This window comes from Amblyomma mixtum, chromosome 2 (assembly GCF_055824585.1).
Source record: "Amblyomma mixtum isolate Tamu chromosome 2, ASM5582458v1, whole genome shotgun sequence".
NCBI classification, from domain to species: Eukaryota; Metazoa; Arthropoda; class Arachnida; order Ixodida; family Ixodidae; genus Amblyomma; species Amblyomma mixtum.
This window is the reverse complement of record NC_143013.1, coordinates 100,129,684-100,273,862: the sequence shown is the minus strand read 5'-3', so window position 1 is coordinate 100,273,862 and position 144,179 is coordinate 100,129,684. Positions and strand designations below refer to the sequence as shown.

General features: G+C 47.2%; 2 protein-coding genes and 1 pseudogene across 2 annotated transcripts; 1 reads left to right on the top strand and 2 right to left on the bottom strand.

Moving 5' to 3' along the window:
* Positions 1-44,634: 44,634 nt before the first annotated feature.
* LOC149360289 (uncharacterized) lies at positions 44,635-143,559 on the top strand. Its single transcript, XM_089572257.1, has 10 exons — positions 44,635-44,705; positions 114,485-114,679; positions 116,526-116,727; positions 122,751-122,854; positions 124,841-125,043; positions 130,818-130,986; positions 131,660-131,938; positions 135,881-136,025; positions 142,192-142,461; positions 143,432-143,559. Exons 2-10 carry the CDS (start codon positions 114,557-114,559, stop codon positions 143,557-143,559), a joined length of 1,623 nt encoding a protein of 540 aa, XP_089428383.1. The 5' UTR covers positions 44,635-44,705; positions 114,485-114,556.
* LOC149360291 (uncharacterized) lies at positions 69,879-70,897 on the bottom strand (annotated as a pseudogene).
* On the bottom strand, positions 89,658-92,181 carry LOC149360290 (uncharacterized). The gene is made up of 5 exons (XM_089567825.1): positions 91,919-92,181; positions 91,747-91,851; positions 91,359-91,561; positions 91,019-91,087; positions 89,658-89,863 (listed from the first exon to the last, which is right to left on the bottom strand). Exons 1-5 carry the CDS (start codon positions 92,179-92,181, stop codon positions 89,658-89,660), a joined length of 846 nt encoding a protein of 281 aa, XP_089423951.1.
* Positions 143,560-144,179: the final 620 nt, after the last annotated feature.

The window sequence follows — 144,179 nt, the reverse complement described above, 5'->3', positions numbered from 1 at the left end:
CCCACACCAGCGGGCCGTATCTACACCCTCCAGACGCATTGTCCCTCGAGGTCCTCGCCATTGCGCATGCCCTCCAGTCATTTTCCCTCCTTCGCTCTCTCCAAGAGTACACAGTCTATTCGGACTCACAAGCCGCTATACACCACATACAGAAACGCACCCTGACCCCTTCTCTCCAACAGGAGGTCGAACGAGCGGTCTCCGCACTGCAGCCTTCCATCGTTTTCCTCCGCTGGGTCCCTGGAAATTCAGGGATTGACGGCAATGAGCTGACCCATCAGCTCGCCCGCGACACACTTTTCCGGGCACCGTTGATCCCCTCGCCCAAGTCCTCGGAGGACGGTGGGAGACTCACCCTTCGCCGCACCATAAAAGAGGTCTACCTTGAGCTCTGCCTCGACAAACGCCTTTACCCTCCCCCTCATCCATCACTCACGGTGCCGGAGTCTCGCCTTCTTCGGCACATTCAGATGAATGCAGTTATCACCCCGTCCCGCCTTTTCCTCTATCGCTATCGATCGGACCCTTCCTGTCCCAACTGCCCCTGTATCTATGCGGACCTGGCCCATTGCCTCTTCTATTGCCCGGCTGCTCAGCAGTCGGGTTCCTTCCCCCCACCCTCTCTATCCATCACCACCTGGCTCGACTGGCTTGGCGCTGAAGGGGAAGAACAGCGGCTTGTGGTCGCCCAGGCGGTCGAAATGCTCGGCCTGTAAATTATGGTCGATTAAAAGTCTTTTACTGCTACTACTACTACTACCTTTCTAGTCAGACCACATAAATAAGTAAACCGAGTAGAAAATTTGTCATGTTGAGGAATCGAACGAGTGTCTCTGGAGTGCGAGACGAGCACGCTAACCACTCCGCCACGTCAACTCGATGGTTTGGAAGGATCAAAGGCATGTCTAGCTTATACGGCGTCTTCATTCACTCCCATCTTCCTCCCTTCTCTTACGGCGAGGTTCAGGTATCCACCGAGATAAGGGAGAGATACTTTTCCTTTCCTCAAAAACCAATTTACCGTCGAGCAAGGCGTAGAGCCGATTAGGCGATGGCGTTTTGTGGACTCCCTCGCAGCGTTGCAAGACGCTGTCGCGTTCCGCTCTTAGAGGCGAAGCTTAACATGTTTACCACACATCAGTGACACAAGCAGCAACACTGCGCTTAAGGCTTCCGCCTCACCGCACTTTAGGTCAACAAAGTGCTCCCCTGAATTTTTTTCACATCAACACACCATCTGTCAACACTAGCCAGAAAAAAAAAATAAGCTCACGGCCAGCGGCACAGCAGAGACAGTCGATTACCTTGTCAAGCGACCCAAAAAGAGGACAACCATGGCGCATGTCCTGGCGTATGCACGCTTGTTGAGAGTTAGGAGCCCCACCCAGGGATCTATGAACCCAAAGCATAGAATGACCTTCTCCATATATAGGAATTATTAGCGCTATCGCGCCATACTCCCTCGACATTCTATTTTTTTTTTACGGGGGGGGGGGGGTGCGTTTGCGCCAGTTCGAATGCCAGAGTGCATGACATGGGCGAAAGCACTGCATTTACAGCTGCACTGCACCTACTCTCAACGCTGTGATAGGCTGATACATTCTTTTAAAGCTGTATAGCACGAATGCAACCAGGGAGAATTGTTAAATCATCTGCAGGCTCTATATTTCTATTTTCTAGCTGATCAGAAATTTGCAAGGGTGGTGGTTGTTGCGAAACTTTATTCCAGTGGATAGAGAGGAGAGACCCGAAGCTGCCCCCGTTTAAACGGCGGCCGCTATTCCTTGGGCATTGGCGGCGTCTTCAGCCAGCTGGAGGAGCTTGATCTGGGCCCCAGATCGGGGCTCAGCATTGGAGCCTCCCAGTGATCAGAGTCGGTGATGAAGTGACTCGCAGGTAGGGACTGCGGGCAGTTGCAGATTCCTTGATTTAGATCAGCTTTGCTATCCCAATTTTTGCGTTTATCTGAATAAGCTACACAGTTAGGGATTAAGATAGGTGTTACTTTGCAGCTTACGCCAGACTTTGGCCTTCCCTTTGGGGAGCGTTTGATCTGCTGGGGAGAATCTGAGCCTTGCAAGCCTGTAGTGCTGCAGGATTTCTCTTTAAGAAAACAACCTGTCCTTGCCTGAGTATAAGGCGGGCGGGCTCCACGGCCCAGCTCGGGGGGACAGTTATCGAGATAGCTTATGGGCCGCCTCATTATCAGTAAGGGAGGCATGAGCAGGCGTCCAGATTAGGCGAGTGCGCCGCGCGGGCTGATAATTTTGCAGAATGCGTGCTGTTTGTGGGGATAGTTTTCCCAACGTGTAGTTACGTATTGCCAATTTCGAGTCGCTACCAATGGTTTCTGCCGAGCATCCAGCAATGGCTAGAGCAATGGCTGTTTCTTCTCCAGCATGTGAGTGCGCATGCTGCCCCCAATTATGAGTGTACCATGTTATGTGGGGACCACAGCTACCATATGGAAAGCCGAGAAGTCTGCTGCATCTGCGTTTACCACAAAAATATCATTAAGAAAACGTTTGCCCAAAGATTTGGCTCTGTCTGCATGACGTTCAGCATGGAAATATTGGTGCATGTTGCGAGGTATTCGTAGAATGACCAGAAGCTACCGTATATGTTTGGAGGGGCCAGTTGTTGGTCCGCCTTGTCATTCATATGTTATACCTAGTGTGGACAGTATGCGTCTGCCAGTTGGTGTGGCCGATAGCCGTTCATATTGCGACATGGTGACCGCTTCAATATTCTAACCTAGGGTCTTATGAAGATCGAGACCTGACACTTTCTCGGTCACTGTGTCGAGAGGTAGTTCAACTACTTGTTTGACATATTTTCTAAATGTGGCCTCCACTTTACCTTCTTCAGCTGATCTGAGATGTAGGTAAGGGCATGTGAAAGGTATGCGGCTGACCAAAAACGCTTGTACTAAACGGGGAGTATTGCTTTCCCTCATGCCCGAGTGGCGGGTACTAATGCGGCGAATGAGTCGGTTAATTTTCAGCGAGGATCCGTGAAGCTTTTGGATTGCGTCACCATTGAAGCCGTCTTCTTGTAGCATTAGGCCCAAGATATTATAATGGGCACTTGAGGTATGGGGACTGCGCGAATACTGAGTTCGGTCGCCCGTGGGGGTTGCGTAAGGGATAGCGGAATACGAGAAATTCACATTTGTCTCGAGAGCACCACAGTCACCTGGGGTCTGCATAATTCTCCACAATATCGAAGGCACGCTGGAGCCTCTCCTCACTTTGGGCATAACTGCCCTCGGCGGTCCACAAGGTACATCGTCCGTATAGAGGCTGTGGTGGAGTTCCGGGATGTGTGCTAATTGGTGTGGATGTTTCAGCAACGCAACATTGAAGAGAAAGGGTGACAGGACCGATCCCTGCGGGGTGCCCTTGTTGCCGAGTCTGGAGAACACCACACCCCCTTGGGGTCTGCATAATTATCCACAATATCAAGGCACGCTGGAGCCTCTCCTCACTTTGGGCATAACTGCCCTCGGCGGTCCACAAGGTGACATCGTCTGTATAGAGGCTGTGATGGAGTTCGGGGATGTGGGCTAATTAATGTGACTGTTTCAGCATTGCAACGTTGAAAAGAAAAAGTGAGAGGACTTATTCATGCGGGATGCCCTTTTTGCCGAGGCGGAAGTCATCCGAGTGGAGACCTTGATTTGAAAATAGACGTTTCTGCCCGAGAGAAAGTTCTTGATATATTTGAAAATGCGGGCTCCCACCCTGAGTTCGTGAGAGTCATGGAGGAAGGAAAAAGAGAGGAGAGGCCCTTTCCACACAACACCATGGGAGAAAAATGTGGAGGAAATCACGTGGTTTTTTTCGCGATCGGGAGGCCACCTAGTCCGGGCAGCTTAGCAACGGCGTCGTAGTTGCTGCTTGCAAGCCGGGCGGTAGCAGACGACCGCGGCGTAGCAGTTGCGGTGCGGCGTACTTTTCTCAACTGCTCGAGTTTGTTTTTGATCGTGCTCACAAGCTTACGTTGGCGCCGTTCACTCATATCTCAGGCGGAATTCGCTGCAAAACTCTCGTTGTTGCGTGCATTGATTTCAACGTGCTCGACCACGATCGCACGGGCATTTCGTCAACTACGTCACTGCTCGGAGCCGTCGGGAGACCGCCGCTGCTTACTGAGGAGCACTCGCGCTGTTCGTTTACCAGTGATTCAATACGCCGTGCGCTTGAGAGGTCGTCGGCGTATTGCGCGGACGTTTCGCGTCCTGTGCGTGCAGTGTGCGTGTGCCATTCGCGCTCCCGTTTCCATCGGCAGTGAAACCTCGTTGCTATTAGGCGTGCTCTTGCAACGCTCTAGTGATCGTCACTGGTGTTAGTGTAACTATTTTCGTTTTTCGCGATTGCGCTTGTGTGAGCAGCGGGGGCCATGACATCGGTGGAGGGCGATATTTTAAAGGAAGCCGCTGCGCTCGCTTTGCATGCTTGCACGCCTCTGTTATACGCCGCCGGTAAAAATGAAAAGAAAGAGACCCTGCGCTTAAACAATACCTTAGAGATTTTTTTTTCTTTAATAAAGGCGAAGGGTTAGTTTTGTTCACTGCAATATCTACATAAAGATACGAATGCACACAGGATGCCGAGAACTTCATTTGTAAAAAACATTTATTTTCTCACAAAAAACAACTCGCACGAAAAAACGTGGCTATTTACAATATCTTCACATCATATACAACAACACAAAAGCTTCTGCTCTATAACAAAGTCATCAACTGCAAACAAATGACATTTGTCAAAACTTCAACCCCATACGCAAACCTGCGCTCGGCTGCAGGTCCTTTAAAAAAAAAGCACTTTTTATTTTCGCGATACCTTCATTTGAGGAGAATGCAAAGGATTAAAAAGTAAACTGACGTAAAAAGGTCTGTTAATAATGGGGTGAACTGTGCCTAGAATTAAAAGGAGTACCATACGCCGTGTGACGGTGAAGAATAAATGGGCACTCTTATTTTCGTTTCCACATTTCGTTTCCACATTTATTTTCGTTTCCATTATTTTCGTTTCCAATAAATAAATAAAACATGTGCCCCCCTCGAACAAAATTTCTGGCTACACCACTGCTCGTGTGGAATTCGCGCGGCTAGGGGCCCGCGTTTCTCGCGTGTGCTTAGTTGTCCTTCGCCCACCGCAGTAATTGAAAGCGACGGTCACTTCCCGTGCTTAGAAGAGTTGAGGAACAGGGAGGAGATTTTCGATACCGGGCGAATGCCCTTCCCGGGCATCGGTGGCCGTCGTGTGGTTTCGCGCGACGAGGGGCCCACGTTTCTCGCGTGTCCTTCACCTCACCCGGTGAAGGCTAATTTCGAGCGCTGAGCTAAACAAGCAAGTATACTAGTTTCATCGAATGCAGCCTTCAACTTCAGAGTCCCAGGGACGGGCGTTGCCAAAGGGGGGCCACCGCAGATAACCACCGCAAGATGGGCCACCGCAGTAATTGAAATCGAAGGTCACTTCCCGCGCCTGCAAGAGCTGAGATAAGTATTTTTCTCGGCTGCTACTAATTGTGACCAGGGCCGAGCAGTTGGAGACGGCGCGGAGACGACGCAGTACGAAGCAGTAACTGAAAGTAGCCGCCTGTCTCACACGGGTATTTCCGCTTTATTAACTTTTCCGCTGACGAACACCGGCATAGGGCGCCCTAAACCGGCCGGTAAGCAGCCAAGCGCCACCAGCGCGGGGATCTGTGCCCCTGCGGTAGCACGCTCCTTCGTTGGCTTTGAAACGCGCGCGCAGTAGTCGAGGGCGGGACTTATGCGATGACGTCAGCCCGGACAAGATGGCGCCGAGCTGGTTTCCGGCTTCACAAAATGTCACGTGACGGCCTCTTCTCTCTTTTTCCTTCCTCCATGGTGAAAGTTCTCCAAGATCGCATCATGTCTGACATTATCAAAGGCTCCAGGTCGAGTCCGAAAATTATTCAGGTGCCCCGTGTTTTCGCATCAACGATCTCATATTTGAGCTAAAGCATTATATCCTGCGTAGAGGTTTGGTCGGAATCCAGTCATGGTGTGGGGGTACAGCTCATCCTCCATAAACCGGGTAAGGCGGGTCTGAACTACATGCTCTATTGGCTTACCTACAAAAGTCATGAGCGGTTATCTTAATTCCTCTACTAACTTTTCTAAACCGGCATGCTGCTAGTAATAGATGTGTAATACTACCTGTTCCGTGTTTGTGCCGGACGCCCGCGATGGTATAAATTAGCTCAGGTAAAGTTCCGTTTTACGTACGTCAAAACATGGTACCGGTTGCACGTTCTGGGGCTTTGGATATGGTTGGAGCTGAACAAACGGGGACATGGCCGCACAAACTGCACCGCGATGTTGCTGGCATGCAGGTTATTAATGTTGCCTCCTTTTTGACACGCTTAATTCTGTATCCGAAATGAAATTTTAACTCAAGTGCGCTCTCCTGGACGAGATAAATTACTCTTTTGTCTGAAATAATTGTGGCACGAATGCAAACAGACAGAAAAAAAATGTCACCTATAGCGTATTTTTTTGCGTCCTCAAATGCGCATGGTCTTGTGTGTGTAATCCTTTACTCAGCCAAACGACTGCTTTTGATAAAAGTGCCACACTGCGAATACTTGCTTCTCCGCGGCACATGTGCAGATATAAATGGGTACAGAAAGCTTTCCCAACCGTCTACTTCAAACAAGGGCGCAGGATGCACACCCTGCGAACAGTTGCTGTGGTTGGGTCCATCCTGTGCGTGACCCTTGTAGCTGCAGAAAGGAGGAGAGGCCCACAGAGTCTCCAGCGTGATGTTCCTGATATGGTAGAGGTGGGTCATTATTGCTCTATTGTATTTAGAACGTATAATTACATATACGAAAATAATTTTTGACCCGATATTGCTACCGCCAAACCAAATGGTCATTTTAGCGTCTTCCACCACGGCCATGTCTGCCTACTTTAACCTTTAGGGAAGAACCCAGCGTGTGATATACCAGCCATCTGCAGGGCCTGCGAGGATGCACTTAAGATGTAAGCCCAGGTAATGAATACTTTGCTTTCTCGGAAAATAAACCTACCGCCGGAATGCAATTCAAAACTCCAAATCTAAATTTAATGACATTGTTTCATGTTGGCGACGTAAACCGGGAACCGAATAACAAATTTTGCGACGAAAGAAAACAAAAATCAAAACTTTGTTCTGGCAAAAACAACCAGCTTCTACGGTGGTCCTCGGGACATAACAGCCATTGCTTTTCGCCGCGTCTTTTTAAACATCACTGTTGACTAGCCGGGGGGCGCGCTTTGAATACCACGGCAAGTCTTTAACATCACTGAAGGTTTTGCGCGTGATCAAGGACACAGCGGTCTCATTGCGTACAGTGTATTTGATAATGGGAACGCGTGAATGCCAGTAAATAAAACCAGGGAAACCAACATGATGACTCCAGTAAATGAAACAGTGCAAGAGGAACAAATATGAAAGCGCTTCTTGGCTATATAACACAAGTTCCATTACGTGAGGATGAACATGTTCAGCGTGGGCCTAATTTGGCACGAATAGAATAGAATGAGCATTTGCTTAGCTTTTCTTTACACCACACAAACTCCTGCCTACGCGCCATTATTGCTAATTGTAGTATTTGATCACCGACATACATAGAATTGGCGGACAACTGTATATTTTCATTGGCATGTTGTTTATTTGCGCATTATTCTTCGAACCTCGCAAGACTGCTCCATATAAATGAATGTTCAGAGATCCCTCATCGGGACATTTATAGTGTTTTCTTGTTTTTATTTGGTTTGGTTTATGGGGTTTAACGTCCCAAAGCGACTAAGGCTATGAGAGACGCCGTAGGGGAGGGCTCCGGAAATTTCGACCACCTGGGGTTCTTTAACGTGCACTGACATCGCACAGTACACGGGCCTCTAGAATTTCTCCTCAAAAGAAATTCTAGCCGCCGCGGCCGGGATCGAACCCGGGTCTTTTGGGTCAGCAGCCGAGCACCATAACCGCTGAGCCACCGCGGCGGCACTCTTGTTTTTATTTACAAACACACCTAAATGTTTTCCGAATGTCGTCTTAGTACTTGGTGCTGGCGTAGAACAAAAATTAAAAGCAAACTTTTGCTACTCATCTGAAGATTAGGCCATGCCCATGAGCGTGATATATAAAATTCTGTTTAAAAAATTCTTCACTTCTCTCACAATTATTGTATAAAGCACTCCCGATTTATTTTTTATGGCAGCCTTAACTACTACTTGACAGCGCAGGTAAAACATTCAGTGCAGGATTTTGCGCACCCATCTGATGGTGAAATCATTGCTACAATATGTTGATAACATTATATCAGAACGTTCCACAATTGGTTGAAAATTACAAGTTATCTCTAAGAAAACTGGGTTTCTGTAGTCTTGGCAAGTGGAGTGCGTTTCAAGCTCAATATCTTCTTAGCCTTGACGTTTTGCATTCGACAGACAGCAATGAAAATCAGTGTGCATATTCCGACTTCCTTAAAATAGCAGCATGACACATTATTTCTGTGCATACCGCGTCTGGAATGACTGCACCTTGAAGGTCGCTCGGTAGTTACATGTTGTGAGTGAATTTTCCGAGATAAATCAATGCTGGAAGGCATTCAAGCATGCATGAGTTATATACAGAAGTTGTTGCATTGCTGCTGTCGACCGTCCAGTTGTTGTGTTTGGTTTTAGAAGGTGGTTTTCGAAAGGCAACCTCTGCCGCAGTCGGCGTGTTCTCACCACTTAAGAAATGCTTTGGAAAGGGCAAGATAGGACGACTATTCCAAACATGATGCTCATTCATTTTGCCATAGCAGGGAGCATTAGTAACGGCTCTCTAGAAGCCGCTTTGCACGTAAATTTTGGCACGTCGAATGCCAGCCTGATAAACAAAACAAAAGGAGTCGGACTTATTCCTGCAAAGACATGCCTTGAAGAATGCTGATGAAAGCTGCTTTTGCTAATTCTTATTGAGGTGCCAAGCAATGGGCAATGGCAGATAAATTATAGATCTACGACTCGTACACTAAAAGAAAGGCAGCGATTATGGTATATACGCCTGAAAACTCTTGTCCGCCCTCCGAAGAAAGAGGAACTCCCGTCAGTATTATCATATGGCCCTCTATATTATTTTTCTAGAAGCCAAAACAAAGCTCTGGCTGCATGAAGCCGCTAGACAAGAACGCTAGACAAGAAATTGAAGACAACTCTTTGGCGCTCAATGAAAACGATCTGGGTCAAAAGAGTAACTTAAGGCAGAACGCTGTCGGCGTGCTGAATTGCGTGTTGGAAACCACTGAGCATAACCTTAGAACATTGACCTCAGTGTCTTCTCTTAGTCGCCAACCTTGGAAACGAATTCATGGTCACCAGTTCGCCGTTCATGGGTTCAGTGAGGACGGGAGCCCTATGTTTAATCGATGCAACAGAAACTTTATTTCAGAAAACAGCGATATCAGGAACAATATATTCCGCGCAATGGCGCTCAGAAAACCGTGCATAAAAACTAATTCAATCATGCGCCAGCATTCCTATGCTCTTCCTTAATTTCATAAGTTATTGAACGCCGTTGGTCAAATGTTTAGGGGAATCCCCCAAGGTGGAGTAGATTTGTAATAAGGGAGTAATTACTCATTGGCATCCACCCGAGCGCAGCCATACGGCTACAAAGGAAAGCTATACAGCTTTCTCAGAAACTTCGTAGTTAAAGAAAAATTCATCCTGGTCCGGTGTTCGAACCCAGGACCACCGCTACTCCGGAGCAGTCGCTCTACCAATTGAGCTAACCAGGACGGCAAGCTTATGGTAGGACGAGAGCAAAATAATCAATAACCAATAACCAATAACCAATCAATAATCAATAATAATAATCAATTATTGAACGCCACTCCTTAAAAAAAGGAATTTCGATGATTTTAGCAAGACAGTAGCCCTGGTAAAATGTTTAGAATGTTGCTCGGTTCCGCATCCCGTTTTGCGTTTGAAATAACACATTGCTATAGATGCGTAAAAAATATTTATTACCAGTGGGCTTCAGAACAGTTCAGTTGATAAAATGGAACAAACCAATGAAGCACCTCTTACGTCATGCATAGAATGACTAAATCTTATTTCGAGCCTACAAGACGTCACCAATTCACGGCAGGTACTTCCTGGCCTGCCGTTAAAAATGCAGTTAGCGCATCATCATTATCGTCAGCAGCCTGACTACGCCCACTGGAGAAAAAAAAAGGCTTACTTCACATCTCCACAATTAATTAATTCTCTCCTTTTCCACACGCGACCACCTCATCCGTATAAATTTCTTAGTCTCATCCGCCCAACTAACTTTAGGCCTCTCCTGCCACGCTTGCCTTATATCGTAAACAAGTGTGCAACCCTTAACGACCGCCACTTATCTTGCATTCGCATTACATGCCCTGCCCAAGCCTATTTCTTCTGCCCGACTAGGATATTTTTTCCAGCGTTTGTTCCATGCTCCTTTCTGTTCTCATCCTGTCTCTTAACATTACACTTACCATTTTTCTTTCCTTAGCTCGCTGCGGTGCCCTCAATTTTAGCTGAACCCTTTTCTTTAGTCTCTATGTGTCTGCTTTGTAGTTTCAGTAAGATAGAGCTGGTATATTTTTTTCTCTACAGGGACATTGGTAAACGGCCATTGATTAGCGTAGAACACTTACTAAATGCGCTCCACGCCATTCTTATTCTTCTAAGTATTTCACTCTTTTGCTCCTGATTTGGCTTCACAATCCACCGGAAAAAGACGTATTTCCTTAACACTTTTCGCGGTTCCCTACCAATCGTAAACTGTTGTTCCCTTTCGTGACTGTTCTACATTCGTTTTGTGCCTAATAATATATAGACCCACCGTTTTTCTTGACCTGTGTACGTCATTGTTCATGTTTTGCATTATCTCCCCAGACTGATTTAGCAAGGCTACATTATCAGCGAATCGCCGAATAGTACGGAATTCTTCATTAACTCTTATCCTAAACTGTTTCCAATTGCAGCCTCTGAGTGAATGTAAAGAGGCTGTGAATGGGATAGTACACATAGTGTGTCCCTTTATGATACCCTTTATTAGTAAAGCTTTTTTGCAGTCTTTATACAGGAACAGGATGGCGATGTAGACGTCATAGAAAAACTCCAGTGCATTTGCATAAGAATTATGTATACTCTGATTCCGTAATGCCAGCATGACTGCTGAGGTTTCGTTTAAGCCAAACGTTTTCTCCTAATGTATACAGTCTTTGTAATGCGTCGGTTTTATTTTGGGCATATAGCAGTTATATATAGCATATTGTAACGTGCTTCCATAGAACCTCGACGGAAGAAGCAGAAGATGAAGGACGAGCAGAGAGAAAGGAAGAGAAAGAGCTGAAGGACGCTGGTAGGCTTCCTGCTTCCATCCTGCTCCGACCGATCCCCTCTGTGAATAACCCCCCGTGCGTGCTAAGCACGTAACAGCTTGGTGAGAGGTGCCGGGTATCGACCACGGAGCATTCCATCTACCGAAGGAGCCGTAGACTCGCAGGCTTCCCACCACTGCCATCGGACATGCCTGGAGACGACAATGCCGAGCAACCCGGGACATCCACAGCGAACAACTGGCCACATTACCGAGAGCCCCGCACATTTTTTGGAAAACCTGAAGAGGACGTTGACGAGTGGCTGAAACACTACGAGCGGGTGAGCAAATACAATCGCTGGAACGCTGCTACCAAACTGGCTAACGTGGTGTTTTTCCTTGCCGCCACTGCCCTTGACTGGTTCGACAATCATGAGGATACACTGAGTTCATGGGCAACCTTTACGACCGAAATCAAGAAAAATTTTGGGGATGAATCGGCAACAAAGAAGCGTGCTGAACAGACATTGCTTCACCGCGCGCAAGTACCCGGAGAAACTTGCACGGCATACATCGAAGCCATCTTAAAGTTATGCAAGCTAGTTAACTCCAGTATGCTTGAAGAAGACAAAGTCGGCCACCTTCTAAAAGGAATTGCGGAAGATGTTTACAATTTCCTGATTAGTAAAGAGAGCCTGAGCACCACCGCTGACGTTATAAAACATTGCAGAACATTTGAAGCTCTTAAGCTGCGTCGAATTACCCCTAAATTCGGAAGATTGGCCAATGTCACCTCTATAGCCAGTGTTGAAGCCTGTCCTCCAAATTCTATGGCTGAAATGATTCGAGAGATTGTGCGCGAGGAATTGTCCAGATCCCGGGACACCTTCTGCCGCACAGAATATCTGCGGCACAGTTCTGCACCGGAGGAAGATGTTGCCGCCCTGTCGACTCCGTGGGCTCAACCTAACGGCACTTTGCCCAAGGACGATCGGAACATTGCCCAACGTTATGGCCACCAGCCGCCGGAAAGGAGGCCCACCTACCCAGAAGACGTTGTTCGTCAGCAGCGAGATCCTGGCTCCAGCCAACGTCGCGACTTTGTTCGCCAGGACTTTTATGGCGGTCGCTGGCGCTCTCAACCTTTGTGCTACCGGTGTGGCATTGCAGGGCATATCGCTAGATATTGCCGCCGTCGTTTCCCGACTTCTCAAGACTGCCAACCCCCAGCGCCTACTTACGGACAAGTGCACACCGCGCAGCAGCGACCCTCAACGTCCGCTTGGGACCCATACCGTCCGAGCACTTTGCGGAGTTCATCACCTGCATCTGACCGCAGTGTGACGCCGCCACCTCAGCGCCAACGGCGGTCACCTTCTCCTCGACGTCGTGCATCCCCTCCGCCTCCGGGAAACTAGGAGGCGCGGCCAATGGAGGTGAGGCCGCCGGCGAGTCGATGACGTCCAATATACCTCTGCCCGTGTTTATGTTGAAGAACAAGCTGGAAGTGTTTATTGATGGTGTGAAAACAATGGCTCTTGTGGACACTGGTGCTACCGTATCCGTTATGAGTTTGAGTTTTAAGAACCGTTTAGGTAGGAAAGTTATGTTTAGTGGTGACCGTGCAGCGTTATTTCGTGGTGTCGGTGGTGAACCTTTGGTTCCACTTGGTGTGTGTGCTTCGGATGTTGTTATTGGTGGTCTAACGTTTAGAACAGAATTCGCAGTGTTACCACGGTCAACGCATGATGTGATTCTTGGAATTGATTTTCTGCAAGAGTGTGGTGCAACTTTAGACTGCCGTACGGGAGAAATTGCTTTGAATTCTTCACTACTTTCAGCTCTTGTGGATAACTCGACACCGGATTTTGGAGCATTTGCGGTGGAAGAAGACACTATTGTACCAGCTTTCTCCGCAGCATTCGTGCGGATTTCCTCTATTCACAATCAGTGCGAATCTTTTGAAGCTGTGGTAGAGCCTACGACACTCGCCTGCTCTAAGAAGAGTATCGTCGTGCCTCGTTGCGTCGTTCCCGTGGTGAGAGGCCGTACTGAGCTGTGGACAGTGAACCACTCTGAAGAGCCAGCTGTGTTGCCCCGGGGCCTCAAACTCGCCCGTTTCGAGGAAGGTGTGTCAGGTTCCGTCGCGACGTTAACCAACTCTGTCAGTGAGCAGCACGTGAAAAGAGATATGGAGACCCAAGTTAAGGCGATGATTAATCCGGCTCTTCTCACAACCGAGCGTCGCACTCTAGTGGAACTCCTTCTGAAGCACGTGTTCGTGTTCGACTTTGCCAAAGACGATTCTACACCACCGCCTACCAGTCGTATTCATCACACGATCAACACCGGCTCCGCACCTCCTATACGCCAGAAGCCCTATCGAGTCTCAGCCACTGAACGTAAGTTAATAGATGACCAAGTTCAAGAGATGCTAAAGCGAGGCATAATTCGAGAGTCTTCAAGTCCTTGGGCAGCTCCAGTTATCCTTGTTAAGAAAAAAGATGGCACATGGAGGTTCTGTGTTGACTACCGTCGCTTAAATGCGGCCACGAAGAAGGACGTCTACCCGCTTCCACGTATAGATGACGCAATTGATTGTCTGCACTCCGCTTCATACTTTTCTTCTATTGATTTGAGATCCGGCTACTGGCAAATCCCCATGCACGCTGCAGATAGGGAAAAAACGGCATTCATAACACCAGACGGACTTTACGAGTTTAACGTTATGCCTTTCGGATTATGTAACGCACCTGCAACATTCGAGCGGTTCATGGATACAATCCTGCGTGGCCTTAAGTGGCAAATTTGTTTATGTTATTTGGACGACGTTGTAATTTTTGGCAAAACGTTTAGTGAGCACAACAGCCGCCTGGATATTGTGCTTGATTGCATGGAACGAGCTGGCCTTATCCTCAATTCCAAGAAATGTCATTTTGGGAACCGTGAAACAATTGTTCTTCGTCATTTAGTTGATAAAGAAGGTGTTCGACCAGATCCAAAGAAAATTGAAGCTGTCAAAAGTTTTACGGTGCCTCAATCAGTGAAAGAGCTGCAGAGTTTTTTAGGACTCTGCTCGTACTTTCGACGCTTTATAGCTAGGTTTGCGGACATCGCTTACCCACTGACGTGTTTGCTGCATAAAGATGCACCGTTCAATTGGACCAGCGAATGTGACGCAGCTTTCCGACATCTGAAATTTCTTTTGACCTCGGGCCCCATCCTACGCCACTTCTGCCCATCTGCACCAATTGAAGTGCACACTGATGCAAGTGGTATCGGTATCGGCGCTGTACTTATACAACGCCATGGTCACGATCAGCACGTGGTAGCATATGCCAGCCGGTCATTGAGTAAGAGCGAAAGAAATTACACGGTTACTGAGCAAGAATGTCTCGCCGTTGTTTTCGCTGTACAGCGCTTCCGCTCCTATCTGTACGGGAATGCTTTCACCGTCGTGACCGACCACCACTCGCTTTGCTGGCTAGTGAGTCTTCGTGACCCCTGTGGCCGGCTTGCTCGATGGGCTTTGCGCCTACAAGAATTTAATTTCACTGTGGTGCATAAAAGCGGCCGTAAACACTCAGATACCGATTGTCTTTCCCGTTTGCCGCTTCAAACGACTGATGACGACGCAGACAACTTTGATGAATACTTGGCGTCACTTTCACAAGCCTTCCCCGATCTTCAAGTTTTCCGAACTGAGCAACGCAAAGACCAAACATTAACCTCTTTGTTTGATGCCGCTCAAGATTCTGTAAAGAATACTTTTTGCATTCGCGACGGTTTGCTTTATAAGAAGAATTTCGCTTCTGGAGGAGCACGCATGCTTCTTGTCGTACCCGAAAACCTACGCATCACAGTTCTTGAAATGATGCACGACGACGCCACGTCTGGGCACTTGGGAGTGACACGCACACTCCACCGCACACAGCAACGATTTTACTGGCCTAACATGCGTTCAACCATCCAGCACTATGTAGCCAGCTGTGTGCAATGCCAGCGCTTTAAGCTGCCGACTTCAAGTCCACCTGGCAAACTGCGGCCAATCACACCTCCAACAGCCCCGTTTGAGCAAGTTGGCATTGACCTCCTTGGACCTTTCCCACGGTCCTCGAAAGGAAATCGATGGATTCTTGTGTGCGTAGACCACTTAACCCGTTATTGTGAGACAGCCGCGATACCAGCTGCTACTGCGTCTGAAGTATCTAACTTCTTACTTCGTTTCGTCATTCTTCGGCACGGCCCTCCTGCAGTTCTCATTAGCGACCGTGGACGCCAATTTACAGCGGACGTTGTTGAAGAACTTCTCCGCCTCAGCAGCTGCAGTTTTCGCCACTCCACGCCATATCATCCCCAAACGAACGGTGTGGTAGAACGCACTAATCGGACGCTCACCACCATGCTTGCTATGTACGTCGCTGCAGATCATAAAGACTGGGATGGCGTCCTCCCGTTCGTTACTCATGCATACAACACAGCGCAACATGAGACAACTGGCTACAGCCCCTTTTACCTGCTCTATGCTCGCTCGCCTCGCTGTGGCCTTGACACCATTCTACCATTTTTCATCCACGACGAACCTTCTCTTGCGACCACACTCTGTAGAGCTGAAGAAGCTCGCCAGCTTGCCCGCGTTCGAATTTTATCTTCGCAAGAGCGTTCCAAGAACCGCTACGATGTCCAACACCAAGAAGTTTCTTATGTTCCTGGTGACATTGTGTGGTTGTGGACCCCTCTACGCAAGCGTGGTCTGTGTCAGAAACTGCTATCCCACTACACTGGACCGTTTGTTGTGTTGGAGTGCATTAGTGACGTTAATTACGTTATATCGCGACTAACTGCTAGTGGTCGACGGTCACGCCAGTCTCAGGTGGTGCATGTAGCCCGCCTCAAGCGATTCCATCCCAGGCGGTCTGTTTAACTCGCCCGACGGGCTTCGTCTGCGAGGAGGGAAATGTAACGTGCTTCCATAGAACCTCGACGGAAGAAGCAGAAGATGAAGGACGAGCAGAGAGAAAGGAAGAGAAAGAGCTGAAGGACGCTGGTAGGCTTCCTGCTTCCATCCTGCTCCGACCGATCCCCTCTGTGAATAACCCCCCGTGCGTGCTAAGCACGTAACAATATATTGATAGTGTGAATATGTTCTATGGCCGAGTAGCCTTTACGAGAGCCTGCCTGGTCATTCGGTTGATTGAAATCTATGGTTGTCCTGACTTTATTAGCGATTACGTGATCTGCCGAATTTTGGAAGTCTGACATGTGTTTTCTTACAAATTAAGGTGATGCTAGCGTTCTTCTAAGATTCGGATACGTTCGAGGTCAAGATGGAATGCGTTCTTCAAGCCATTTTTGTTACCTGATCCTTACCAGCTGCTTTAGGCTTTTGCATTGCTTTTAAGGCTTTCTTTACTACTCTTTATTTACTGGCGGGATGTCTGAGTTCCTGTACACTACACTCTTGCGCATTGACGTGCCGGTTACATTACCTGCTGTATAGACTTCTTAGAAATCTTTAGATGCTTGAGCTATCTTAAGCATATTGCTAATGACATTGCCTTTTCTCTCTTAGGGCTTACGTCAGAATTTTGCCTACTCCTAGCCTGTTAATGAAAGCTTTCAGACTACCTGCGTTGTTTATAGAATGCTCGATTCTCTCTATATCATGCATATTTATGCAGTTTAACCTGTCGTTGTTGACTAGCTTCGATAGCTCGTGTATCCATTCTCTCTGTGGGGTTATACGACTAGTTCCTTTGGCGTTTCTTAATCAGATCTTTCCTCCCCTGAGAGAGCTTGCCAGTGTCCTGTCTAACTATCCTATCGCCTACTTCAAAACCGCGCTCCGTAGTGATAGCTCTGAGGATACTGTTCATTGATTGAACATTCAGGACGTCGTCGTCGTTTAAGCCGAATATGTGTGCTACAGCGAGATCCCTATTTCGTCTACTTTCCCTCTTGCCACTGATTCTTGATGGTCTTCCTGTTCACTAGCTTCTTCCGTTTCCTCTTTAAGTCTAGCCTTATTCTAGACCTGACCATCGTATGGCTGCTACAGCGCACCTCTTTAAGTACCTCCACATCGGGCACTATGCCAGGGTAAGCGCAAAGCATGAGTATTTCCTGTTTTGACTCTCCTTTGGTGCTCTTCTATCTTCATTTCCTGTTTTCCCCTTTTCGTGAGAAGGTATTAATGATCCGTAAATTATTTCATTGCGCAAACTCTACTAATAGATTTCCGCTGTTATTACTGGACCATATGCCTTCATAGCCCAATGCCTGGATTGCAGCCTGATTCATGCCCACCTTGGCATTGAAATCGCCCATCAGTAAACTGTCTGTGTTTTATTTCGCTCATTGCGGATTCAACATCTTCAAAGACGTTGTCGACGATCTGTTACACGGCTGTGTGGGCGCGTAGGCCAGTACCACCCTGACTGTGTACCCCTTAGTGAGGTTGGTTACGGTTACTGCCACCCTGTCCTTACTAACGTAGAGTATGTCAGTGGTGCCAGATCTATCCTGATTGATGAATAATCCCACGCCAGGTTCTCGTCGGTCCGGTAATCAAAACTAGCAAAGCACGTGCCCATCTTCTAACACTTAAACGCCTCATCTGTCCTGCTAACCTCACTAAGCCCTATGGCATCCCATTTGAAACGCGCTTGTTCTTCGAATACCACCAGTAGACTAACCTCACTATATCAGCTTCTAGCGGAAAACATTTCCCAGGTTCAGTTTTCAGCGACGGCCTACGCGGAGCCAGTCATTCTTAGCACCCTCCGCTGGCGTCGCACGCCTGACCACCGCCGGGCATTTTAGGCCGGGGATGAATTGTGAACTTCTGTATTTATAAAGAAGGTTGTAGCCATGTACTACACCAGGGTGGCCAAGTGCTGTTCAGGTGAGTAAGTGCGTTTTCCGCTCTGGTCACCGAGATGAGGCCGCATCGCAGGCCTGATAATGCAATTCCATCACACGCGGCATTTTTATTTATCCGGCAGAGAACTGCATCAAGTAAAGCTGCGTACAGTAATTGCGCGTAAAAGTTTACGGTGACATTTCTTGCAATCTTCTTTTCGTCATTGTACAGTCGCTGAGAACTGACGAACCTCAGAACTGCGCTGGACCATAGTGTAAATTATAATTCTCATAGTGCAAGCTGCTATTTGGCAGGTGCATGACAGCGTTCAGATAGGAACAATGCGTGTACGGGGTGTTCCACTGCACAAATGTTCAGTTTCCGAAACATAACAAGAAAGGGCCACTCGTGAAATCAGGAGTGCTACACAGATTGCATGATGTGTCATTTTATTATTACTAAGATATTGCTCATCTATGAACATTTTTTCTTTGAAATGAAAGGCTGGTTCAGTGGTGACATCATAATGATGCTCTCGGTACGCAGGTAGCAGCCTTTTTCGGGGAATCCGTCGCCGTTATGGACATTGACAATGATAACATTCTGGACTGCTTGACAGCAAGAAAGACGCAGTACGACCCTGAAGGCGGCAGTGCCACGTACGTCTGGTCTGGGCAGGGTTCCACCGGAGAAAGGTAAAATTTTTCTGACATCGCCTGCGCTTCTAAAATAGAAAAGTTCGACGCTTGGGGCTTCCCTAGTATAACTTTTTTCGAATGGAGTATGAGACAAGTATGACGCATGCTTGGAAAAACGATCAGCCCAAGCAGAAGAGGCGGGTTTACAATGCCCGCTGTTTGGCTGAAGAAGTTGTACCGGAAGTAATCTATTTTTGCAGAGATGGTAACAGCCAGAATCGTTTGTTCTTGCCAGTGTGTTGTTTCTTCTTTTCTGTAACTATATCTGGACGGCTGCGCTCCCGGCAACATCCGAATTTCAGCCATTATTCTCCAACGTAAGAGGTAGATGTTCTAGTAATGGCCGAAGATTACAGCCCGGTTCGTAAATCTCGAACACTTTCTTGACTCTGACAATTTCGAATGTCAGCTTTTAAAAAGAAATCACCTTGTATGGGAAGATAATTTATGTACCGGAGTCTCTGAAAGGCATGCAAAATCACTTGACTAAAGGAAAATTTACTTGCTCAGTCTAAGTGGAACATACAAACACACGTGCCTGCTAAATAAAACAATGTTGTGACGAAACGCTGCCAGCGATTCATGCAGCGGATTCACGCAGCGTTTCATGGGCGGATTTCGCAACATAGTGTTTTTTACTCCACTGGGGACTTTAGGCGCATTGAAACCAAGAAACTCAATTTAAAAACTAGAGTTATAAGGCGGAGAATCCTCCTTTTTGCCTCATTATTAAGCGCGTGGAGTAAAGTAGGTCTTTTAGTATTTTTCTACTCCATATTGATGAAGAAATGTTTCAGCATATGCAGTTTAAAGGCTGGCCCAGTGGAACTGAATCTTAGACACAAGTCGTAGTCGGGTCTCCGCAAATATATTTGGCAGGACCCGCTCAGCCAGGCAGGAACGGGGCAGCGCGCCGCCGGCATTCATTTGAGCTGCCAGGAAATCCAGTATGCGTGTGCTTGGCAGGCGTGCTGAGGCCATCGTCGCCTTCTGCAGCCGGACCACTATGGCACGTGAGAGCCCCCCCCTCTAACGATGAAGCCATGATGAATTGTGAATTCTCAAAAGCGGATACTGTTTGCACGAATCGTACGCGGCGAGGACTGGCATGGTCGGGAGGGGATGCACCGGCACAGTTGGCGCTCACGTCGGTGTCGAGGTGGGCAGGTTTAAGGCTGTCAACAAAGATCATGTCTTCCCGGTAGTTGTTCTGCAGGAGAAAGTGCTTAGGAGCACGTCGGAGCAACTGGTATGGACCATGATATGGTGGCCGCAAGGGTGGGCGTACGGCGTCGTGGCGTACAAAGGCGTGAGTGCACCGCTGAAGGACTAAGTGGAGGGGAGATGTGGACACGACGAGATCACTGGCGCTGACGCGGTGGAACGGCCGTGCTCATAGCGCTAGGCATACGGTAAGCGTAATTTGAGACGTAAGCAGGCGAGGGTGGCGAGGGTTCGAACAATTCACCAGGGACACTGAGAGTGATGCCAAACGTTAGCTCTGCTGCACAGGTAGAAGAGTCACTGCGAAGTGTAGTGCGGAGACCAATCAGGATGAAGGGTAGGCGCTGAATCCATGGCGAAGGAAAACCGGATGCCGTAAGTGAAGCCTTCAGCTACCGATGAAAACGCTCAATGACACCGTTGGAAATCGGGTGGTAAGAGGTCACCTTGATGTGATTGACGCCGAGGAGCCTGGATAGGGTGGCAAGCAATGTGGAATCAAATTGACGATTTTAAACATAAATTCGGATTGATTCTTGTTTATAGTGCCCATTGCCGTAATTTACGGAGTCCTTCACCACGGCGTCCCTCATAGCCTGAGTATCCCTGGGACGTTGAACCCCCGTAAACCATAAACCATATCACACACTTGTCAACGACTACCATACCGGGCCGACATTTAGCCTCTACTTGCCGACTTAAGACACCAAGGCAGACCTGGGTTGGGCAGCAAACGACATCTCGGTCTCCTATGTGACCAAAACTTGGAACCTAACCGAAAAACTTGTTGCGTAATGTCCGCGCAGCAATCGCAGGAAGAAACGTGATGAATGCGAAATTAAAGCGAAGGATATGAGCCCCGCCTTTTAATAAATTGTGTGGTTGTAATTTTACTAATACCGCCTTCAGCGTACCTTGCAGTGCTTTTATCAAAGGCCTCTAGCAAATCCTCCGATAATCCCTCATTGGCGGCATTTAGTGCCGATGCATCCCAATGAGCAATTGAACTTCATGTTGTCATATTATTGTAGCGAAAGCTACACTAGGCTGGCAGAAGTGCATTTCGCTGAGACGGTCAAAAGGACCCTACTGCTCATGCACCGTTACCATGGAAACCAGTTGCGCTGGAGCCACAGGTGTGCGCCGCGCGTCGACACTCCGCCGCAGCCGCTCCGCCGTAGCCGCTGCGCCGCATTGCGCGTGCGCAGAGTCACGGCGCGCAGCTCTTATATCCGGAAGCAATGCACCCACCAACGCCTCGGTGTCGGCAGGCCCTCCAACAACTTCTTCTCGAGGAGGCAGTACTCCTCGAGCAGCAGGAGCCGGCGATTTTCAGCATCGAAGAAAGCGGAAAGCGCCGGCGTGTCGACGTCTTCCGCTTCACAGACGCTGTCTGGCTCCATGGCAATCAGCAACTTTTTTTTCTCGAGGAGGTAGCACTCGTCGAGTATCAAAAGGCGCACGCCTTCAGGATCGTATATTCCGACCGTCGCCATTGCCAAATTGAGGAGAGAGTCCGAGCAGCGCGAGCCCAAGCGTTATATCGATGCCTTGGTGGCCCGCGTTATTTTCACGTCTCAATGGTTTCATTCAGCGCACCACCGTACTTTTCGAATAATTCAAACTGTTTACTTTACTAAACACATATGACATGTTACCTGGTATCTAAAAGTACGCATGAATAATATAACATGAACACATTCCATGTTAGGAGAAGGTAAGTGACGCCAACCAAGTAAAATACAGGAAAAACACGACGTTTCGGGACCGGCTCGGTCACTTCTTCACGGTGTGACTGCGGGCGTGCGCAGCTTGGCTTTTTAAGCCCCTGCGTGGAGGACCTCCGGGTCAATGGCCGCAGCCCATGGACGTAGGATGAGGGGAGAGTCCCCAGGGAACGATTAACATTCTCACGTGTTTGCTGAATGTTCCACGACTCGAGTAGAAGCCTCCTGCGTGGGTTAGCTTCCGTTTCCAATACAATGGTGCTGTCGAAGTCAATTGGGTGGTCACACCCTTCACAGTGTTCGGCCACGGCGCTGCGTTGACGATTCATGTGACGGACGTCCGCTCTGTGTTGGCTCATCATTTCCGCGAAGTTCTTCGTTTCCCCTATGTACGACGCCGGGCAGACGGAACACGGAATTTTGTACACGACGCCCTGGGCCTTTTCTCTGGGCTGCCGGTTTTTTGGGCGGGGGAGAAGGTGACCGATAGTGCTGGTCGGTTTGTGCGTTGCCAGCACCCCTTCTTTTCCGAGAATGCGAGCCAGCGTCTCGCTCACGCCTCTCACGTAGGAGATGCAAACACGTTTTCGCTTCTGACATGCGTCTGAGGAAATAATAGATCGGATTTTGTTTTGCCTTTCTTGTTTCCTGATAATGCGCCGGATGAATGAGCTTGGGTAGCGGTTCTTTTGGAGGTCAGAAATGACTCGGCTCTTCTCCTTCCTTTTTTCTTCACGTGAGGAACATATGTAGTCGGCTCTCTTCAGTAATGATGTAACGACAGATGCTTTGTGCGAGATGGGATGGTTCGAATCGAAATGTAGGTACCGTCCTGTGTGGGTTGGCTTCCTGTGCACCGAGAACCGCAGGCCTTTGTCGTGCCTTGTAAGTAGGACATCCAGAAAAGGCAGGCTGCCCTGCTGTTCATGTTCAACAGTAAATTGTATGGCCGGTTCAACTGAATTTAGATGACTCTGGAGGTTCTCTATCTCTGAGGTTTTCACCACACAAAAGCAGTCGTCTACATAACGGAGGAGTAACTTTGGCTTGGGATTAAAGGAGGAGAGGGCCCGGCTTTCGACGTCTTCTATGGTTAGGTTAGCCACTGCGACTGAAATCTATGCCCCCATAGCAGTTCCGGTTGTTTGCTTGAAAAATTCTCCGTTTTAAGTGAAAAAGGTACTGCGCAGACAGAGGTCGAGAAGCCGACATACCTCATCGACGTTGAGTGGAGTTCTCTGGTGCAGCGTTTGGTCGTTTTCGAGTGCGCGGCGAGCAACGGACACAGCGAGGGGAACCGGTACGCAGGTAAATAACGACACCACGTAAAACGAGACTAGGCTTTCGTCTTCCTCCACGGTAAGGTTCGAGACAAGTTGGACGAAATGCCGCGAATTCTGTACATGCGTGGGTGTTCTGCCGGCGAGCGGCGCCAGTACCTTGTGAAGGTAGTCCGTCGTGTTTTTCCTGTAATTTACTTGGTTGGCGTCACTTATACCTTCTCCTAACATTAAATTTCCCAACCAGAGAGACTTCTGTCGAATGTTTTCTTTTGAGTCTACATTCCATGTTGCATTATGTCGTGTTTATTCAAGGGTTGCATAAGCAGACTTCTAGCAACCCTGCTTGTCACTCCGACCAAATTCGTTGAGTACGCGTTGCATGTGAAGGCAGTGACCGACAGTCGCACTGCAGCGTCACAGACTAGGACGACTATTTTCGTTCTAGTCGCCGCATGTGAAACGGGCCTCACACGTGCGCCCTGCAAGGAGAGCGGCCGTGCTTTATAACGGCAGCAGTACAGGCTGCGTGAAACGGAGTCTTCTGATCCAGAATTCGTCTCATGGTAGAAGCCCAGCCGATAGCATGATAACGAGGCGAGAAACGCTAAGCGGGAGGCCGAGACACCCGAAGAACGAGAAGAGCGTCTCGCGAAGAGACGCCTCCAAGCTGTCACGGTGTGTAAGTGTCGAAATATCGGTAGATGTAACTGCTTTCGCTACGTATATCCTGGTGCAGCTGAGCTAAGCCACTGCCAATTTTTTGAAGCGAAAGCTTAACTACAGGATGTCGGGCTTGAATCGCTGACCGTGTAAATTCGTTGACCATGTACACGATGAAAAAGAGAAAAAGATTTTCAATCAGCATCCATGACTGGGAATCGAGCACGCGGCTCTGCGAACAGATCTCCTTTAAGGGCCGCTCAGCGAGACCACTGGGCTATGGCCGCTGTTTTTATTCAACATGGCAATTATTATAATGATGCGATGATGTACATGACTATCTACAAACAGCGGCACATCCACACACAAGCACGAGAAAAGAGTCAATTCAGAACACAGAGCGAATAGAGTAGTAGTAGTATTAAAAGACCTTTATTCGACCATAATTTATAGGCCGAGCATGTGGACCGCCTGGGCGACCAGAAGCTGCTGTTCTTCCCCTTCAGCGCCAAGCCAGTAGAGCCAGGTGGTGATGGATAGAGAGGGTGGGGGGTAGGAACCCGACTGCTGAGCAGCCGGGCAATAGAAGAGGCAATGGGCCAGGTCCGCATAGATACAGGAGCAGTTAGGACAGGAAGGGTCCGACCGATAGCGATAGAGAAAGAGGCGGGACGGGGTGATAACTGCATTCATTTGGATGTGCCGAAGAAGGCGAGGCTCCGGCACCGTGAGTGATGAATGAGGGGGAGGGTAAATGCGTTTGTCGAGGGTGAGGCTCCCACCGTCGTCCGAGGGCTTGGGCCAGGGGATCAACGGTGCCCGGAAAAGTGTGTCGCGGGCGAGGTGATGGGCCAGCTCATTGCCGTCAATCCCTGAATTCCCAGGGACCCAGCGGAGGAAAACGATGGAAGGCTGCAGTGCGGTGACCGCTCGTTGGACCTCCTGTTGGAGAGAAGTGGTCAGGGTGCGTTTCTGTATGTGGTGTACAGCGACTTGTGAGTCTGAATAGACTGTGTACTCTTAAAGAGAGGGAAGGAGGGCAAATGACTGGAGGGCATGCACAATGGCGAGGACCTCGAGGGACAATGCGTCTGGAGGGTGTAGATATGGCCCGCTGGTGTGGGTTTCAGGAGCAGGGAAGTGTGGATGGTACGGGGCGTAGCCGCAGGAACCTCGAGGAGCCACGAAGGGGGCATCCGTGTAGGCTACACCCTGGATATCAAAGAGAGGGGAATGGTGCTGCGCGGCCGCATGACGACGGCCTAAGTGCAGGACGGGGGACGTGTTGGTCGGGAGGGGAAGGATACAAAGGTTGGGAGCTGGGGGGGGGGGGATAGGAGAGGTAAATGGGGAGACTGGAATGGGCGAGATACCCGCTTGAGTCAGTAACCACGGACCCTGACGAGTAAGGGAAAGCCGGGCAAGCTGCGAGTCACAATGGAGACTGAGAAGAGAACGAAAAGGATGGAAGAGGCCTGTGGCAAAGGGCTTAGTGGTAGAGGTAGTGATAGGGAGGCTGAGAGTTGCCTTGTATAGGCCCACAAGGGCAGTCTCGAGAGCGTTAAGTTTAGTCTGAGTGAAGGAAGCGTAGGGTGCAAATTACAAGACCTTGTTGAGGGCCAGCGCGTGGACAACTCGGCACGCTTTAGTCTCGTGGAGATCTGAGCGTCGAGTGACCACGCAGGGGGTGAATTACCGAGTGGCAGGTGTTGACAGCGCGGGCGGTGGAGGGCTTGCAAATTCTTCGCCGTATGCAATGGGAAGCCAAGAACTTTGCACTGCGTGACCACAGGAATCGGAGAGCCAGAAAGGTGGAGAGAGACGAAGTGGTTGTGTGAACGCTGGTAGGAGGAATGGTTGAGAAGGAGAAGCTCGGATTTCTCAGGAGCAGGAGAGAGGCCAGCGGTGGTGAGAAAGGAGTCGATGAGATCTAGGCCACGTTGCACGGTGTCCTGTACGTGACCGGGAGAGCCAGATGAACACCAGAGAGTGATGTCATCGGCGTAAAATATATGATGCAGGTCGGGAATTTCAGCTTGTTGGGAAGCGAGAGGGGCCGTACCATAGCGAGATTGAAAAGAGTAGGAGAGAGAACAGCACCTTGAGGAGTGCCATGGGTGAGGTGGTGTGGGTCAGACAAGTGGGTGTCTACTCGAAAGCGAGTCAGACGTTCAGAGAGGAATGAGCGGATATAAGAGTACATGCAGGAGCCACTGTCCAAAGAGGCGAGGTGAGAAAGAACAAAGAACTAGATAAAAGGCAATGAACAACACAGCGCTAAGAGTGAGTACTACTCCGGTTCATACTCGGTCGGGGCATACAATTCTTTTAGGTGTACAATCATTCTACACAATTGTCTTTGGCGAAAATAACAGATTTACAATATCGGTGCATCATGCGTATTTTCCACAATCTGGGTAACCCAATTAAAAATCCAACAAGCCTCGTGTTAAACTGCAATACACTCGCGCTGTGCATTGCAGAGCGTCGTCTTCATCAACTTCCATCTGCTAGGTCCCGCGACACTGCCTGCTCTCCGTCGTCTTCTACGCAGCACAAATCCGTGCTTTCGCTCTGATTTGAATGTAGTAAACACTCCTCTAGTTTTTTTTTTTTTTGTGCGTGGCCAATGGCTGTGCTCTCCCTCAGCCGCAACTGTTAGCCTCTTCAGTCCAAGAAAACAGCATTCAATCTCGGATACGTCGACTGCAACTGAAGCAAGAGGGATACAAAAACGCACTAGCGCCACGCGATACTAGTGAGAGATAAGGAGCTCCAAGTGAGCGAAGTTGGTACAGAGCTCCTCCCTACGGCGTGCCTCGCGATCAACGTGAAGCTTCGGAATTTCAAATCTGACATACCCTACCACATACCTTCATTACTGTTACGGGCACCGTGTACCTAATACAGCATGAAATAGCTGGTTCCCAGAATACATGTCCGATTCAAGACCATTGAGCACATTGTTAACACATGTTGGCGCAATAATACGCACTCATCGCTCTGCAACAGATATTAGGATTATTATCGTTGCGTACCTAGCTGCGCTGTTGCTAATAATAAAGGAAACAAGGGCTGATTTTTAACACGCAACTTTTTCTGGCGCAACGGTCAGTTTGCCGTATTAATTGGTGGACTCGCAACATTTTTGCAAGAAACTCTGAACGAGTTTTTAGTATAAAATTTTTGAATGACTGCATACTCTTGTTTTTCTTTCTGCTACAGCTTTTTCTTTATGCTAGAAACGATTATTATCGGCGAGGACAATGGCGACAGCACTTCGGATAATGTAGTGTACCAAAAACTTATATATGTCTCACCCGTCTGACAGTAATTAGCAATTTTTAGTATAGAGCAGCGCACATTTCAGATTGAAACGCAAAACCTTTACGGCCTACTGACGTACGCCTCTTCCACGGAACCGTTTGGGCACCGCGGATGCCGCTTCATGCAAGAAAGGCCAAATGCCCTGGAGCCGTGTAATTAGAAAAGCTCCAAAAATGCACTATTGGCGATGCTAAACAAGGAAATTTTGGTCAATGTAGGCACTGCACAGCCTGCAAGCTATAATAATAAATGACGAGCACACGTAAAAAAAATAGACTGCACTCAAAACCAACTTCTCTGTAGTTTACGGAGATGCGGTGACGCTGTAGGATATATCAAATATGGTAGAATTTCACTGCAAGGTGATTCTTGAACTTGTTTTATGCGATTTGCAATGCCAAATTAATATTGTAAATCTTCGTTTTGTTGATATTGGCTCGTTCGATTTCAAAAGTATGAGCCAAGATATTTTCATTACAACATAGTCCCAAGACATGTTTTGCTCAGTGGCCTCCTAGTTTAAGCTTTTTCTTTAGGCCCCACATTTCTGGATAAAATGAGTACTGGCTGTCTCAAGCATTTGATATCATTCTTCTTTTATGATGTCAGGAAACTGATACTTATCAGCTGAGAACGTTTGCTAAGTTTCGTCCTACGCATAATTTCTTCCGCTAACTTGTTTCAGAGCACCAGGATCTCGTCTCCAAATACCATACTCACATGGAGCCCAGAGCTACATATATTATCTCCCGTGATATTGATAGTGCTGGAGCTTTAATTCATAACAATCGGGATTTGAAGATGCGTCCGGAAACGAACAAGTTTAGCTTTGGTATCAGCTGGTGGTTGCAGACCACACTTGCTGTGGTGGAAGTTGCTCTTGGGCTCTTAAACGCATGGCAGTGAAATCAGTGCACCATTGGCACATGTTACATCTATGCGCCAAGGTCGACTGTGGCGTGTCCTGGAGAGTACGTTGTTCACCAGCTGTTTTCAAAGGGAATCGCATTCGAGGAGCCCTAGAATTCAGTCGACAAAAGGAACAGGTATGCTTTCATAAAATCTAACCGACAATTGAACTTATTAACACAATCAATCAATCATCAGACGTTTGGAGAATACAGCCTAATTTTACATAAAGCATTCATATATAAACAATCATGCAGGCATTGAGTAATACGATGCAAGAGAGCCATAACATAAGAGTAGCGCAAAACCAGGACGACGGACACAAGGGGAGAGAACACACACCAACAACACAGGCGCTAACTTCCGACTGACGAAGAAAACGAAACACAACCAAGTGAACGGAACCTGAGCAAAAGTAGCGCATGCGCTGACCTAAGATAAAAAAAGAGTGCGAAAAATGCGATAAAAATGTGAGATCACGGATGTTTTGAACCCAAGAAGGCCAGTTCTCGTTTAGACAAGGAAATGGACGGAGTACTAACGCAGTTATCTTGTAAGGCAGCAATCTGTGCAGCTTCCACAATTTCGCGAGTTAGCTTATCTCTACTCTTAGCAACGACTGAGCATTTGTCCAAAAAAGGCACGCACTTGCAATCTTTGCAGTGCAAAGTATAGATTGCTGCCGGTATAAGTCTTCATGTTATTATTGTGCTCTCGGAGCCTATCGTTCAGGCACCTACCGGATTGCCCAATATACTGTTTGCCACAGGAGAGCGGAATGTTGTACACAATGCCCTCAGTACATTTAACAAATCTTTTCCTGTGGCGGATGGTACACTGCTGCTTTTGGGAGCTATGTGTGGAGGACACGGACCTTTTGCATAACACACTGAGCTTTTGTGGAGCTGAAAACACCACGCGAACATTTGCCTTTTTCTCTATTTTCTTGAGATTGTGCGCGAGACAATGGACGTAAGGAATGACAGCCACCTTGCCTCTCGTTTTTTCTGTAGTGTAAGGTTCTTTTCGGAGCTTCTTTTTCAGGAGGTTTTCGGCGACTGAACCCACGAAATCTTTAGGGTACCCTGCTTCGTGGAACCTCGCGAGTTGTTCATGAAAGCTAGATGCGGATTGATGGGGGCATGACTTTTCAAAGGCGTTTTCCATGCAGAGGTTAATAATGCCTCGTTTCACGAGTTTAGAATGAGCTGATGTGTAAGGTAGAAGCGGTTTGTTGGCGCGAGGTGAATAGCACCAGCAAACATGGTTGTCCATGAATTTAAGCCGAATATCGAGAAACCTTATCTCTGAGTCAGTAGGCATTTCGCTAGTCATCCGTAGCGGGTGAAAACAACCTTGTACAATGGTCAAAATGTCTGAAGTAACGGCCTCGAGGTTCGAAGGTGTGCAGTTAACAAGGAAGAGAAAATCATCAACAAATCTGAAGATTCTAACCACACAAGAATTAGCAAGTTGGTCTTGGAGGATCCTGTCAAGGTGTGCAAGGTATAGGTTACTAAGTGCGGGGGCCAGGCAGGACCCAATGCATATTCCCTGCTTTTGGATGAACGGAACGTCTTGGAAATTTATGAAGTTGGAGCGCAGATAAAACAACAGCAATTCTAAAAAACTATCAACAGACAGCCCTGATTCATTTTGAAATGACATCGCACCGTAATGAAGGATCGATTCTTCAACTATGTTAAGTAGGTTATCATGAGGCAAGGAGTAATAAAAATCTTTAACGTCAATGGAAAAGCCGAGCAGCCTCTTGTCGGACAACAATTTCACAGCATTAACAACTTGTTCTGAATTTCTTACAAGAAACGGGGGGAAAGGATCTTCGCTTCCGGTGCCCCCCTAAGTGCCCTAGCAACGTGAACAAAGTGTTCGTCCCTGACGGCGTCACGATTCCCCTGGACGTCATGCGGACGTTGGCCCTTGGTCCCAAGTTTGCAAGGGAGTCTCCGAAAGCTCCGCATGAACTGCTCTCCATGGTGCGACGTGTTTCCCGCCTGGCCGACCAAGAGGACTCTGGTCGGTGCATCACCGATGGTGTGTACGTCCTTTCTCACTGTAAGCCTCGCCCCTCGAAAGTCAATGTGAATCGCGTCCTGTCCTTTCTAGCCGAACAGTCACGTTGTGTCCTCCCCTCTGACAGAGAGGGAGGTTTTGCTGTATTTTCGCATGATGCATTCAATGAGAAAGCCCACAGTGCTGTGACAGAGGTTCTTGAGGCTCGTAAGAAGGTCTCGCTACCCAAGCTTAAGGCACAAGCCATGAAGCTATGTGACAAGCTCAATCTTGCAAAAGTGGCAAAGAGCATTGAAAATAGCAAGCGTCTCTTCTTGGAAGTGTTCTTCAGCGCAAAGACTCACAAGGTTGATGCTCCCCTTAGGTTAATAATTTCGGAACAAGACACTTGGCAGAAGTCAATAGCTCTGTTTCTCCAAAAAAAACTTAATATTTTGCCTGTCAATGATCCGTTTCTTGTAAGAAATTCAGAAGAAGTTGTTAATGCTGTGAAATTGTTGTCTGACAAGAGGCTTCTCGGCTTTTCCATTGACGTTAAAGATTTGTATTACTCCTTGCCGCATGATAACCTACTTAACATAGTTGAAGAATCGATCCTTCATTACGGTGCGGTGTCATTTCAAAATGAATCAGGGCTGTCTGTTGATAGTTTTTTAGAATTGCTGTTGTTTTATCTGCGCTCCAACTTCATAAATTTCCAAGACGTTCCGTTCATACAAAAGCAGGGAATATGCATTGGGTCCTGCCTAGCCCCCGCACTTAGTAACCTATACCTTGCACACCTTGACAGGATCCTCCAAGACCGACTTGCTAATTCTTGTGTGGTTAGAATCTTCAGATTTGTTGATGATTTTCTCTTCCTTGTAAACTGCACACCTTCGAACCTCGAGGCCGTGCCGTTACTTCAGACATTTTGACCATTGTACAAGGGTGTTTTCACCCGCTACTATTGACTAGCGAAATGCCTACTGACTCAGAGATAAGGTTTCTCGATATTCGGCTTAAATTCATGGACAACCACGTTTGCTGGTGCTATTCACCTCGCGCCAACAAACCGCTTCTACCTTACACATCAGCTCATTCTAAACTCGTGAAACCAGGCATTATTAACCTCTGCATGGAAAACGCCTTTGAAAAGTCATGCCCCCATCAATCCGCATCTAGCTTTCATGAACAACTCGCGAGGTTCCTCGAAGCAGGGTACCCTAAAGATTTCGTGGGTTCAGTCGCCGAATACCTCCTGAAAAAGAAGCTCCGAAAAGAACCTTACACTACAGAAAAAACGAGAGGCAAGGTGGCTGTCATTCCTTACGTCCATTGTCTCGCGCACAATCTCAAGAAAATAGGGAAAAAGGCAAACGTTCGCGTGGTGTTTTCAGCTCCACAAAAGCTCAGTTTGTTATGCAAAAGGTCCGTGCCCTCCGCACATAGCTCCCAAAAGCAGCAGTGTACCATCCGCCACAGGAAAAGATTTGTTAAATGTACTGAGGGCATTGTGTACAACATTCCGCTCTCCTGTGGCAAACAGTATATTGGGCAATCCGGTAGGTGCCTGAACGATAGGCTCCGAGAGCACAATAATAACATGAAGACTTATACCGGCAGCAATCTAGCTTTGCACTGCAAAGATTGCAAGTGCGTGCCTTTTTTGGACAAATGCTCAGTCGTTGCTAAGAGTAGAGATAAGCTAACTCGCGAAATTGTGGAAGCTGCACAGATTGCTGCCTTACAAGATAACTGCGTTAGTACTCCGTCCATTTCCTTGTCTAAACGAGAGCTGGCCTTCTTGGGTTCAAAACATCCGTGATCTCACATTTTTTATCGCATTTTTCGCACTTTTTTTTTATCTTAGGTCAGCGCATGCGCTACTTTTGCTCAGGTTCCGTTCACTTGGTTGTGCTTGGTTTTCATCGTCAGTCGGAAGTTAGCGCCTGTGTTGTTGGTGTTTGTTCTCTCCCCTTGTGTCCGTCGTCCTCGTTTTGCGCTACTCTTATGTTATGGATCAATACCGACTTGCCCAAATTTCCACCCTGGTGAAGCAAGAGAGCCATATGTAAAGGTACCGGAAGGTATCGATATCATCTGCACGGCCACCATATAGCCCCCATAAAGTAAGTAATAGCTTCTAAAAAGCAGGGCTTCAACAAGAAAGACACAGTGTCTTCGGAACTATTAACCGCGTACTTCGACGAGATATTCAGAGTACTGATTTGGGAACAGGTGGGGAGAGAAGTTAATTGAGAATACTCTACCAATATCTGATTTGCTGACCACATTGCCTTGCTAACTCAAGGCTCAAAATGTAAAGCATGGTCGAGGACCTGAAAAGGCAGAACCGTGAGAGGGACCTAAAAATTAGTATGAAGAAATGCAAAGTGATGTTCCACAGTGTCACAAAGACCGAAGGGTTTATGATAGGCATCGAATGATTATCACTGTTAATGCAATACATTAATTGATCGTAGATATTAAGAGCAGATCCGGGCCAAGACAGCGAAAGAAGTGTGAAGAGCATTTGGCAGGAATTCTCAGGTGATAAATTGCGGTTCACCAATATCCCTCTGGAAGAAAAAAATTCGCTGTGGCTTAGCTTGGTTAAGCCCGGTAATTGCGAAAGCTATATCCGGACCTACACCATGGTACAGCTGGTAGTGTAGCTGGTGGTGGTGCTTGTGGTTAGACTTGTGGTGATGCATCGGTTATACAATTCAATCCAATCCAAACCAATCCAATCATATCCAATCCCATCCAATCCAATCCAATCCAATCCAATCAAATCAAATCCAATCCAATCCAATCCATTCCAATCCAATTCAATCCAATACCCTCCTATCCAATCTAATCTAATCTAATCTAATCCAATCCAGTCCAGTCCAGTCCAATCTAATCGAATCCAATCTAATGCAATCAAGGTCAAATGAAGGTGAATGGTGGTCACCGCCGCGGCACGGCAAAGGCGTGAAAGCATTGACTAATAAAAGGGAAGCGTTGAGGCTGACATAAAAGAGCGGAGCCTAAACAGAGGAAAACACAGTGAGCTATTTAAAGGAAAGTGATGAGTTTTACTTTTATGATATAAAGACAGGCAGCCACTCGCATTCGGCACCATTCGGCAGCCACCCGCGATATTTCGACTGCTGCATCGACGCTTACACGCCGGCGACTTACGAGGGCCGTAATAACGCCGTCTTCTGGTCGTATATGTGGCGCCATCTGGCCTGAAACAGAGGAACTGCGCGCTGTAAATATTCTATATCCAAGCTGCTCGGCGCGGCTCCGCGCATGCATAGTGCGGCGGAGCGACGGCGCGCGGTGCACAACTGTGGCTCAAGTGCAGTTTCTTGCCATGGTAACGGCGCAAGTGCAGTAGGGGCCTATAGTCGGTTCGCTCCGCGAAATGCGCTTCTGCTAGCCTAGTGCAACTTTCGCTACAATGCGACCTGCTCATACGAAAACTACAATTATTCGGTGTGACAAAATAAGATTGTCCTTGCATTTGACTTTGTTCAGGCACTGTAGCAAAGCCAAAGAGGTCAGAATAGACCCAACAGTTCTAAAGAAATCAGCACCACACAGTCATCAGCAGTCTAGTAAAGCGGGTTTGAAGAAAAGGCTTTCATAGCTTACCTCTATGTTTACTTCTTAGAGGGCACCAGGGATTTAGCCTCTGATTGCGTTTAAAATGCACGGTTGCATGGCTTCTTGGAGTTTCGCCTAGTGCATTTTAACGCGACCTCATCACGGTTCCCTTCTGAAGAAAATTCGGCGCAACTGTTGGTGCGGCAGGTGGCAGATGGCCCACCTGTCTCCTAAGTCGCGTGGACTTGCGACATCCTCACAACCTGCCGAGCATGGCACGTGACAACTTGACCTCGAAATTGTGAAGAAACTACCCACAAAGGCAGGTGTCAGGTTAACTGATCACTGGTCGCGACAAATTCTCCACGAAGAGCAAGCTGAGCTTCACGAGCCCCACCGGTGATTGAATTTAATGTAGCTATCTTCCAGGAAAGTTTGTGCATGACAGCGCCAGGTGTGGTACGATGACTCCATGCTATATATTGCCACGTATCATTGCAGTGTGTGTTCGTTCACGCTCAAGGCAGCAGGAAAGGGTCGTTATCACTTTTGTTCGTGGCGCGAGAAGCGACCAGACTAATCTCGATTGTTCGCAGCCATGCAAGGCTGCATCTAGGTTTTTCCAGATTACCGTAGATGATCTTGACCTGTTATCTGGAAGTTTCCTTGCCGGCTTTAAATTGAGCGATGCCGCGAGCGGCGGACATTCGTAGTTCGACGATTGACGAGCACGCTTGTTACTTACGCCGCTACCGAGTGATTCAGTTGTTTTGCGGGCGCAAGTCAACCCAAATAAAGAGCTTCGTTTGCAAGTCTTTCTGGTGTCTTCCTGACCGCTGGACTGCCGTCACTACAACGTGACATCTGGTGGAGGTGTGGGGTAGCCTTCCATGTAGCGGACACCCCCAGCAAGTCGCGACGCCAGCCCTTCGAGTCATTCACCGCAGGACCCGAGTCCAGTCCACCGCGCAAGCCGACGTCTGCTGGGAGACGCACCTGAGTTCGAGATTCTGCCTGACCCTACCCGGAAACGAAAGCCAGCAGGAACGTCCACCATGAGCTTGCCCCAGCCGACGGCTCCAATCATTCTTCACCAGCCCCGGGTGCCACCAACCTTCGACGCTTCGCCTGGCGCCGACCCCGAAGAATGGCTGGAACAGTTCGACCGTGTGGCTGCCTTCAACAACTGGGATGATGCTACGAAACTTAGGTACGTCTTCTTCGCCTTGGAGGGACCAGCAAAAGTCTGGTTTGAGAATGAGGAAGCTAACCTCACGAACTGGGAAACCTTCAAGGAGCAGCTTCTAAAGACCTTCACGAACGTTGTGCGAAAGGAGAGAGCCCAGCAGCTGCTACAGTCTCGCATACAACACCCAAACGAGACCGTTGCTGTGTACACTGAGGAAATGAAGCGTCTCTTCCGGCGTGCCGACGCAAACATGAAGGAAGAAGAAAAAGTAAGGTTGCTCATGCGAGGAGTTAAAGAGCAACTCTTTTCAGGCCTCGTCCGCAACTCACCGAAAACTGTCGCGGAATTTGTAGAAGAGGCATCCACGATGGAAAAAACTCTGGATGCCCGAGCCCGCCATTATGACCGCCAGCAGCGCATTTTCTCAGCAAGCTGCCTGGACACCGCTAACAGCAATGACCTGCGGGATGTTATACGTCAAGTTGTGCGAGAGGAGCTCCGACGATTGCTGCCAACGGGAACGCAGCCGCAAATTTCATCGCTCACTGACGTCATCCGGGACGAGGTTCAACAGGCCTTGGGTGTGACGCCGACACCCACGCAGCCACTGCAGCCCCCAGCCATGACTTACGCCGCAGCTGTGCGCCGCCCTGCCCCTCGACGCCAGGACTCAAGCCCCTATCGCCCTCAGCCAGCTGCGTTGGTCCGCCGCCCACTCGCCCCAACCCGCCCGTCCTACGAGCGACGCGCGCAGCCGAGGAAATGGGACGAGTGGAGAACTCCCGACCAGCGCCGCCCACTATGCTTCCACTGTGGCGAAGCTGGTCACGTCCTCCGGCACTGCCCATACAGACGACTGGGCATCCGAGGGTTCTCTTACGACGCTCCACGACCCCGACCAGGGCAGCGACCAGCCGAAATCGAGGAGTTTTTGCGCCGCGAAGAATCCTCACCGCCCAGCCGCCTATCACGTTCCCCGTCGCCTTCGTCTCCGCGCTTCGTATCTCCTAGCCGAGGCTACGCAGTGCGTGGACGCTCCCCCAGCCCCCGAAGGTTAAACTGAATAAAGCAGCCTCTGGAGGTGAGGTTGCTTCCGAGCGCAAGCACAAAGATCCTCCATCGACGAAAACCCAAGTCCATGCCTCAACTACGACGACAACTACGACGATAACACCGACGACAACACCGACGACAACACCGACGAACACACCGACGACAACACCGACGAACACACCGACGACAACACCGACGACAACAACGACGACAACACCGACGACAGCACCGACAACGACGACGACAACGCAGCCAGACTTGAAACGTTTACCGCGGCCCAGTGAAGTAACGTCGGAGTACGCCCACCGCAGCCTTACTACTCGACGAAGCCGAGATCGGACACCGAAGACAACGTACAATACGAGAACGCGAACAAGTGACCTTGAAGTTACGGTCGACGGTCACGCGGTTACTGCCTTGGTCGACACTGGAGCTGACTACTCTGTCATGAGTGGCCCACTCGCTGTCCGACTCAGGAAGGTAACAACAACTTGGGATGGCCCGCTGATCCGCACCGCAGGTGGTAACCTGATTACGCCGTCAGGACGCTGCACCGCGAGAGTTACTGTAAATGGGAGAACCTACGCGACAACCTTCCTGATCCTACAGCAATGCTCGCGAGACGTGATTTTAGGAATGGACTTCCTGAATGAACATCGGGCGATCATCGACCTTCGATCTAAGTCGATCAAGCTTTCCACGGACAAAGCCATATCTGCAGCGACGACAGCGACTCATCGCGTTGCCTTAAACGTCCTTGACGAAGTACTGAGCGTGCCACCCCGATCAAGTGTCTTCACCTGCATAGGTACTGGAGACGTCGAAACTGCCGAAGGCGTCGTCGAGGGGAACACCCAGTTACTCCTTGATCGAGGACTGGGCGTCGCAAGGGGAGTCGCCCAAATCCGAAATGGCCAAGCCCAGGTGCTGCTAACCAACTTCACAGAAGAATACCGGCATCTAAACAAAGGTACGACGATCGCTTTCCTCGACGAGCTGGCAGACATCAGAGACATATTTGCCCTACCCGACCAACCCGTAGGACCATCTAACCAAGGCCATCAACCAACTTTTGATATCAACCCGGCATATACCACGGAGCAGACAAGAACAAATACGCAGTCTTCTTCAAAAGTACAGCGATTGCTTCTCATCAGCATCGAATGTGCGAAAACCCGGCTTGCCAAGCACCGCATTGTCACAGACGAACACGCCCGACCACTGCGACAGAGCCCCTACCGCGTATCGCCGCTAGAACGCCAAGCTATTCGCAAGCAAGTTGAGGAAATGCTACGTGACGACGTCATCCAGCCATCAAGGAGCCCCTGGGCAGCACCAGTCGTCCTAGTGAAAAAGAAAGACGGCACCCTTCGCTTCTGCGTCGATTACCGCCGCCTGAACAGCATTACGAAGAAGGATGTCTACCCCCTCCCCCGCATCGACGACACACTGGATCGGCTATGCAACGCTAAGTACTTCTCATCGATGGACCTGAAGAGCGGCTACTGGCAAATTGAAGTCGACGAAAGAGATCGCGAGAAGACTGCGTTCATCACGCCAGACGGACTCTTCGAGTTCAAGGTGATGCCATTCGGCCTTTGCTGTGCACCAGCGACGTTCCAGCGAGTAATGGATACGGTGCTCGCAGGCTTGAAGTGGCAGATTTGCCTCGTCTACTTAGATGACGTTGTTGTCTTCTCCTCAAACTTTGAAGACCACCTCAGAAGGCTTCGGATAGTGCTGGAAACGATCAAGTCTTCAGGCCTGACACTGAAACCAGAGAAGTGCCACTTCGCTTACGAGGAGCTGCTGTTCCTTGGTCACGTCGTAAGCAAGGATGGAGTTCGCCCAGACCCCCAGAAGACGGCTGCGATCGCAGAGTTTCCACAGCCTAATGACAAGAAAGCTAAACGCAGATTCCTTGGATTGTGCGCTTATTACCGGCGATTCGTCAAGAACTTTTCGCGCATCGCTGAACCTTTGACCCAACTTACCAAGGCTGACGTGCCTTTTAAATGGGAAAGGCCGCAAGAGGAAGCTTTCAACGAGCTGAAGCGCCGCTTACAGACCCCTCCTGTGCTCGGGCACTTTGATGAAAACGCCGAAACCGAAGTTCATACCGATGCAAGCAGTGTGGGCTTAGGAGCGGTCCTCGTTCAGAAAAATGGCAGAGAGGAGAAAGTTATCGCGTACGCTAGCCGTTCACAGTCGAGAGCCGAAACCAACTATTCGACGACAGAGAAAGAATGTCTCGCCATTATTTGGGCCACGTCGAAATTTCGCCCCTACCTATACGGACGACCATTCAAGGTTGTGAGCGATCACCATGCTCTCTGCTGGCTGGCCAATTTGAAAGATCCCTCCGGCCGCCTTGCTCGATGGAGCCTGCGTCTTCAAGAATTCGACATAACTGTAGTCTACAAATCTGGCCGCAAACATTCCGATGCAGACTGCCTATCGCGAGCCCCCGTAGACGCAGCACCGGAAGAAGAAGACGACGATGCTTTCCTAGGACCGGTAAGCGCCAGCAGTTTCGCGCAGCAGCAGCGCTCGGATCCTGAGTTGCAAAGCCTAGTTGATTATTTGAAAGGCAAGACCGCATCGCCTCCCCGGGGGTTCAAGCGCCAACTGTCGTCCTTCGTCCTTCACAATAATGTCCTCCTGAAGAAGAACTTCGCGCCCAACAGGACAGTACATCTTCTTGTCGTGCCCAAGAATCTTAGGCAAGAAATTATGCAGGCTTGTCATGATGAGCCGACTGCAGGGCATCTCGGGATTGCTCGAACGTTGCACCGCATCCAGGAGAAGTACTATTGGCCGCGGCTAGCTACCGACGTTTCCCATTACGTGAAAACGTGCCGTGAGTGTCAGCGACGCAAAACGCCTCCGACTAGACCAACCGGACTCCTCAACCCCATACCACCTGCAACTAAGCCCTTTCAGCAAATAGGAATGGACCTCCTCGGCCCCTTTCCGACTTCATCATCAGGTAACAAGTGGATCATCGTGGCCACCGACTACATGACCCGATACGCCGAAGCAAAAGCGTTGCCTAATGGTACCGCAACAGAAGGAAAATTTTTTGTCGAGAAAATTCTCCTGCGACACGGCGCCCCCGAAGTGCTCATCACAGAGGGACGGCATTTACAGCGGAGCTGATGCAAGCCATTTTAAACTACAGCCAGACAAGCCATCGGAGGACAACTGCCTATCATCCACAAACCAACGGACTCACAGAGCGTCTGAACAAGACCATCGCCGACATGCTCTCCATGTACATCGATGCCGAACACAAGACGTGGGACTCCATTCTGCCCTACGTGATCTTCGCGTACAATACTGCCGTCCAGGAGACAACCAGGTTTACCCCATTCCAGCTGGTATACGGCAGGAAGCCCACGACAACACTCGACGCAATGCTCCCGCACGTTTCTGACGAAGACAACCTCGACGTCGCCGCCTACCTTCATCGCGCCGAGGAAGCCCGAAGATTTGCGCGGCTTCGCATTCAAGACCAGCAACACACCGAGCCCGACGCTACAATCTGCGCCGACGAGACACATTACAAGCCAGGTGATCGTGTTTGGATATGGACGCCAGTTCGCCGCCGTGGATTGAGTGAAAAGTTGCTGCGACGCTACTTTGGCCCGTACAAGGTTCTCCGTCGCATCGGTGACCTCGACTACGAAGTCATCCCCGACGGCACGACAGCATCTCAGCGACGCCGCACACGCCCGGAAGTCGTACATGTCGTACGCCTGAAGCCATATTATGAACGCTAAAGGACTGGAAGTTTTCATTGTCCGTGTTTATTTTCATTTTAAAGCATCGAGACGATGCTTCTTTGGAAGGGGGGTAATGCCACGTATCATTGCAGTGTGTGTTCGTTCACGCTCAAGGCAGCAGGAAAGGGTCGTTATCACTTTTGTTCTTGGCGCGAGAAGCGACCAGACTAATCTCGATTGTTCGCAGCCATGCAAGGCTGCATCTAGGTTTTTCCAGATTACCGTAGATGATCTTGACCTTGCATCGTGGTGGAGCAGCGCAAAGGACGGGACAAAAGAAACAAGGAAGGACGTACATCGGGCTCTGTTAACTGTCTCCATTCCAGCGCCTGTGTACGTCCTTCCTTGTTTCTTTTGTCCCGTCCTTTGCGCTGCTCCACCACGATGCAACAGCACCAACTAGCCCAGCAACTTGCTCTTCTGATCTTGACCTGTTATCTGGAAGTTTCCTTGCCGGCTTTAAATTGAGCGATGCCGCGAGCGGCGGACATTCGTAGTTCGACGATTGACGAGCACGCTTGTTACTTACGCCGCTACCGAGTGATTCAGTTGTTTTGCGGGCGCAAGTCAACCCAAATAAAGAGCTTCGTTTGCAAGTCTTTCTGGTGTCTTCCTGACCGCTGGACTGCCGTCACTACAACGTGACAATATTGATCTAAATTATAGACAGAACAATACAGCGTATACGAGCAAATATGTAGGTTTTAGCAGAATCGATACGAAGTTAGGACCCCAGGCCGCTGCAGTGACCCATTTCAGATACCACGAGATATCTAAGGCGTCATATCTGCAGGATTTGATGACTCCTTTCTCCGCATGGCATACTTTTCCGCTGCTTATAGCTGATTGTTACACGGTAGCAATGGGGCTCATAGAGCTCGCATGCGCTTCTATGACGTCCGCGGCGCGCTGTCCATTGCCGATCAAGTACTGTTCTTAAGATAGGCTACCGGTGCAGCGTAAACCTTCCGGATAAGCGTCTACTGACGCACTCCGCACTATATGGACACACAGCAGCCTCCATATTGGTCTGCTTACTCGTCTTGTTCACTGGCGGTTTCTGGCGGCGCCTGCCATGGCAATGGCCTGCTTTCTACCTCTTTTAGAAGGGGTGTCGGTCTCCAAATTCTGAGCCCTAAATAATATAAGGCGAAACGAGCAATTTTAGGTACTCGAGAGAAACAGCAGGCGCCACGCTAACTCCGTGAGGTGCTGCGAGCAACCGCTGAGGCGCCCAATGCTGGTGCGGACACTCAGGTCTGAGGCCATGGAAGCTTTCATGTTTTTGTGTTGCCGCCAGCGCGTAGAATCTGGCTGGGGCGCCAGCTTTCAAAATAGAGAAGCAAGCTTTCGCTGAGGCAAATATTCTTGTTCATCCTAATCTGTGTCTAGATGGGCTCGAGTCAAACACCGATTTTTCAAGCATACCACTCCAGTCGAGCAGCAGGCCAGGGGAAGTATTGTACTAGTCTATCACCGTTGCGCACCCGTCGGCGCTAGGGATCAAACCCTCACCTTCCACATACGAGTCGTATACTCATACCATGACGGCTGATTGTGATATTTTTCGGAGTGCTTCTGGGTAGATTTCAGCAATAAAACTTTTGGGACAGCACAGAAAAGGAGTCATGCGAGCGGATACTTTTATTTTTAGACAATATAATTTTACGCCATTTCTCGGCAGTTGAAGGCTGCGGCAAACTAAGTATCAGAAGTAAACATTTCATCCAGCTAGATATTCTTGCGTTAAATTAAATGGTGCCGGGAATGCCAATCTCTTTGCTCATAAATCAGCGATCAATGGCTAATGTGATCGGGAGCAGCGGTGGCGGGTGCTGCAAACTCGAGCTTTTTCCTTTTGCTGCGATACATGCAAACTAGTCGCAGGGATGCAGTTACGCGCTGTGTGACGTAATGCTGGCGCCGCACCACCTGCGGTTAATTTGTTTCTCAGGTTCAACGAGAGGCAGCTCCTCGTCGCTTTGCGACTGCGGTACACCAGCTACGCTCTGGCTTGTTATGGTCTACGCCTAGAATATCATAGAAGGGGCTCCGTAAAAGACCTCTACGACTCATGCTGACAAGCGTGATGAAACAAATTCGATATATTTTGTGGGCAGTAAACACGAGGTAACTCGAATTTGTTACTAATGTCATGGCATGCGCGCCGATGCTCAACATGGTTTTCGAACACACTTCATGGAGAGTCTTAATTCGTCCTTTAACGAGGTACTTGTGTTTTTTTAATATTGTTAAAAATAGCATACAGCGCATGTAGTGTCTGCATATATAGGTAGCCTGAAGAGATTAAAAACCGTTCCCGATGTTGCGACTTCAGGCTACAACAATAACGTGAATTTGTTTTCCTTTTTCTTGTCAACAGGCTGGAATTCATAATTCACGCCTGGCCCGCTGACAAGCCTGACTGGTTTAATTTCACCGATTCTTTGAGTAAGCAAAACATTGTGCGACTTTGCTGTGAGAAAAATTTTCCGTTCTCTATTTACTCTTGTATTCTTCCTCATCCGACATGCTCTTAGCGCCCGGTGTAGGTTTTCTGATTGAATGTCTTTTGATTAATTACTGGTTAGTCACCTGGCCTAAAATCTGTTGCTGTTGCTTAGCGAAGACCAGCTCCCAATACACAATAAGTTTGGGCATGCCACACAAAGTATTGAAAACGTGAGTATGAAAGCATATAAAAGCATAACGATACATAGTAGAAAAGTGTACGAGTTTAATTTGCCTAGATCAAATTTATTTATAGTTCTAAGCAATAAGATAATCTTAAATCATAAGGTTTTCACTCAGATTTGAGCTGCGGCTCAAACCAAAGAAAACAGTGCCCGTTCTGTGTTCCCGTGGTAGACAAAACATGCCATAAATAATACACAAAGACACATGTACCCCACGTGCATAGACGGGATCATAAAGAGAATATAAGGTTATAAAATGAGTGAAAAAAAAGGGTTAACACAGTAAATTTATTAAATGGCAAAATGCACAGGGACATAAAATTGTTTCGCGACTCTTCGTTGGAGCTCGTAAATTTGTTATTTACTGATAATAACAAGAGCTTGTGTTTCCCAGACTGCATTTTGTATTTCTTTCGGTATGGGAAAAGCAGAGGTGTATGAAAAATGCATTACTACTGATATGTTACAGAGTTTTGGTTGGCGATTGTCTGAAAGGTGCTAATGAGAAATAAAATGAGCTCGACATACGAAATCAATTCATAATTGGAATGTCGACAATTTTGAAAACAAGGAAATATCAGGAGAAGAAAATAAGCTTGTGTGAGCTAAATTGTGCAAAATTTTGCGAACATTTGTATTATTCCCACATTATCTTTGCTTCTTCTTAGGCAAAATTTGCAATGCCTATATCCGAGCAGAAATGTCCTTGACATATCCACGATTTTGGTAGAAACTAGACGAATTGACCTGCAGTGCGATAAGGCGGAGCTTTTTTTTTGCAAAATTTAGCGCAGACGCTGTGAATGTCAGAGTTTAATTTCTTTTGTACTGTAATTTGTTCCATTCATAGTGGATCGCACCTCGTAAACCCACTATTGTGTGACGCACTCGTGATATAATTAGTTTCGTTTTGGTCGGATTGTCCCGGAGGAGGTTATGAGTGACCAGAAACCCAATTGTTCGAGCAGGTGCATAAACATTATTCCGAGATTATATTAATCTCGGCGTGATAGAGGCTGCGGCTATCACCTGCGCATGTAATAAATGCAGCCTTCGTATCAATCACTACAAGGTCTTCAATATATACACACAAAGGAACGGTCCTAAGATACCGCACCCTGCCTTTATTTAGAATAAAAGAGAATTGCCGGTTACCAACGTGCACGCCCTGAACTCTGCCACGGAGATATAACAAGAGAAGGTTACGAGTCATTCTTCCAATTAGGTCTTGTTTTACGTGGCGTAACTTCACAAAGCGACGCATGCTATGAGGATCGCCGTAGTGATGGGCTATGGATAGTTTCGACCAGCTAGGGTTTTTTAACGTGCGCTCGCATCGCACAGCACACGGGCCTCCAGCATTTAGCCTCTATTGAAATGCGACCGGCCAGGCGAGATCGAACCCGCGGCTTTCACGGCAACAGCCGAGAGCCGTGACCACTTAAAGGCCAGAGGGCGTTACTTAAGGGAGCAGAAAAATTAACATTTTTTGGTCATCTAGAAGACATAACAAAAGATGAATAATAATTGGCTGAGAGAAACAAAAAAATGGTTGAAGTTTAGTCCAGCTAAGCGTGGTTCAGCGAAATCGTTCCGGCACGGCGGCTACGGGCGGTTGCAGCTGCTGCGAGTGATACGCTACGTAACGTGCTTGCACACCTCCACCGCTCCTCCTCTTGAAGGTCAAACTACGGCGCCGACGACTTTAGCTTGACTAGAACAGTAAAGCGTTCGCTGTAAGAATAACAATATACAGCAATCCTACGCAGATGATGCAATGATAGTTGGATTCTTTTTAAATTAACTGGACGGTAAAATGGCGATGCCCTCAAAAACCATTTTCTCGAAATAGAGTATATCCACCCCCACAATGCAAAGACGTGATTTAGTATTTTGGTTCACTAGTGTTGCGCCTGAAACGAGGATACCGCAATCGAATCATGGCTGCGTCACAATTCGCTAGCTATATCTAGCTCCTAGCAGCGTTATGTGTACTCTGTGTAGAGTACAATATGTTAATGGCATTTTTTGAATTCATTTGGTAATTTAATGCAAGCGGATATTTGTAACTAGCCGCGTATGAAAGTAACAGCCATTTTCGTGAGGTTTTCCTCGAGAAACATGCTACTGCCTACAATAAATGCATGTCCGAAACCCAAGGTCAAATCATTTAACATTATCTCATTGGCTGAGCACTATGAACACCCAGTGTACTTTCATCCTTTTTTTCAGGACCAGGTGAAGTTTTTGTTGGCCATATAGACTACTTCAACCACGAGAGCTGCGTCATAGTAGAGATGCCTCGCCTTGGAGACCGTAAGTCGATAATAAGGATATTTTTCAGTTAATTAGGTTGGCTGTGCGTAACACTGAAAGTCTTATGATTGAAATTAGTCTGACATATATCGCTGCTTAAGCACGTACGGGTGAATATGTGTGCCTTCATATTCATCTGGGAGCGGGTGCTCCCAGATGATATGTTGGGAACAAATCAGCACTTGGAGAAACGTCCACAAGAACCAAAAGTAGTTTTTCGATAACAATGGAATTCTGCTGCATATTGAGCGAAAACTATGACAAACATGGGCTTTCGTCCGTATCTTTAGTGGGAAAATAAAGTTTTCCCGCCTGCTACCTCAGTGATAAAACTGCCTCTGTACTATCGTGTTTGAAAGGACAGAATAAACTAATTGTTGATTTCGTCATCATTGCGGATAATGACGACCACAAAGAATATTTCTACAGCAACAAATAGAGGGAAACAGTCATCGTAATTAACTTAATAAAAACTACAGTGTGGACATATGATGATGGGCGAGTTCGTAGAGCATTCTTTTGAAACAAAGCGCTGGCAGACAATGGACGAGAATGAAGACGCACAGAACACACACAATGCGCTGCATTGTGTGTCTTCTGTGTGTCTTCATTCTCGTCTGTTGTATGCCGGCGCTGTGTTTCGTAAGAATTTGAAGATGATAATGGCCTTCACGTCTGCATTCAATGACGCTGAGCTGATAGTCGAAATCATGTATGAACACTTGGAATCTGCGGTGCGCATGTCGAAGCACGAAACACAACTGACGGGCGAGCTGCGTTCAAATGTAGGCAAGAAACCGGTAGTTGACGAGGCAATGGGTGACTATAGTACATGTTCCGGGAACATCAGAAGGAAAGAAAACAGCGGAGGGGAGAACTAAAAGTTTACGGTTCATTACCACCTTTTTCCGCAAAGCCGAGAAACGGATGTAGACGCAGACAGCCCGAATGCAGAAAAAAAAACTGAAACAGAATTTATACTTTTCCTAGGGCTAGCATTCCGAAGGATGTGGAGGTGCTCTGCAAGTCAAATATTGTGACCCCGTAAGATGGAAAGGTAACTAATTAGCCGGCACCCGAGCAGGGAGCGGAAGAAGCTAGTAAGGAAGGAGCCCATGAATGACAGCGGTATAGGGAAAAGAGGAGTTCACAAATTCGGTAGAGGACAAGTCTTCCGCTTCAGCAGAAGACGATGACCTTAGTACTCAAGCAAGGAAAGATAATCTCACCCATATCATTACGGAGTGCACAACAGACGTGGGGGAGTGTAGCTATGCCGGACACCGGTAAGCTCTCTAAGAGAATGGAAATTCTCATTAAGAAAGCCAAAGCGTAAATGCTTTTAACCTGATAGAATGGATCTAGAACCGCTATTAAATTAAGTGTTGCGCACAAGTTAATGGACACAAGAAAGCGTAATATGCACAGAATAAAGGATTCCTTAATATATGCGGGTAACCTCAAAGCAGTCAACAGTGAACTAAGCATGACGAAAATCTTAAATACGCGCTAAGGGCATGTGTTTACCTATATAGATCAAATAGCCAGCTGAACCCTCTACACGGATCTGAAAAGTAACCTCTATATACACGACGATAATGACGGAGGCAGCTGTTCAGATGCATTTAACATCCTGCAACAAAAAAAAGGGAAGGAAAATTTAAAAGCAATTTCAGAGAGGGAAAGGAAGTGGTGAGGATCACGTAACAGCATACCTTTTGACATAGAAGTGATTGCGCTAGTAAATGCAGAGCGTGCCGGCAGCTGGGAAGAACTGTAATGTTAATCTATAATAAAGGGGGCGCCAAAGAAAATGAAAACTTTCAGACCACTCAGCTTACTCCCCGTCACCTAAAAGGTACCGTCTTAACCAACATTACCCGATCAGCCGCGACGGTTGCAAGAGCTTCCATGCAGCTGAGCTGCGGTTCCCAGCTCTGGCCCCTCCTGCCCGGCTGCGAGCGTAAAACTGACAGACGTAAACCTTCCCCCTCTACCTGCTTCTTTGGGTGATAAGAAGCAAGAGAACAGTTTGTGCGGCGAGTGATTCTGCGCCTTTGAAGTTCCGTCGGGGCGGTCTCGTAATGAGTGAAGAAAGAGGCTTGCGTCAGCGAGTTTACACTAGCGACCGGGAAACAGCTTTCGGCGCGGGATACCGCAGAGCCATCGCTCGCCTGTGAGCCTGCTCCGACCACCGGAGCTGCTGCCCTGTTGCTTTTGCCAAAGACTGTACTTAATAAGGAAATTTTATTTTAAGAAGGACAGCCACGTTAAACTACGCTCAACCAAAGGACCGGCATGGGCTTTGCAAAGGCAAATCGACAATAAACCATACGCCACCATTCACATGGTAAAGAAATGCATAGAATAAAAATATTCCTCACATACAGCCCTTAGAGATCTCCGGAAAACGTTGGCCTGAGTCGAGAACTATGCGTTCATGAAGGCATTAGAGAACCATGTGTAGCAAAGACACATGCCGTAGTATTAGAAACGTTAAAGTCGCTGGATAGTCGCCGTATTCCTCCATGAGGAACGTAATAAGCTCACAATAAGGACGGGTGGCAGTCAGGGAGACATCGTCTCGCCTATCTTTTCTCCGTGTGTTTACACCAGTTATTAACAGATCTTGATTGGAAAATGAGGTTATGTTCAACAGACACGGAAGGGAACAGCAGATTACGATGGACACCTAGGTATTCAAGTGATAAGAAAATCTCATCATCTCCTTTGACCAGAAAGTGCCCGCAGATCCGGAGTATGAACTCCGGAGCGGTTGCATTTCACCGGAGTGAAATGCAAACAGTAGAATCAGGTTGAGAGCTACTGAGAGATTTTCTGACATCATAAATGGAAGTTTACCAGCATCCCTGAAGAGAAAAGCATATAGCAGTTTTGTCTCACCTGTGCTCTTTTAAGGGGCAAAAGCGTGGACCGTAACAAAACGGGTTGAACTTAAAGTTACTACTACACAGCTATCTATGCAAGCAAAATTTATAGGTGCAGCGTGAACATAGGAAAATGTCAAAGTGGAGCAAACACGAGTTAGCATTTTCTAGTCAACATTAGAGAGAAAAAATGGGCGTGGGCCAGCATGTAAGCGGGAAAGATAATCGTTGGTCGTTAAGTGTAACGGAGTGGATTCCAATAACAAAGAGGCATAGTAGGATGCGGCAGACGGTAAGATAGGCCGATGAGATTAGGAAGTTGGCGGGGATAGGGTCACCGCAGCGGGCAGAAGACATGATTTATTGAAGATACATTTTAAAGGCTTTTGTCCTGCAGCTGCCATTTTTTTGGCTGCTGAGGAGATTGATTGCTAAGGACACTCATTCTGTTATCGCGAGCAAGCATTGTTCTCATAGTGATCTATAAAAGGCTTCCTATATCTTTACCGAAGTGCTTTCTGGCTCTTTGTTTAATTAAGCTGCATTGGAAACTACGAAATTTAGCATCCTATTGTGAATGAACTCATCTAAACTTCTTTCTTCAATCTTTGACTCAATATTTGAACTCGCACTTTGTATCAAATGAGTACTGGGATAATTTATGACGCACACATTTCTGCTGTAAGGAATTTTATTGATACATTTTTACTCGCCAGTGGATTAAAGCTGTTGATCATTGCAGAAATGGCGATGTTCGTGGAAAGGGAAGTTCCTGCGGGTTTGTGACACTGCATCAGCGTGGTTCTCTTGCAATGCTTTATGCGTTTGCCGATTTCGAGGGCAATGGATAATGCTTCGCTCATAGCCTATTGTGTTTCAACATTATAGCAAGATAGGTCTTTGTGGTGTGTAATTATACCTCTCCCCTTTCTCTTTATCTTAGAATTAAATCAGGAGTTGTCCATCGAACTTCGCACTTTTTGCATCAACTTTGAGAAAATAGTAAATGGGCAGCCGGAAGTATGCATCACATGAAAAATGAAATCCCTACAGAATACATGTTTAAAAATAAGTCAGGAACAATAATTCAGTAGCACTGCTGATATAAGATATCAGAATAGCAGCGTGAACACCTAGCTGTGTCGTACTACCATATAATAGCAGCAGAATTCTTATTTATACCGCGCACATGCAACTTTAAAATATTTTTGCAGTCCTATGCGAACAATACACATCGTTGTGCCCTTATTTTTCAGAGTGTACGTTATGGGTCACCAAAGAGTATAAAGATTCAATACCAGATGACTGTCTCGAAAACTTCGAGGACATCTGCGGAGTTGGCGTCGACCTTCGCACTAAAACCATATGTAAAGACGTATACCAGTCAGCCTTCTCTGACGCGCTGGAAACTTAAGAGACAACTTGATGACTTCGAACTGGTAACGAGTCGTTGACGACAACTGAAGCCTTTAGTGCTGGAATTATATCTGCTGTTGAGAAGCTGACCATTGTTGCAATATGTGCACAAAGCCCGAAAAATACTACTTCTACTGACACTGTGTCATTTTTGTACACGTGCTTGGGTTTTTTATGCGGCCATTATTTATTACAGGTCCTGAACTAACCATTATTAACACCTCCTTTTGAGCCTCACGTTTTTGATTAGCTCATTTCACTTTTTTTCCCCCGTTTCGGTTCATTTTTCTACGATTTATTTTTATTTTGATGTTTCGCAACTCAGCATAAAAATGGGCACCTTGATCGAACGAACGAAGGCAGGCAGATAAATACAACAGAAACATTTTTTCAATGGACGCCAAATATATGAATGGAGGCAATGAACAAAAATACAATCGGAGCAATTGTGTCCACTCGAACTGCAAATGCTAGCCATGAGAGTTATTACCTCTTTGTGTTCATAATAAGGAAGCGTTGAAAGTGAAGTCAGAGAGCTTGTACGTGATGGCGGTTGCTGCTGTGCACAACCGGTATTGTTTAGTTGCTTTGCTGTACACCGATTCATGCTTGGTGACCTTAACTTTGGGATCGCTTTTCGACCCGTGGAGCAGCATAACTTGTACTTTTGCTTGTGTGTTCTTGCACCATGGTCTGGACAGCGCATGTAACGCTCTTCATATGTAATTTGTGCATGTACTAAAATTTTCTCTATCCATTGTGAGCCTTCTTCATGTCCCTTCTGTTTTGCCGTAACACTTTGGATCTCTACACTGTACTGCCACCAGTTCTACCCAGTACATCAGTAAAAGCTTGTAAGAATACAATAATATCGAGAAAAATACCGAACGTGCTTCCCCCGGGAAGGTCGAAAGACTCCGGATCTCTGCAGTGCAGCCACTTGCACCAGCACAATGAGCTAAAAACGTAAATATTGCTGGATTATCGTGCGCATCATCGGATTTGCAGGGCACAGTGAGTGCTAGTGCTACGTACCTGCTCAAAACCTGTTATCAGAAACCATCAGCATTTTTGCCCGCCTGCGAAAACGAAATCGCCAAAGAAGAGCCCGTCTCCAGCACACACCAAAGAAGATCGGCGAGCACCTATACCCAACAAGACCGATACTGGAACTCCCCTCACTATTTGTTACAAGGCACCCGGCATGAGACATATGTGCACTCACTTGTCAAGAGGAGAAACACTAAGCACAGCACATATTTTCAGTATTCTGGCAATAGACTAACACAGTGCATACCCTTAGAACTAGTTATTATTTCGAAAAAAAAAGAACGGGCGTTTTTGGTGAGCTTGTGAGCCCCTCAAGAAGCACGAAGCAGAATCTACACCCGCGGTAATTTACATACTTTGTCAAAAATGTACAGCCCAAGGGGTCGGCTTCTAAGCCGGCTCCGACTGCATACTCAAGCATCCTAGTATCAAGAAGCCGGGAAAAAATTAGTTCTCACACTTCCAAGCTTAGGACTCTCAAATGCGCTTAAGAGCCGCGCTACACGGCTTGGAAGCAAACCCCTTGCGCTGTATATTTTTCACAAAGACTGCACACCCGGCCAATTCTTTAAGAGCATCGCCGACCACCGATCAGCCAGCTTGTCAGCGGCTTGTCACGGCTCAGAGCGGCGAAGTGCATGCGCTGCCTTCGTGCATGAAAACTTCCAGATTCATCGCGGTTTGTCGATTCACTTTTTTCTCGGGTTTCAGAGGAGCTCAGGTGGGGCGGTGAAACATTTATTGCCAAAGAATGCAGAGCCGGGCAAACCCCGCCCTCCCCCCCTTCTTACGGGGCACGAGGAAAGCCTTAGGTGTTGCCCTCAAAGGGGGAATGACCGCCCTTGGAGAGCTATCCGCTTCAAGGCGTCGGTAATTATCAGGCGCTGGTCACCAGCAGCAGTGCAGGCCGCAAGAGTCTCCCAGTATGACTCCGCCGTGATTGGGTATGGAGGCTGTGGGAAGGCAGGGGATGTGAGGAGGATGTGAATTAGGTCTCCTGGTTTCCTGCAGAACTTACAGGAGCAAAGGAACTGATCGTGGTAGCGAGCATGATGAAGATTAGGGTAGGGAGCAGTACGGGTCTGGAGTCGGTGGCAGTGGGAGGCCTGGGCTAGGGTTATGGAGGAAGCCGGCGGTGCGTAAACGCGCCGGGTATCTGGGTAGAAGGTGAGGATGTCTGTGAGCGTAAGCACACGCTCCTGAATTGGCGGAGGTGGTCCAACTTTCACCCGTAAAGTGAGACCTCGGGAAATGAAGTGGACTTCCTCGTTCCCGGGAAGCCTGTGTGTTCGGGGGTCTGGATATGGCTTACGGGGGGGGGGGGGGGGGGGGGGGGGTGCGGTGCCAGAAGTGTAGAAGGCGAGCCGCGGTGCTGGGAAGAGAGAGTAATCTAATTTGATATACAACAGACAATAGCCAATCGGCGAAGAACTCGTTGTTTTACAGACCGAACACGAGTCGAAAATGTGAGTGTGGCACCGAAAATCACCCAGAGGTCCATAATTTCAGACGCATGACGTAGAAACACATCAAATGCAGTATATGGAAACAAAATGAAGTGAGTTTTGCGAGTGCATGGTTAATGTTTCATTTTATCAGTGTTCAGAAATTTGTTGGTGCCCCATTTGCCGAAAGCGTTTATATCGTTCTGAACGGCTGGGCATTCTCTAGGTGTGGTATTTACTTTGAAGAGTTGTTGTCATGAGCATAAAAAGAAAGGAGTGAGTTATTACTGACGCGATGTCATTAATAAATAATCAAAAGTGAAGGCGCCCATGAACTGACCCCTGAGGAGCGCCTAGTGGCGAAGTGATTTTAGAGTTACTGGCTGTAAGCACTGATGTAACAAGCGCGACCTTCCGTATCAGTTGGACCAAACATTCATGGATCCCCATGAAGGACAGCTTGTGGATTAGTAATGGTTGATTGACAACATCGAACGCCTTACTGAGGTCGCAGTACACAGTGTTGAGTTTCCCCTTCCTTGCAGTGCCAGGGGTGTTTTCAACATGAAATCTGCAAGGTTGGTGGCAGTAGACCGGCTCGATAGGAAGCCATGCTAGGGGGGGGGGGGGGGGTGGAGTGTGCTTTCTAGTATAAAGGACAGGATTGTGTGCAGCGCTGAATACTGGTACCATACATGCTGCCCTCTAAAGAGAGAAATGTAGCAAAAGTTGCGGAATTAATAAATATAGTAGTAGGAGCCGGCAAAAGAATACTACCATTCGCTTTTACTAATGCAGGGGGAATGTGATAAGAACAACTAAAAAAGGACGGACTCAGGTGTCGTAGAGCCCGGTTAACATCAGCCGCGTGCATAAACTTTCATTAGCTCTTTGGCCGTCGAGTACGCCAGGTTACCGTGTACGTCTTCTGAGGTAATCATAATCATCTTTTAGTTTTCGGGTGCAGCAGAAGTACCTTTGTTTTGGCTTTCCTGCTCTCTCAGAATCAACAATCAAAAGGCTCATAATGATAACTTTTGCTCTAAGGCCGAAAAGCCTTTTGTCCTTCCTGCCCACACTCTTTCTGCGGCATGACTGCACCTAGCACAGTTAACTAGATGGTAATTAGTTGGAGAAATGAATGAAGAGCCTCCTTTGCAATAAATGGTGCAGCGTGCCGTTTGTCCTAGCAGCCATATATTAGCACCACACTTCTTGTATTGTCAACACCCTTGCGTGGAAAGCGACATGCGCGTTGCATCAGTGCTATCTGTGCAGGCCTGTACTTCAGTATGACTTACTGCTAACTGAGACTGTTTCTCCTTTGCTGATAATGATTTAAATATTGCGGGATAAAATTGATCCACTTCCCAGTGATTTTTTCTCAGCAATGAAATTTTCAATAGAAATTTCCTACCGGTCATACTTTCGAATGGTGAAAAGTAGGGGTATAAGCAAGCGAGAAAAGTATACAAAAGCTGCATCCTACCGGTACTCACCTATTGGGCAGAAACGTGGAGGCTAACAAAGAGGGTTCAGCTTAAGTTAAGAACAACGCCGCGAGCTATGGAAAGGAAAACGATAAGTGTAACGTTAATAGATCGGAAGAGGGCGGAGTGGAGGAGGGAACAAACGCGGGTTAATGACATCTTAGTTAAAATCAGGAGGAAGAAATGGGCTTGGGCAGGGCATGTAATGCGAAGGCAAGATAACCGCTGGTCATTCAGGGTAACGGAGTGGATTCCAAGAGAAAGCAAACGTAGCGGGGGACGGCAGAAAGTTAGGTGGGCGGATGAGATTAAGAAATTTGCGGGGATACAGTGGCGGCAACTAAAAAAAGGACATGGTTAGTTGGAGAGACATGGGAGAGGCCTTTGCCCTGCAGTGGGTGTAGTCAGGCTGATGATGATGATGAACCAAGCGCCTCTAAGATCAAAGCTTCAGCACGCCTTCCCGGTGTAGATCGAAGCAGAAGTGCGCCAGCATAGCAGTCGCTCAGAAATAAACACTTTTTGTGCAAATCAAACTGGCGCGAAGGCCCTAGGACGCACACACAAAGGACTAAAGGCAACTACCAACTAAGTTAGTGTTTATGAGAACCGCACTAAGAAACCACACAGCGATACACAAAGGCAGTGCAAAAAGAGAGTTAAAATGATAAGACTCACTCGCAAAATAACCTGAGCAGATATTAAGACGCGGGCACCGCTGCATTGAAAACAAACGAATTCTTATCGTGAAAGTGATAGGCATGGTTTGCTCACGCAGGAAGGGCCTCATTGCTTGCTAAATTACGCATCTGCTTTTCCCTTTCCAATCTATCTTTTTATCGGGTCAAAAATTTTATTTTTCTGAAAATAGAGAAACACTTACACCTTTTTCATTCAGTGGCCATGTGGCTGCTGCAGCCAATTTTCACCGTTCTTTTATGCTGCGTTGCTTTGTAGTTAAAGCGCTTGCATTTCAGACTTATGTATTCACAACCGCTACTTAGAGCCATACAGTGTATACAACATCGGCGGCGCACACATTAAACCCATTATCGTGATTCTTACCGCATCATCGCACTGTTATATCATTGTTGAATGTGCACATGTGCGATAGCTTGCAGGGCGTAGAAAGCACCACGTTGACTTTGAAAAACGAACATTTGGGCAAGGTGATGCCTTAGGTTAGACATAACTGCAGTGCGAACAAAATGTCCACATGGGGAAAAAACACACTCAAGACATGGACAAGCGCTGCCAAACGAACAAACGTTGCAGCGTTTGTCCTGTGTTCTTTTCTTATGTGGTTGTTTTGTCCGCGCTGCAGTTATGTCTAAATTTACTTTGTACCCTTTTGCTACCTTGAAATTATTCGAGAGGCGGAGAATATATGGAATCACGGCGATGGGTTGCTTTTCGTTTTGCTTTTCCTTATGATCCACCTCCGGCACCAGCTTCATTTTTTCAGACGCTTGTCACGAATTGTAATAATTATGTGTTTTGGGCAGCCATCTTGGCGCAATCGTTTGGCTTTACAATCAACGTTGTGTACAATACTATCCTCCCAAGTCCCTTCCAATTCTCCATTTCAGCAAGTCGCACCGATTCCTCCCTTGATAAGATTGGAATGCGCTCTACTGAAAGCGCGTAATACTTTCCATGATCTGGGGTTGCAAAACCAGCAAGTATATTCGTCTTGTTTATAAACGAGTGGAAGAACCTTAGGCTGTTATTGCTAAGCACTTCCTGAGTGGAGCGTGTACCTTTTGATTCTCTGCCAAACATGGTGACGATGTCTTCAATAATGGCGCTTGGTTTTTAACCCATGTGACTTGCGGGTACTACTAAAAGACGTCTAGATAAATAAAAATCCAATCAACGCTAGAGGCCAATAGGATCTGGTGATGCTACACAAAATGTCCCTTAGTATTGAAGCAAGAGACGCAAGAATGCAGACACCATTACCCTGAACATAAAACTGGGGTTTTAAAGTGTAGCAGTCGATGAAAGATAAAATTCCTAAAGTGATAAAAATTCTTCACAGCTGATGCCTTTTACACCTTGAAATAACAATTCGCCCTTTAAGGCGACCTTTTCTCTAAATGCAAGAAACGTTCCATCACGCGGGATACAGCACTAAAGGTCTGCAACCTTTGAAGAAGTCGGCCGACACACAGCTGCCAGGACCTTGTTTCAGAAGCGATGGTGCGCAGGGGACATTCTGGCTTCTGTATTTTTCCGGTAGAAAAAGACATCAAGGAAGTCCAGCTCAGCATCCTTGACAACATTCTTGACTGATTCCAAATTCATATCTGTCAGCAACCTTACAGCAACTTTCACCACCTCTTCTGGCAGAAATTCACTGCGACGAAGTGCTTCTGCAAAGCTTCATCAGCTTTCTCTTTCAGCAGCTTCTCGGCAAGAACAACGAAGCAGTCTTCCTTGTTGCTTTGGATCAGCTCTAGGCTGCTTTCCTACAAGTAAGCCTTAAGCTTAATAAAGAGGCGATGACAAGGATGAGCCTGACTCACCCTTCGAGCCATGGTAAGAACGTCAAGTTTCTTCATACGAGCCTCAAAGCTGAATTGTCGCCCTTTCTCACTCATCCACGTCACACCAATACGAAGGAGGGCGTCTCCAAAAACCCTGACAGCGGCAGGTTCTGATTGCACCTTTTGCTCCTTTTGCAAGCTGGTCTTCAATCGGTGCCGTAGAAACACAGTTGCCAGCGCTGCGATCCTATTGTATTCAATGATGCTCCTGGGAGACCACATCTCCAGTTCTAACAGGAGTCGCTACTAGCCACTGGATAGTTTCTAGTCTTCAAATCATCTAAGCACGACCCCACAACGGTTGCACAACGCCATAGATCCTGAACATCCGGAAGCAATATTCTTCGTTTAAAGCACTAAGTGAACATACGAGAACGGCAGGCCATTGAAGCCATTGAGGTTCACGCACGAAAAGATTGAAGTGTCGTTACCAGTGGAAGACACAATAGAGCTCATAGTAATAGAGATACGTTTTAGAAAAACTTCAGCTTGGGCTAGATGATTGTAAGGAGACGTATACTCATATGGAAACTGGCGCGAATACACCGCGACTAACACGCAGAGACAGGATTGGCGTCAACTAACACCCGAGTTTGTTTTCGGGAAAAATCCACTAATAAATAATGCAGGAAAAAAACAAGGTGAAAAGAAAACCTTACACTTGGAAAGAACCACGACCACAGATTAGAACTTGGGCAATGATGCGTTCAATATAAAATTTTCTTGATCTGTCACTTTGAGTACACATTTCTTATTCATTCAGTTCTTTCATGCTTTCCGCTGGTCACCTTATTCTATCTTGAATGAATTAATGTTTATTCAGACAGACAAGATACCATTGAGTGGCTGAGCCATACCAATGAGTCATTTAGTTGACGTGCGTCAGCCTCAACGGCTCCAAAAACCTGCCGTTCCTGCGTGTTCAGCTAATGCTGTAAACGAAGATTATTGCCCCCGGATGTTCTGGGTCTCTATGATGATGTGCAACCGTTGTGGGGTTGCACACGAGGATGATCTGCAAGATCTTGAAGTATGAAACATGTCGCCAGATCAGGGTATTGAATCGCTGGTTGAGGCGCCGATTGTAACAACAAATACGGTCTCCCGGGAGCGTACAGCAATACAAAAGACTCCCGGCGCAGACAACTGAAATTCTGCGGCACATATGGACGACCAGCCTGTCAAGGGAACAAAAGGTGCAATGGCATCTGCTGCTGTCAAGGTCCTTGGAGGCTCTGTCCTTTAAGTAAAGTGGCGTCGACACTTTGAGCCTCGTATGAAGAAATTTGAGCTTGGTGTCTTGGCCCCAGTGGTTGTCAAAACTACAATGGAAAAAACTGGGTGGTGGTTTAGCATTGCTAAGCAAGAAATATAGTGCTAAACAGTTTAGTTTAGTTTATGGGGTTTAACGTCCCAAAGCGACTAAGGCTATGAGAGACGCCGTAGTGGAGGGCTCCGGAAATTTCGACCGCCTGGGGTTCTTTAACGTGCACCGACATCGCACAGTACACGAGCCTCTAGAATTTCTCCTGCAAAGAAATTCAACCGCCGCAGCCTGGATCGAACCCGCGTTTTTCGGGTCGGCAGCCGAGCACCATAACCACTGAGCCACCGCGGCGGCATAGTGCTAAAGAACAGCTTGTCCCAGGTGTATACCGCCTCCACGTATCTGAAAAAGTGGTTGAGGTGGCCACTGACCCAGCAAATCAGTTGGCGCATCTTCAATTTTTTCATCGTCAATTACAATTTATCTAATGCCAGCTGGCGTCATATACTCCACTGCCGCGCTTCTGCAGCAATGTTGTCAACGCGAACTCGTATTGCTCTAGTGCCGTGTGTCTGCCACCACGCTGTGTTCGCCAACGCATGCAGCACATATCTCTGTGACTACTGCCACATAACTTAAAGCGGGAATTTTAGTTTGTTAGTATTATTTTCGGCTCAAGAAAAGAATGTACAATGCTGAGGGCGATATTTTGTCGCAGTTGAACAAGAGGCGTGATCGGCTACGTTGATAGCATAATGCTCTTTTGCAGTGGCATCCAAAGCTGATCTGTTATTGTTGCCACTGGGTCCAATCCCAGTCACGGCAATATTTATTTTCTTATTTACTTATATTTCGTTTTCCGAATTCCACCCAAAAAACCAAGCTTCACACAAACCGATGAGCTCGTTTTCACTTGGGGAGTAGTGCTTCCGCACACAAAGATGAAGAATGGGCGGCTTTCCGCGCCATGGATTGCCGGACGCATCACATGAGTCAAAGTAGTACATGTCATCCTTAGTTAAAGGAGCTGAAAGCCTACTTGAAGGATAACAGAAAGAGGTGATTCAAAGCGACAAGGTAGGTGGCATTGTTGTTCTTCCCTAGAATTTGTTCAAAGCAAATTCTGCCGAAGCTTTGTAGAAGCACATTGTCGCAATGAATTTCAGTCCAGCAAAGCCGAAGAAGGTTGCTGATGGACATGGCTATGAAATCAGTGAAAGAGCTCGTGAATATCCCCTGCTGGACTTTTCGGATGCTTTCTTTACCGGAAAGTCACACGAGCCCGAATGCCTGCTGCGTACCATCGTGTCTGAAAAAAAGGATTGTTGCAGCAGTGCGTCGGCCGATTTCTTCCACGCTGCTTAAGTACCCTGCCTCTAGATGGGCTGTTTCTTGTCCGAAGGAAAAATTAGGTGGTCGAGCAACTAATAATGGGCTGCCGGGAGAGCAGTCGGTCTTTTCGATTTACGTTTTGTATATCTACAACTCCTTGCTGCATGATGAAATGGCTAAGGTCGGTAGAGCAATGATCGCCTTAGAAGGCGAGTTGTTACTTCACGACATGTCGGGCATCAGCTGTGAGGAAAGTTTTGAAATTCTTCGAATTTTATCTTTCATCGACGGCGATTTTTTACAACCACCCGTTTTTTACTTTCAGCGTAACGGTTTCTGCATTATTTCGTCTCTCGCTCCCACATTCACTGATATTTTTGGACGTGCGTTGACAAACATATTATTGAGAAGCTACTGTAGAGCTTCTGGATGTTGCTAGGGTATCTAGGTATGTCGACTACTTCTTTCTGGCACTGAAAGTCATATTTATTCAAAACCAAGCGCCGTTATTTATGAGATCTTCAGAGTGTTCATTAGCGCTTCTAAGGGCCTTAGTTTCACCAATTTAGTAGCCGGCAATTGCAGCATTCAGTTCCTGGATTTAAGACTTCTTCTTAAACAAGATGGAGATGCATGCTGGTTTTGTAAGGTGAGATCGTCCAAAGGACTATGCCCCTTCATTTCTGTGCATTCAAAACTTATCAAACGAGAAATCGGGACGGCTTGCTTAAACGCGGCATTTGGAAAGACTTGTGAGCTAGAGATCGCACATAGCAGTGACTGTCGAACCAGAAGATTGCGCCAAGCTGGCGGTCCGGATCACATGATTAATAGCGTTTGTGACACTCGTCTAAAGGAAAGGACGCCAATATCGAAGACGGATCAGGGGGGCCGAACTGCAACCGATCGTCGTGATTCCATTTATTCACCGCCTCTCACATAATCTCAAGAAAGTTGAAAAGAGCTACAAAATCAACGTGGCGCTATTTTCACTCAGCAAGCTATCCCGTGTGTCCACCACCAACAAAGAAAGGCCAGTCATGTAATGCGGCAACAATCACGAGAATGTGTTCACTCTGTGCACCGCCGCTGTCGTGTAAGCAGTACCTCTAAGTTGCGGTCCTGAATACGTAGGTAACAGTCCCGTGCTTTAAAGACGCAGCAAGGCAGCCTAATTGAACGATGTAAACTGGCTACGGCAGCTTCATGGACCCTCTTTGTTAAAGTTGTAAGCCAAATCAAGTTAAAATTTTTTGCCAGCACCTTGCGTAAGCGGGAAAATTTGATCCAGAAGTGGGACATGGCAAAAACCTAACGAAAGCTTGACGAGGCCTTCACATAGTACAGTTGACACAGCTACGCTGAGCTGACAAGGAGCACAATGTATTACAAAACAAATAACACGTTTAATAAATGTAAGAAAAATATATATGTATATATACAATTAAACTAAAGGCAACTGCTAAGAAAACAATCCGGATATTATGAACCAGCACTTTTTTCCTTCATGCGCAGGAAAAAGAGGAGACATCGATCAAAGAAAAAAACTAGAGCAGAATACAAAACATAATAAAAAAGGATGAACAATTATTCTAGGGTGTCTTTAGTTATTACAAGCATGTGTTTAGTAGAATTTCCACAGGGGAAAACGATAATATACATCTAAATATTACTGGTGTTAATAAAGTAGGGAGGGTGCAAATTTGCATGAATGAGCAGGGTGCTGACAATCCAATACCACGGGCAAAATGTATTACTGCATTTCGTGACCCTAGTTTTTTCGGGTGAAATGGGTGTGCTATTGCTCTGTATTTATTGCGTTATGAGCTTAGTGACAAGATTTCAGAGCGGCTAGTTTTTGAGATAAAGGTCGTTTCTTTTTATTGAAGTCTGATGAGGCAAGCTCACAGTTGTACAGGTTAGGTAGCTGCACTAAGTTGGGTGCTGAAATGCTGGCCCGGTGTGTGCATCATAAGCAGCGTTCGAAATTGTGCGGAGTAGTTTCTTTTGTAATTTTTAGGGTAAACCATTAACATGGTGTTTTGCGGTAAGAGGAAACGCAGGCGCAATAATTAGTTTGGTTCAAGTCACGCTGATATGAGCTTCCCAAGACATGTTCATCTGAAAAGCAACACCCAAGCTTTTAACAAGAAACGTGATCTTAACATTTGCTTCAAATTTGCTCAATGTAAAATGATTTTTTGGCTTGTCCCTGGGGCGGAAAAGGGCTTCTTTTTTTGTAGAAACATTTTCGCCAACGTGCCCAAAGTGCTCTAAAATGCTCCAATGTGCTTTGCTCCAAAATGCCAAAAATCGCTAGGCCATTATTCGCTTGACGAGGGGGTACCCAAAAGAAACCGGTCTAAATTTTTTGGTCGGCAAAGCTTCTGTGGTACCGCGTTTTGCCACTAGGAGCGCATAGAACGAACATTCCAGAGTCACTAAGCCGAGTGCCGTCGTTTAAAGGAGCTCAGACTAGTTTAGGCAGAGTTTTAGAGTGACGACTGTTTTGTGTGAATGTCGTTTTTGCAATGGCTGATTTTCGTGAACAGCGCGCGCCGGTGAAATTCTGGTTTTTGCTCGGAAAAAGTTGAATGGAAACTCTTGAAATATTAAGAAAGACGTACAAGGACGATGCTATGGGGACCACTAAAGTGTTCCTGAATCGAATCCTGAATCAAAGCAACAATCATGCCAATAGAAAACTTAAAATTCACCTCGCATCAAGAAAGCTCGTCAGGTGAAACCAAACCTCAAAACAATGCTGAATTGTTTTTTGGACGTGAGAGGAGTCGTCCATTGAGAATTTGTTCCGCAGGGTCAGACAGTTAGCCAGGCTTTCTAGTTGGATGTTTTGAAAAGATTGGGCAACAGTGAGCGGTGGAAGCGGCCAGATTTGTGGCGGTCGGGTGACTGGTTTTTCCATCATGGCAATGCCCCTGCTCACACAGCCCTTTTTCTACGACAATTTTGGACCAAAAATGGCATGACCCCTATTCCTCAACCCTCATACTCTCCCGGCCTTGCCCCGTGCTCATCTCTTTGTTTCCTAGAATGAAAAAGTAGGTGAATGGAAAGCGTTTCGCTGATGTTGCTGAGGTGAAGAAAAAAACGACGGAGGCACTGTCAAGCATCACAAAAGATGAATTTAAGCAATGTTTTGAAAAATGGAGTGAAAGATTCGACAAGCGTATCATTGCAAGTGGGGAATACTTTGAAGAGGATTGAAGGTCTGTGCTTAAAATGTGAACAAATAAGTTCAAACAAAAATAAGTCCGGCTTCTTTTGGGTGCCCCCTCGTAGATGCGAGCTCAGATAATGAGGTCCTGGGACAAATAAAATTGTGTGATCGGCATACACTATAAATCTAGCATCTTAATTAATGTTTATTAAGCCATCTGCTTAAATGTTGAACCATAACAGACGAAGAATTTGCCCTTGAGGAACACAACACCGGAGACATGTAAGGCCTGATCTGTGACAATTTGCCTGTACTTCGATTTTTTAAGTAACTATGCAAAACCATCTAAAATATACCTCGAAAACTGTAGTGCTGAAGTTTAGTTGCAAGAGCACTGGTATTAATGCGATCCAAAGCCTCTATCCTTATAATATAACATTAAGTTGCAATATATCACGAGCCTTCTTCAGATCAGTGCTTTTTGCTCTACTCACAAAAAACCCTCCCTCACCTGATAGTATAAGATATATGAGAGCTTGGTTATTCTCTGACGCGCATTCAAAGTGTCACGCTGTTCCTCTCATGTTGTTGGCGAAAGCAGGTTTACCATCAGTAGCGATGTCTGGACGCGGCCTTCGTAACCAGGGCGTCGCTGAGGGACACGTAGTAATGCTCGAAATCGAGGACAATTCTAGTTTCGCGAAACTTGACGGTAAATGCCGCGTGTACTTTGGGGAATTTATAATCAATAACGAAGAAACTGAAACATGACGGCCATAAAGACTTTAATTTTACTTCCCTTCTTCGTATTTTTAGCTGTTAACAATGACCTCACCCTTGAAACCCCTCTGCGATTCGGCGATATTTGTCGTGGTCGCTGAAAAGCTATTTCAAGGCTTCGTCAGGCGCTTCCATTTCCCAGAAAAAATACAAAGCTACCTCTTGCACTCCAGCTAAAGTTATGTGACACCTGTTATCGCGAGGCGAGAATAGCCACCCACTTATTTATTTCAGGCCACACTATTGACAGGACGAGGTTGCGTTTTGCATAATCAGAACGGCGTCCAAAAAGTTGCGACCACCCATTTCTGTGCATTAAGCCGTCTTTCTCAAGAAATATGCGTGCGTACGGCTCCACTTTCGTCCGAAGGAGCTGTCCTACAGCTGGAGCTTGTTGTCCCAAGTCTTTATAGCATGCTGCATTTTTTTTTTCTTGCTGGAGCACCACTGATAGCAAGGCCGCCTTCTCCAAGTAAAACAGGTACAAGGGCGAATGAGAGTAATCATGGCGTTCACACAACATCGGTTCCGCCCCAGGTCACACAAATCCACAGAATAAAACTGCATCATGTCAACTTCAAAGAAGGCACTCCGGACTCCCAAGAACTCCGCAATGTTGCACGGCGTGCCGGTCGCGAAATGGTTTCGCCTCTTCGAAATGAAGCCAGCAGCTGGTCCGCGATCGGGACGCGGCATACTGCCAAACATCAAGAGTACCCCGACGATGATGGTTTTCGCTGGGACATCACAGACATTTTCGAAAACACGGAATCGCGGAATGACCTCTAGAGTCGCATGCTAGGTCTTTCTGATCCAACTGGCCAAGACGCCGCCCCCCCCCCTCCCCCCCTCCCCTGCTTCTTCATCCGTTACCGCTTGTTCAAGGGCCACACCGTCAAGCTTTTACTACAAACAAGGCCATTCGGCGTTGCTTGCTGGATAGAAGTACTCTCATGCCATATCTATCCTCACTGATGGTATGAGCCTCGACCATGAGCCTCCCCTCGCGGCAATGACAATCACTACTCTGTCGCAGTGGCTGACCGCGGCGCAGCGAGTTGACGCAACTCTGATTAGGGCGAGCTCATCCCCTTTGTTGGTCCGGAGTGCAACAATGAGGCAAAACACAGGCATCCCTCCGTCGTAGCCAGTGCCATCTGCTAGGAGAAGATCCCTGCAGAGCTCCGAGAGCTAACATTGCTCAGCCGTTGGCTTTCGACACTATAAGCAGTGCCACAACAACTGTCCAGGCCGCGCCCATATGTCTCCTCTTCACACCGATGAGGGAAACGTGCTGGGTGACCCAGAGCTCCAGTAAGAAGCTATACAGCTTCCATGAACGAGAAGTCTGTTACTGAAATTCTTGATACGGGAGCAACAATCGTCTGTGCAATCAAGTATTTTTCTAATAAATTATAGCTGCAGCTAGTACAAAACTCCACCACGTTGGAGTCGAGCTACAATTGTCGACGAAAAGAGAAACGTTCAAGGGCATTCGTTCCAGAGCATGGAGGCTCATTTGATCCTTTGCCTGAATACAGCGTCATATTTGAAAATAGTGAATTTTAACGACATGGGCGTCATTCATCGAGAGTACTTCTTTGTTCCGCCGCATAAGGAAGGAGACCTATATCCTGTCTGCGTGGCCTTAAACACTGATAAATCGTTCAGTGGGGAGCTATCGCAACATCATCAGGTCCTCCTTGAAGAAGTCAAGACAAAATACGAACGTGACGGAACATCTGCACGTCGACCATGCAGATGTTCGCAAACAGATCGAACAGAAACCAAGAAGCAAGTGGCTGCCCATCCTGCGCAACATTTTGAGAGGCCTACTATATCCCCCTACCCTGCTCTGGTCAGCTTGGCAGAAAAGAAAGTTTAAGAACGCACACGTTTCTGCATTGATTATCGCTGGCTGAGCGCCGTCACCGTAATTGTATACGAACTCATTACTCGAATAGCCGCCCAGGCGGCTCAGTGGTTATGATGTTCGATTGCTGACCGAAAGACGGATGTTCGATCACAGCACCGGGGAGGCGAAATGCTAGAGGCGCGTGTACTGTGCGTTGTCAGTGCATGTTGAAGAACGCCAGGCGGTCGAAATTAATCGGAGCCCTCAATTACGGCCTCCGTCATATCCTGAGTCGCTTTGGGAGGTTAAGCCCCATAACACTAAACCTTTGTTACTCGAATACACGATGCTTTATATCACCTAGACAAGTATAGGCACTTCACTACACGGGGCGCCATGTCAGGATATCGGCATATCTAAGTGCATCCTTTATGATGTGCACAAAAGGACTTTTTTTCAGGCCTAGCGACCATTATGAATCGGTTGTGATGCCACTCCATCTATGGAATGCTCCTTTGACATTAAAATAGCGTTAATAGCAGTCACGAGGAAACACTATCTCAAGTATGTAGCGAACAAATTTAATGGCATCATTATTTACTTGGAGACGTTCGCAGATAGCGTGTTACGTCTCGATGCAATTCTTTAATACTTTCTCGCCAAGCTCATCAAGCTCAAACGCAAGAAGTGCTCTTTTGCTGAGTGTTTTGTTCAGTTTCTAGAACATAAAATTTGTTCCAGGAGGAAAACGGCGCAAGAAACGTGGACAAAAGAGACAAACACGACAGGACCAACGCCATCCTGTCGTCTTTGTCTCTTTTGTGCACGTTTTTTTGCGCCGTTTTCCTCCTGAATCATGAACCAACTAGGCCAAACTAGAGTTCTTCTTGAGCATAAAATTTGTGTGGGCGTCGAGACATCCAAACAAAGGAAAATTGATGCCTTGCTGCGTTTGCCCCTACTTCAGGGACAAAAGAACCTTCAATGATTTTTAAAGGCTTTCAACGTAAATGGGCAGCGCATTCCCCAAATCAATTTGTCTGACACTCACGAAGTTGCTTCAAAAGGACACGAAATGACTTTGGTCGGCTGATGAATACGCTTTTGCAGAAGTGAAGAAGGACTCTCTGAAGAGCCCATACTGAATATTTCTGACGCTCACAAGCCATGCATTATGTACTGTGATGTATTTAATGAGGGAATCGGTTACATCCCCAAACAGCGAGCCGATGACAACCAGGAAGAGCCCATTGCATACTACGCTTGCTAACTTCTAAACCACGAAAACAACTATGCCTTCAAAGAACTAGCCTTTTTTATTTGTTGACGCTGTAGATCGGTGGCAGTGCTACCTGTATGACAAGCCTTTCACCGTAATTAGAGACCAGCAGTGCATGCTGCGCTTTTGTGTTTGAAAAGTATAAAAAATCCTCAATGCCATCTTTTCGTTGGGTGCTGATTTTGCCTATATATGAGATCAACATTAAACACGTGAAATTTAGTAGCAACACCGAACCAGGCACACTGTTCTGAGTTCCGAAGATCCTACTGCTCAAGAAGGAAGAGCTCCAAGCACATTGTTCTGACTATCCTAAACGCACATACAAAAAAGAAAACGATATCGTGATCGTTAGCGAAAAAGGTATGAGGAAAGTAAAGTGCGCCACGGACGACCATAGTGAGGGACTTCAGGCGCGATGCGAGGCGACGGTTGTGGCATGAGAGCCCGACACGAAAACACTGGCCGGGTCGCCGAAGGCAGCGGAGCTTTACTGGCGCCTTGGAAAGGGAGCAAGCGGTTGTACGATGTTCTGGCCAGAAATGCAGCGTACTACGTAAGATGGTCAGAGATAGCTCGATGAGGCAAAGATGGCAACGCTTCCGCGACCTGGGCTTCAATAGTCTGCTGAAGTGCATGAGGCAGCTCTGGTGGTGGGTCCGGACCTCCACGTAGGAATGCGAGTTAACGTGCGGCCTCCTTTCGGAATATTGTCCATCGGCTGCGGTCATCCTGCTACCACGCGCTAGCCTGCCGTACGGTGCGGCGAGTGAGGACGCGTTGCTTATGGAGCTCCTCGCAGCTCTGGCACGAGATCATTAAGGATGCCATGGAGTTGGGCTGCTTGGCTAAGAGCATTTGGAAGGAATATCTTCATCGATAACCTTTCATGATATTCTTGATCTTATCGGCCTCCCGCATCTGAATGTTCACCTATTTGCAGAGATCCGCCACCTCCTCAATGCAGATGGTGAATACGTCGGCCGGCTGCTGGGCGCGCTCTCGAAAGCGCTGCTCGGCGCATCGCTTACGCACCCGAAAACTGCAAACCTAGGTGAAGATAGTTTGGAACATTGACCAGGTCACGATAACCAAGCCGTAGTTGCGGCACCAGGGCTTTGCGACGTCAGCCAGTTAAAGGATGATGATGTTTAGTTTCATGGTGTCGTCCCAGCGGTTGTCTGTGATGACCCATGAACCTCATCACTTGAAAGAGGGTTTATTCGCGCACCTGCCTCCGAAATTGCCAAGGATGCCAAGGAATGCCGCCTAATTGCCCGTGCGTTTTTGCACAAATTGCGCGCAACTGCGTCTCGTTGTACCGTGCTCACTGCATGCAAGTTTGAATCGTCGTAATGGCATAGCACTACACTACACAGTATATGCATTGCTTTCGAGAACAGCTCGTTGTGGGGATCAAAATTATCAGTTAACTTACGGTCTGCCGTGCCCGGTGTCCTTCAGGAAGTGCAGCAATTCAAAATACTGCCACGCCACATCATTGTCGGCCACTTCTACGGCTCCGGCACCCCTTTTCTTTGCATCCGTCCTCGCTTGGTATTGAAATATACCTGCGCTTAAAAGACACGGACTGAAAGAAAGAGACACACACACAAAGCGCTGTGTGTGTGTGTCTCTTTCTTTCAGTCCGTGTCTTTTAAGCGCAGGTATATTTCAATATGGTAAACCAACTCGGCCAAGAAACCACTCGCTTGGTATATCCGGCGAAATTTGTTCCGCAACGATTTCCACCCCTTTTGCGCTAGATCGAAACCCACTGCAGGATTTAAACACAAGCGTTTGCGAGCACATTTCACTTAATCAGTACTCGTCACAAGCACGATATCAGCTTACCTTTAGTTGGTAGGCTTGGCCGAACCTCCGCTGCCACTTCCAGTCACAAAGCGGCCTTTATGAGCTTATTTTTGTGGCTTTTATGGCTCGCCTGCCAGAGCGACGGTGGCCTTTGCACTGCGGCGATCAAACTTTCATTGATTATTTTGCTCAGCACTCAAACTATTCACAACGATGGACTTTCACAGTTTGAAAAATGGGTGCTAGATGATCCATGCTCGCAGGAATCACTGACTGCTGCACATTTCCTGCTGCACATGAAGACTTGCCGGCAGCGGAGGCTCCACTGCCACAAACAGCGCTTGCGCAGGGCAAACGGCATAAAAGAAAGGCCGACCGGGCCGATGAGGCAATAGAGCTAACCTGAGCAAGCTCACCGAGGCCCTTATTGGTAACGCAAATTTTTACTATTGTGAGTTTTTCCGATTATCATTAGGCAAAATGATGAAAACAGTACCGGAGGCCACTCGACTGGGCTGCAGATAAAGCTGCTCCAAGCGTTCCAGGAATACACTGCTAAACAAAGCTGTGTTGCCCATTTTTCTTCTTCCTAACACAGGTCATTTTGTTGAATCATTTTCTTGGCTGTGTGTCTGACACACAGAATATGACACTCAAAACTTCAGATAACTTCTTCACCCCTGGGAAAACTCATTTATCTTTGCTGCATGTAGCACAAAAAACAGTGGTCATCCTGAGTTGAGAACATTATGAATGAAGAGGCGAGAACCTATTCGACGATCTCCACATGGTCTTGCAGGAACTCCCTGTTGACAAAGAGCAGCTGCCCATGTGAGCAGTGTGATAAAGATGCACACACATTCTTGGCCGTAAAGATCACTGCTGTTTTTAACTGGTCACCTAACCCATGGCTTTTTGCATACAGTATTAATTTCCTCATTTTCCGTAACAGGCTCTGCATATGCACAATGATTAATTTTCACAAGAGGAACCATGGTGGTTAGTAGCCACCTTCCCCTTCTGTTTTTATTGCGAAGCAATACTACTTTATCTGCCACCTCTGCCCGTTCCAGCGCGAGGCGGTGGTAGGCCCCACTTGACTTTTGGCATGACCTTTGACATGACGTCATACCATCTGTGTAAACACGGGGCCCCATCTCGCGCCGTCGCAGCGCGAGGCTAGTAGGCACCAACGGCGGCGTAACTCTCGCTCCTCTCACCAGAGGCGCCGCGCGCGGAATGACGTCGTACCATCTGTGTAAAAACGGGGCCCCATCTCACGCCGTTTGGAGTATCTGTTCTCGCTTCGGCGAGCGCGGCTTCGGCCGCTTATCTGTTTTTTGAGCAGCGTCCGCTCCGGCGGACGCGGTTGTTGCTGCGACGCGCGTCTTTCCTTTCCTCTCTCCCTTTCCTCTGATCTCTTACCTCTCCTCTATCTGCACGTGGCAGCGGTGGTGGCTTGTCTAGAGCCAGTAGCAGGCCCGTGCAATTTCCTTTTCATCCTCCTCTCAGTCACAACAACAACACGCCGTCGCAGCGCGAGGCTGATAGGCACCAACGGCGGCCTAACTTCCGCTCCTCTCACCTGGGGCGCCGCGCTCGGAGTGCCGTCATACCATCTGTGTAAAAAAAACGGGCCCCATCTCGCGCCGTCGCAGCGCAAGGCTGGTAGGCACCAACGCCGGTTCACTTCTCTCGTCAAGCCTGTCAGATGCCGCCTCAAGCAAGCAAGACACTTCGGCAGAATGCAAAGAGGAAGCATAAGCGAGCTACGGAGGCGGCAGAAGAACGAGAAGAATGACTTTCCAAGCGGCGTGCTCAATATGCAGCCCGACGAAAACGGTGAACGTCTTCGGTAGAAACAACGTCAGAAGCAAGAGAAGAAGTTACGAGTTTGGCCGACAGTGAGCAATGTGCATCTGTTTCCAGTACTAATAGTTCAGAACGCTAGAACGCAACCAAACGGCGGAACCTATCGTATTTCTTCGCAATCACCAGGCTTAACCAAGCTAAGCCACAGCCATTTTTATTGGAGAATTTGTTTGCCCTCTTTGTCCACGCATAGAATCAAACTTGAGCAGTTTTGAGCGTTTCTACCCTGCTCACAAAATTGGTGCAACGCTGGTGTATTTGTCCTACTTCATTTTATGCGAGTTTAGTACAGTAGAGCCCACAAAATATTATAGTGCCAAGGAAATGTCGCTGCTATAGCCAATAATTGTGATCAATGGATTTTGAGAAAAAAAGACAAAATGAAGATTCAAACATTTCAATCTCGCAGGAAGTTGCTTCCTAGTTCTGGGAAAAGCCACATGCTGGCAGCTTTGCTTGCTACACATAAAGCGGACAGACATCTTTTTTATAAGTATCTTCGTGCTCTGTGTTCAAGTGGAAAGGGCGGGTGAATCTGAGGGCTCTTGTTTTCTCTTTGTATCATTAGGGGCAGCCAACTCAATTCGAAGGGTAGAGGGGCCTCACACGAAGTGAAATGTGCCAGCGTGCGGTCTGCCCTGGACACTCATGGTTTTGTCATAATCCAGCACTTTTTTGTCCTGGCTCACAGTAACAAAACTTTTATAACCAGTAGCATGCCATGAAAACTTTGTAGTAAGCGGATATTTTTGTATAGAATGCGGTGCCAGGGCTGTTCACTGTTATAGCCGATATACTGTTTAAGTGGACTTGACCGTACTACAACAAAGTAGTTCCAGAATTGCTAAGTCAGCTGCACAGGTTAAAGCAGCTCGGCCGGTACTAATGCAGTAAAAACTTTCGGCATATATTTCTTAATGCAAAAGCACCCTACCTTTAGTAGCGTGGATGGTGTTACTGGCGTGCGCGTCGTCTCAGGGCTGCCACCTTAGAGATGCCTGGCTGTTGCCTCTGCCAGGGGACTTCGCTATCCGCGCTGTTGAAGTAGGTGGGAAAGAAGTCCCTGGCTGCAGCGGCATCAGCACGGTGATTTCTTGAATGGGTAGGAGCAAGTGGGAAATACTGAGGGTCTGAACTGTCCCCCTACTTTGGGTGCCTTGCCGCCAATGTACTGCAACAACAAACCCTAACACGTCCTCTCTGTCAGTGTAAGTTTGCGCAACAGGATTTTTGACTGTCAGGAAATTGTGCAAGACACAGGCGGCCTTGACAACATAGTCAACATTCTAGGGCGCAGGGAGATAGCTCGCAACAGTACCCGCCACCTAGCTGCAGTAAGGACCAAGGTATTTTCAGCACATTGCCTGAAAAAGGAATACAAAAAACATTTCAGACAATAAGGATCTCAAAACAGGCTTATAGCATGTTCAAAAAATCTACTCTGGAATCCACCCTGGTGGGGAGATGGACACATAGCTACAGAAATGTTAACGTGTTATGATAGCAACGCGTTTAATATTTATGTCTTTGAGTTTTCTATTTTGCTTTGTACTAATACTTCGTCCAGTGCATATAAATGCTACTAACAAGCTTAAATTCAAAGTCTACATAAAGCTGTCAAATTTACAAAATTTGGATTTTTCTAGCACCTTCTTTCAGTAACGCATAATATAAGGTCGATTTCCACCGTGCTCTTCTCAGTCTGTAGTTGAAGGCCCTCTTCTTGTCATCGAGATGCCTCGCTGGGTACGGACGCATAAAGTGAGTCCTCAGTTGGAAGGCTTCATCGCCCACAAAAGCGTACGGCGCTATAGCTGCTTACCTAGGAAGCCTCCCAAGTTTGGGGATATCAATGCTTCCTCTGCTGAGGTCACGGCCAAGTCACAGTTTTTGAATGTTCCACCATCACTGCACCGACCTATTCCGCCTAAATCTATTAATACGTATTTGCGGTGGCTGTCCACAACAGCCATCAGCAGTACTGAGTATGTGCCCTGAAATGAAAATCATAGTAAAGACTGAATTAAAAGTATGGCACATAAAACTACATCAATTTCAAAAGCTCAATGCTGCAAGCGCGAAGGTGTGACTCCATGCTATACAACACGGCAGCTTCTCTTGAGCACTTAAACCTTAGAACAATAGAAGAACCTTCTGTTCCCGGAAATCTAGTGGTAGACAGTGGTTGGTACACTGCAGCAAGGGCCTGAGTCGTTTACATCTGCAAGTAAAATGGTCTTTTAATCTAGAAACTGCTGGTTCAGAGACAATACCAACAAACACAAGGTGTTATGACCAACAAATGAAATATGAACGTGAAATATGAAACTATAACAACAAAAACAGGAGGTGTTATCACTTGATCAATTGCAGTTTCCATAAGGTGACAACTGTCACATCATGTGTTATTGCATCCTGGCAATTTTATTTGCTGCTGGTACGTTACATACGCTGTTGCAATGCTAAATGTGCGCCATAATACGCTTCTCTTGGTTAAACCGCTCCCTTATTCGCGCTGGAATCTGATAAAGAGATGGCACGCGACTGTCGTGTTTTTTCAATACCATGTCTGGATCACGCACTTCCCTGATTAGATCAGAATTAACTACAAATCTGCATAGTCTGTAGTATTTCCGACCCATAACAAGCAGCTTCTGCACAGTGCTCATTTAGCATTGTGACCGTCTATGCAGGCTATGAAATCTTGAACAGTACTTGCTTCCTAAGCTGCCTTTAATAACTTGTTTATTCAATGTAGGCAAGAAAGCACGCACAGTGACGTATTGTGCCTGTATACACTGAATGTCGTCAAGCATGCACAATGACTTGTATTTCGACTCTGTAGGGGAATCACGCGAGATGAACGGTCAGAGCAACTTAAGCTTTGAAGTGCAACTTAAATCGCAGTGGAGAGCAATCTACCTTGGTAAATACCAGCAGCAATATTTTGTTTCTGGAGTGATGACAGAAATAGGATTGCTATTTCCCTATGAGAACAATTGTCATGGCATTAATCCATTTCACGAGTGTGATTACCTTGTAATTGTAGTATCTGCTCCTAGAATTTGGAGGGCAGACAATAGCCACATGGTTGTCATCAACTACTCCCAAGCAGTTTGGGAACTGTCATCGGTCGGCAAAATCATCGGCAATTCGGCGCCACTCCGCCTCTGTCGATGTCTGGAAGAAGGTAACTGCTCTGTTTTAAGGTGGACAGTAGCAAACTTGCAAGGCAAGTGCCATGACGGAAAGCCAATACCCATTGACGGATATGTGGAATGCAATTCTTTTCATTCCCTTCTTAGGGCCCATTACATCTGCCTGTTCCTTGTTCTTAAACTGCCAAAATGTTGAATTGCCAAGAGTTAAAACAATTCCAGTTTCGCGAAACTGGACGGTAAATGCCGCGTGTACTTTGGGAATTTATAATCAATAACGGAAAAACTGGAACATGACCACAATAAAGACTTTAATTTTACTTTCCTTCTTGGTATTTTTAGCTGTTAACAACGACGTCACCCTTGAAACCCCTTTCCGATTCGGCGATATTTGTGTTGGTCGCTGAAAAGCTATTTCAAGGCTTCGTCAGGTGCTTCCAATTCCTAGAAAAAATACAAAGCTACCGCTTGCACTCCAGCTAAAGTTATGATACACCTGTTATCGTGAGGCGAGAATAGCCAGTCACTGTGTTCGACTGCTGATCGAAAGACGGATGTTCGATCACAGCACTGGCGGTAGCTTTTCGATGGAGGCGAAATGCTAGAGGCACGTGTACTGTGCGATGTCAGTGCATGTTAAAGAACACCAAACGGTCGAAATTAATCGGAGCCCATAAGGTGACAACTGTCACATCATGTGTTATTGCATCCTGGCAATTTTATTTGCTGCTGGTGCGTTACATACGCTGATGCAATGCTAAATGTGCGCCATAATACGCTTCTCTTGGTTAAACCGCTCCCTTATTCGCGCTGGAATCTGATAAAGAGATGACACGGGACTGTCGTGTTTTTTCAATACCATGTCTGGATCACGCACTTCCCTGATTAGATCAGAATTAACTACAAATCTGCGTCGTCTGGCACTGCATTCTATACAAAAATATCCGCTAACTACAAAGTTTTCGTGCCATGCTACTGGTTATAAAAGTTCTGCTACTGTGAGCCAGGATAAAAAAGTGCTAGATTATGACAAAACCATGAGTCTCCAGGACAGACCACACGTTGGCACATGTCACTTCGTCTGAGGCCCCTCTACCCTTCAAATTGAGTTCGCTGCCCCTAATGATACAAAGAGAAAACAAGAGCCCCCAGATCCCCCCGCCTTTTCCGCTTGGACACAGAGCATGAAGATACTTATGAAAAAGATGTCTGTCCGCTTTATGTGTAGCACGCAACGCTGCCAGCATGTGGCTTTTCCCAGAATTAGGAAGCAACTTCCTGCGAGATTGAAATGTTTGAATCTTCATTTTGTCTTTTTTTCTTAAAATCTATTTATAGCAAGTATTGGTTATAGCAGCGACATTTCCTTGGCACTGTAATATTTTGTGGGTTCTACTGTACTAAACTCGTATAAAATGAATGAGGACAAAGACACCAACGTTGCACCAATTTCGTGAGCAGGGCAGAAACGCTCAAAACTGCTCAAGTTTGACTGTATGCGTGGATAAAATGCAACGGGCTGTTCCTGGTTGTCATCAGCTGGCTGTTTGGGGATGCCACCGATTCCCTCATTAAATGCATCACACTACATAATGCATGGCTTGATAACGTCAGAAATATTCAGTATGGGCTCTTCAGAGAGTCGTTTCTTCACTTCTGCAAAAGCGTTTTCATCGGCCGACCAAATCTAGTGGTAGACAGTGGTTGGTACACTGCAGTAAGGGCCTGAATCGTTTACATCTGCAAGTAAAATGGTCTTTTAATCTAGAAACTGCTGGTTCAGAGACAATACCAACAAACACAAGGTGTTATGGCCAACAAATGAAATATGAACGTGAAATATAAAACTATAACAACAAAAACAGGAGGTGTTATCACTTGATCAATTGCAGTTTCCATAAGGTGACAACTGTCACATCATGTGTTATTGCATATTCTTCGTCTGTTATTATTCAACATTTATGCAGGTGGCTTAATAAACATTATTAAGATGCTAGATTTATAGTGTATGCCGATCACAAAATTTTATTTGTCCCAGGACCTCATTCATCTGAGCTCGCATCTGCATGCTAGCAATAAAGCCAACAACAAAATGTCAGCAATATAGTGGGAAACCAGGGCACAGATACAATTTTGTATTTGCTGGCTGTAAGCTAGCAAAGAGTAGTCTGAGAACTATAACTATTCTTCGCGATTACTGCACTTGATTCGGGTGGCCAGAAGGATGTGTCGTGGCACTGCTCCTTTTTTTTTTAATTTACATAAGTGACTTCGTTGACGTCATTCACAGCGGCGTTTTCATCCGATGAATTGCCGATGACTGTTTCTTTAAAGAAACAGCATGCGCACTGGTTAATGCGATATTACCTGAACATTTGCAGGCTATTTCACACTGCTGCGCAAGCTCGGGCATGGAGTTTAGCGCTGGAGAAACAGTACATCTGCTAGTCACCAGAAGAAAAAATGCGAGTACTGTTACTTACCAGCTTCATAACGACAAAATTTTAGAAATGGATTCATGCAAGTACCTGGTAGTTACACTAAAGAATAAACTAATCCGGTCAATGCGATCACTAGGAATTTATTCTGCTGGAATTCGGACCTTTTGGCTCCTCATATTCATTTCAGTACCGAACACGCAGCATAGAACAGCTTTGTTCGAACTCCGCTCGGATATGCAGACATAGTATGGGCCCACATAATAAGAAAAAGATATGGTTCAGGCCGAGGGTGTTTAAAGAAAGGCGGCAGTCACCGTGTTTGCTTATGAGACCACATAGCATACACACTCTTGAACCTCGTAGAAAAGTCGTGGCCTCATCTTTCTCAATAAGTGTCCCAAAGGAAAAATAAAACAAACTTGCCGAAACATAAAAAGTAACTATAAAGGATGACCATGCATATCCAGGGACATTAACTGGCACAAATTTTCCCCCTAACGGATATATGTAAAATTGTTCTTCCCTAGAAATGTGGCGGGTTAGAATATGCTACCCTTCCATATTTTAGTCATCTAATATTACTCTGGAACATCACCTTCATACTTATTAATCTCCCCGCTTCACATGGCCATCCCGATGCTCATGTTTTTTGCCTAATTTGGCAAACCCTTGTTAATGTCGTGATTCTTTATAGACTATGATCCTCCTGATAGCAGCATATCTGATCTGCCATGTATGAAAACATAAATAATAAAACACCGATTTACCCTTGTAACCTTGCTCTTTAGAAAATAGCAGCAGCAGTTTATAATAAAGTAGCCAATTCGGCGCTTGGAATTCACCACGGTGGATCAAAACACCGTCGTTTGCTGAGCAACCTCCTTCTGTACGAAATCTATACGACCACCTCGAAAATGGCGAAAGAATGCTGGTTTAAGTCCGTTGTTATTCTTGTTTTGATTGTTTAAGCGTGCCATATTCATTGGTGTCGTCATCCTTATTGTGGGGTTGCAAGTGGGACATCTAGCGGCTAATATCCTGAATACATCGCTGGCATTTTCTTCATCAACTACGCTTAAGATGTTTACAAAACGGCAAAAGCAGGGAAGTTACACAATGAAGAAGTAAACGTCATTGCTATGCACGTCATTGCTATGCACGTCGGTCAAAATGTGGTTAGCAATGACGTCCTTTTAAAGTGCACCTAGCGCATGTTTTCCGGTCTTTGGTCTACTCCTGCTTATTGTTTGCAAATCCTGTAATGCCTGGCGGTACACCTGCCGTGCGGAGTATCAAAATTGGAGTGTTGCTTGAAGAAGTTTACGAAATATTATTTTTGTGGTCATCACCTGCACCGGCAAATAATGGATAAGTTATTAATAATGGTCTTGATTTACTTCATGTGCCTGCATATAAGCGCTCACTATTAACTCGATACGGTTGAAGGGTCCGTTGGATCCAGTGCTGGCTTTCTCTGCGTCGGCGTTGATAGCAAAAAATCACGGGCATGACTTTCTGGCAGTTGGTCCCCAGAGATCAACCTAGCAAACAGGTGGGCCTCCCAGGTCACCTGACCTTGCGGCGTCAACGCAACCTTTTTTCATATAAGACTAAATAAATCATTAAGCTATCTCGTCATACCCGTAAGGAAGATTTTAAGTGTCCCCGTCAATTTTGTTTTCCTGATAGGGTCAGAAATAACCAAAACTGCGAAGTTTATTTCTTCTGCAACTAACGTTTTTTGTAGTACACCCTGCTCCAGTCTGCATCTCTCTGTTTTCATCATTTGTGAGCAAATGCCGGAAATTTGCAACTTACCCAATGCCTTCATACACTCGCAAACAATCCAAACATCAGATATCGTGCTAGAAACCTGTAGTGCTACTTACCTACCAAGTTTCGAATGGACCGTGAAGCACTGCCCTACTTAAAAAGGGGATTTCGCGCGGAGCACTCTGCGACTTGTTATGAATTTTAAATCCGCTTGAAGCTTATCACAGCTTTAAATCGTCATTTTGAGGTGCGAGCCACTTGTTTGCTTTCGAACTCAAGAAAATGGTTTTTGAGGGAAATGGAGCATCCGCTCAACGCAGATGGCGACGATTTGACCTTCGTGCTTCCCACTGGCACGGATTGATTCCTGCGTTCAGGGCGCAGTAAATTGTCAGGCTCCCACTGCGATCTCTTTGGCTAGAAGAAAATAGGTTACTTCCTGCAGCTTCACCTGTCAATGAGACTTAATTGCGATACGACTTCGTGCAAAGGGCCTCTTTTCAGTAGTCGCATTGCCAACGAGGTATTCCGCGAACTCAGATCAGGTGTCGTCTTACCGCAATACGAACACGGTAGCCAGGGGGCCATCTTTGTCACGCTACGGCACAAAAGGTGAGTTGAAGACCTACATTATAGTAGCATGCGCCAGGTTAATTTATTTATAGAATACTGCTGACCTTAACATGGTTCCAAGGAGGAGGAATAAAAATATACATAAAGAAACGCGGAAGTTACATCGCATAGTAAAGCAGAAGGAAAAACAACTCAGCAACTTTCAATAAACAATTTTTTCAATGGCATCGATGCTGTTTACAACCTCAGGCGGAAGTTCATTCCATTGAGTTATTGTGCGTGGAAAAAATGAGTATTTGAAAGCATTGATTCTAGCCCTGTACGGTGTTACTGATTCCATGTTACGATGTCGTGTCAGTCGCGTTTTGATCGGTTTAAAAAATAAATCTGGGCTTATGGGGAGTTTGTTACTTTTGAGTATCTTTGAATTTTTCTTCGTGTTTGCAAGGACTGTTTGTTTCGTTGTTCCATAAGAGTGGTTGGAGAGTCAGTAGGACGAATTTATTAAAGATTAATCGTACAGATTTTCGCCGGATTATTTCCAATGGTTCGAAGTTGTGTTTTGTGTAAGGATCCCAGACGGTGCATGCATACTCTAGATTCGGTCTAATGATTGATTTGTAGACTAAAAGCTTTGCATTAGATTGACATTCTAGTACTCCTCTGGAAACCTCCAGATTGATCCCTCCTATATACAGGTCTCAATTACTGTAGTAAATAAACCACAGAGTACATTAGTTGTTACATACCCAACAGTCCTGCACAAAAGTATTTTGGAACAGAAACGAATTGATGAACGCAAATTTTTAATATGTTATAAAATTTCACTATAAGAATGAACATACTCACTCCCTTCGACAGGCTTCCATTTTTTCGCGATAGCGTTCTTGCTATCGCGAAATCCGTTCCGCATTGGTTATCCTGGAAGTCTTAACTGCTCGATTCGAGCGATGGGAAAAAATGTAAAAAGAAAGATTTTGATGAACATCGGAAGAACGGACAATCACCTTCAGTATATTCATAAGAGTAATTTACAATTCTCTAATATTCAAAATTTTTTCCAACAATGTTGGACATTGAAAACATCGAAAGAAATGGGAAACAATGAGCCGCAGTGAGTGCCATTGGCTGGGGTAACTCAGGTTTCGCCATCTTGCTGGCAGAGGCATCACGCAAGCAACTGAAACTTTCAGCAGTTTTAGGTACACTGAATCAGTCATGTCTTCCGAAACAGTAAACTAATCAGTGACATATGAATCTTTCCCCCATGCTTCAGGAGTCACAGGGCAGTTATCGTTGCAGTAAAAAAGGCAATACAAGATGTGCTCAACAATTACACATCATTATATAATATTCGTTCCTTCCTGGGCTGGGATCTACGTATGTCCGCGTATATCTAATGAGGATCATTGATCAGTCAAGAGGGCAATACCTAAAGCACTTTTCACCTTTTTCTCAAGCAGTAATCCTAGACAAACCGTACTGTCTGCAGTCTGTAAAATGGCAGGGCTTTAACGTAATTAAACCGAACAGACGTGCCAAAACAAGCGTTCAGCGTGATTGGCTAATGGTTTTTCTTTGTTGGATCATCTGCCCATCTGGAAGCGATTATAGGATTCTGGTTAAGCTCTGGTCGAGGTTAAGCTGATCTGATCTGCTCCGGCAGCAGGTGCAAGTTGATGAAGACGGATATGTGCAATGGACAGCGCGAGAGTGTGCCGCAGTTTAACACGACGCGTCATCGGATGCCGCAGATGCAAGTTGATGAAGACGGATATGTGCAATGCACAGCACGAGAGTGTGCCGCAGTTTAACACGACGCGTCATCGGATGCCGCAGATGCAAGTTGATGAAGACGGATATGTGCAATGCACAGCACGAGAGTGTGCCGCAGTTTAAAACGACGCGTCATCGGATGCCGCAGATGCAAGTTGATGAAGATGGATATGTGCAATGCACAGCACGAGAGTGTGCCGCAGTTTAACACGACGCATCATCGGATGCCGCAGATGCAAGTTGATGAAGATGGATATGTGCAATGCACAGCACGAGAGTGTGCCGCAGATTAACACGATGCGTCATCGGATACCGCAGATGCAAGTTGATGAAGACAGATATGTGCAATGAACAGCGAGAGAGTGTGCCGGAGTTTAAAACGACGCGTCATCAGATGTGGCGAAAACAGTGCTCTGGTGCACTGGCTTTTAATCATTTATTTATTTCACCCACAAGAAACTTAAAGGCCTACTTGACCGAAACTTTACTTCGGCTAATTTTGCGCTCGATATAGTGCGCATGTTATTAACAATGTTTATATTTAATATTAGGGCTGTGAAGCGTCTAGAATTTTAGAAGAACTGCAGATTGGGCTAGTTGGTGTCGATTCATAGTGATGGTTCAACAGCGCAAACACACACAGACCAAGAAGGAGACAAGACACACTCAGCGCTGTGTGTGTCTTGTCTCCTTCTTGGTCTGTGTGTGTTTGCGCTGTTGAACCATCACTAGAATTTTAGTTAGAAGCGTTCAAAAACCTCTGTAGCAGACGACGCAGACCCCTAGCGGTGTGCTGAACAACTAACAAACCTCATCGGAAATGACGCACATTTGAGACACCGGCATCGCCGGCTCGCCAGTTTCAGGCGTTGTGAAGTGAGTGCGCGCGCCTTGTAAGCTCTTCTTCTGGCGCGTTTCTGGCTGTTTTCACCGCGAAGCTCGATGGTATCCGAGAAAAATAAACTGCTGGCATCATGTAGACGAAGTGCATGGCCGCGGAAGGGAATACGAGGAATGTGGAAAGTACCATGTATACCTCTCGTCCACTGCCCTTCACCCCCGATCTCGAAAGCTGGTGTCAGCTGTCTGGAGCTCAGGTTTTAACGCGAATTCCCCTCTCTTCTTCAAAAAAGATAATGGTTGGTGACTGACGCTTCTGCCTCGCGCTAACCCCTTTTGTGGGTTGGGCTTTGTCAATAGACCTGTCCCGGTCTACATCATGCATCAGAGCACCTACGTTTTTCTGGCCCGATCGGCAAAGCATGCCACGAACCGAAGGCTTCGAGGCGTCTCTAATCGGGATTATAAAGAGGAGGGGGGAACCGCTTGTCACAAGCTAGCTAAGCCGGTCCAGAAGTTAAAGTGGACGGCTTTGCTCATTGAGCAACGCCCTTTTGACGGCACGTTATTTACACCAGGCAGAGGTCTCTGGTTCGTCTGAAAAAGAATCAACATATGCACACCCGTTTATTGCAGGTACAGCTCTGCCCAATGCGCAATAATGCCGTCGTGCGCCGAGTGTATCTGCTGCCTCGAAGATTTGCAGGCCGGGCTGAGAATCCTGGAAGGCCACACAAGCGTTACTGAAAACGTCGACTTTCTTACTGCCTCACGCCATTCACACTTGAGGTCGATTACAGGAAGCTTCAGCGTTACCATTCGAGACGCGTCTCCAAGACCCCAGAGAACTGCACGCATGTTATTTGAATGATAATCTTTTCAAAGAATTCTGATTTTATTCAGTAGGGTAAGGGTGCGGGCTAGTTGGTGATCCATAACATATAAATATCAAATTTATATGTTTGGTTAGAGACACTTACGGTAATTTGCGCGGTGGGCGTATACGGTCGACTGGGGTTCGGCAACCACGTCGTTCTGCCCAGCTGTGTGGTTTGAAAAGATTAGAAAAACCTTTCCGTCCCTGCAGTATACGGACTTTAAGTGGTTCTAGGTAAATACTGTAATGAACGCAACGCATAAGTTTTTGTTCATTTGAATCGACATGTATTTCGCAACGCGCAGTGGCTTGCCCGACCGAGCCACGCAAAGATAAACCATGCAGCCCACCATCGGCACCGCACTGATGCCACGGTCCTCGAAGAGAAAAATATATATTTATTTTGCAACACAAATTTTTCTTCTGGCATATTCTTTCGCTTAACGCAACACCTAATTCTCTTCAGCTCTCTTTTTACACATCCATCTGTTTTTATTGATTTAACTGGCGTTCACAGCACCTGTTCTAGATTTCTGTGCACAGGCAGGAATACCTTTCGACGGGGGAGAAAAATGAGAAGGAAAAGGAGAAGGCAGGTCATTTTTTTTTATGGAGACAACAAAAACCATATTGCACGCACAGCAGAGCGCACATGTGCTGTTGGCACGTGCGTGCCCGCTCAAAAAAGCCGACTTTATAATACAAGCACTTCTACTTGGCCTCCATTTGAATATGCTTCCTTCCTTCGCTATATCCGAACTTTGCACAAGCTGTAATCGAATACTGCCAGGCAAACAGCGCTCACAAGCATTGCGGCGCGATCATCTTCCCTGAGGTTGAGCCAGGACTTTTCTAGTCTACTACAGCTAATAAAACACGTTTAAAACTTTTCTTAGGGCGTTTCATCCGTTTCAAGATGTGTGTTTTCACATATAACCAGTATTTATCGCACAAAGTGCTGCACGCGCTACCGCTACCAGCGCTTTGCTCGAGCCGCAACGAGCAGACGCTCCGAACCCGTCCGGAGTAGTCTGAAACATGCGTCACTTCCGGCGGGCGGCAATGGCGCCCGTTTTTCCAGTTTCGGTATTGAAAACTCCGATTTTTGCGTGCCTTTTTCACCGTAACTTCTTGAAACTAGAGCGTAATGTTTTGTGGGTAGCATAATACGGGGGTGTACTATGAAAAAACAACCTTTTTACGGTTTGAAAAATTTCGGTCAAGTAGGCCTTTAACGTCGCGTAGCTGTTGCTAGGCAATGGCTGAAGGCCGTAGGATCGCTTGACAATATTCATAGTCGGGGTTGGTGAGCGTATGAGTGCTTTCGCACTAATACGCGGAAGTCACGATACCCTGTGACATTGGGGTAATATTGAACCCAGTATGTCCCGGATCCGAGGCGAATGCTACAGCCACTAAGCCTCCGCTCCGGTTGTGTCAGCTAACACTGAAAAGCCTTCCTCTTATCACTCGAAAACTTCCTTTCAGTAATTAAAAGGTAAATTTCTTACGACTATTCGGAAGCCTGAAAAGAGTTTCTTCATTTACAAGAAACTATGAAAACCCAACGCTTCCCTATGCGATATCGGCTTAATTTTTTTTTTGTGAAAGGTTTCCGTGGAGTCGGTCCTGTAATGTGGAATGAAGCCGCCGCGGTCACTTAATGGTTATGTCACTTGGCTGCTGACCCGAAAGACGCGGGTTCCATCCCGGCCGCGGCTGTCGAATTTCTATAGAGGCAAAATTCTAGAGGCCAATCTACTGTGCAATATCAGTGCACGTTAAAGAGCTGAAGGTGGTCGAAATTTCCGGAGACCTCCAATACGGCGGCTCTCGTAGCTTGAGTCGCTTTGGGACGCCAAACCCCCATAAACCATATACCATAATGCACCATGCAGCGAAGTATGCAAGTATATCATCTGGAGAAACCCTGATAAGTAATACGGAGCATTAGAAATGCGCCTCTACATCAATGCTCACTATCCAAAGCTGCAGCCAGAATAGATAAAAAAGGTGCAAAATGTTGGTTTTCTGCAGCCTAGCTTCAGTCTTCCTCGGTGCTCATCAGTCGCCCAGTTTAAAAGCATTGAATAAATGCTCGGCTAGCAAAGTAGTCTAGAAAACTACGCACACTATGAAGAAGCCACTGCACTATGCCTTCATAAACTGAAGCTTGTAGTTTAACGGTTCTCCTTGAAACATGACTCGGTGAAGTCATTATGTTATTGCCGTGTTTGTATTGTAGAATTACCACTGAGTTGTCCTAGCAGCATAAATTGAATGCTAAAAAAGAAAGATGCCGCATGTGCTCTTCGATGCTTGTACTTCCTTTGCGTTTCAAAAAAATGTGGAAAGTTTGACACAATGGAGACTAATTAGATCAAGGAGCACGGAGAGAGAAATCAGCAGCACATGTACGGGTCAGCGTAATAAAATGCCTTTGAAGTGTTTACACAACCTAGCGTTCTTCTCCACTACCAATAGCCAAGCTTCGTTACTGAATTTATTCTGAATACCGCAGTTAAGTCCTGAATGGAATACAAATTGAATAATGTAAGTATTGAATCAAATGCGCATCGCATGTTTCACTGATTATTCGCTAGTCCTGCAGATATTCGTACAAGACAAAAACTCATGCGAGACCGGGATGTGATAGCCGTTACCCTACAACTCACGTAGTCAAAACCGGAGCGGTCGAGAAAACGCTACCCGAGTTTACACTAGGAACACGGAAAAGCAAAACATTTATAATAGGGACTCTGAAAATGTCTCTCATTAAACGTGAGCTATTCCTGGCATGTTAAAGGAGGCCTCTTTACGAATATTTTGTGGCAAGAATCTCTTTGATGCGTTGTGTAGACGCTGTGCTATCGGTATTCGAAGTATGGATTTTAGCGTCTTCGCGACGACCCCTCTCCTCTCGCCACTTTCTGCGCGCACAAACGTGAGCTTTGCTACGCCGACTCCTACCACTCGGCCCCTCCACCGGCTGGCTGGTGGCGTAGGCGAGAATCCGCCGAAGGAGCGACGCGGTTGACCGGCTGACTGCGGCCACGATGATGATGATCATTAAAACGTCATTTTCAACGATGTAGGAGGCCCCCTACTCCCCGCCCCTTGCACGCAGGCCTAGCGGACGGGGGCCGGGACCTACGCGATTAAGGTTTGGCTAAGATCCATTGGTTCTTCGCGGCTTCAGCCGCCAGGCGGACAACTCGTTGCTGGTCGGCGTGGACCTCCCTCCACAGCAGGCCTCCCAGGCTTCTCTAATTTCAATATTGTCCTCAGCGCCCGCAGATCCGGGGCATTCTCAAATTATGTGATCGAAGGTTCCCTCGCTCCGCAGGTCTTACGTTTATTGTCTTTCATATCGTCTACCTGGGTGCGAAACAACAGGACGGGGTTTGCAAATTTTTTTGGCCTGTAATCCTTGCCAGGCGACGGCCTCTTTGTTGTTTGAGCTTGAATCCCGTGGTGGAACTAGATGTCTTCCTAACCTATTGTTCTCAACGATTTCCGCGAATGCGTGCAAACGTTCGCCCATCTACTGGCAGTCGGGCGGCTCTAGGGTACCCGCAAGTAGAGATTCCGGGCTAACATGTGGGCCGCCTCTTTGCCGGGGACGGATGCGTGTACTGGAACGCAAATTAAGGTGATCCTGAGATTGATTCTGGTTGCGTGCAGGATGCGAGAAGTTTTTGAGAATACCCTGCCCTTTCCGATGCTACAGATTGCAGTTTTGCTGTCGCTATGAATCAAACTAGCCTTGGTTCCGGCGCAAGCAAGCGATATTGCGACCTCTTCAGGCGTATCTACGTTTTTACTCCTAATGGAGGCGGCAGCGACTGGTTAACCTAGGCCATCGACTGCCGAGGTGACCGCCGCCCCCAACCTGCAACTCGCTGCGTCCACGTTGGCTACCTTTCCTGACCTAAATTTACCGGCCCTTTTAGCCAGTGCCTACGCCCTCTCTCCCTCCTTTTCCTATGGTGTTCTGGGCGCATCTTGTGGGGGGGAGACTATGATATCCTTGCGACATTGAGGTGATAGGGCGACCTTGTCGCATATACTCCTATCGATTTTTCGGCCGGCCCACTACAAAATCGTCTGGCCCGTACTCGTTGTACTCAGTCTTTCAAGCAGGGCGATTCGAATCGCCTCGGCGAGTTGAGTCCAACTATTATGCCCTGCCCCCCCCCCCCCTCTATTTTCAATAAGCGTTCTGTAGAGGTGGCGATGGGTAGGCCAGCGCACTCTTGACGAAACGCCTAACAAGTGCGTCGATCACTATCGCCCTAGTATCGAGGAACGGCGTGGCGTAGCATATTCCGCTAATAATGTGCAGATGCGTCAATGTCAGAATGCTACGTTCTTTGAGGCCTCTGCCCTTCAGCGCGACGCTCCTGAAGATCCCTCTGACTTGCGCAGGGCAGAAGCTGGGCTTCCTGACGGGTCCTTGTTTATACCTGTCGTCTTCCATAAAAGGTCCGACGATCCTGATCTGATTAACTTTCGGCAGAGTTTTGCACTCAACCTTCATTTCCAAATTCTAGTCGCGCTTGCACCGGAGCGCTTTCGGATTATATATGAAGAGTCGGGATTTTTGTGGGGAACACGCAAGGCACGTTTCGGCCGCGTAGGACACTTCAGTGTCCGCCGCCGCCTGAAGGCGCTCTTCTATGCTACCGTCACTGCAACTGTTCAGAAAGATGTTACTGTCATCCGCGTACATGCTAAATTTTAGGCCTATGCTCCTGAGGGTGGCGGGAAGGCCCCTCAACACCACGTTAAAAAGCAAGGGGAGAGTACAGCTCCATCCGGCGTTCTATTACTTCCCAGGTGGACAGTGGGCGATTCTAGGTCCCGGAATTTTTGTTTTAGCGTCATGTTTGGCAAGAAATACCTGATTTTATTATACGTGCTCACGCTAGCTGCTATTTCCTGAAGCCCTGCAAGGATCGCCGGATGCTTAACATTGTCGAAGGCTTTGGTTAAATCTACACCTAGAATTACCTTCGCGTCTTTGGATCTCGAATTTATATCATTGTCTTTTAAATGAAGCGTCACGTCCCGCGTGCGAAAGCCCGGCAAGAACCCGACTATCTCGTGGGACCATAGGGCGTTCTCCTCCATGAAGTGCGTCAGTCTGGCCTGAATCACGCGCTGCATCAGCTTTCCTATGTGCAATGTTAGGGAAATGTGTCTGACGTTTCCCTATTTGGACGGGTTAGCTACTTTAGGGATTAGCACCACGTTTGCAGTTTTCCATTGCTAAGGAAGATGGCCGCTACTCCACATCTCCAGCATGTATATGGTGAGCGCCGTTACGTCCAGGGGCCGTATTACGTAACGGTCAAATCAAAAACTTCCCAAAACCGCATCAATTAGCCCCGCCATGGCTCTTCTCCTATTGGGTGGCCATGGCCGGTGGCCATATTGTCTTTTTTGAGTCATGGGCGGCTACCGTTACGTCATGGATAAGGCAGAAGTGATGAGGTTGCAAACGTAATTACGCAAGAGCAAACTGACATTTTTTTGTGTTCACTTGGAGGCGGTCAATTTGACAGCTGTGTTTGTGACAGAAAATGGCGGCGGCAGCGGTGGCGTATGTGGCGATACGGCTGAGGCGGCTGCGGTGACGCCAGTAACGGCGAAGGAGGGCGCACGAAGACGCGTTTGACTTGCCGGACGAGCTGTTTCGACGCCTTTTTCGACTGGAGAAGCAGCCTGCGGACTGGCTTTGCGACGAACTCGCCGATGAACTTAGAGGTGTGCGTTCCAGTGCGCTGTCGGTGCAGCGGCATGTGCTGTGTGAACTGCGGTTGTTTGATACCGACGGCTTTCAAGCTGCCGTTGGTAACGAGGCGCATGTCGTCATCGCACAACCGACGGTGAGCATACGCGTGCGGCGGGTGGCGGAGGCTATATGCAAACCTGGCGCGCAGAATGGCTGGGTTCAGTTCCCCCTAAGCCCCGAGGAGAAGGCGGCGGTGAAGGAGGGCCACCTTCGCAACGGCAGTATTCCCGGCGTCGTCGGATGTGTCGATGGCGCACTCGTTCCCATCAAGGCGCCGCGGGACAATGCTGCCCAGACTGCCGCCTTCTGAAGCCGGAAGCGATACTACGACTTGAACACACTGATCGTGAGTAGACTTCGGGCTCTGCTTGCTCAGATGTGTTCGGCTACAAGTTGGGGTGTCGAGACTGGAAGTTCACGACTGAATTTTTACTGTCTGTTCTAGATCTGCGACGCCAGCATGCGTATTCTGGCCGTCAACCCACGCAGCCCGGGATCTTGGCATCATGCCTTTGTGTGGCGCTATTCTTGGAACCGGCGAGAGATGGAGGGAGGGCTACTAGCCGAAAGAGAGTTTTTGCTCGGTAACCAGTTAGAAAGCTCTGTAAATCATCGGGCCATCCCGCTTAGACATAGCCCTATGCAGTGAGCCGCATGCACTTAAGTTAGAAGAATCAGCCTTCAGTGTTTTGAAGACGCTGTGTAGTACCATATGCACGCCTTGTCCGAGGTGTCTGTATCACGCCGAACTCAAGGCATATGAACCGTTGCCGAAGTGTAGTGTATTACTTGCTTCAATGGTGTTGAAATGAGCGAAGACAAAAGGCTTGTATAACTGTGCGTCATTGTTAATTACACTGGGGAAAATGGCTATCCACTGGAACCCTGGCTATTGACACCGGTGCCAGGCCACCCGAGAGCTGCGTCTCCAGAGGGGCACGGCACACGGCTTCATGCGATCTGTGGTTGAGCACGCCATCGGCGTGTTCAAGAGCCACTTCCGGTGCCTTCGAAGGTACCGGACGCTCCAATACGAGCCAGAACGAGCGGCTTGCATCGCTGCAGCGTGTGCTGCGCTGCACAGCCTCTGTTTGCGTGCCCCATTCCAGCTGAGGAAGAGGATGCCACTGGCCGGGATGACAACAGGCCACCTCTGCCAGACGGCTACTTGCATGGCACGGGAACTGGCCCGACCTACCTGCGACGTGCAGTCGTTAGGAACAATGTTGTCGACCTGTTCCGAAGAACACGTCGCCAGAGGTTGAACTACCTTCCTATGGTACCTCGGTGGTTTTGGCGCCAGTCTCAGCTAGCGCAGTAGCCAGCAGTGAGAAACGGCTGCCTGGAAGTCTCCGATGAAAAAAGAAAGAAGTGCTCGCACCAGCTGGCGCTTCACGGGCAGTGCACTTGCCAGTATACCTCCCTTTTCAAAAGCAGTATGTCGCACAGTCAATGCACAGTCTCATTTCCCAGTCGAACAAGGTGTCGAAACATCTTGTCAGACAAGTAAGAAATGTCATCGTGCACCCTCCTTCATCGTTGCTCGCGTCAACCCACCTGCCTCTTTGCTGACGTCACTTTGCAGCATGAAACAGCTGCTTGTGTTCACTACCTATGAGTGCATTCATATGTGAGGCACTGCATAATTGAAGTGTTTTGGGTGAACTAGGCAGCAAATGCTCGTGGTGTTTTTTTGAAAGAGCAAGTCCACACACACACACACACGCGCGCGCACGCACGCACGCACGCACGCACACACACACACACACACACACACACACACACACACACACACACACACACACACACACACACACACACACACACACACAACTGTTTTGCATCGCATATAATCAGTGTGCAAGTTTAGCCAGTTCAGCATAGCATGGCAGCCGCTTGAAGCTTGAAGCAGCGCAAGTACTTCATGTAATACAATTGGTATGAACGTAACACTAATCCGTGCCTTGTGATGCACAACTTATGCCATGCAGAGATGACAGAAAAGAACAGTTGTACAGTGGTAAGTATAAGCCTTACACATGCTGCACAAGCACAAAGGCCACATTCGCATATCTCTGCCTTAAAATATGAAACACGACTAGAGCAATGGGCTACTGTTTATATGAGAACATTCATTACTACTTATTATTATTACTAATAATTACTAGATGCTCATTATTTCATATTATAAAATTTAGCAGGACTCCCATAACTTGTACAATGCAAAAAACATTCACGTCACAGATGAAGCAGCATGAACAATGCACAAAAATATATACAGATCACAGCTGATGCAGCATGAACAATGCACAAAAAATATTTGCATACCATAGACGATGCAGCATGCACAATGCAAAAAACATTTACATATCCCAGATGCAGCATGAAGGCCTGTGACTACTTCAGTTCAATGATTGTGGCGTGGCTACATCCTGGACATGACAGGCGTGTTTGCATATCTCAAAATTCAGACTCCATCCTGGACATGACAGGCGTGTTTGCATATCCCAAAATTCAGACTACATCCTGGACCTGACAGGCGTGTTTGCATATCTGAAAATTTGGACTGCACTCGTGTGTCGACTGGTGGCAGCGCGCATCAGTCTTCATTAATTCGAAGCCCTGATAGGCAAAATGTTGCTACGAGATGATAAAACCCACAAAAAACAACAAATTCTTACATCTATAAATCGAAATGTGAACGTCACAGCTGCAGGCACACGCATGAAATGTACGCCTGACGGAAGGAAAAGGCAGAAAAAAACATGCCAACAACACGGTTACATGTAGAACACCTTGTACAGAAGGCACACAGTAGGGAAAAAAAGAAAAAAAAATGAGCATACATAACGTAGTTTCAGCACCTGGCAGAATGCAACTAAAACAAAGGGGATCGAGTCCAGTTTCTGTACCTGGCAGAAGATGGGAAGGAAAAAGTGACAATACACGTGCAGCTTCTGCGCCTGGCAGAAGCGAGAAACAAAAAGAATTTAAAGCATGCATTTTGGGGCGTTCAGAAGTCGACAAAAAAAACGAATTTAGGACGATGCATCTGGCTACTGTACGTGGTTGCGGAGCAGCAGGGTCGGTAGCCCAACACAGTCTGCAAGCACCTGATGTGGGGCCCAGTCTAGTCCGCGCGACAATGCAAAAACAGCTTCCATCTGCTGCGCTGACGCTGTTGCCTGCTACAATGCGACTGTCGCCTGTTGAATCGCAGCTGACGCATCTGATATGGCGGTAGTATGAGCAGCGGCTTCTACAACCGCTGCTTTCTGTATCTGCAAAGTAAAGGAGATAGAACTGCACTACTGTACTGCCCTCTTGATTGAAGAGGGCTGGTTTCACTTCAACAATAAACATGACGCGCTGAGATATGCAGGACCAAGCCCCACAAGTCATGGCCGTGCACACAACAATCACACATTCTCAAAAGTGAGTGCCCATGCAGTGTGCTATATTTCTGTGCAAAAGTCTGAAAATTCTGTCTGAACATACCTAGTTAGTGCTCTCAATAAGCCTTCCTAGGGTGCCTAGCAGCCGCTGCTGGGACTCGGCGCTCCGCCGGTTTCGCGCCTTCGTCAGGTCAGCGTTACGTGGAGTTTCCACCAGCAGCTGCTCCATAGCATCTTGTTCCGCCCGCCTACTCTTCCGTGGCGGGTGTCTTGTCTGTCCACTTAGTCCTGGCTGTAGCTGCTGGGGGACTGTCAGAGGGAAACATGCACATATTACTCACTGCAGTGTGCTGTAGAATAAGCAAACCAATCTGTACAATGTGTGAGAGGACTATGGTCGTGAATGCACACGAACAGCCCCGTACAAATGCATATGCTGTCAGTGATGTATGAACGCATCATTGTAGCGGCATGTACGAAGTGCGCATTGTTGAGTTCGGCGAACACGGGCCGGGCGTAATTCCAAGAAGACTTGAGTCACGCAACAAAGGTGCGGCGTGGACTGGGGTCGACCGAAATAGCAGCGGCGGCGTCAGGTGGCCGATTCTGCCCACGGGTCGCCGGGCGGAGTGACGCGGTGAAAGGTCACGCTGCGGATTTTACTTGAAAGGCGACTGCGACATTGACAGAGGTCCCGCAACGAAAATGTGCTGGGAAACGCAGCACAGTTTCTTTCCCATCGAGGCACCGATCTCAACACAGTGCTGAAGTCGACACGACAGCCTTCGATGACGTCTTCCCTCCCCCCCCCCCCACCAGTCCACCGGCTGGGAAAAGGCATGGCATTCCTTCCCCACGATGGCGCTGCACCTGGCCATTCGACACGACAGTGTTCGAGGACTGCTGGCTTTTCCTCTTCCCATCGACCGAGCCGCAAGACAGTGAGACAGACCAGCACCGCCCCCTGACGTGGGTGGTACCACCAGTGCCCACAACTGTCCACCTGATTGGACATCGATCTCCGAACTTTATTCCCCAGTCAGGGATCTGGGGAATACGAAGGGTATTTAACGCGATGTTGTTTGGTGACCAAGCACTCCCATCTCGACTGTAATTATGTAAAATAAACCTTCTGTACAGCTTCCTCTATATCGGAGTTCGACCCCGTCCTTAAGAGCTGGGGCCTGCAGGGCTGAACGAGACAGTCAACACCAGGACCCCTCCGTCTTCAACACTGGTGGCAGTGGTGGAATTGAAGCCACATCTCCAACAGCATTCACTACAGCAATGGGTGTTATCACAATCCCCACTCGAAGGGCGCAAAACTTGCACAAGCTACAGTTCCTGATGTGCAGGAGAGTTTTGCGACCACTGCTGGATGATTTTGGTTATACATATTTGCCTGCGAATCAGCAGCTTCCGACCCGGGTGCCAAGGAGGCTACATATTTGCAGGCTGACTCACCGGCTGCGGCGCTGAGCTTCCCAGCAAGGGGGTCCCCCAGCAGCACACAGTCGACGCTGCTGCTGTCGTCTGTATGAAAGCATTACAGCACAACTGATCAGTCGACAGTTTCAGCAAAAGGTACTGAGCATCACAGTAAAATAAATGGCTACTTCACTTGCTGTGCTACGAGAACTAACAGATGCCCAGGAAGAGACCAAAAACACCACTATCAAATGTGGAGACTGCATTTTCAACCTCCACTTTTTGCTTTCAAACTACTCAAACTCAAACATCTGGTCAACAATGCCCACAACTCACAAGCCATGCAGACGATGGGTGACATGGTTCACCTACCCACCGACATTGGAGACAGGGGTGGAGGTGGCGGTGGTGTGGCTGTTGCTGCTGGGAGGGGTGGTGGTATTGGTGCTGCTGCTGCTGCTGCTGGGTGTGTAGGGGCGGAGGTGCTGCTGCGGGGGCGGATAGTGGCGGTGGTGGTAGTGGTACTGCTGCTGCTGGGGGTCGTGGTGATGGTGGAGTTGCTGCTGCAGGAGGCTGGGCCTGCAAGAAGGCAAACCGCCGCACGTTTACACATGCGTGTCCCGAAGCTCATCTTGATGGTACATGGTTCACAGCACAGGACCGAGTGAAACAGTAAAGAATCTCTCTTTACTAGCAAGCAGGAAGCTGAAATTGTCTATAACCTCACTACGATTCTTTTACAATATTGCAAACGCACGTCTCACCTGACAATGGGGAAATAGGCGTTCCCCACGCCCTCGGCACTGGCCCACACCAGGAGGTGCCTGATGCGGCGACCAGATCCAGTCAGCTGGCTACCTCCGATGCCCCTGCGACCGAATGCGAAGTGGCACGTTACTGCGGCATTCCATGGACCAACACTGTTGACAGGCTCACCCTTCGCCGGCCCGGTGACGCGCCAGTTCCGCCATAGTGCGCCAGCACATTTGCCGCCAAGAGTGCCACCACTGGTCAGTGGTCTCGACGGCCGAGCCCTCGCGGTTGAGATTTTCGGTGAGCTCGTCCCAGAGCGCACGCTTCGGGCCGCAGTCAGACTGTGACAGCTCTCTCGAGGCGTGCGCCAAGAAGGGATGTTGCTGCTTAAAATCGAGCAGCATCTCCTCTTGAACAGCGGACCTGCGAGGCCCTTTCAGCGCCATCGCAGACTAGATTTGCCAGCTATTCTCTCTTAAATATCAAACAACTCCCGCAGGGAATAGCGGGGAGTTCATACTGTAAACAGGCAATAGTGGGGATCTTGGTGGAGCAGCGCAAAGGACGGGGCACAAGAAACAAGGGAGGACGTACTCAGGCGCTGATGTCCTTCCTTGTTTCTTGTGTCCCGCCTTTGCGCTGTTCCACCAAGATGCAACAGTACCAACTAGCCTAGCAACTTGCTCTTCTGAATAGGGGGGAATACACAGCTTAGGGTCGGGCAGTCGGTTCACCAGAGGGAGCGTCTGCGTGCGCTGCATTCTAGGCATTATTTTCGCGGCTGCCGCTTTAATGCGAACATTTAGGCATCAGTCCGCAAACAAACAGGGTCAAGAAATGCACTTTCTGCTGTCCGCCTAAACGTATTGCTCTTCCTTGTTCGTTCCCGCGGTCATTTTCGTTACTTTGTCATCTTTTTGCCGCAGCTATAGATATAAACAAAACACGCATATGCGTGCGTACAACTTTTATTTTCTCCCCACAAATCGCACTTCACGGTCGTCTTCTATTTCCTATGGGAATAGAAACAGACAACCGCACATTACAAACTGCAAAACAACACACTTTGACACTTTTGTCACCTGTAGTAAGCGCCGACCAACACAGACTTAATTCAAGGAGTTCTCTTTTCGTCAATTTTGTATCAACCGTTTCTTGCAAGTTTGCTCGGCAGACACGTAGCCTTCACTGCCTTCGTTCACATTTTTCTGCGATCTTAGTTCAACCGCACAGTACCTTGATTTTAGACGCCTCGTAAAAAACAATATGAAGGCATGATGGAACAGCTGTTTTCGTGCAAAGCTGCTCGTTGACGTTTTACTGCTGTCAGCGCACCCCCGTGGCAGCAAAAGTTACCCACTAGCAAATTTAATAGCCCAACTTCGTACAGTCTTTTTTTCTTAATATTTTCCACCTTTATACTTAATATTTTGACAAAATAAAATACTTACTTTTATCTTCGTGCATTTCTTTAGTCTTTTAGAGAAAAAATTAGCAGTGGGTCCCTCGTCGAGCAAATACATGCTCTCGGGCCGCCGCCCTGCTGTAATTGGCCGATTCCTCCTTGTGTCAAGCGGCGACGTTACTTCGTTTCGTCATTTTGACGTCACTGTCGATAACTTCCGTAATACGTTCCCAGATTCCTTTTTTTTTGTAACCGTCAGGGCCGGGGTCGATCGCGTCTTCAGAATTTCGGTCATGACACCCGCCTCCGTGATGGGCGCTTCGAGAGCCTCTTTTGGAGGACACTTGTATTGCGGGAGGCGTAGGGTTGTGTCGCCGATGGAGGGGTCCACTAATTTTGCCACGAGCTCCGTATCCGTCCCTTCGAACTCGGGCGTGGCCTTTGCCAATCTAGTTCCCGATTGTGTTTTTCAACTATCGGGATCCTGGAGATCTCGCAGCAGGCCCCACGTCTTCGAAAGGCTCATGTTGCCTTCCATTTCATTACCAGTTTTATTGAGTAATCCTCAATTCCCTTATCATGCCTGACTATTCTTCGCCTCAAATTTCGGTTCCATGTCTGTGTGCGGTAACTCTTTTTTATTCCCCGTTTAGCTTCCCATATGTGCAGGAACTTGCTGTCGGTGATCGCCGGCGCGTCATCCTCCTGTAGGTCGCGGTAGCTGTCGTAACGTGGCGCATGAGGGCCTCCACCCATTCGTCCCTATTCTGAATGTGCCCCTCTACACCAGAGTTTTCCCTGATTTGCTTGCTTTTATGCCATTTAATTACACTGGGATTCTTTCCGCGTCTTTGACTCCCCGTTTAAGGATTAGTGCAGAGACATAGTCATCGCTCTCAAAGTTGAGCTCGGTGTTTCCCAGCCAACTTCTTCCACGTTTTTGGTGAAGGTTAGATCTGGCATAGTGTTGAAGCTCACGCCGTTGCCCATCCTGGTAGAACAGCCGGGGTCTGTTTGCAGGGTGAGGCCCAGTTCCAGAAAGTGTTTCCACAGCTGCCTTGTATTCCCACTCTTGGTCGGCCTCAGTAAAGTGCCCTACAGTTAGCTGGGAATTGGTTCCTGCTGCTTTGATCACTTTCCGAAAGAGGACGCTGAACTTATCCTTGTGTAGGAAACCGTAGTGAAAGAAAATGGCGAATTTTAATGAAATTAAAGCACAGCTAAACAAAAATACAGGAAAAAAGTCAAACATGGCTGCCATTGACGCCACTCCGTTTCAAAGGAGACGCTCCTATCTTCCATCCATCCATGTCATCGCTCATCCTTCCTACCGGTGAGGATTTCGACGAGAACCGCCGCAATGTGACGGGAATTCCTTTTGTGTGCGATTGCTGCTATATTCCTTTTAACGAATGTAGTAACCCGGGATTCTTCCCCAACCTGCACCACGGCAGCAGCGTGACGTCTGGATGAATTTACGCAATAGCCCCCCCCTCCCCCCAAAAAAAATAATAATTGCTTTTGAGGAAAGAAAATGCGGCGGTAACTGGTCACATACGTCGATGGACACCCGAACCGCGCCGTTAGGAAACAGATAACGGAAGGATCAAAATAAAAGAAAAAAGATGCCATTGAGGAGGTGTCCAGAAAAAAGTTAAACATCATTGCGGCGACCCCCATTGGGCGAATGCGAAGCCATTGACGCCTGTTCCACACTTGTTGCTTCTCTTTGCTCCACTTGGGATTTTTTGCCTATCTGCCTCATTTGGCACTAGCACGAGCCAGGCGACTGGTGGTGGTGGTGGTAAACAATTATTGACTATGTACGTACGAGGGGGTGCTTGGGCACAGGCCCTATTGGCCCAGGTCCTCACAAATCTAGCTGGTGGTGGTGGGGGTGAAAAACATTTATGGGCAATTAAATGTTTTACAGAAAGGTGATTGGGGTAGGACCCTATTGGCCGTTTCCCTCACAATACTAGGTGGAGCCCCTATTCCGGTGCCCCATCGGCAAGCAACTCCGCCCGCGTCCGTTGAACCAAGGCCGTTTGGCTCTTTAGGTCTTGACAGTCGGTGATGATGTGATTTGACTTGGGATTCGTGAGACCCAGAGCAATGGCAATCTCCTCGGCGTGTGTTTCGCTGTAGGCTTTGAAAGTGAGCCCGTTAACTGTGTTTGTGTTGTGTACGACTGCGGGCGTGTACCACCCTCCGTGGTGTGGGCCGGCAACGTCCACGTAATGCACGGGTTCTTGGTTACCAATAGTATCGCGCCAACGCTCCCGCGTGCGCCTGGCGACGACCACTATGGTCTTCTCTGGACATGTTGCGGGGAAGGGGTCGGACCCGGAGGACGCGTGTCCAGGGTTCTGGCACTCCCTTCCTTTCCTCAATGTGGTAGTCGTGTTGATGTGTAGCCGGTCCAAGAGGCTGCGACCGGACGTGGTCTGTGCAAGGCGCGTGTATTGGTTGACTAAGTGGGCTTCTCAAAGCTCCCGGAATGTGTTCACTGAGCCCAAGGCCAGAAGTCTCTGGTTGGACGTGGCGACCGGTACATCGAGAGCCCGCTTGATGACTTTCCGCAGGATGACCTCCAGTTGGTTATCATTGTGTTTGCGCAGGTGCAAGTAGGGAGTTGAGTAGAGGATTCTTCTCGTTACGAAAGCATGGGCAAGCTGCAGTGCATTCTTGCTTCGTAATCCGCCCCGCTTGTTGGAGACGCAGCGGGCCATGCGGCCCACCTGATCTCCCACCGTGCGAAGTTTGGCTAGGGTGGTGTCGACTCTGCGTATGAAGAGGCCAAGGACGCGGATCTCCTTGGCCTCCCGGAGCGGTCCCGAGGGGAGAGTGATGCGAAGGGGAGTTTCGTCCCGAGGGGAGGGACGTAAGTGCACAAATTCTGATTTAGCTGGGGCGCACTGGAGTCCGCAGTAGGCCGCGTAGTCGTCGTCTACGGTCGCCGCTGCTTGCTGGCAGGACTCCATGTGGCCCAGGTTACCTTGCGTGGCCCAGATTGTAATGTCATCCGCATAAAGAGCGTGATGTATACCGCGCAGAGAAGACAATTCGGAGGGAAGACGAAGCATTGCCAAATTGAAGAGCAGGGGAGACAGGACCGCGCCTTGAAGTGTTCCCCTCGAGCCGATGGTGTATGGCCCGTGTTCCGCATCTTGTAGGCGTATATAGGCTTGACGGTCTGTTAGAAATTGTCTTACGTAATGGAATGTCTTGTGGCCACAGTTGGTGTTACTGAGGTGGTCCAGGATTACTTCATGTTTGACGTTGTCGAATGCGCCTTTAACAACCAAGGTCAGGACCACCTTGTCGTTGTGGGGACATTCGACAGGATCTAAAATGTCGTGGTGGAGCTGCAGATATATATCCTGTGCTGACTTGTGAGGACGAAGTATTTTGTTTTGAGCTCGCAAGAGGGCGAGCTCGCGCTTGAGTTCCGGCGTCTCGGCGGTGCTGGTGGGGGAGGAGGGTAAGGAGGGGAGGCGACCCTCGCTCAGCTGCCTGCCTTGGGTTGGCTGCAGGCGGCGCCGCCAGATGGAGCGCTGAGAGCTGGGAAGTCTGTATCTCCAGGAGGTGACGTTACTGCTGCTTTCTTGCCAGGGGGAGGCGTCACGCCACAGCGTGGCATCTTCTGGTTCATTTGCAGCCGGCCGGTGGCGTGACTTCCCCGTGTCGCGCCGGAATTGGCTCCCTTGGGTGGCTTGATTGGCGGCCTGGGCCCTGGTTGCGGAAGCCGGATGAATTTGTTGGTGCATTGGCGGGAGCTGGTAAGGTGCGGGCCCCGGCAGATTATGCACATGGGATTGCAATCGTGGGGGCCATCCCTTCAGTACAAACCACCACGCCCTGTCCACAAACGCCGCATCTTTCCTTGACCGGGGTGGGACAGTTGTCCACCCGGGGCCCCAGCTTGCCGCAACGGTAGCACGCTGGCACCTTTTTCTTATACACCTTGACGGGAGTCAGTTCTGCGTAGTAGTGGACGTAACGCGGAACGCTGCGTCCCTCGAAAGTCAGCACAGTTACATTCGATTTTCCCAGCTTGGCAACTGGACTAATTCACCACCGCGCCACTGCACACTATGTTTCAAGGATTCGCTAGTTTCAAGGTTATGGACAGAAATCACACCACGACACACATCACCAGTGAGCTTGAGTTTGCCGTCAAGCTAGAGCGATCCTTTGCTGGTGGTAATTTGGATGTCCGTCAGAAGCTTTCGAGCTACCTCGGGGTTCTGTGTGCCATAGACGATAATGTTTTGTTCCCAATTGGGAGAAATTGTAATCGCATTCATGTGCTGCCTGCCGATGAGTCGCGAAATGAAAGCGCCGTGCTCACCTTGCTGAAATCCTGTCTAAAGGGCGACCGTGCTGCGCCGCCTGAGCACGATGGCGTAATCGTCAGGGTTCATCTTGACCGTTGGCTTGGGCGTCCACTTGGAGGCTGGTGAAAATGTCTTCTGTGGACATTTAGAAGACGGAGCGCGAGCGTCTCCCGTTGCTGGTTTGTCGAGAGGATTCTTGTGCATTGCAGCTCCTCGTGCGTTCTGCCGGCGGCGGCGCCGGCTCTCAACGACTTGAAAAAGGGCAGCTTGCTGCGCCGAAAAGGTGGATGGGCCATCCTCTGGCTGGCTTACAGGGACACACAACCACGACAGAGTCGTAGGGTCGTAGCCGCGTTGGAGCTCCCATTCTAGAGCCCAAACAGCATCTAACGCCGCTCGCATCCTGACGATCAATGTCCGTTGGGACGGTAGGTTATGGCAGCTCACCAGATCCGCCTCCCAGGCAACCCTAGAAGGATGGGAGACGAAGGATTGTAATTAGAGGGGCAGGCCAAACCATGTGGGAAACGTCCGAGAACGTCGCTCATCACAGGCTGCAGCCACCATAAAATTCTGGGTTGATGTGCCGCAATACTACCGGGCACAGCATTATATTAGTAAAAATTTTGAGAAGGAGCTGTTCGTCTGCTCTCTGGAGACCCTTACAGGGTTCCGGAAAGCGGCGATGACTGTCCTTATAATATGTAGTGATGTCTTTGAATCCAATTACAGATTCGGTGGGCTCAGAATAGGCTTCCAGAGCAAAGGTGAGTGCCCAGAGAGAGATCGCGCGGGCCGTCTGATCGTATCACACATTGCGCTGGCGTGCATGGGGGCCAGCAGCTCAGATGAGATTCCAATTTGGAGGGTCGCCCAACCTACAGCAATTTTAAGGCGAAAGCCTTTAATGCCTCATACTGTCGTTACCTGCCGTGTCGGCAGATTTGTCCGTGTTTCAGCGTCACTACTTAAAAAGAAACTGCGTCGACGCTGGGAATCGACCCAGGGCCTTTGGCATTTGAAGTGTTGACGCTACCACTCCGCCACGAAGGCTCAGTGTTTGACCATGAATAAAGGCGCATCTAGTGAATGCATGGGTTTCAAAAATACAATGAAAGGAATAAAAATAATAAGAAAAAAAAAACAATAAATAAGGAAATAAAAAAATGAATATAAATAGAATGAAAAATAAAAACAATAAAAACAAGAAGAAAAAGGAAATAAAAAACATTCTATGAAAAATACACAAAAATAAACAGTGCGCCAGGAAACGCTTGCATTGCAGCACTTTAGAGAGCCAAAGTGCCTGCTGAATTTTTTGTAGGATGCGCCGGGCGAGAGGAGGTATCCAATTCCGCTCGTAAATGTGACAGGCCTCCATCGAGTCGGTATCGATGTGTTTTATTTCTGGGAGGGAGTGGGTGAGCGCAATCGCGATTTCCTCCGTATGTGTTTGCTGTAGGCGCGGAACGTGAGTCCTGCCAGTGTTGGTGTTGTGGACCACTGCCGCTGAACCACCCTCCACGGTGCCGACCGGCAGCCTGCACGCAGTAGACGTGTTGCTGTCGACCATAATGTCACTCCAGTTCTTCCACACGCTTCTGGCGACAGCCATTATGGTCAGAGTGTGACATGTTGTGGGGAATGGGTCGGACCCTGAGGGCCCGTCTCCAGGGTTTTGGCGATAGTACCCATTCCTCAAAGGTGATGGCGTGTTGAATGTGGAGTCGGTCAAGAATGCAGCGACCGGATGGCGTTTGTGATAGGCGCGTTTACTGGTTGCGGAGATGAGCATCTCTCAGCTCCCGATATGTGTTGACCATCTCAAGGTCAAATAAACGCTGGTTGGATGTAATAATGGGAAGGTCAAGAGCCCATTTGATGACTTTGCACAGTATGACCCCGAGCTGGTCCTGGTCGCGTTTGCTCGCGCGAAGGTGGGGTTGAGTAGAGAATTCTATTCGGTACAAAGGTATGATCCAGCCGAAAGGCATCTTTGCTTCGTATACCCCCCGCGCGCTTTGGAAAGCCGCGGACCGTACGGCCACCTGTTCGCCTGAAATGCGGAGTTTCGCGAGTGTTGCGTCTGGTCTGCGTTTTTGGTGAATAAAGAGGTCGGGGATGCGGATCTCCTTGGCCTCTCTATTTAGGCCCGAAAGGAGTGTGAAGTGAATTTAAGTGTAGTCCGGAGGGGTGGGACGAATGTTGACAAATTCTGATTTGATGGGAGCACATTGGGGGCCACAGTATGCAGCGTAAGCGTGCACTACCTCCGCTGCCTATTGTAGGCAGGTCTCCATGTTCCCGAGATTGCCTTCTGTTGCCCAGACAGAGATATCATTCGCATATAGGGCATGCCGGATGCAGACCATGGAGCTTAATTTTGCGCGAATGTCTTTCATTGCGAGGTCTGAAGAGGAGGGGAGACAGCGCTGCACCCTGTGTTGTACCCCGGAATCCGACGGTATAGGGCCCACATTTCTTATCTTAAATTGTAATGTAGGCCTGTCGACCTGTGAAAAATTGCCAGATGTATCGTTACGTATTCTGACCACAGTTGGTGTCTTGTAGCTTATTTGGTATTACTTCATGTTTGACATTTTCAAAGGCTCCCTTCAAATCCAAGGCCAGGACTACCTTGTCATTGTGAGGGAGTTCTTTCGGCGCGAGCATGTCATGATGGAGTTTCAGAAGGATGTCTTGTGCGGATTTCTGTGGTCGCAACCAATGACAGTGTTCGCAAAAGAGTAAAGTGTCTCGAGGTGAGTGGACAGCTGTCTCGCACCATTGTCTCCATCAATTTGGAGACGCAAAACATGCGGAATATGGGCGCAGGTTCTCCATATCTGTTGGCTTGCCTGCCTTAGGAATTAAGGTCACTAAGGCTGTTTTCCAATGATGAAGAAGAGAAATCTCTCCAAGCCAGGTTCTGTCGATGTATTCAAGCAGGATACGAAAGGTTGCATCTGGAAGGGTCGCAGGAAGTTTGACGGAAACCTTTGTCCCAGCCCGTGCGTGACCGTGCTCCATTTCACCTAGGGCCTCCTTCAAATCACAGAGCTGAAAATGGGAGTTCAACTCCAGTTTTGATTGGCCTACAACAATAGGAAAGGGGAGGGTCTACGAGGTACAGAGACGTCTGTCGCACACTGCTCGGGCCAGCCAGCTGTGTTGTATTACAAGGAAAGCTATGAATGGCACGTTGGAGATGCCGCACCGTGTCTGCACATGTCTGAGTGGCGTTAATAAATGCACGAAACAGACACCGGCTGTTGCGACCAGCGATCTGGCACGCTGCAGTGCTACACTGATTCACCTAGTTAAGCGTGAGTCGGCTAACTGAGCGGCATAGTCGGCAGCCTTCTGGGTGAGTTCAAGAATGCGGTGTCTGACTTTCTTATTGTGTTTCTGCTTTTCTACCGTGTGGTGAGACTGCCGCTGGCCTCCCAAAGATGGCGAAGATGGTTTTCTATTTCGAAGGTGCAGTCATTGATCTTGATGCATTTTCGTTTGTGCGGAGAGTTGTCATTGAAGGCGTTACCCACTCTTGATATATTGAACAAACAATGTGGACAGGCGTAAGCATCGAGCGGAACTCAGTTCAATCGGGACTGTGCGCTTGAGCTGTGCGGCGTTAAAAGGACATTGCGTAAATGAACAGATTAATGATACAGTGGTCATGCCAAGTGCGTCTTGGGTATTACGCCAATCGGCTTGCCGAATATTGCGCCGAAGGGCTATGTCTGGGCCTATACCTCTGGTTACTGAGTTGCCCATGCGAGTGGGGCTTGCCGGATTGGTGAAGAGAGTAAGACCGAGAGTCGAAATTAGCTCCGCCACTTTTCTGCCTCAGGTTCCTCTCTAAGGTAGCCTGACATGGAGCGTTGAAATCTCATATATATATATATATATTGTATTCAGTAGGGGTTCCAATGGCCCAGTTTACTAGTTTAGGTACAGTATTACGACAAACGCGACTGTTCTTTTAACGTTTATTTTGTTAAAAGAACAGTCGCGTTTGTCGTAATACTGTACCTATATATATATATATATATATATATATATATATAATTAAATATTTAAAAAAATCCCCTGTGTTGCCTTGGTTTCTGTGTCGCTGTTGGCTTCTCTCATATGTACTATAACGAGCCCCTTACTTCCCTTAACTTGTCTGCTTAATTGCTTAATGCGGGCCTCGGTTCTGGCAGCCTTGATGCCTTAGAAAGCATAAGAGGGTTCCCACACAGCTTCCACCCTCGCTGTTCGATGACGTTCCACGTCACACCAGCGGTTACTCACGACGTACTACGCCCGCCGCTTATGAACGTGGGTAACGCTGCTGAACACTCTCAAGGTAAAGTCAGCTGTAAACATAAATACCCCCGAAAGCAGAAGATCTGACAGCCGTCGACGTAGCTCAGTTGGTAGAGCACCGGACGCGTAACTCGGAAGTCGTGGGTTCGGTTCCCACCGGCGGCATGTGGTTGTTGTTTCTTCTACTTTTCTAATCAATTATCTTGAAGCGATAAGACATTCAGTAATACTCTTCATTGATGAACACCACATAGTATTTAAATATTTAGAAAAAATCTCCTGTCTTCCCTTTGTTTCTGTGGCTGTTGGCTTCTCTCTTTCTCTCTCGCTCACACACGCGCACACACACACATACATATACATATACATATACATATATATATATATATGAATGAAGCCAACAGCCACAGAAACCAAGGGGCACAGGGGATTTTTTAATTTATTTATCTAATATATATATATATATAGTAACCAGCCGGAGGGACGACGCTTACAGCAGCATGGTCAGTGCAGGAATGACCCACTGTTTATTGAAGGCACAGCTTTTATAGGCACGAGCGAGAGCGCTGTACCTACTGCGCATTACTGTTGCGCATCGGCGCGATACAATCAATGATGTGCGGCACTGATACGAACACGACACGTGTCCGTTACATCCTCCCTCGGGAAAGAACAAAATGAAACACTTAAATATAACAGTCACAGTTAGGGCACTTGATTAAAGTGTTCGTCATAGCGTAGCCTCTGTGGGGGCCGGGAGGTCCGAGTTGATCTTCTCACGGTGGGCAACGATGGGGTGCTCGACGGAGAATTGTATCCACTTGCTGGTCGAGACGATTCCTCACCGTTTGTAGCAGAGGTCACTCTAGAGGATTGTGCACCTGATTCAGCTGGTGTCGTAGGTTGCTGTGTACGGGGCTGGGAACCCGAACAAGTGTCGTCGCTGTCACTGGTGTACTGCTCCGCCGTCCTAAGCAGATGCCGGCGGTTCCGCCGCAGCATACGTTGATGTTTGGTTTGTACCAAGTAGGATCGTGGAGCGCTTTCAGCAACGACCTTCGCTTTACGCGACCAACCAGCAGCATCCTGAAGTCGCACCGTTGAGCCTCTGTGTAGTGCTGCCAAAGGCTTTCCAGCCCTGGCTTGGTGGCGTTTCCTTACTGTAGTACGAGTCACCCTGCCGAAGTCGGGAAGGTTAGAACGAAGTCGCCTTCGCTGAAGAAGCTCACCCGGATAATGCCCATCTTCCAGCGGTGTAGAGCGATATGCAAGAAGACCAAGCCAGAAGTCCTCCCGGGCGTCGAGGCTCTTTTTCAGGATCCGCTTCACGATCTGCACTCCTTTTTCCGGCGAGCCGTTCGACTGCGGATAACGGGGGCTCGATGTTATATGATGAAAGTCATATGCTCTGGCAAACGTGGCAAATTCATGGCTCGAGAACTGGGGTCCGTTATCCGTGCATACTTCCACTGGTATACCATACCGGGCGAACATGGCGCTAAGGGCTGCGATCGTGGTTTCCGCAGTTGTGTTGTCGAGCGTGTCGACCTCGGGAAAATTCGAAAATGCATCATACGCAACCACGTACGACTTGCCCGCATAGGAAAAGATATCTACTCCCACCCTGTACCAAGCACATTTTGGAACGGGTCGCATTAGCAAGGGTTCTTCTGGCTGCCTGTACGCGTATTTTCTGCACGTTGCACAGCTTTCCACACGGGCAGTGATGTCGCCATTCAGACCAGGCCAAAAAATAAGTTTCCGAGCCCTCTCCTTACATTTTTGCATCCCAAGGTGGCCCGCATGAATTCTTTCCAACATGATGCGTCGCATACTTTTCGGTATGACGACTTTAGTGCCTTTCAGCACTACTCCATTAACGACAGAGAGTTCGTGCGAAAATGGCTTGAGTTCACCTGTCACTGGCTGCCCGTCCACCAAGCATGCTATCACAGTCTGGAGGTAGCAGTCCCGTGCAGTTTCCAGCTGTAGCGACCGCAGCGTTTCGGAGGTGACCATGTAGCCCAAGGACTGGACGGCGTGAACCTCAACGTCGTGTGTTGCGCCAACTTTTTCTTCGCCCTGATCCTTTGTTGACCGTGACAACATGTCAGCGAGAACCAGATGTTTTCCTGGAATGTACTGCAAGACAAAGTCGTACTTTAGCAAACGCAAAAAGAATCGTTGCACTCGTGGTGGCATGTCAGCAATTCTTTCCGTGCTATCGCTACCAGCGGTTTGTGGTCCGTTTCGATAAGCACGTTTCTACCGTACACGAACTCGTGAAACCTTTCGCAGCCAAAACATATCCCAAGTGCCTCTTTCTCAATTTGGGCATAATTCTTCTCGGCTTGCGTTAAAACACGAGATGCGTATGCTACGGGCCTCCACTCACCACTGTAGTCTTGCAGTAATGCTGCACCAACGCCGTCTTTTGATGCGTCACAGGTAATCTTGGTTTTTCGCTGCGGATCAAAGATTGCGAGAAGGGGGGCGGTGGTCAGGATTTGTGTTAGTTTTTTCCACTCCTGCGCATGGTTTTCCGTCCATTGAAATTCTGAGCGTGTCTTGATAAGCTCGCGTAGAAGCGTTGTTCGCTCGGACAGGCGTGGCACAAACTTACTAAAGTAATTGAGTACGCCCAGCATTCGCTGAACGTCACTTTTGGACGTTGGTGTTGGGTATATTCACCAAGTTTTTTATCAGCTTAGGGTCAGGCGATATGCCCGTTCGGCCTATGATATCGCCAAGGAATCTGACTTCTTTCACCCTAAACTTGCACTTCTGGATGTTGAAAGTCAAGCCGGCTTTCTCGGCGGCTTTTAGCGCTGCTATCAACCGCTCATCGTGTTCTTGTCTACTGGAACCCCATACTAAAATATCGTCAACATATACCAGTACGCCGGGTAGGCCATCAAAGACTTGGCTCATACTCTGTTGAAATACCTCCGGTGCGGAAGAAATGCCAAAGGGCAGCCGGAGAAAACGGTATCTCCCGAACGGCGAAGAAAAAGTGCAGATCCTCGAAGTCCGCTCATCAAGCGGTATCTGATGATAGCCCGAATTTGCATCAAGGCAGCTGAAGTACTGGGCATTTGTTAAACGGGCTTCCAAATCTTCTCGCCTAGGAAGCGGGAAATGCTGCCTCTTTATGTACTTGTTTATAGCCCTGGGATCCATACACACCCTTAACGTGCCATCTTTCTTCTTTGCCAAAACTAAAGGGCTGACCCAGTCGGTAGGCTCGTTCACCCTAACAATGATGCCAGCACGTACCATTCGGTCAAGTTCTTTTTTAAGGGGTTCTTCTAGCGCCACCGGAACTCGTCGCGCTGGTTGCACTACTGGTATCGCTTCAGGTGACAAGACCATACTGTACGCCTGCTGCAAACAACCAAGGCCCTGGAAGATGTGCCCGAAATTTTTCAGAAGGTCATCAGTTGCAGTCTTGTCTACGGCACATACCCTACGCTGGACTAGCCCCAGAGCTTCACTCGCTTCTAGCCCAAGTATGGCTTGACGCCCATTTTTCACCACAAAGAACTTCACTGTGGTAGAAGTGTTCCCAAGACGGACTTCAAGCGTACACGTTCCAAAACACGTTATGATGCCTCCGTTATACGCCCGCAGGATCGAATTAGTCGGCTTCAGTTCTGCTGCTCCCCGCAGTTTTTGGTAAATGGACATAGGAAACAAGCTTGCTTGCGATCCGGTGTCCACTTTAAAACGGATCGCACAGTTACGAACTTCAGCCTTGACCATCCAATCCCTCTCGCGCTTTGCCGTGGTGATTTCTAGGATGTCAAAGTCCGCGTCTTGCTGTTGTCGCACTTCACTGACCCCGGCTGACGCACAGCAACTTGCGAAATGGTTCAGCTTGTGACACAAACGACACTTCTTTCCAAAAGCTGGGCATTGCTTAGGTTTGTGCCAGCGGTTGCACTTATGACAACGAAACTGTTTTTTTGCTTCTTTCCCCTCTTTCGAGGGAGCCGCGCGCCTCGAAATCGCGTCGACACTCGTCCCCTCTGTGCCAAACTTCATTCCGCTGTGCTAGCGTCTCTGCTGCTCTGCACATTTCCTCTGCTTTTTTCAACGTCAGCTGGTTGTCCCGCAGCATCTTCTCACGTAGTCGAGGATTACACGTGCCAAATACAATCTGGTCCCTTATCATCGATTCTTGCAGCGTGCCAAAGTTGCACTGTGCCGCTTGCTTTTTCACGTCACGAACAAATTTTTCAAAAGGTTCTCCCTCCGCTTGCTTTCTTGAACGGAATACGTATCTTTCATGTACTTCATTGCTAACTTCGGCACAATAAGCATCAAACTTGCTCACCAAGGTGCTGTAGTTCGTCTTGTCTTCATTGTCGCCAAACTGGAAGTTGTTGAAGACGTCCAAAGCGTCGTCGCCAGCAATGCTCAACAGGAGTGCCGCCCTCGATGCTTCCGATCTGGGCTGGTCCTTAGTCTCCGTCGCCTGCAGAAATAACTCGAATTTCTGCTTAAAACGCTTCCAGTTTTCTGTTACGTTACCAGTCAGCCGCAATGGCTCTGGTGTCTTCAGCAGGTCCATAGCACGCCGGACGCAGGGTCGATTCCATAGGCCTCAAAGGGCCACTTCTGACACCATGTAACCAGCCGGAGGGACGACGCTTACAGCAGCATGGTCAGTGCAGGAATGACCCACTGTTTATTGAAGGCACAGCTTTTATAGGCACGAGCGAGAGCGCTGTACCTACTGCGCATTACTGTTGCGCATCGGCGCGATACAATCACTGATGTGCGGCACTGATACGAACACGACACGTGTCCGTTACATATATGTATATATATATATATATATATATATATATATATATATATATATATATATATATATATATATATATATATATATATATATATATATATATATATGGGCGACCAGGGCCACGAGCAACTCAAAGGCTCCAAGATAAAGACGAAGGTGGACTCGCTTGTGCCGGTTATTGAAACACCCTCAACTCCACTTGGTTAGTGTGAAGGGATATGTTTGTGTCGATGTTCGCGATCTAAGATTAGGGACCATGATCAGAGGTTGAGGAGTGAAGGATAATGCTGCGTTAGATAGGTTCCATCCTCTGGCGGACGAACCCGTGCAGATGGCGCGTTCCTTTTTATCAGAATCGCCAATGCGACGAGAAAATTTTGTGGTGCGTGCGCGAAGCTTACGCGGTCCTACGCATTTAGAGAAACGTGGGTGTTCAAGTAATAACAACCACCACTGTGTTCTGTTCCCAATTAAGGGGAGATATTTACTGTGTTGAGTTGAGTTGGTCGAGCGTAATGAGTGAGGGCAGCGCCCAACTCATCGGCTTGGAAAGCTGTTTTGAGAGAGACCATAGTTGTAGGCTTGCGCACTAGCACATTAACCCCGATGTGCATGCGCACAGTTGGTTTGGGCACCCACGAAGATACCGGTGTGTTGTGTTTCTTCGTAGGAATGTTGGAGGGAGTGCGATTCTCCCCTTTCGATGAATTAAGTGTGGAGCCTGCAGCCCCCTTAGCGAAAAGAGGATGTGCTAAAAATGCATTTCAAACGTATTGTATTAATTTCATATTTATTTCGCATTTTTTTGTCCCTATGCTTAAACTGCAATACGAATGCTTTCTAAGTATACTAGGAATAATATTTTAAACGTTCTTAAAAATACGTGAAAAGTACATTTTTGCCCGCTTAGCATATTTATAATGCATTAAAAATATAATAAAAATATACATTAGAGATATACTAAAAATATACATTTAATACATTAAAAATGTGTTTACTCGGGCTTAAAAAAAAGTCTACTGGGCGGCTCCATGGAATGACACGGGTTAATTCATCAACTGGAGAACAAATCGTACACGGGTATTTATCATTAATCAACAGGAGTCTGATATTATAAGGTCACGTGATTGAATACGGCTACATACAGCATACCAAGACGACAGCGACACAGCAAACAACAAATCCTACGACAAGCGCTATACTTGGCTTGCCGTATATATACCCAGCGAAAGCGACGCACTATTTTGCACGGTGATACCTTTTTTTGCGCAAATACTGCGGGCTTCCAAATTATCGCAGAAGTACCCTACTGGTCGCGTTCGAATCTGGGATTAATTGAGAACGGAATTGCTAGTTGAAACTTGCGTCAGGCACAGGTCAGGAGTCGAACTGTCAACCAACAGATACATGGGCGTGTAAGGGAGCCGGTCTGTCCTGCCACACGGGGTCCTTTCCGCTGGCTTATTCGGACCCAGAAGTACCCAAGGCGCTTTTGCTGGTATAATGCTATCACGTTCTCACACGGAAATGTTCGAATGACATTGAGTGGAATGGCATTCGAGAATAGGAATGACATTCGGACTCGATGGACTGCCGCGGTGCTGCACGACACTTTCGAAACGCATTCGAAAGCCTCAGCTCGTTTTCAGTGTACAGCGACGACGACGACGGCGGTCACACTAGTCCGACAACGACAGTATATATCACGCTGAACAACAGCATGTAATTATAGTGAAATATCTAGTTTACTATAATATGATTCTAGAGGGACACGTTTTTCAGGCCAACGACACCGACGAATCCGGTCGGCGGACGGTCAGCCTTGTCGGCGGCTGAGCGAGAGCACGGTGATGAGGCGGCGGTGTGTGCATGCTCGCGCTTCTAAATGAGCGAAACGAACGGCTATATTTCACGTGTGCATACCTGAACACTCACCAGCGATAAGCGCTTACCAAATCAGTTTCAATCGACGACAGCTCTGTTCCCTTCCGCGACTACTAGGCCCAGCGAGTTCGCAGGGTTGGATCTGTGATTTCGGCGGTTGTGAAGAGCGAATCACAAGTTTTAGCGAATGCAAATGGTCACCAGGTGTAGTTTTGGCAACAGTGACCTGAAATCAACTATTGCTTACACCGCAGGGCACGCATACGATGAACGGGAATCGCCGGTGTGACCCAGACTGCCGAGCCGTGCTTTACGGCCAGCAGCAGTCGTCGCCGTCGCTAGCTTGTGGATAACAAGTTAGGCCGTTTCAGTTAAAGCGAACAGTCGCCATACATACTTCTGGATAAAGTAGTTTAAAAAAAAGTACTGGTCACGTCGGAGAAAGCCGGGACAAGAAGCGAGAAGCCCCAGTCCTGCGCGATGCCAACAACCCGGCTTTCTCAGCCGTGCGATCGCATCATCGCTTCCCACACATTGTAGCACTGCGTAAACAATCACGAGTACAACCAGTAAAAAAGAAAACAGATTGTTTATTAGAACCAAAGCGCAGATTGCGTTTTATGTTATGTAAACAAGCGATGTAAACAACAGTATGAGTGCAGTCGTCCTCATCGGCGCACTCCCGGGGAAATTTCATGCTGACGCGGTTAATATTCATTGGCGTAATATTATCTTCAAGCACTCCCTTAGACAGAACACATGTAGCATCGTTAGATGACATTCGGCTGGAAGGCATTCGAAGCGCCCGTGCAGCAGGGGTATAAGTGGTGATCACCTTCCTGCTAGAAGTTACCATAAACGAAAGGATGACAAGAAAGGGAAAGTTTTCACTCTTCGCTGAAACGTCATTTCGAGCCCCAGATTGTTCCACGGTTGCTTGAAGTGTAATGCAAATATGTTTACGCGGACAACCCATTTGTTAGAATTTAAATATACTTCAGACGGATTAATTGCGTATTTACGAAAGTACACTTTAAATAGATGGCCAGCACCAAAATGCGATGTCCCGAAACTCGATTTTGAGCATTAGATTGTTCAACGAAAGCTTGTAGTGCGCTGCAAATATGCTAATGCGGACTGCCAATTTGCTAGAATTTCAGTGTTCTTTGGACGAATTAATTACGTATTTACGGAAGTACACTTCAAATACGTTGACGACACGCAAATGCCATTTCTCGAAACATGATTTCGAGCACTCGACTGTTCATGGCAGCTAGAAGTGTGCAAACACGTTTAAAAGGACTGCCCGTTTGTTAGGATTGAAATATATTTCGGATGATTTAATTTCATATTTACGAAAGTTCACTTTTAATACATTGACAAGATGCTAAAACTGCATACATATACGTTTACAAGGGCTGCCCGTTTTCTAGAATTGAAGTATACTTTCGATGAATTAATTTCATATTTCCGAAAATACACTTTTAATACACTGACAAGATGCTAAAACTGCATGCATATTTTTTCATGTATTTGAAAAGTGCTCGAAGTATGCTTTAAGTGAGGTATTTTTGGCACATTTTAAAAATATATTTCGAATACCAAGCATGAAATTTCAGAAACGTATTTCCTACATATTTTTAGTGCATTCATGAATACAAAATATGTTTAAAATACATTTTAAATAGACCTCCGTATATTCCAAACGTATTAGTTTTTGCTAAGGGCCGTGACCCCACCCTAGCCTTGTTGGCGATGGCGTCGCTGAATAACTTGGGTGAAGTGCTTTTGCGAAGGTGAAGTGGTTCCGCGTGGGTCACAAGATGAATTGCAGGCATGTTTACCCACGATAGAGTCGTAGGGTCGTATCCGTTATGATTTTTGGTGCGGTATTGTCAGAGGAGCGCAGCGCGCTGCGCTGCAGCGTCCGGGGAGTGGGTGTGTACCTTTAGGTCCAGCTCCGCGTCCGCACACGCAAATTGGCGAAAATTGGGTAGAAAAAATTGGATAGAACCAAGACGTCTCTGATGATGCCCCCAAACCGCAGGAAAAAGCATTAGTGGAAATAAAGCTTTCCCTTTCTTCCTTCTACTGGCTATTTATTATAACGAAAAAGTGACAATAAGAATGGAAGGAACACACGTTGCTAACCACGGCATCTGGCATCGAAACCTGAGGCATCTGAGCTGCGGCTAGCGGGAATAAAGAACAGGGAAAGAAAAGGGATAGGGTAAGAAAGGGGGAGCGAGAGAAGAAAGGATAGGGGTAGGGCGGCAATTTACACTACGTACAAATACAGGATATTGTTTCGCCTCCATCGTATCCGGATACTCCGGCTTAGTAGACTGGAGCCTTTCGTTTTCTCAACAGAAATACGACGCAGCATGATCAAGAGAAGGTCGCGACCGGGAAAAACATCCAGAGGGGTTAAGACGGCTTGCATACAGTGAAGACGAAAGCACTAGTCTGCCATCGTGAGCGTTCGGCTTTGACGAAGCTCGTATCGCGAACTGAAAAAGTTACTGAAGACGCTTTGCAAATTCTAAAGTGTGCTTGGCGAAAGCCTTGTGGGAAACTCACTGCCGGTTCCGAGATCCGCTTGTCGCGGAATCACTGGGCCGCTTCGGAGCCATGCGTCTCACTCGCTCGACTACATCGAGACGTCTGGCGAAGGAGCGGTGGTGCAGCTGCCACCTCTGACGCGCGCTGTACGACGATGACATAACCATATGGGCCACGCAGGGCAGCACAGGAGACATTGAAACCAGCCTGCAAACAGCGGCGACGATAGTTGACCGCTACGCCCGCCGCTGCGGTCTTCAATGTTCCCCTCAAAAATCGGAATTTGTGCACCTCCGCCCCTCACAGAAGTGCGCAACCAAAATCTCTCTTTCTCTTGAGAGTGCTCCCATACGCGAAAGTGACGAGATACGGGTACTGGGACTCTACATCCACAAACACTGACGGCCAGACACTACATTGGCAAAACTCCGAAAGGTGGGGGACCAGGTGGGCCGTATGGTCCGCCGGGTTTCCAACAAACGCGGGGGGTTACGAAGGAAGGATGCCTTGCGGCTGGCAAACGCCTTTGTAACCAGTCGAATTCTCTATTCGACTCCTTATCTCCACCTACGGAAACAAGAGGAGGATGCGCTTGAGGTCATTCTTCGCAAAATTATTAAGCGTGCCCTTGACCTCCCCGTCACTACTTCAAACAGCCGGCTTATGGCTCTTGGGGTGGTGAATACTTTTCCGGGAGCTCCGGGAGGCGCATCTTACAAACCATTACACGCGTTTGTCGCTAACGGAGTCGGGTCGGCGCCTTCTTGCTCGACTCCATATCCAACACACCCCTCCAATGGAAGACAGGTTTCGCATCCCAGAACTGTGGAGACGTGCCCTCCACGTGCGGCCTCTTCCAGCAAACATGTCACACGAAAACCATAATGGTCGGCGCCTGCACGAGCGGAAGCGCTAGCCCGACATTATGGCAACAAAACAGGAGTATACTACGTGGACGCCTCCGGTCCTCACCACGGCGGATGGTACACGGTCGCGGTAGTTCACAACAGCAACACGGTTAGCGGCCTCACCTTCAGAGCCAGAAGTGCAACACAAGCAGAAGAGGTCGCGATTGCTCTCGCGGCCTCACATTCCGATTCAAAATTCATAATCACCGACTCGCGAGGGGCCTGTCGGAACGTCGAACAAGGCACTCCCTTCCTAGCCTATCGAATCTACCAAAATTGCATACGGGATAGGGACCCCGCACACCGTTACCTGATTGGGCCCCTGCTCATCAGGGGTTGGTAGGAAGCGAGGCAGCAGACGCAGCCGCCCGCGCGCTCTCTCACCGGGCTGTTTTCTCCTCCCCACCCGATAAGGAACCCGATTTTAATCCGGTGTATACATTCAAAGAAATTACAGCCTACTATCAAAACAGTCATCGCCTTTACCCAAGCCCATGTAAAGGCCTCAAGAAGGCGGATGAGCGGCTCCTTCTCCGCCTTCTCACCAATACATTGCTGTGCCCGGCAGCACTAAAGAATTTTGACCCCTCCTGTAACGCAGCTGCCCGCACTGTAGTGCGGTGTCTTCTAACACCTATCACATGGTGTGGGCCTGCCCCTCCAACCCGGCTATTCCCCCCATCCCCAACCCAACCCGGGAGGACTGGGAGGCGACCCTGCTCGGCTGCCACGACTTACAGGCCCAACAAGCCTTAGTCGGGCGCGCCCGGGCGGCGGCCACCGCCACTGGGGTCCCATACTAGGGACCTCCACCTAGTGTTTGTAAGGATCGGTCCCTTACGGGCTGATCCAAGCATACCTCCTGTCCTTTCTTAATAAAGGTTTCACCACCACCACCTGACGCGCGCGCGCTCGTTCCACCGCTACTGTGTGACGTCATGGTTGCTATGCGCAGCTGTGCGCCCCACCGACGCGCTGGTTGCTAAGGAGGGGGGGAGGTTGCGCGGCTGCGCGGATGAGAGACCACAGTTGGCACTACAGCCCACGGACGGTCACCGCGAGCATGGACGGACAATGCGAGCGTGAGCCATTAAAGGCTTTCGCCTTATAATGAAACACTTACGCGCATCCGAACGCTGACTGTTCAAGCGACGAATCCGCAAAGGTCCGATTGAAGCACTCAGACGCTCGATTCCAATATTTGTAGCTAGCCTTTAACCTAAGGGACGTATGCTATATGGAAAAGGCGCCCGTTTGGTGTGCGATGTCAGTACACATTAAAGATCACCAGGTGGTCGAAATTATTACGGAGACGTCCACTATGGCACCTCTTTCTTCCTGTTTGCTTTCACTGCCTCCTATATTCCTTCCTTATGGCGCGTTTCGGGTATCCACCGAGATATGCGAGACAGTTGCTGCGCCATTTCCGTTCTACAAAAAAAAAAGCAATTTTCAATTTAGCGTCCCAGAAGAACTCGGGCTATCAGGGACGTCGTAGTGAAGAGAGTCCTTAAATTTCGACAACCGGGGTTCGTTAACGGGCAGGGGCATCACACAGAAAATTGCTCTCATAAACTCTTTCCCGTTCAAAAAATGCTTTTTCCCCGAATAGTTGGCTATGTTCGCTAGCTTCAGCCAGTGTGTCCAGCCGCTGCTTTGGCGGAGTGGTTAATGGTGCTCGGCTGATGACTCGAAAGACAGGGGTTTGATCCCGACCGCGGCGGTCGCATTTTGATGGAAGCGGAGTACTAGGAATCCGTTTAGTTTTTATTTTAGTTTAGTGGGGTTCAGAGTTCCAGAGCAACTCAGGCTGTGGGGATTCGGTAGTAGAGGGTTCCGCATAATTTCGACCACGTGCGGTTCTTTAATTAACGTGCACTGACGTCCGACAGAACACGGGCTTTTAGCATTTCGTCTTGACACCATGTTTCACTGAGTTTATGTACTCTCCTAAAAAGGTGTTTGAGAGCCGCTGTATCCTGATTTGAATCACGTCGTGCAGGTCGAAGTATCGTCTTTTGCTACAGATGACGAGAACGAACAAATTAGACCCAAATCTGAGTTCAGGAGAGCGATGTGTACTTGAATCATATCCTCCAATATTAAGCATTATTTCAGCGTTTCCTAAGCTTCGATGAACCTTGTCGTGGCGCCCAGTCTCGAAGGCCGTACGTATGATAATGATGAACGCAGCCTCACGAATTTATACCATACCTGTGCCCAGCCTGCACTTACCTAAGACCTATCGCGCCAGCACGCTTTGCAGTGTGACAGCAGGCACTTTGTAAAACACAATTCGAAAAAAAAATTGCGTCGGGCCTTATTCTCACTTCGTGCCCATTATTCGAAAAATATTCGCAAAAATTCATCACGGATTCTCTTTGTTCCGAATAATTTTAATATGGCGCATTTTATTCCTCTATCGAATCAAATAAATGTATTTCAATATTTTGAATATTCGCCCATGCCTACTTCTTACTTATGAACGAACTTTATATTTTCTCCTTCTCGCACGACTTTCGACAGGAAAGCCAGGATCAACCAGCGGTGCCTGAACGAAACCTCCTGCACACCACAAGCAGACACCCATCACTTGAAATGAGGGCGAGGATCGAAGACCGTATTGTGTACTCGCCGTTTCCGGCGGTCCAGATACCTTGCTGCTCGTTCTACACTGCTGCGAAAAAGGCGCTGCTGAAAGACGCTGGGAAACCGGCTCTGGTTAGGGAGACCTTTTATGACTTTCTAAAATGCGCGAAAATTGAATACGTTAGCTTAGATCAGGAGCCTCCAGGGAATTATAAATCAGCCGCACAGAACGAGCTGCGTCGTTAACGCGATGTTCATCTTGAGGAAGCCTGAAGTGAGTGTAATTCGAGGGAGCCTTGATGCAATGCGAGATTTTATTTTTCTTACTTTTGCGTGTTTTCATCTGTAGTTTTTAAATGCCATGCTTTGTATATCACTTCGTCATCGATGCAGAATAGTATTTGTTTGCTGTCAAATTGCAGACAGAGCAGCACGCACGTAGGTAAGCGGGGTATATGACGGAGCTTGTAATGACGCAAATTTGCCTTCTAGGAAATTTGTACAAAGTGCACCATTTTCGCAACTTAAATGCCATAGTCACTCACCGTGCTCTGAAGTAGTCAGCTTTTTAACAAGTGTGAAAAGATAAGCGTGCCATGAGTAGCCTTTCAAGTTGGTTGATTTGTCTAAATCGGAATCTCCATCCCAGCGGTTAAACTGCGCTGAAGTCCATTGATATTTTCCGTGAGATTTCTTGTAATTTTAATTTGTATAAAGAATTCTCTTGCATGTATTTAGCTAATTATACGCCATAAAACGTTGCTGCATGCTTACGTCGTTCCAGGGGTCCGTAGGAGAGAGCATCAATAAAACTCGTAAGGTTGTAACTGTTACACCTATGGCTGCCAGATTTTCGGCGTACATTCACAGGATCCCTGAGGCTAGATACATGTATTTAGATGAACGCTGACAGCTGAACGTTTTGCCCGTATCTGACGAGGGTATGGAAGCTCGCTTGCATTGTTGGAAGCAGTTATGAACCTCGTAAAATCCTTCATACGGACTATCGACGAACGCAAAGTGTACGTGCAATCAATGCTTAATGTGAAAGTGGTAACACCGGGCCCCAAAGCTGATAAAAAAATGAACTGAAAACCAATAATGACATTTCTATACAATGACCTCAATTTAATACAACTTGTTTACTGATGAAGACTCAGTTAAGGCTGCATGCTGGGCCGAGTGATGGTCTGGGCGCGCAGCTAACAAATCTACGGAGGTGCGCAATACATAAATCAGATTGGTTTTTAGAACGCCAGCATATAAAAGAATAAATCGCATTTGTTTTAACGTATTACCTGCAATGGCGGCTTTTCGTCTCGAGAGTGGCACTTGTCTGTGTTCCCTGGGTTACGTATGTGAGATATTGCTCCGTGGTTCAAGAGAGCATGATGCGCGGCTAGCTGGTGCTGCATGATGTGCAGTGGTCAGTGCGAAAACCAGACGAGGGACTCAAAAGAACACACATAAGACATTCACCAGTGCAACTACCAACTGTTAATTCAAGTAGTCATTCAGAGCGTTTGCAAAGGAAAAGGAGATGATGCATGGAGGGGGGCACACCAAGAAAACGCGGTTGTTAACAAATTGAATTTAACATTGCAAATTAAGTAAAATAAATGTGTAGAGACGTATCATCACTGAACGGTAAGACAAGTATTTGATATGACAAGCCTCCACATGTAGCCTAGGTTTTTCGTTCTCGCTCCTTCCAAGAATCATGGTATTCTGCAATCTTGCACTACGCGTACTCACACAAGAAGCAAAATGTAGCATAATTTTTTTTAGGCTGAGAAGGTACAGCCAACAGCTACTCATCCTGTTTTCGCTACTGAACATAATGCCAAGAGGTGAAAAGCAGTACAGCTAATCAATCTGAAAAGAAGTGTCACTAGAGAATCAGTCCTTTTGTTTTGTTCATAGATTTGTGTTTAGTTAAGTAAAATGTGTTGCTAAAAGCAGACCCAATCACATGCAGGCGGATGGGACCGTCCTCATGACAGGCCGAGAATTATTCGTGCTGATGCAACGCTACGCCGCTGGATTCCAGAAGCATGGTTTGGAACCTGGTCACAGAGTGTGCGTCCACGTCGGGAATAGTGTGGAGAACTTTGCTGTCATGTGGGCGTGTGTCTTCGCAGGGGCAAGCATCGTGTTGGTCAACGCATCACTTACTAAACGTAAGTGCGCCGCGCACAAAATGTAAAGGAACTTCAAAAACGTAAAGCAACTAACTTTCCGCCACCGTAGTGGTGTCAGAACGAAACTGCATTCGGCGGCAAAGCCCGGATTGTGAGAACAAAATTTTCTTAGGGAGATGATCAACAGTGTCGTGACGACACGGAATTGAAGCCGAATCAAACTTGAGATAAATTGGTTATTAGGTCGGAACATGACTATAACGCCATTGTTGTCTAAGAATTGAAAAAGTAATACACCTCAAAAGAAAATTGGGCCGAGATGAGAATCTAACCAGGGGACCTAGGGCCTCGCGTCAGACAAGCTGCCCATATGGCATAATGGGACGTTAGACGGACATCATTAAATGGAGGACGTGTGTCTTTTGGTGAGCATAATCTAGTTTAAAATAAAATAATAAACTTAAAAGACAAAATAAAAATAAAATTAAGAGAAGTGTCCGTGTCGGCGAAATGATAAGCGAAGAAGACCCCAGGCTGCTGAAGGAACCCATTAACACCACTGTATCATGCGCTTACGGTGGAGCTTGTCCTGCAACTTGTATCTTACCCACCATAGCATTTCTGTATTACGGTGGTCGATGCAGAGCTAACACGGCGGATCTGAGCGTCCTCCAGGTTGTAAGCAGACGTTCAATGCCAAGAGCAGGTGAGAGTGCCGTGACGGCAAGCAATCCTTTATTGGAACACAAGAAAAGGTGTTGGGAGAGCCGGAGAGCAGCTCATGATTGTGGACTGATAATTTGTTGATTTTTCTAAAGCTTTTATGGAGAAAAACATTAAAAACTAATTTTATGTTGAGGTATATAGAGCTCAGCGCCAATGCATGAAACTAGAGGCGGAATCTTCCTTACACAACGCACTTTGACATGCTTCCATGACTTTTCTGACATATCCTCTGTCCACACTACGGACTTTATAAAACCACAACAACAGACTTGTCCGTGTCACAATAAAGAGACGTCACTTACGCTTCACTGGCAGTAAATAGTGGTAAAAATGACCTATGATTATGCTTTTACTAATGAATTTTACCTGGAGAGCTGCAATGTGATTTTAAAACGTCGATATAGGATGGGATTTTCCGATGCGAATAACTAAGAACACATCAGATATGGCTTGCGGCATCGTCGGTCGGCTCCTGCCTCTGCGCTTTGCACAGAACGCTTTCCCAGAACGCTTGGTCTCCGTGTTCTGGACACCCTCCTGTCTCCACATGCGACCTTGCACACAACGGACTGGATAAGTAGTTTTGAGATGGGCAGCAAAATCTTGCCTTTAAAGTTTATCGGGCGCTCGCACCCACTACTTTAACGACTGATGAAGAAAATCAAGTCGGTACCTTTTGTAGTAAATATAAAACTACGAATGTCCAGAAGAGGGATCTTTGGATCTATTGATATTTATGGTGCAGCCTTTTCATATGAGAACAACTGCGCTCATAAGCAACTTCGCAGCGTAAAATGCACTTGAGCAGATTTTCAGAGTTTAGAGCAATGTTTAGCTTTCTTTGTAATGTGCTCCAGCCGTGCCTCCTCTGCTGCAGCCTCGGCCCGAGCGGCGCGTCTAGAGTGTGCTGCCACCACACAGCTCTGTGAAGCAGCTGACGGCGTTCAGTACGCCTCTCCATATACCTATACCGCGATGCACAGCTGTTCACGAATCAAATTAGGCACCGGTGTAGCGTTACTGTTGCTTTGCGTGCTGCTCACGTGACTGCAGCGTGATAACTGCATGGAAAGCACTGCGACCATGACGTCGTCCTAATGAAGTCGCAACGTGAGTGTGGTGGTTGGCGTGGTAACGTAAATGGTGCCCGCACAAAGCACAACACTCACCACTGGCCACAGCTTGGCCCTTTACCAGCCGCTCCGTAAAATCGAAGAGGCTGCTATTCAACATTCATTTGTAGCACTTATCGAGTAGCGGCTAGGCGCGGCAGAGGTTCAACTTAACACGTCCAGCTTACACCACCGTGTGTTGAGCGCAAACCGCCTCCTGATTTAAATAACTCTTGCCTGGATGGGGCTGAATGCAGCTTCTCAGCCTGTGGGCGCATTTTTTCAGTAAGTAGTACACCCCCACCTTGCATTGCTTTTAATTTGTGCTAAAAAACAGTATTCGTTTTGTCTCCGCGATGCGGTAGCGACTTTGCTGTAAAGAAAAAAATATGGTTATAAATCTTTCCCCATAGCAAGGTTTTAATAGGGCTAGGGGCACTTGGGTCAGGAGGGGTCCCATCGCATGCGAATGAGGTGCGGACGGCGGGAGTAAGAAGTGAGAGTGAGGTTTGGGGACTGTGATTTGGGGAAGTGTTCTAAGATCTCTATATTGTTCTTTAATGGTGCGTTTGTTGTACACAGCTTTGTCACAGGTCTCAGTATTTGACCAGGGGATAGCAGGGGCTCCGATAAAAGCTTCGCGGGCAAGTATTTGCACCAGCTGATTTCCTGCGATCCCTGTATGGCCAGGGATGCACCAAACTGTGGTCATGGCGAAGGACAGGTCGTGAGGGCTTCAGTGAGGTCATTGTGGAGATCTCTAGGAACTTTGCGGTTTTGAAGGGAGCGAATGGCATCCCCGGGGCCGTGTACATTTTTTACACTGATGTTACGAGTAGCTGAGGGAATAAGATGCTGCCGCAGTGTTTCGTTCTGTAGCCCTCCAAAATCCTCCTTTGGCTGGCGTCGCACCAAATGGACAACCAGAGTGTTCTGGTGCTTCATGCCGACGATACTTCGAGCGCTTAATATGTCGCCCTTTAATAAAGCGTTTTATATATGTCTCTCCTAGAAAGAAGCAAAACAACTGGGTATTATCACGTCCTAATCTTACGCACGTGCGAGTAAACAGCAAGGAGCGGCAAGCATACAGTCCGAGACCATTGCCTTCTAGGTTTCTAATGTGTGCGCGGCCACTTCTGAAACTGCCGCTCTGAACTTACTGAATTTCTTACTTGCATAATGTCCTTAACAACAACGAATGTAAAAGAACCAGTTCCTATAGAGATGCAGGTATTGCACGAATGTCGAAGGGCTACAAATACATTTTAAAACTGACTGTCTAAGTACCCTTCCTAAAGGTTGTCATGACGTACAGCTGTAGAGCATGAGGTTGTTGGTTAAAATGCCGGACTCAACAACCTAGATGAAATGCAGGCCAGGTACAAGAACATTCGACCACTGAGATGTCGCTATGCACGAAAGAGCCTCATAATCGCTGCTGCAGCTTTCTTTTTATCTTGGTAGAGTTTCTAGCGTCATGTAATTAAGTCGGGCGCTAGCTTCGATCTGTACATAGCTTCACGAAGCCAGATATCGCGTTGTTTACCTTCCTTAGTATTGTCATATGAATGTTGCCGGCTTATCGAAGTTCACTCGAAACGTATTGTTTTCACTGCACCGTAACCCTTGTTAAATTAGTGATTTGGAGCAGCATATGCAATGTCATTAGGCAGGGAAAGAAGAATACTCTGGCAGTTAAATAGACCCATTTTTGTGCGGTGTGTGCAGAATGCGTGTTTAGAGAACTTTGTACGATATGTTGTAACATTATTATTTTCTCCCTTGCGATGTACTCTCTGCAAAACGTTATCTATGAGACGTACTTTTTACGGAACCAACGCCTTAGCTCATATTACAATGAAGATTTCTGTTCGGTGTCGAAATGACTAGTCAGTGAACGACGCAAGGTTGAGGAGTGCACTTGGGCAGAAATACATCAAGTACCTTCTCCCTAGTCAATAACTGCACTGGACACGGTTCATTAGGAGCTCATGCCATGAATGTAAACTTGTTGTTTCCATGACTTCCCTTTCTGCACTTCAAATGGTGTGATTACCCGGGCTTGTGGGGCCGTACAATTTAATTGTGAAATTAAAGCAAATCTTCACAATGATAACCATTTCGTCCATCTGTTGAACAGTACGAAATGACTGCGGAAGCCATGTGTTGCATTTTGCCGTCAATATCCGGCGAGACCTCTACGAAAGCCAATTCTTTAAACATCAGCGCCATACATTGACACCACTGAGAGCTTTTATTCACGCTTTTTTTTTTCAAACTTGTGTTTTCACCTGTTTTATGCATAACAGCTTTAACACGTTTCCCGGCACTCTCACTTGAAAATTCGCCTGAAACAGCTTCGATTTTGAGAACGAACTCAGTGACTTGCAACACACCGTAATTTCTTCCATAACTGTGCTGCTCATACACGGCAGGAACGTGCGGCGTAATCTCAGTGAAATTCTAACCAATTGCGGAGCAGCTCGGAACGACTCTGCTCGCCTCATGTCTCACGCACCTCTGCCATAATCAGAACAACAAGTGCAGTGCTTTTCCAGGTGTTTCAGCATGGACCAATGAAGTCTGTATGGTAGCACTGCTAGCAGACGGGGCTTAAGGCTGCTGGTAGGGATGCGTTCAAGGACAGATGGCAATGCCCACGGTACTGAAGAAAATGCTATTGGCAGAAATATTTGTCACCGTAAATGTACGCACTCCAATTTATTAACGCGATAACGTTAAAGGCCTCTTCAGAGACAATACGTCGTCGGCGTTGTGAGCGAACATTCCCAGCATAGCTCGCAGATGATGCTCAGAGCGCAACTTAGGAAGCAGGTGGATAACCTAGGTCAAGTGACCTTGCGGCGTCACAACCCACCCACTGGATTGTGAGCAAACTGCCCACCATGGCAGATGACAGTTTAATGATTCCTCGCTCAGGAAGGGGAACTTGGGCCGCACGAGGCCCACCGCTGGGAGCACCTGCCTTCGCAGAGCAGTGTCGCATCTGTTAACCGCTGCACCACTGCGCCAGGAGGGGTATGAGGACTCCTCAGGGATCTGTGAATGTAGAGAACTGCCATCTGCATATATGGCAAATAAGCCATTACGATCTTCCGTCATACCCTTTAGGCGGAGCTCAAGTGTCGCCTCAAATTTTTGTCTGGTGTGGTCGCACTGCGCTTATATAAGCTCGGCGTCAGTAGCACTGCAGCTCGTCCATGCCAGTTCACTGGACAGTTAACTCAAGCAGAACGGGTAAGAAGCCCAATAAAGGGAACATAATGGCATAGGCCGCTACTACAAAGCGCAAAATTGAAACCATCTATTTGTAATGTTGGACCGATTATCTGTGCTGCTTGGGAAAAAGCGCAGTCAAGATTTGAAACGCGTCGTGGGTATGACGCCGGGGTATAGATGAAGAGGGAGAACGCGAAGGCTTCCGAACCCGTGAATGAAGTGAATGAAGAAAAGTAATCGAACGCTGTCCTAAGCATGCATACAAGTTTGCGGAGAACGCTTGTAAATGTGCGGTCAGTGCATCTTTCATTCCTATAATAGCGCGGAACGCCGTCCGCGCAGGGCATATGTCATTCTTGTAGCTAATCTCAGTGAGAAAGAGGTCTGCAAATATTTCGCCGGCTCTTACTTCATTGATGGGATTTATTAAACGGTGCATCCGAAACCGTGAACTTTTTTAGAAGTGAAACGACATTGATCGTAGTATTTTGCATAGTGACAGAGCCGACAATTTCCCATTTCGTGGTGTAGACAGAAGACAACTACACCACATTGTCCCGCTATACCTAACCTTTCTCTCTAGCGTACTCAGTCATCCGGCTGGCATGGGCGGCACTTTCACATTACAAAAAGAACCTGATCTGTAGTTGCCAACAGGTTTAATTGGCACAGAACGGTTTCAGTTGTCTGGCGGGAGAATTCAACATAGTGACGTGTGCGCACTCAACATTGCGAAATAAAGACGCACTCGATTTTTAGATTGCTACCACATGCTTCGCCGGTGAATAGCTTGAATCTTGTGTGTACAACGTGTTGTTAAGATGCAGCGATGTTAGTTCAGTTAGTTCTATACCTGGAAAAATTGAAGTGTGGACACTTCTCAGCTATACCTTTGTCCATAGCGGCTTCGTACATTTGCTATGTGCAGTGAGAACAAAGGTGAAGAGCCAGCGATTATTGGAATTTCTTGTTTGTGTCTAGGTGAATTACGCTACCAGCTCAAAGACAGCGACTGCACTCACCTCCTGACGGAGCCAGCTTTCGCAGAGAAGTGTTCTAAGGCGGCGGCGTCTCTAAAGATAAAGGTAAAGTAATTCTTCTAGGCTGCTCTTGTCATTTAACACATTTTTTTGTATTTCTTGGATAAGAGTTTCACGCCTAAAATTGGTCACAGTTGCAAAGCGAACCGTGCATCGTTTTAACCTCAAACGCAAGGCAACAAATGTGTTTGAATCCTGATGTATTCTCAACAGCATGTTCCTGACACACAAAGTTCTTGTTAACATTGTTTCGGCAGGGTAACCTTGGAGAAAACCAAGTAGTTACCTCTGCAAACCTTTAATATCAGTGACATTAGCGCTGCCTTCCATCCAGTTTCTTCGAAAAAGGTCGCTCAGCGTCCCAGCCAAGAACCAGGGTCATCCTTTGAAACCACTGCTGCAACTCCATCATAGGCCTTTACCTTATTCTGCCAGTGTGCCTTGCAACACAATGGTGCCAAAAAATGGATGGGTCGTCTGTGTGTTGCATCTTAAAACAGCAAACAAGCGGGATAGCTGGCTGTAAGAGCCAGAACTGAACGGAAGAGCGCTACCCCTGTCTTCCATTCGTCCTGCGTGGCTTCTCGAAGCCAGTGAACCTCTACGTTGCCCCAGATAGTGAAGAATTATTGCAGCTTAAGTAAACAGGGAAAGAATTGGTGGAAACCAAGTGAGCGTCCTGGAAACGGCATGTGCCTTCAAGAAGGCGCAGATCTGTTTGTCTGCATGCACTGGTCATTCAGAAATTCCAGATGTCTCCTTTCCCTTTGAACACACAATGCGGTATCCGTGGCCAATGTAGTTCCTCACCGCAGTGTTTTATTGCTTTCATCTGCAACCGCTGCTTGAAAGCTAGGGGTCCCGTTATGCAAAGTCGTTGCAGTCGTCTTCCAATTTCACATTCTTTAGCGTTTTTATCCAGAATCGGATGGTTTGTATGGAAATGTGTTCTGTAGAGCATATCCGTTCTACAGTGCCTATCTATGTTGTTGTGTATATTCTTCGAAAATACCGAGATAAGCTCCTAGTAAAAGCCTTTTATCCAAATTGAAGTCTTCAAGGTTTCTTTCCGTGCTGATGAACAAATGTACAGGGTCGTCCACTCTTAGTTAGAATGCGCTAGCGCATGGCCGCCCTCTTTGGAGGGTCACTGCGTCCGAAACGGCTGCGCGTCGAAGCGAAGTGGCAGATGACGCGAAGCACCATGTCCAGGTAAACCTTCTCCTGCGCCACTTTGCTGCGGTAAGCGACTGTGTCGCACGCGGTGGCCCTCTGAAGAGTGTGGCCACGCGCTAAAGCGTACTAACTAAGAGTGGACGACCCTGTACTTGTGTCATGCCGACTAACATGTTTTGATATCGTGCCTAAACAAGTGTGTTGTCTCTCAGTGTAAGTGGCGGCTGTAACAAATAAAGAAATCATATTCTTGGCGAGTGACAGCACATCATCTCCAAGCATGCTATCACGGGCAGCTGCACAAGCGTCTAGTGCTACAGCGAATTTTATTGTAGCTTTTGATGAGGCGCTGAGACTCCGAGGATCAGGGGTGCCAATATAATTTATTTATTTCCCCGTTAAAAGTGTGGACTGTATTTTGAACATAAGAGAGAAATGCTACTGTCTGCAGCTCCTCGTTAAAGGAGAACAGAGTCGGTTCTCTCTACGACTTCAAATGACATTTATGGCTGCTCTCAGCAGCTGATGTTCGCCCTCAAGTGCAGGGGAGTACACGTGTGTGGTATAATTTTTAACCCGTCTTGTGGAGGGGGCACACATAATATTCACTAATTTCACATTATGAGGTTACCGAATTTCGGCATGGCCTTCTTACAAAGGCTACTTTAATATGGCAACGGTTAGTGAGCTTCTACTATTTCTTAACCATCGATGTCGTGCCAAGGAAACTGAATCGTAAAACGAAATGTTTTTACAAATATTTGTGTTTTTTATTGGTTTTGTCACGTTCGCAGCTCCATATCTCAGAAAGAGCAGTGTGATATACATTGACGGTTGGCCGGGGTCGTTGCGCAGGCTTTCTTTTCCGCAGGTCCAGCAGAAGGGTTCGTGTCGGTGGCTGCGTTTCGTGACCTGGACGAAACCTCTTTCCAAGAGATATCCATTCAGGACCCTCAAAACTACGTTCTCTGCATTGGTTACACTTCCGGCACCACGGGCCTCCCCAAGGGGGCTGTAACCACCCACTACGGCTTCGTCGCCAGTATGGTCACTGCAAGGTGAGCGCGCGGATGCCGAAGTACTCTTACCTCTTACCGAAGTACTCGTACTCTTACCGGTATCTTAAACATACCGGTGGTATTGGCAAGATTCACGTCGCCAGGCTTGCGGGACACATGGCTGCAGGCAAGGGGTAGACTCAGGGCGTTGGCTGGAAACAAAACTATTCCTGACATTTTCTTCAGTGAGAATCTGACTCGTGCGAACAGTGAACTTTTTTGGAGGACTAGGGTTCAAGGCAAAGCAAAGGGATATAAGTTTGTCTGGGTGCGAAACGGGAAAATATTTGCGAGGAAGACAGAGGGTGCTACTGCTCTAAAGATCACGTCAATAAGTGACGTTGATAAGATGGCTTAAGGTTTGTACTTTCTTGAATAGAGTATGTCGTTTCCAGATTTCGACTCCTTTGTTAAGACCTTTCAGCCAGCGTTGGGTTGTTCTTGCACCATCCTTCACATTAATATCCGGAGCATCAGGAAATATTGGGATCAATTTGCGGTTACGGCCTGTGCTCTCAATGACTTTGTGGACGTGTTTGCATTAACGAAAATTAACATTACCGGCACTCTAACCGATGTCTTTAGGCTTCGCGGTTACCATGCCTACTTCCTCACACGCAACAGCAGGGGTGGTGGCATTGCGGTATTCTTCAAAGAATCACTGATGGTCTCCGAGGTTAGTGTTTCCTTCGGCACAGTGGAGGTCATGCCCTTTGAAATATCCATTCATGTTTTTTAATTTAATTTCTTGTTATGTATCGACCTCCTAATCTAAATGCGCCGGCATTTATTGAAGAATTACGAACAATATTCAAAACCAATTTTGTTGGGAAAAACCTGTGCATGATAGGGGATATTAATATCGATTTGATGAAGGGCGATCGCTATGGCACTGAAAACTACTTAACCATGCTCGCGGAATTTGGCATTGAACCACAGCTCGCCGATCCTACCAGAGAAGAATTTCTTAACAATCGCATCACAACTACTTGCATTGACCATGCTAACGTCCGTGCGTCGGACATCTCAGTATCCGGAGCCGTGATCAGACAGAAACTTGCAGATCACTATTACATTGCGTGTCGCCTTACAAAAACAGTCTCTACGCTACACACCGACTCTACCAGGTGTGTCGTGACCATTTTAGACCAAAAAAAGTTCAATAATCATGTTACTGGATATGATTGGGATTCATTTATTCATCATAACACTAGTGATACCGCGTACGACAGTTTCGTCAAGGTATTAGGCGAAATAAAGGAAGTGTGTAAAAAAACTTTGGCTGCGAAGAAACGTAAAATTGGCTGTCAGTGGCTGACTGCTGAAATCCTGGCTGCCATCAAAGAAAAAGAAGTTATCTGGTGTCGATGCCGCAGGGCATCAAAAAATGACAAACTTCGAGCGGAATATCGTTGCATCAGAAACAAGGTAACTGCACTTATTCGCTTATCAAAGAGAAAATTCTTTGCACAGCAGTTTCGCAGCACTCGTCGCGATGTCAGGAGCACCTGGTCTCTGATTAATCAGTTACGTGGTAACCAACGCTTTTCCATTCAAGAATCAGTGGAGCACAATTTCGGTGTTGTGTCGCATATTTTGGCGAATGAGTTTAATAACGTTTTTTCCGCTGAGCAACGGGTCGCAGTCCAAACTGTGAGCTCGACGAAAATGACAAAAAGCGTATCGCCATCGGCTTTCCTTCCTCTTATGACAGAATCTGATCTTTTCAGCATTTTGTCTAGTCTGAAACGTAACAAATCTGCCGGACTTGACAACATTTTCATAGGTGATCTGATAAGAAACATTACAGCTCTGAAAAATGTTTTGCTGCTTATCTCAAACGGCAAAATTAAGAGTGGTACGTGGCCAGAATCACTGAAGAGCGCTCGCGTTGTTCCTCTGTACAAAAGTGGAAAAAAGAATGATATTGCAAACTACCGCCCTATATCTATTCTTTCCTGCGTATCCCAGATATTGGAAAAACATGTACTTTCTGTAATGAATGCTTTTATTACTAAACATGACCTAATGAGTGGGAAGCAGTACGGTTTTGTCAGCGGGTCAGGGACACAGGTGCTATTGGAAAATCTCTCCGATTTGCTGCATCAAAGCCTGGATAACAATGAGGTAGCATTCGCACTTTTTTTGGACGTAAAAAAAGCTTTCAACACGGTAAATCATGAAATTTTGTGTTCTAAACTGTACTCGTATGGATTTAGGGGTCCTTTTTTGTCTTTAATTGAAAATTATCTTCACAATCGTTCTCAAGCAGTCATGTTTGGGCCTATCTGCAGTGACGCTGTAAAAGTGCTGTGTGGTGTCCCGCAAGGGTCCATTTTATCTCCTTTGTTGTTTAACTTATATGTGAATGACATATGTGACCATGTGAAATCATCCACCATATTCCTTTACGCCGATGACACTTTACTAGTCTCAAGCAACCCTGATTTTTCATATGCCCTGGCTATATACTTCAGGAGGACGCTATTAAAGTTAGTGATTGGTTTGCCTCAAATTTAATACAAATAAATAACACCAAATCCAGACTTGTCTGTTTTCGTAACCCGCATAAAGATGTACCAAGTGCAGGTTCCATATATTTACACACCTCATACTGATCTGCGTGTTCTTGTCAACCTATAATTAGCGTCCCGTCGGTTAAGTATCTTGGTATATACATAGACAGTGATTTGGCATGGAATACTCAGATGACTCACATTTGTAAGAAACTCAGAAGTGTTGCATGCTTGTTGTTTAATTTGCGAACTATGATGCCATTTTCTGTGAGAAAATTAGTCGCCCAGGCTCTGGGGTATAGTGTCTTGAGATATGGTATGTGTTGTTTTTTTAACTGCTCTTTCACATGGAAATGTCTTGTTAATAGGATTTTGAAAAACATTGCTACAAGCGGTCTCTACTTGCCGCAGGAAAATCTGCCTAACAGTGTCTTTACCGCAGCCGGTTTGCCTTCTTTTGACAATCTTTTTAAACAAATTGTAGTACTGAAATGTTTTTGGAATAGCGCATACAGACACATAAATACGAAACCGGTACCGTTGAGACATGTTCCTTGCTATCATAAACCGAGAGTGCGCACTCACTACGGCAAAGCAACTAGAAAATATTACGTGCCAGCTATCTTTAACGAATTACCGGATGATTTATTTTCTTTAACCACCCGCAAAAAACTGCGTGTTGCTGTTCAAGCGTTAGAGAATCTTTAACATGTACTAAAATCTTATCAGTGCTTTTTCATTCTTTCCGTGCCAAAATTTTTGTGTTCTTCATGTTTACGTCTTTTAATTTTCTTTTGCCTCTGCTGGAGCTCTGATGTAGCGCGAAGATTGCCGCGGCTGCCGGTTGTCGCCGCACAAGCCCACTTGTGGCTTCGGCGCTTCCGTTTCTTTGTATGTTCAGATTATGCTGAATAGAGATTATTATTATTATTATTATTATTATTATTATTATTATTATTATTATTATTATTATTATTATTATTATTATTATTATTATTATTATTATTATCTTGGAGGGCTTCAAGGCTATCACTTGCACATATACACAGTATTCGTTCAAGATGCCCAACACGTGCACGTCGCATTGTGATTTATGCAACTAGCTTTGCTACATCTCGGGCCATCTGGGCGTTCATTGCCGCGACTGTAAATGCACTCCTCACTGGAGTGACACGAGCGTGCTGAGCAGGTGCAGTGACCAAATCACGCGAGTGATAATTGAAGCCAAAAAAAATCGCAAGCCTAAAAGACCGCTGTGTCAGCACCCCATCCATAGCCCTTCTGAATAAGGAATTTCGTTTCCTAGCGGCAGCTCGGCATTCATGATTCCCTGCTCGTTTCCTGCTGCGATTGTCTGTTTCATGTCTTACCCTTCTTGTTGTTTTTGATACTTTGTGTATATTTACTGATGTATCAGAGGAATAAATTTTCAGTTGTTAGACTGCGCTTGTGTCTCGTCTCCCCTTTCTGCGTCCTTTGTGTAGTTTGAGCTGTTTTCGAGTGATAGAAAACCAACTAGCTCGTGATGTGTTCTTCTAGTTTTGCTAATTCCTGTATACGACTAAATGGCCAAGCGTGCTGTGAAACCTAGCGAATTCGCAAAGCACTGCTACCAAATATAGAGTCATACTCATTCGAGTAATTTTATTAGAAAGCAGTCAAGCTTCCAGCGCACCTGGTCAAGGTTATAGTGCCTCTTTGGACAACGACGGCCTTCACCCACCTATAGCTAGGACAACTGTTACCAGATGCATTAAATTTTTAACTTCTCTTAACTCTTAACTTCCAGTATACTGATCGCCTTTCATTTAGCCGTAATAGCGCATTATTTAACGCGGAGAGCATTGAAAGGACAACGTACATTTTGTAATTTAATTGTAGATGCATGTTTCCAACAAGCTATGGATTTTAATGTTTATGGAATTGAACGCCCCAGTGCAACACAGGTCAAACAAGACGGTGTACTGGAGACGCTTCGGAACGCTCAGGATAATTCTCACCAATCTGAGTTCCTTACCGTGCACTGACATCGCACAGTACACGAACCTCTACCATTTCGCCTCCATCAAAATATGACCTCTGCAGACGGAATCAAACCCGTATCTTTCGGGTCACAGCTGAATGGTATAAGCACTGAACCACCACTGCGGCTACAAGAAAGCAATATGTGCCATCATCCTGCTCGTTCTATTTCTGACCATTCCCTTGCTTTAGTTGAACATTATTGGCCTGCCCACACTGGCACACGAATTCCGATTGTTGCTGTGTTTATAAAAAAAAATGGGCTGTGGTTTAGCTTTGGTTAAGCCTGGAATGACGCGAGAGCTACAGCTGGCCTAGTGGAACTCGCTCAGTCGAATTGCAAAGTCAGTCTGCGTTTCGCTGGGCGTTCCTCCTTCATCTTGGTCCCTGGGCATGGATTCACAGTTACTACGTAATTTCCTTTCCTCAAGTTCATTTTCTTTATTACGGCCCCCCTTTTAGTTTCTTCTTTCACTCCCACTTCCTCCCTTCCTGTACGGTGCGGTTCGAGTGTCCACCGAGGTGCAACCATGGCGAAAGTGCGACCATGCTGAAGAGGCGAAGCGGCTGGCGTAGTGTAACTATCGCTATAAAAATACCAGCGTGAACTATGGTGCTGGTGGCGATTTGCGGCTACGGCCGCTTATCTGTTTTTTTCAGCCAGCGTCCGCTTCAGCGGACGCGGTTGTTGCTGCGACGCGCGTCTTTTCTTTCCTTTTCATCCTTTTCAATTTCATTTTCATCCGCCGCCGCGGTGGCTCAGTGGCTATGGTGCTCGGCTGCTCTCCCGAAAGACGCGGGTTCGATCCCGGCCGCGGCGGTTGAATTTCTTTGGAGGAGAAATTCGAGGCCCGTGTACTGTGCGATGTCAGTGCACGTTAAAGAACCCCAGGTGGTCGAAATTTCTGGAGCCCTCCACTACGGCGTCTCTCATAGCCTGAGTCGCTTTGGGACGTTAAACCCCATAAACCAACCAACCAACCTTTTCATCCTTCTCTCAGTCGCAACAACAACAACATATGGAGTTCTTGAACCGATACATGAAGGCAGACAGCCAGTAAGCATGTAATAAGTGCTTGTGTATACGCTTACGCTGTACCTTTCAGACATTTGAGATCTTTCGTTCGCTAATAATTTTTCTGCGTGGCGCAACCAGCCAAGTTCACATCTCCAACCGGAGCAGCTCGGTTTTAACGCATGATATTTTCTCTTTCATGCCTCTCTTTTGTTTCACAGGCCCTGCTTCGCCTGGGACGAGAATGACGTAGAGCTCGTCGCGGCTCCCATGCTGCATGGGTCGGGATTTTTCTTCATTACTGTTGGCGTTCTTCTTGGCACGACTGTTGTGATGACCTCCCTAGGCGCAACCTTGCAATGTGTCAGCGACCTCGTCACTAAGTATAAGGTAGTAAGCTCTTTATGGATCTTGCCATTAAGTACAAGGTTTTCGTACGATATTTTTGTTGACTTTATTGTATGCTGGCATGATAGGCCATACCATCTCCTTCTGCTTTCCGCACAATTTTCGCACCAGTTTCAAGCAAGTGGTTTATTCTTGGCTCGTTACGGTTCTGCTTAAATACGTGCCGTACCGCACTATCTTAATTTTCTTTGAGCTGAAATGTTTGCTTGTTTTGTCCTGGCGCCAGCTCCTTAAATTATACCTATTTTATGCCACTAAATAATTTGGAAGGCCTCAGCACGCTTCTAAATAAACGAAAAAATGAGTTGTTATGATGACTATTAAAGACAAATTATTCATTCAGATCATCAAACGCCAGACTCATGTGGTGTGCCGCGTGAGGTGTCGGCGTTTTTTATAATTCCGTCATATCTTCAAAATCATTAGTATCACTGTTATGTGCGGAGCTTTGTCGTGTATTATTCCAGTCACAGGATGCACACACAGAAATACTTGAAAGAGCAATCCACTTTGCAGCAAAAGGGAATCAAGTCCGAGAAATCTACAAAGGAAACCTAAAATCCTTTGTCTCTTCGTTGATGCGCGAATATTATTTTTTAAAGCATTCTGTGCCGTACATATTTTTACCATGATTAAGTAACTCCCTTAACTGCAGGTGACAACGCTGGTGCTCCGACCCAACAACTTAAGATTGATTGCGGCCCAAATGCACAAGATGGGCAACCGCCTAGCAGGTGTCCGTCGCATCTATGTCGGTGGCGACATGCTCATGAAGACCACCCGCAGTGTGGTGCAGGCCGCTTTTAGTGACCTCGAAAGGGTAATGAATCAGTACGCAATGACCGAGTCGGTGGGCATCCTCTGCTCGCCCACCCACCACGAGACCACACCAGGAACTGACGTCGGCTACCCTACTCCTTGGTCGCAGATAAAGGTATCCGCAGGAGACATATGCCAGGACATGAGGCATATTATATTACACTGGTAGCAGTACTACGATTGCGTCTTGTTGAAAGAAAAATGAGAGCAGTAATGTTAAGATACCACAAGCGGGCGGAGTGGGTGAGTTAACAAACGCGGGTTAATGACATCCTAGCTGAAATTAAGAGGAAGAAATGGACAAGGGCAGGGCATGTAATGCGAAGGGAAGATAATTGCTGGTCCTTAAAGGGAAACTGCATATGTTTTAGAAATCAACGAGCTTAAGAGGGTCGAATTAGTGAAACTTGCAGGTAAAGCATGCGAATTCTTTTTGGGCTAGCGCTTGAAATAGTGAAGTAATCGGCGATTAAAGTCAGGACGCCCTTCAAGCTTCGCCAAGCGGGGGGCGCATGATGACGTCATCGAAGGCATCGGTACATTTCCAACGCGCAAACGCCTGCTTTGAAGAAAAAAAACCAACGCCACCGAAGGCAAACCGTGCCGAGAGTTGTTTGGCAGCGTCTAACGAGTCAGGGCAGGGTGTGGCTAACGACAGCGGTAATTTGAAATCATACCTTCTGTGAAATCACGCTGAATTTTTCTGCACTCCTCTAGTGCACTGAGGAGAAGCGCCAAATTCAATCGTCGATTAAGTCACTATTTTAAACGCCTGTGCAAAAACACTTCGCATGCTTCACCTACAGCCTATATAGATTTGAATCCTTGAATACCGCGAAATTCTCAAAAAAGTGCTGCAGTTGCCCTTTAAGCGTAACGCAGGGGTTTCCAAGAGAAGGTAAGCATAGCAGGAGGTGCCAGAAAATTAGGTGGGCGGATGAGATTAAGAAGCTTGCAAGGATAGGGCGACCGCAACTGGCAAAGGACAGGGTTAATTGGAGAGACATGGGAGAGGCCTTTGCCTTGCAGTGGGCGTAGTCAGGCTGATGATGATGCTTGAATATTCACGCCACGGCGCATACATCTTCAGAATCCGCACCGACTCTGTGATAGAGCTACACTGGGCGGCACGACTCACTCGGCCAGCAACACGAGAAAGCACATCCTTCGTCCATCAAAGTTTAATGTCTCCATCCACTACCCCACTACCCGCTAACTCACCTACATCCTCATGCAGAATACTCAAACCCCAGACAGTGAGATTGGTGAAACTCAAAGGGAACGTGCACTCCGTTAGCAGCACTACAACCATTTCTCAAGAACAAGATTTCTCTACCCATAAGTTCCACCTACTGCCACCTGCAGAGGCTTCAATCCGCCAGAACGTGCGATCAGTAAGCCGTAATGGCAAGCAGGGCTTTTTAACAGTACTACGAAACTCGTCAACGACATGGAGCTTCTGGCGTCAGCAACATCCTTGCGTGAAGTGGCTGTGATCAGCCTCCCTGGCGCACGGAAGGCAACCAGGTTTCTTGGCGAGACTGAAAATTTACCGTTCAAGCATGCGCTTGTCTAGATGGCGCGTGAGAACGACGCACTGCGCTCCAATAAGAGCCGCCAAACTTGGTGCCGCTGCGCTCTCGTTCAGTTCTCCTCCTCTGTTTCAAGCTGGTTAATAAATCACAACGATGTTATTCCAACTACTACACTTTTTGTCTTACCGTACCATGTACACCGTCTACTGCGTAGTTAGTACTTCCCAGCTCGGTTTAGGACGAGGCTCGAAGCTAGGAATTATGGCAGTTGTCCTTAGAAATGCTTGTCTCATTGCCAAACTCAAATGCATTGCTCTGGTGTTAACGTGAAGAGAGAAAAAAAACAACCGGGCAGTCTTAAGATGTCCACCAGGCTGTCTGTATCATGTTTTACGATTCTGTTTCTGCATTTAACTGTTATATCCTTGGGGCTTGCATTTTATTTTTTTTATTTATTCATACTGTTAACCCTCTGCATGAGGGTCATTACAGGGAGGGAAACATATACAGACACAAGTGCAATTCTCTTCGCTAAAAAAAGAAACACTCAAATGCACAGAATTACAGATTTGCACAGCAATCTTCCAGGAACGCGTTCACACCTATCACAAATTTGTCTACATCTGTTTGGTCCACAGCGTCACTTGGCAGTTGATTCCAAATTTCTACAGCATCGGGAAAAAAGGAGTAGCGATAGACATCAGCACGTGTAATAATAGGTTGTAATACCTTACTGTGATTTTTCCGAGGGCAACGCTTCAGGGGAGGCGCAACATAGTGATGTTTATTAACTTTGACTTTATCATTCATTATCAGAAAAAAAAAGTTTCAATTTCTGCTTTAGTCTTCTTACTTCTAGTGATTCTAGCTGACACTCTTTTAGCATTGCTGTGACTGAATCAGTGCGGCGGTATTTAGAGCATATAAAACGTGCTGACATCCTTTGCAATCTTTCCAGTTTCCGTTTTAAACCCTTTTGATGAGGACTCCACACTGCACTTGCGTACTCTATTATTGGCCGCACGAACTTCTTGTACGCAATCAATTTAATTTCTCTAGTCGCATTCGGCAACTTCCTCCTCAGGAAACAGACCTTCTGGTAGGCTTTTAAATAGACATTTTCAATATGGGTGCGCCAGTCAAGATTATTTCTTAATGTCACTCCCAAGTACTTGAGACACTTTACTTGATCTAAAGAATTTTCACCGATATTGTATCGAAACATCATAACATTCTGCTTCCTTGTTACTTGCATGTAATTAGATTTTTGGTAGTTTATTTCCATACCCCATTTCAGGCACCACGAGTTTAACGACTGAAGACATCTATTTATGTTCATCTGATCTGCCGGGGAAGCCACAGGAGAGTAAATTAAACAATCATCGGCAAAAAGTTTCATTCTGACAGGCGATTCGACGATAGCAGAAATATCATTTATATACAATAAAAACAAAAGCGGACCTAAAACGGAGCCCTGTGGCACCCCCGACAGAACTTCACGCCTATTCGATACTGCACTTTCTATTTTGACGACTTGACAGCGGTTACTTAGATAGGCCTGAATCCATAGTACTATACTTTCAGCGATTCCTAATCTGCGTAGTTTAAAAAGAAGCTTATGATTCGGAACTTTATCGAAAGCCTTCGAGAAGTCTACACAGACCACATCTACCTGCTGACGTTCATCTATAGCCTTGCAAAAGTCGTTCACTGTTTCAATTAACTGCGTCACTGTCGAAAGGCCGGTCCGAAAACCATGCTGAAATGGACACAATAGGTCATTTATTTCCAAAAAATGAAGGATGTGTTTAGCTATTATGTGTTCAAAAACCTTGCAACATACGGAAGTTAGTGAAACTGGCCTGTAGTTTTTTACAAGAAGTCGATTACCGCCTTTAAATACCGGAACTACTATTGCGCTGCGCCAGTCACGAGGTAAAGAATGATCCCGCAATGACTTTTCAAATAAAATTTGCAAATAATATGATAACCACTCAGCATACCGTTTAAGGAATTCCGTCGGTATCTCATCGGGACCGCTCGATTTCTTCGGGTCCAGAGACAGTAGCTGCTGACTGATGCCCTCCCTATTGATGCGAATCATGTGCATTGAGTATGGCAACGTGTAAATTGTATGATCACTCTCAATGTCATTATCATCCCTACTGAAGACCGACTGGAAGAAATCGTTAAACAGATTTGCAATATCGGTTTTATCAGTCACCTCATCGTTCCCATCCATTACCTGTGTGATTGCGTTCTTTTTCGCTGAAAAATATCGCCAGAACTTTTGTGGTGAGCTTGTGAGAAAATTACCTTTGGAGACTTCTCAACGGTTATCTTTGAACCTTTACTGATATCGCTCGAAAGACAATTTGGCTACAGAAAAATAGAAATTCAAAGCAAAATAGTGCCCTCCGCAATAATTTTTTTTCATTTCGTGATTTCTCGACAAAAGCATCCGTACGAACCGTACTGGGCCGGTTATCTTGTATTGGAACTATAAACTACATGTCTTTCAGGTTGTTGAGATGATGACAATAGAAAGACTAGGCCCAAACGAGGTAGGCGAGATATGCTTTCGCACACCATCTGTCATCAAGGAATACTACAAGAGACCAAAGGAAACTGCACAGCTGTTTGAAGAGGATGGCTGGTGCAAATCAGGTACGGCATGCAACTTTTCAATGCGTCGGTTTAACCTTGTGGATCATATCGAATACGGCAAAAATTATGGGCAAGGATTAGATTGAGACTATACTCACTGTTTTGAAGAAATCATCATGGAGGATGTAATACATCGCTGCGTGAGTATGCATGGCGTTATATTTAATTATGATCATGTGCACATCCAAAGCCCCGCTGCCATTTAGCAGGAATTACCAAGGACTAAACAGCAGTCTTCCTGCATATTCGGTGTCACTCACCACCGTGCGTACCGTCGCATCAATATATTTCGATTTAATCAACTACATGTTCTGATGTTAAAAATATTTTTATAGGTTTCATTTGTCAAAAATATTTGTGTGAAACAGTAGAAGGTCACCGGTGCATTACTGCCTTCATTGCACGCCAGCGACAAGGTATGCAGTTCAGTGTCGGGAAGGGCACCTCACCTGTGTTGAAAAATCTGCTGGGTTCATTACCACAAAAGCATATACACGTGGTACACCATTACGAAATTGATCATTCCTGTGATGAACTAGGAGCTTGGTCTATCAGGGCTCTCAGATTCCAGAAAAGCTATCACGCGCGCAATCAAACTTTGTATGATGGAGTCTATGCCAGAGACAGCGATAAATGCAATGGCGCTAAGTGTGTCCAATATTTCGTCTACCACTCACCATAACATTTTAGCCACTAAAGACAAAATAAATAATTTGAATATTTAAGCATTTAAAAGCCATAAATTACAATTATGTAACCGCTGATTAACAGCACGAAGTGAAAAAAAAAACGAAACGTACGCCTATTTGTGTTGCTTCTTTTCTAACAATATTCAAGTTCATCAAGCTGCACCAAGTAGAACAAGTTCTCGTAAGAATTTACCATAGGCTGCATTCTGATGCAGCCTCTGGTGTAATAGCTCCACAACATCGCCCTTCGTTACTCTCAGTAGGATGTACCTGTACACACAGGTGTCCATACACGAGTCTCTAGAGTGAACACATGAACGCTTGTGCTGAAAAGCGGTGCAGAGTCTCTTAATTAAACTAACAGTCGCATCAGTGCTCTTCACAACGGTACCGGACGCAGCGTAAACTGCCACTGCTGTACCACGTGCTTCCGTGCCACTTCCAGCGGAGCACCTCAGACCACTCACGTGGTGTTTAGAGGCAGCGTCCCTCATCCAGGATCCCATATTGCTGGCGGTGAGCAACTAGGCAACAGTGGTGCACCACGTTTTTATTGCATGATGCCAAATATCGAACGTAAATAATGCAGGTTAGCTATGCTCTACTTAAGAACGCGGGGCTCACTTGAGAGCAGATAACCGGTTTGTGTAAACTTTTGTTTACCGATAAAAAATTAGTTGTAAGTCAGCCATCGCCTGTGTGTCTTCTCTGCCGTGCATCTTGGTTCCCGTCTGCAGTAAACAGCTGCCAACTAGCGCAACTTCATTCCACACTTATGTACTACGCGTCCATGTCTGTCATGTGGCATTGCGCTGTGCTTGGTAGACGAACGTGATGTACATCTCCTTTAAAGTCTCTATACTGGTCGTCTCCGATCCCAGCCTCCCTGTCTGGATGACCGTACATGCTTTCTCCCTTCGCGCCCTTGTCACCTTCGTAAGCTTCCGGATAAAGCTGCCATTGCAGACACAGTCGAACCCTTTTCTGTTCTGGCACTAAACTCGCGTAGTGGTCAGTACTCACAAGACACTTTTTAGCTGTCCTGTCATCGGACTCTAACGTTCGCAAACGTTCTTCGCCCGTGCATATAGCTGAAGTGCTGAACAAACCAGTGACAAAGTGGAAGCGCTAGAGGCACAAACCGCACCCGAATATTCCGGATGGCGTTGAGCGCACACTAAGAGCCATTTTTTGTGGCACTGAATTAGATAGAAACAACGTGCTCTCAGTGACATGTTTAGAAACGCGCTGCTTATAGGCGGAGGAATGACGCAGTCTTGTACGTTTGTTGCTCCTAGTTGAAGATTAAAGTTAAATTGTCTCGAAGTTTGTTGACCATAGCAACGGATAAGGCATGGTTAAGCTCTTTCTGCTGGATACTATTCGGACTGCAAGTTTTAGAATGGTTGTCATCAGGTGGTACTTGATGTTCGAGCTTAGGGTCGCCGTCGTTTACGGCCAACATTCGCCTGAGTTTTTTGATGATATGAGCTAAAACCATTTCCTACTTAACAGCCATCTCATGACCTATTGCCAGCCAACTATTCTTGGCAGTAACACCTCTTCCTGCTAGTTGAAAGCCATATGAGCTCTGTAGCTTTTCCTAGCAACAGCCACTTTTATGGATTTCGAGTTGGAACGGAAACGTCAGCCGTTGCTTTCTGAGGCCGGAACGTCACATGCACCTATGCAAGTTGATTACGCTGAAGGGGCGCAAATAGCGACAAAATTTTTTTAGGGTGAATGCTCTAGTTCCTGCTTGCGAAATGACCTTTTAAACAAAATGTTTTTTTAGGGGTAAGTGGAAAAGCAGTGATGCCTTTTTGAAAACCATGACGCTGCTTTCGATTTATGGCGCCCAACACGTACGCAGTTCTAGTTTTATATGTCTGACATAGCTAGCCGACGGTCCAATGGATGCTTGAAATTTTTTCCAATGTTTCCAGTACTATGACTTTACCTCCATTTTTTCAAACCTCCTGAGGTGAACTTCATCTGGAAACAAAAATGGAAAGTTAGTTCACTCAAACACCGTTTTAAAGGAGAGAAGTGTGACAAGGTGTCGATGAGTTTTGGCTGGTTTCTCACTGTTAAATTCTAGAAGGTCCACTTTTATGCCGACGGTAAAGATGCGAGGAGAACAAAATATAAGCCTGATGGAAGACAAGAACACTATAATTATGAGCAAAACGATAGGGGTTATACTCTCAGTTGTTACCAGTACATGTGTCACCCAACTTCGCGCACTGTTAACCTGAAGTTCCTAGACACCCTTAGAGCGTGTGAGGGTAGCTGTCTCGGACTCAAGGAGATGCCCTCGACTCAGTGTGGCAAGCTCAGCGTAGACCAGCTACCAAGTGACAAGAGCTTTTTTGGTCCTTTGGTGCCCAGCTTTCGCCGGTCGCAAGCCAGAGAATGGGTCGGGGCAAAGGTTCACAAACAAAACAAAGTTTGTAGAGCAAAGAGACGATACAGAGGATTTCACAATCACTTACAAACGCATACGAAGGGATTAACAAAATAATGCAAGTCGTACAAAGATACCCTCGAGAGAGAATACAATACGAAGGAAATATTGCACTTAAAGTGCATTAACACAGGAGAGAGGCAACAAACAAAACAGTTTGTTCACCGGGAACTGCGACAGTCCGACGACCACAGGTCCACGACGATCTAGTCCCACAGACTGGCGCACGCTGCTTCGTTCGTCCGTGGCTGCGCGAGTGGTGTTCTCCCGAGAGTCGAGCGGGCGCGCTTCTCCGAAGGTTAAACTGCGGCTCGGACTAAACTGACAGTGGTCAACGCCCTTCTTATATAGGCTTGGTCCGCGTCTGTTTGTTTTACGCGCCAAAGTAGGCGCGCACATACACGCAGTGTCGGCCGTACAGTCTCCTTTTCCTTCTCGCGCCCGCTGCGCGTCCTCATTGGTCCAAAGTCGGGAGTCCCTTCGAGGAGCATCTAGTAATTTCTGGCGTGGCGCCACCGCAGACGTGCGAGTGAAGAGGAGGGGGACATGTATTAGCGCACGCAATACGCCATTTCCGCTGGTTAGGAGTAGAAGCACCTCCGACATTCTAGAAAAATTGACGTAGTGGCTGAATCATTCCCTTCGGCGAGCGGTGGTGGAGGGGGCAGCCGCACACACAAGGCTAGTCGCTCACCGAGGCCCTCCTTCTCCCCCGTTTTACTACACGCGCTGGTGAGATGCCTCCGCGCGGCGCTGTTTTCGTTTCTTTGTTTCAAAAATGCGCTGAATTTTGTGACAATATGCCACTGAATTCAGAAACAAAACCCTGTTCGTTTTTTTGTGGATATTTTGTAAAATAATGCCTTCCTCCCCGCAAGTAATTCTTGAGGGCGTAACTATCTTCAGTTCGTTTCTTCGCTTTCGTCCTTCTATGAGCACCTCCCAATACGTTCATTATCCGTCTGTTCTGAAATATGATTAACTTGGTGTCATTTTCAAGTTACATATTTAGCGGTTACGTGTACTCCTGAGTATATTTATTAGCAATGGGCGGGGTTCGAGAAGCGCGTCACGTAACCAAGACTGTGCAAATGGCAAATATCTACGTCCATAACTGTGGGATGAAACACCACCAGATTTAAGTGCAGTTCATAATAGCAGGGTGCGTGGCATCGTAAAATTAAAAGAGATGTTCACTGTAAAGATGTTTCGCTTTTAGTACATTATGGAGACACCCCATATACCCAATTAAATTGCGAAAAAAGACGTTCGCTCGAGGCAATAAAAAGTCTTGTGTTGTTATCTGCACCCCCTTGATTCGGCACTGTAATTAGGCACTTTAGTGGCTCTACAAACTGTAGACTTCATCTACAGTGCTCCAGGCTAGACGGCTGCAGCGTGCGCGTGAGTAAAAGGTTTTGCATGCCATGATTATGTAAGCAATGTAACACCCCGTATGATTTCGTTCAACGAATCGAGGTTATTATGTTAAAGCAATGAGATCCATTTATACATCGGCCAACATTGTTTCATGCTGACCTCGTTATCAACTTCGTTATCGACGTTATCAACAAGTAACACCATATAGCCGCGCACTTTATAACAAGAGGCTGATTCTCCGCTCGTGGGTTTGGTCTCCTTAGATGAATCCAAGGTACCATCACCACAGAAGTTCATCAAAGAATTCTTTAAAAGGTTGTGCTTGCTCATGTACGTAAGACTTTTGCCTTTGGTTATGTTTTACCAAACCGACCCGCAAAACACTCTTCTACGCTCGTAAAAAAACTGAAGAGGAAGGTGGACCTTATGAAGTCGCAAAGCTGAGCTGATGACACTAACCTAAATGAACACATCTGAATAGACTTTGCGCATTGTCTGAGGTACAAAATTCGGCAGAGACACTTATGAGGTGTGAGAAGGCGTAAGCCCGCCCGCTCACTTCGTGAACGTAGTCGCAAATGCTGCGGCGACATGTAACTCGACGCCACGCACCTCGTAATTCTACTTCTGCATGGCTCTACGTAACCGCCGCCGTGACGTCACCGCACCCCTTCTGATCTGCGCGCTAACTTCGTGAATCCAGTTTCCGCCGTACCGCGGCCCACGCTTAGCATTAAGGGTATGATAGCTAATAGGTTAATGCCCATATATGCAGATTTGTTATTTCTCTTTTTAACATTCACAGATACCTGGGAGCCCTCATACCACACCTGGCGCAGTGGTGCAGCGTTAAAGCGGTAGCCACCGACCTTAGATGGCAGTTGCTGCATCCGTTGGAATTTTTACGATCCAGTTTGCTCTTCCCTAGCAACCTCGCTAGACAAATTATTAATTTAAACACCGCATGCAAGGTTGCATGCGGACGCAATCTTTCATAGGTACCATCGAATGTTATGGCACACCCGCACAGAGAGAGGTTTTCGGTCAATGGGGCAAGTAAGGCTCATGCCCTAAAAAAGGTGGCAGCGTTGTGGATAAACTCCGCCAGCCGCTGGAAGAGGCGGACTGGACGTTCAATGGTGGCTTGCTGAACTTCGTGCCTCGAAAGTGTGAAGCAGTGATAGACGCAAAAGCTTGCTGCGAAGTAATGACGACAATATGTTATTGTGAAAAGGCCTTCTTGAACTCGGCCTCTCACTTTACAATAAATACGCAATAAAGTGCTCATTCCATCCATGGCTGCAAAAAGCAGTCGTAAAGTTATTTTCTTTGTGAACGAATTGAAACTTATCATGAGCATATATTTTGGTGGATATTGTGTAAGAAGTGTTAACTTTGTTTCTCTAAAGTTCATGCTCAAGTTTTAGTGTCGTAAAGAATTCATTTCGAAAAACTTTCATGTCACTTTTTGCCCATCATTGTGTTTTCTTTCCCGAATCATCCTTGGGTTACAGGAGAGAAGAATATATGGAGATTTACTGCCAGCTGGTCGGCTGCTGTATTACGTTCGTCCCACTGTACTTCTGAAGGCAACGATCGTTTCCAACTCTTACGCGAGAACTTTACACAGGTGACTTGGGATACTATGACGAAGATGGCCGCCTGTACATCGTCCAGCGACTCAAGGATATGATCAAGTGCATGGACATCCAGGTTATTCCTGCAGAGCTCGAAGAGCTCATCCTCAAGGAGCACTCGGAGCTCATATCCGAAGTGGCAGTGGTTGGCTTGCCACATCCGGAGTATGGAGATGCCCCGGCAGCCGCCTTGGTGATCAAGGACTCCGGTAGCAAGTGTGACTCTGAATACCTCGCCAAGAAAATCAAAGCCACCATCGCAGGTTGGTGCCCACTGTCGCTATGCTATGCTTCTATATTCTGAGCGATGTCGTTCTGTGAAGAGTCAGAAGAAGGAAACCCTCATATCTTGGGAATAAAGAGTTTTCTTTACAATAGTTGGTAAACAATATTGGAGTAATCACTCACTAGCACCCACCCAAGCGTTGCCATTCGGTAACAAAGGAAAGCTATATACCAACCACTGGAACTGCAGTTAAAGGAAAATGCCTCCTTTTCGGGGCTGGGGACCCAGGACCACCAGCTTACTGGGTCGTCCCTGGTCATGCTACCTGCCGTATGGCTGCGTTTAGGTTGATGCTTAATAGTAATTACTCCTTTACTACATATATACTAACCGGTCATTGATTGTATTACTTCTGTACCGGAAAATAGATGAAACAGGTTTGCAGCGTAGATTAGCAACAACTACAAACTACAATATAACCTTGTGTATAGGTCTGTTTTTTTTAAACGCTCCATCCATACTTGAGGGACCACCAAAATGCGTGGCCAGCCTAGGCGAGGCGCGAAACTTGATACTATATGACAAAAGTATGGGCCAACAATGCCAGTCGCGCTGCTGTTTGTTGGTAGCCTTGAGCGTCAGCCATTTTCGAGCCTTATCAATTTACCGCTATTTTTCTCACAGTGTACCGCTGTTGCTCAAGCAGTTACTGCACAAGCGTTTAAAGTGTACCTTTTCTTAAACAAACTCTAGCAAAAGGTCGATACGAAGTGTGCATTCTTCTCCAGTTCAAAAAGTTGACACATATTGTGGTAAGAACAAAGCTACGTAGTTGGAAAGGCAGTTAATGAAGAAAAGAAATACGAATGATTCGAAACGAAACTGTTAGGCCACGAGTCTTAGAGCCGTTTCATTACAATACACCGAACACATTGCAATAAAACATGGAGTTCTGTGTTGAGCTATGTTACGCATGATTTTGTTGTTTTTTTTCTCTCTTCTTGCAGATAATGTGGCTCTGCACAAACATCTTTTCGGAGGGGTCTTTTTCCTGGATTCTCTGCCAAAGACAAAGACTGGAAAACTCCGCCGCCTCGAACTGGCACAGGAATGCACGCGTAGAAGCGCTTTGTAAAGCAGCTATTCTCCTGTTGGGGAAATAAACTGTGAATTCTTGCTCTAAACACTTGACCATTACTCATCAAAAATATATTGGCTTAAATGAGCGAATGTGCCGCAGTTTACACGTAATTATGTTCTAGTTTGAGGCCTTTTAGTGTAATGCGTAAAGATTCATTACTCCAATTATATAATAATCCTTTATCCATTTTCTATTAAGGATCCATTTGGTGCTCTACCAATGGTCACTGTGTTTGGGTGACGTAGCTGCAGCTTTCAAGCGCTCACTGGAAGCGGCCGGACTATCGGCTTATAGACGACCGGACCTCACCCTTGGCTGCATATCGTTGCTATTGGTGAGCCTAAGCGTGCGACGAGTGGCGAATTCTATCGTCGAAGTGGGAACCGCTGGCATGTGATCTCTGTGATCGACAGCTTGTCGCTTTGATCTAATGCTCACGTCCCGCCACGTCACACGAACGAAATAGAGAACGGATAATGCCTCGTAGAACAGGGCCCCTGATCTCAGCAATGGAGCTGTTGGATCACGTACTGGCTCTAAAGAACAACGAAAATATGTTTTGCTATCAATGCGACCTAATGCTATGTTTGTTAATTATCCATGTCAGTTGGTCC

Coding starts and splice junctions, on each gene's coding strand:
- LOC149360290 (XM_089567825.1), bottom strand. CDS start 92,181: ATGGCGCTGAAAGGGCCTCGCAGGTCCGCTGTTCAAGAGGAGATGCTG. Junction 91,088..91,358: donor CACCCCTGTCTCCAATGTCG/GTGGGTAGGTGA, acceptor GCTTTCATACAG/ACGACAGCAGCAGCGTCGAC. Junction 89,864..91,018: donor GAAGCTCAGCGCCGCAGCCG/GTGAGTCAGCCT, acceptor TCCCTCTGACAG/TCCCCCAGCAGCTACAGCCA.
- LOC149360289 (XM_089572257.1), top strand. CDS start 114,557: ATGAGGGCGAGGATCGAAGACCGTATTGTGTACTCGCCGTTTCCGGCG. Junction 116,728..122,750: donor CAACGCATCACTTACTAAAC/GTAAGTGCGCCG, acceptor GTTTGTGTCTAG/GTGAATTACGCTACCAGCTC. Junction 130,987..131,659: donor ACCTCGTCACTAAGTATAAG/GTAGTAAGCTCT, acceptor CCTTAACTGCAG/GTGACAACGCTGGTGCTCCG.